Source organism: Castanea sativa, chromosome 7 (genome assembly GCF_040712315.1).
Source record: "Castanea sativa cultivar Marrone di Chiusa Pesio chromosome 7, ASM4071231v1".
Lineage (NCBI taxonomy): Eukaryota > Viridiplantae > Streptophyta > Magnoliopsida > Fagales > Fagaceae > Castanea > Castanea sativa.
This window is the reverse complement of record NC_134019.1, coordinates 37,775,118-37,916,672: the sequence shown is the minus strand read 5'-3', so window position 1 is coordinate 37,916,672 and position 141,555 is coordinate 37,775,118. Positions and strand designations below refer to the sequence as shown.

Genomic DNA, 141,555 nt, shown 5'->3' with positions numbered 1-141,555 from the left:
ATTATGTTTACTATTATCTCCTTAACTGACATGTCTTTTTTTTTTTTTCCCACGGCTTCTACTGATTATTATCATTATTATTTGTGTGTATCTTGTTCTCTCAACTCGAATTAACTGATTCTCAAAAAAGAAAAACTTGAATTAACTCACTATTTTTCATTAGTGGAATGAATGTGTGCGGTAAGTGAAATTTCCAAAGTCACCCATTCTATAACTATTTATAGTCCAAATTTTCATAGGATCCAGCCTATTAGAGCCAATATGAAATGCCGTATTCTGTTATTTATTTTTAATAAATAAGAAAGATCCTCCTAACTAAGCGTCATTTAAATGCCTCTAAAAACCGTTGTTTAGGCTAATGACCTAAACAATTAATCATGCCAGCACTAAATGCATAGATTAGGAGAACGGCCGTTCTGCCTTCTGGTCTTTAGACTTTAATTTTTTGGGATAAAAGGTCTTTAGACTTCAGCCAATAAGATTTATTTATTTTTATTTTTATTTTTATTTTTTGAGAAGGACAATAAGAATTTGATTTAAGGCGCTACTACTTTTTGGCAGCCAGTTCAGCATCCCATTGAATACATAATAAATAGAAAAGCAAACTAAACAAAAAATGCAGGGGGAATTTGCAACAACACGTTTTTTTTCTCTTTTCTTTACTATAGAAATAAATAAAGAGTCCGGTTAATATATGACACACTTTTAGAGTATACATTAATTATTTATTTTAAAATTTTCTTAATAAAAATTAAAAAAATTGTCAAAAAAGTTAGATTATGTTTAGTAATAGTTTTTATTTTTTATTTTCATAAACTTGTTTTTTGGAATATAAAGAAAAAAAATTTCTTATATTTTTAAAGAAAAAAATAGAAAGTATTAAATATATTGTTACTAAGATTTGAGAACAATTTTTGTTTTCTATTAAGTTGTTAAACAAGTTTTTTAGTCTCAAAAATAAAAAATTGTTTTTAAAAATATAAAATAAGGGGAAAAAACATTTACCAAACATACCCTTAGTCACTTCTTCATTTTTTCATAAAAAATTTCCTAAAATAGTTTATCAATGTATGCCTTATGAGCAAACATTAGTAAATCTTATAAATAAATAAATAAATATAAATATGTATATGTGCACATGTGTGTGTATATATATATTAATTATGTCTTCTAAAGTCTTACTACACAAATCGTATGACCCATCATCATCGTCCATAATGACTCATATCACCTTTCGAGGTCCCATAGGCCAGAGGATGAGTCTGTTTTGCCACTTTATACCATCATCAGAAAATGACCCTATTGATTTTATAACCAGTGCAAGTGTAATACTCCATGATAGTCAGAAGTTTTAAAACATAGAAACCTTTGTTTGGACTATTCCATGCAATCCAATAACATGTTTTTACTCTTTGAATTGCATAATGCATAGCACGTCGTAATTGGTTGAAGCTTTTCTCAATTAACAAAACCTTACATTAACATGATTTTAGCCTTTAAATATGAACTCATAATGATAACTATTTTGAGCATTTTCAATTAACAAACCCACCAAGTATACACTACTTTATGAGTAATGTTACTTTATAGTTTATACCCCCTAATTAGAAGTTTTCAAATGTTGAGATTTAAATATTTTGTGTGTGTTAATCTTTTCCACTATTAGATATAAAGTAAAAACAAACAATTAAACCAACAAATATTATTAAAAAAAACCAAATTTTTTTTTTACAGGGCCATATTAATGAGTGTCATTGAGGTAATTGTTAATAAATTATATTAGAAAAGTTTTGACGCCACTTTTATGATAAATAAAAAAACTGTCAACACAATTAATTGCTATATCATTTTCCCATAAAAATATTTTTTAAAATAGTTGTTAAACTAATACTTTTAAGGAATTCGTTAAGATTTCTCTTTTTAAAAAATGGAAAATAGGACACTTGTTTATTCACATACTAACAATTTTTTATAGCACCAAGTTTATATACAACATAGAGATGTCATGTTCATGTCCAACTAAGTTCTTCCATACCAGCTTGCACCTTGAAGCATGCTTTTCTTACTAGCACAGTCGTGCATGTGCTACTAAAAGAATTTACTCATAATAATGCTAGAGATACATCCCTTCTTATATCCAAATCCACATTCTGCTTATATATAAACTCTTGACTGAATTTAAGTACTTTTACATGAATTCACTACGTGTACTTAAAAAAGTTAAAATTCAATTAAGAGTTGACATATAAGCAGTGTTTGGATTTAAGTGTGGGAAGTATCCCTATTATTACTCAAATTAATATTTCCTTTTGTTCCCTTTTTTGATTTTGTGATAAAAATTAAAACCTTAATTGGTTGCATGTAGTTATATATTACATTACAAACATAATACTATAAGTGGGTTCAACTAATGTCAAAATTTGTTTCTCAAAAAAAAAAAAAAAACTAATATCAAATTTTGAATTTTAAAATAGGTGCACTTTGTTTATAATTAAAATAAAAAAAAAACTTTTTGCAGTTTCCATATGTTTCTTTAACTTTGAGTAACATTGTAACAATATTATTTTTAGGAGAAACCTATGCTGCATTCAAGATCATAATATATAAGTAAGAAAACAATTTAATATGTTATCTAAATAGAAAGCAAAATGGGGTAGTTAATTATTTGTGCACATATCAAATTACTCCTCCTCTTTAATGTAAGTGGAAATGATCCCATTACTTTTCAAAAGGCTATGCCTCTCACTCGAATTACAAACCCTACCTAGATACCTTTTCATTGTAACAATCTAAAAGATTAGGGGGAAAAAAATCAAAAGAGGAAAGAATATTTAAAAGTGAATAGGCGAGTAGTGCCAATTAGTGGGTTAGGCGAGTACGGTGGGCACTGTTTGATATACAACTCTAAAGAATATCCTCATCACATTATTGAAAAATTCCTCATATGATATTTTTTATATTTCGATTTTAAAGATGACCATGTTGCTAATAAATCCACTAGCAAGTAAGACAAGCCCTTCACTTCATATCTATCTATTTTTCTTGTCATTTTCGTGTGTAAAAAGTTGTCAAAGCATGCTTATGTTAGAATAATAATTAAATGATTCAATTTAAACTTTCTTAATAATTGAAGCTTTTGAGCAACAAATCGTTTATCATAATATTAAAATAAGTGGTATATTCTATCTATTACGCATACGAAAAAGAAGATTAAGTAGTTTTAAATTAGAACCATGTTAAAAACTCATACTTTCATAACATGTTAAAATTTTGGGATTAGGAATAATTTATTAGTTCATAAATTTCTTTTAATGCTTAAAAATCCTTACACCCACCGTGACCATGTTTTTACTTCTTTAGAGTACAATTTTCACTAATTTATGTATTCATCATTGTCCTTACTTCATGTATTTAGTTTGTGAAGGCTTTTTGAAGGAAAGATATATGTTTGTCCCTTATAGTGCATGGTCTTCAATAAGTGCATTACCCTCTTCCATGGCAAAGCATGATGGTGACCACTACTCATACCATTATCAATTTATCCATAAAAAGGCAACAAATTTTTTCATAATGGTTTATTATGATTCATGTATTATAAAAGTCGCGTTAATAGTAGGTTCATGTAAATCGATATTATTACAACTTTCAATCTCAACCATTCACCTTAACCAATTGGAAATAATGCTGTTAAAAAATAAATATAAAATCGATATTATTACAACTTTCAATTTCAACCGCTCTCCTTAACCAATTGGAAATAATGTCGTTAAAAAAATAATTTTTTTTTTAACATTGCTTTGTCTATAATTACCAAAATTATAGGGAAAGAAATAGAAATACATGAAAAAGACAGGATCTAGTGTATAAGAAAACAAATTATATTACTTGGAACAAAGAGACAAATATAGTGATATGGGCACCTACAGGTGCGCCTCTTTGCATTAAAAAAATCTAAAAGAATAGAATATATAATAATAATCAAGGGAAAATATCAAACAAGTAAAACAATAGTATATAAAAAAAATGACCTATATAAAAAAATAGTACATAAAAAAATAAATATAAAATAAAATTGAACAGAAAGAAAAAAATAAAGGAAAAAGATTAGAATATGCTGTATATGGTGGATATTGCAGCAACCAAAGACACAGACCTTCCATGCTCAAAGATGAGAGAGACAGCCAGAGGTTGAGAGAGAGAGAGAGAGAGAGAGAGAGAGATGGTGTATGGGTTTAAGAGAGGGTTTAGGTCTACCAACTGGTAGTTAGAGATAGAGCTCCCTAACCAAACACTTGTATCACCAGCAAAGAAGTTAGAGTAAGGTCAAGGAGAAGAAGAAGAAGAAGTAGAGGAAGAAGAAGAAGAAGCAATAGCAACAAGCCAACAAGTCAAGTACACAACCACCAAACTCTTACAAGAAAAAAAGAAAGAGAAAAAAGAAAAAAAAGCAAACCCCAAAAAGAGAAAAATTCTATTTTAGAAAAAGGAGACAGATAGAGATAGAAAGAGAAAGTTATCATTCTTTTGAGTTTCTCACAGAAACTTTTAGAGAGAGATAGAGAGAGGGTTGTATTGTATGTGTGTGAGTCTCACGTGGGGATTGATGGCGAATCATAGATGGGAGAATACATGATTAGAAAAAAAAGAGCTTTAAAGTGAAAAAAAAAAAATTCATAGCTCTTTTGAATTATCATCTTTCTTTATATATTTTCCTCAAAGAACAGTTTTTTCTTTTCTGGGTCTTCTTTATTTTACCTTAACTATCAGTTCTGTTATTGTTGTTGTTGTTGTTGTTGTTGTTGTTGTATTACATGTATGTACGAAAAATTTGGATGAAAAGTGAGGCTTTGTGTTTTTGTATCTGGGAAGTCTTGGGATCGGAAAGTGTTTAGTTTGGAGAGGATTGTGTTCCTGCGGATCGGTTGGTGTCTCCAAGCTTTGCTGTTCCCCACAACTCCCACAACTGCTACGGGTTTCCAGGTCTTTTTTTATTCTCATTTCTCTGACTTTTTTTTCTTCTTCTTTCTTTTTCTCTCTAAAATTTGTATTTTTTTAAAAAACCCCATTATCTTAGGCTGCTGAGCTATAAATATTACTGTAACTCTCTCCCTCCCTCTCTCTCTCTCTCTCTCTCTCTCTCTCTCTCTCTATTTAGTGCTGGATAAGATGGTGATGGTGATATGGAAATGAATTTCATCCAGTTCTTATTATAATTATTTTTCAACATATGCTGACTTGTTATAAAAGGTTATTGGTCTGTCTTTTTATTCCTCTCTTTTTTGTTTTGTTTGTTTCTTTGATGCTTTCATTTTTTGCTTGTAAATTTATGTTTTTTCTTTGATTTTATCTAGCTTTTGTGTTTCAAAGTCAAGTATTTTTTTTAATGTTATGTTTCTTTCCCCTTTTGTTTGTTTCTGATTTTTTGGGGGGTCATTATTGCTTATTTATGTAAGTGGGGGTGGTTAAATTTTCTAACTTGGTGAATAGGTGGGTGTTATGCAGTATTTGACTCACTTTCTTTTCAGATTGTTTTATGGGTTTCCTTTAATCATTATGGAAGATTGCTCCTTGTTGATGTTTATATAGTAAAATTCTTTTAAAAAACAAAACAATAAATTCTCTTATATTCATGAATATAATGTCATGCATGAAGATAGCTTCTTCGATTATTGGTTCTTTTACTTCTGACCCTTAAATTATGGCTCTTGTCTACTGTTGAGTGTTGTGACCATGAACTTTTTGTCCTGCCAGTAATTACTAATAGCTCCTGTTAATAATAAATAACAATTCATAATTCTATCTGCTTGTGATATATTGTTAATGAGTTTCCTCTTATATATAGATTGCATGAGATGTAATTAGAGAAAAAATAATGATATATATATATATATATATATATATATATATATATATATATATATATATATGGATTTCTATTGTGCAGTTTACCATATACTTGTTTGTAGTAAGACTAAAATTTGAATACTGATGGATTTAAACTCATAACTTCAGAGTGACATTGTTTTTTAATTTATTTTGTATATATACCAAGAATTGTTTATAACATGAAGCTATTTGATTGGTTTTTTCAGATCCCTAGTGACTATGTAATTGAAATCAAATAAGCAAGTGGGAAAGTTTTGAGATTTGTAAAATATGGCGACTTTTTACACTAGTTCGAATAATCAAAGAGATTCTGCGCCAATGCTTTATTTAAGGGAACATTTGCCTAGTTCATATGCAGAAGCTCCAGTTATTCCTGGTAATATGATGATGTATATGAACTCTGGGCCATATTCGGATGCTTTGGCCGGGAATTCTCAGCAGCAAAACAATTGCATGGAAATTCCATCATTGGGTGCTTCAAATTCCACCCCGCAGCAGCAAGAAATCTTGTCAAATCTTGGTGGGTCGCGCGTTGCGGAACATGATTTCAATGCATGGAGGGAGGCTAGAAATGAGATGCTAGTTACACACCCAATGGGAGGTGCTACTAGCATTCTTCATAGTGGACAAAACTTGCAGGGTCAGGGATTATCCCTCAGCCTTAGTACACAAATGCCATCAGGAATTCAAATGTCATCTATCCCATACCGGAATCCTAATCCAGGATTTGCTTCATTCTTGAGTCCTAATTCGTCAATTTCAGGTGATAGTGGTGACAGGAATGGCTCTTCTAGAGATGAGCAATTGAGAAATGCTGAATACTTGCCACCTGGTTTCCCTGGAGGCAATCAAGATCTAAATAAAGGGGATTCATCTCTGTATGGGATGCCGAGCATAGTGAGAAACGTTCCCAATTCCAAATATCTCAAGGTAGCACAACAACTGCTTGATGAAGTAGTTAATGTCCGCAAAGCTCTAAAGGAGGCTGATATGAAAAATGAAAGCACACATGAAAAGAATTCCAAGGAGGGTGATGGGGGATCAAAAAATGAAAATGCGTTGCCACCAAGTGGAGTGTCTTCAAACCCTCAAGAATCAGCTGGGAACTCTCCGTGTGAGCTTTCTAATGCTGAAAAACAAGATTTGCAGAACAAATTGACAAAATTATTGTCCATGTCGGATGAGGTAAGACCAATATGTTAGTTTTCTGTGTGTTTTTAGATAATCATATTTTCTGTCTTACTTATTTGTCATTTGACCATGAAGTGGGCTATTTTTATAGTATTAAAAACTGGTTGCAAATTTATCGAACCTGATTTCAGATAATTTTTTGCTCTATTTGATTAGTATGTTGATTCATATATTTGTTTGATTAAAATTGTGTTTGTGTGCACACGTGCATTTTTTTTGAAAAGTTGAGATTGATTAGCACATTGATTCTTCTTTTAAGTTACCATTATTGTTATGTGGCTTGAATTTCTTCTTAGAATACAGATTATCTCACGTGAATTTTTAGAAACATTTGAAATTTTGGCGAATCCTTCCTTGTGGGGCATCTATTTATCTTGTGATACAATGGTAATTACTTTACTAGTTAGTCACTCCTGTCAACTTTCCACATTCCCCAATCGCAGGCTTATGAGTCATTAGGTACTTTAATTCCCAGTGTAGCATTTTGTGGAACTGCCTGGGGCTCTTGCATTTTATCTTAAATCTTATATTCTGCTCTTTGATGTTCTTATTCAATAAGTCTAGAGGCACAAATTTCACATTTCTCTGAGGTGGTAAGTTGTTAATGGTGGATAATAAAGTGGTGTCAATGGTGGGCCCATAGGAGAATCGATAATAACTTGCCAACTCAGGAGTTGTGAAATTTATTGTGAACATTGTTGTGTTTGTAGCATTGCCCATTATTATTGGTGTTCAATGGAATCATATAATACAAAAGGCTAAACTTAATTAAGAACCAATTTGAAGTTTCTTCTAAATTGACTATGGGGTGAAGAAATTAGTGTCGGGCTACTTGGCATTTATTTATGCATCTAATATTTACTAGTATTGAATTAGTTTTGGGGAGTCTCAGGTTCTCCCTAGGATGGTAGATAGTCAATGCAAGATGATTTACTCCCAACATCATTGAGTGTTAATTGCGAGGATGTCTATGGTTAGAGAAGGTTGATTACATAATAATTTGTTGGTTAAAATGCAAAACTAACCCTCTAACTTTCTTCAGATTTCATTTAAGTCCTCTAACTTTACTTTCATTCATTTCAGTCCTCTAAGTTTTAAATTTATTCAATAAAGGCCTTTCTGTTAACTTATGTTAAAATTTTTTGAAAAAAAAAATCTGGAAAATATTTTTCAATCATTATTTGAAGATTTTTAATTTAAAAACTTTGAAGAAAAATTTATAAAATTGAAAGATGAACTACAACATATAACAAAAGTTGATGGAAAAGTCTTAATTGAATAAATTTAAAAGTTAGAGGACCGAAATGAACAAAAGCAAAGTTAGAGGACTGAAATGAAATCTGAAAAAATTTAGAGGGTCAATTTTGCATTTTACCCTAATTTGTTCCTGATTCATTAATAAAGTGGCTAAAAGAGAGGCTTGAGTTTGTTAAGAAATTACACTTTGGTTGCGTTTGTGCTTGATTATGGATATTTGTATTTGTTAGGCTTCTTCACATACTAGTTTAAGCTTTTGGGTTTGATGGTTTAACATGTTATTGGAGCTTGATTTGTTTGTTATTGTATTCCATGTGCCTGGCCCATTTGTCTTGGCTTTGGCTTTGGTTGGGTGATTGCACTCATTTATCTTGGTTTCATTTTTATTAAGCTTGAACATGGGAGGATTGTGCTTGGTTATGGGCATATGTATTTGTTAGGACTCTCCACTTATTAGCTTATACTTTTGGGGTTACCAAGCTTGTTTATTGTTGTTTCAGTTTCAATTGGTTCATTGGGTCTTTGTTCCGGTTTTTGATGGTCCTGGACGAGAGTGAGGGTGTTAAGGTTGCAGGATCAAGTCTGGGATTTGGCCTCTACAAAAAAGGGGAGGGGGGGTAAGGCTGCCCTACCAATTAGCTCTCCTAGACACCCCAAAAGTGGGAGCTTTGTGCATTGGGAATGACCTTTTGAATTGGATGTTTTAATAGAGTTGGTTCATTATCCTTTTCTTTTCTGACTAGGTTTCAGGTCTCTTGATCTTGGAAAGTTCATGGATTAGTTTCTTTTCACTTCACTGTCTCTGATTAAACTAAGTGATTATTTTTCATTTAATGTGTATTGAGTAAAAGAGATTATCAGCCTACTCTTTTTTCAAAAAAGAAAACCACCACGCACTCTTGGTGCGGCGGTCACTCCATAAGTATAAATACTTGTGGGGTGTGGGGGGCAAGGGCAGGGGTTCGGGTTCAAGTCTCCAGGAGGGAATTTCAAACATATATACACTTAAGATTAGGTTAAAGCAGAAATTCTATCTTGTATATAAAAAAAAAAATGTTTCACTGTTTTGCAGACTGCATTTAATTTGCTTACTCTTAATTATTATTATTATGGTGGGCCACGTTTGGTGTCATTACTGAACCTTGTTGCTGTTATGTTGTATCTAATAACTTACTTTAGCCTCCCACACACACACACACACACACACATTAAAAAAAGATCTCCTATTAAAAAATGTTGCATCGAATACATGAAAGTTATGCACTGTAGTCTTTTACTCCTTTTGAACCTTTATTTAATAAATACTATCCCATTTGTGATTTGACTCTCTTTTCCTTTGTACCTTTGTGTTTGTCGTTCTGTCTGAGATGGATCTATGTCATTAAAGTAGGAGTTCATCTATTTTTATGGTCTGCTCTCTTTGTTTTCGTAAGCTGTCTGTTATATAATTTAATGCCTATATACCAACCATTATTGCTGTATTATGATACAACTTCTGTGCAGGTTATGATGCATTCCTTTGGTTTTATCCCTATGTCTATAATATTCTAAGGAGTTGAGAACGTCTTTTTTTTTTTTTTTTTTCCACAAGGTCTAATGTTCATCACTTTATTGTCACAGGTTGATAGAAGGTACAAGCAGTATTATCATCAGATGCAGATTGTGGTGTCATCATTTGATGTGATTGCAGGATGTGGGGCAGCTAAACCATACACAGCACTTGCTCTCCAGACTATCTCCCGCCACTTTAGGTGCTTGCGTGATGCAATCACTGGCCAAATTCGAGCAACTCGTAAAAGCCTTGGGGAGCAAGATACTTCTGGAAGCAGTAGAGGAGTTGGAATAACTCGCCTCCGATATGTGGACCAGCACCTCAGGCAACAAAGGGCTCTTCAGCAGCTTGGTATGATGCAGCAACATGCATGGAGGCCTCAAAGGGGACTGCCTGAAAGCTCCGTTTCAATTCTTCGTGCTTGGCTGTTTGAGCATTTCCTTCATCCGTAAACCCTCTCACATAACAGTCCCCCCTTTCATAGTTTCAATTCTTCTTTCAAGATACCTTAGTGCATTACTTAAAGTAGTTTCTTACTTTGTTGTTTGCCAGATATCCAAAGGATTCTGATAAGATCATGCTAGCAAGGCAGACAGGCTTGACTAGAAGTCAGGTAAAAAAACATCTAATTTTGTTATTTTCTGAGGTCGAATATGAGGTGATTTTGTGTTCTTAAGTAAGGAAAATCAGAAAGTCCTTAATTCTTTCAAAATTTTGATGCACATTCCATTTGAAAATTGTAGCCTATAAAATAAAGACTCAGTTGGGAGATTATGGTGGTAAAAGTTGAGAAGTCACTGGTAGGTTACTAAGGACATTAAGAATTTACAGAAACAGTTGAATAATAAACTCAATTCTGGTAGAGCTTCATTAGAGAAGAAAAATAACATGTGTTTTCACTTCTGCTATTAATAGTAACAAAAGCAATGGCTATATGTAGAAAACACATCACCGATTTTTTTACTGGGAACATGAGGAAAAATTTGAATTACCTTCACTAAGTAGTTGGGATATGGTTATATTAATTCATTCAAAGAGATGCTCTTTGTGATAAGATGTTTAGTATTGATTACAAGTGTTGAAATCAGGCTAATTAGGCTAAGAATGCTAGTAGCGATCTAAAAGTAACTGGAGAACTGTTATGTGCTCCTCTTTTATTGATTAATATATCCTGTGCCATAGGATTATGCATTGGTTATATGTGTTCTATCTTTCTAAATTGGTGAAATATTTGAGCTGGCTTAGGTCTCGAACTGGTTTATAAATGCACGTGTGCGTCTCTGGAAACCCATGGTAGAGGAGATGTACAAAGAAGAGACTGGAGATATGGAGCTGGACTCTAATTCTTCATCAGAAAATGCAGTCAAGGCAACAAAAGGTGATAACAGGACTTCTGAGGAAAGAGGGGAAGATTTGCAACAAAGTGCAAGTTCAACAGCCACTGAGAAATGTAGCACTGGTCAACTCACGGACTCCAAGCCCAATCATGTTCCTGATGTAGAAATGGCAGGGTCCAGTGTAATCAATTTCCATAATGGGAGTCGTGGAGAAGCCGAAAATGAATATGGGTTAGTGAAGCGAAGGGAGGAGCAAAGGCCTAACGTGGATGACTGTAGTCTCTTCCCTGATGCAATGATGCAGTCTGATGCAGCCAGTGAAAGGTTCATGGCAGCAGCTGCTGCATATCACATGTCCGAGTTGGGGAGGTTCGGGAGTGGAAGTGGAGTGTCTCTCACATTGGGGTTGCAGCACTGTGAGGATGGCAGCCTCCCCATGTCTAGTGGGAACCATCACAGTTTCATGTCGATGAGAGGGGATGAAATTTACAGTGCTGCAGCATCATCTGTAGGGCCCGAAACCGCAGATTATGAATGCATGAATCCTGGTAACCAGCAACACAGGTTTAGTTCTTCCCATTTATTACATGATTTTGTAGTGTGAAAATATTGATTGCGATTTTTGAACTATTATTGCTTGCAAGAGGAACGGCAATTGCCAGGTTTTAGGATGTTCCTTCGAGAACATTAGTCCTGCTTGGAAATTGTAATAGAAAGATTGCAGTCCTCCAAATATGGAGACATATAAACACGGTTGTAATATATCGAGGAATTGATTGGAAGATTAGTATATTTGTAAAGATACATATTTTTGGTTTGATGTGGAAGGAAAAATTGTACAATTAGTGCCTATGTCAGTTTGATGAAGAAAGATGTTATGAAATAAAAGATGAGTAGATGATTGTTAGTATGATGTTGATAATGACCTCTATAAAGATATTTTTTATTGTGCTGGAGGAGTTTGTGACTGTTGTTGCTAGTACCTTTTAATGGCAACAGCAGCAAGACAATACTTTATTGGGTGACTCTGACAACCTTTTTTCCAATATAAGAACCACTCAGATTTGTGCTTCGCACTAGATACTACTGGTTAGTGCTTGTTGAAAGGAGCATTTCCTTTTACGGCTATGGTTATTCACAAGATGTACCTTACTTAGATGTTTGACTGGAAACATCTTCTCTTTTCTTAATTGGCCCAAAAATCTGTGGTTAATGCAACAGGCATGTCAAGGCCCCTCCTCCCCTTTGATGGGTATGTAAATCACCGTAGAAGGAGCCTTGGAAGTCGGAAATGTCGTGTTAAATTTCAATTAGGAAAGCCACAGGAGGGTTGTTGGGTAGTACAAGGATAATGATTATTATACAGTAATATTGTGCCATGTTGGCTGAAATGTTTTGAAAACACAATATCACCATTTCACAATTTGAATTAAAATCATGTTAGTGTCAACAAAATTTCAAGGAAGTGTGTACAACAGTGTTACCGCGAAGCAAAAAACAAAGACTTCCTTTTGCAACTATTGACTAGGTGTATAATAAAAATGATGTCACCATCAATGTAAAAGTAACTAAAAATAACTTGTCATCTCATCAAATTGTGAAAATTTTCTATTTTTAATTTTCTAGCATGCTTGATTGGACATTTTACCCAAAGACAGAAGTAAAGCTATGAATTGAACTTTGATGTCAACGCAAAACTATGAATAGTCATCAACCAATACATATGAATAGTCATCAACCACCTGTTTAGCAAAAAAAAGAAAAAAAGAATAGTCATCAACCACTACAGGCATATGCATAGTCATCAACCAATACAGGAGATACAATGCATTATAAACGTATGACTATTATAAACAGGACGGTTCATCTATCACTATCAAAGGGCTTCTTTAACCAAATTTCAATTCATAATTGCCGATTTGGTTTATTTGAATTTTGAATTCAAAATCCAGATTAAGAAAAACAAATTTCAATTTTCTCCATCTTTTAAATGCTCCCCCCAACCCACTTTTGAGTGTCCTAGAACACAAGAAAAATTCACTATATTCTCAAATTAACCTACTATCCCACGAGCTTTAAAAAAAAAAAAAAAAATACATATTGTAGTGGACCCATGGGTGAGATAGTAGCTTAATTTGGGAATGCCGTAAATTTTTGTTGTCCTTAGCTTATTCTCTCCCCCAACACCCCCCTCCTCTCGAATTTTTTTTTTTTCATTTAACGTTAATTTTCTAAGAATATTGTTAATTGTCCTGTTGCAAAAGAAACTAGGAAACTAGCATCTCGAGTTTTAAAAACTTGAGTTCAATGATAGAACTCGAGTTTTTAAAATGCGAGACTCAAGGGGTAAAAGCTGATGTGGAAAAAATTCCACGTAGAACTCGAGTTTTAGATACTCGAGTTATAACATTTTTTCCATTCAGATCATCCTTCGTCTTCTTCTTGCACTTAATACTTCTTCTTCCTCACATTCTTCTCAGCTTCTTCTCAGTCAGACTTCGTGTAGATCTGAATCGTCCAATCGGTGCTCCAGCGTCGTCCAATCGTTCAATCTGTTCTTCCTCTGTTCTTCATCGTTAGATCATTTCTCCTTCGTTGTCAAATTGCTCTTCCTGTCGTCAGATTGTTCTAGGTTTCTTCATCTTCCTGGGTTTCTTCTTCTTTTCTTCGTCATCTTCGTTCCTGGGTTTTTTCTTTTCTTCTTCGTTCTGTTCTTCCTGGGTTCGGGCTTCATCTTCAATTGGGTTTTTCTTCTCTGGGTTTCTCTTTTCTTCTTTGTACGTTTTCCACTGAGAAAATCGAGTCTCTAACACTCGACTTTGATTTATTAGAACTCGAGTCTTAAAGACTCGAGATCTATGTGGCATTCCTGACATTTGCAGTCCAAGTCATCAACAAAGCAGTCCAAGTCATCAATAAATCGAGTGTTTGGGACTCGAGTTTTAAAATGAAACTCGAGTTTTTAAAACTCGAGATGCTATTTTGTTAAAACGTTTCAAATGTGTGTTAACTTACTATATCGCCCTCCCTCACACTGCTACTCTGAAAATTGCCTCCCCTCCCCTCCCTCTCTCTAACCTTCGATCCTTTTTTTTTTTTTATAAAAAATTTTGATAAATTTATATATATATATATATATATATATATATATATATATATATATATATATATATATATATATATATATATATATAGAAAAGATGAACAAGAAGCATTAATACTTCAAAAGGCAGGTCCTATCAAACAAATACATGGAATTCATGAAGAAGCAAGCATTAACACTACAAAATTTACTTTCCACTACTTTTAAGTTTCTGTTTAACTTATTTTTGGTGCTCCCTCCTAGTAACTTTTCTGGATGATGACCAAAAGATTTTCAACATGTCAACACAATGGACTTGGGCAATACAATGCCAAGGGGAAGTTTCTTCATTGTACCTCCATCATACTGATAGTGTTGTGATCAAAGCACTAATAATACATATCCATCAAAAAGCACCTTGTACTGAATGTTTTGATGATTTTGACTTACCTGAAAATGCAAACAAACTTTTTAAGGGCAGATTGCCTAATAATGTCTACCTAGAAACACTGAAATCAGCACGAAAACTCTAACCTTTGAGACAAAAGCTTTATATCTTCCTGCAATGACAGACTTTCCAAGAATGGATCACCACAATCCTTCACATCACGAGTCTTCATTTCAAATTCGCTATGTCCACAGTTCTCATTCCACTCAAACCACATCTTTGAAATTGACTCCTTTCTGAAGCATGTGTTGTGATCTTCCTCTTCAGGTGAATCAGCAGCAATCAATCTATAAGTGTATACTTTTCTCTTTTGACCTGGTCGGAATGCACGGCCTATTGCTTGGCGGCTTACTGATGGATTAAGATGAACATCCAAAATTAGGATGCGAGAAGCCCCCACTAGAGATATACCTTCCCCACAAGCTCTGATTGAACCAAAGAAGACTTTTGCATCATCAGAGCTGTTAAAGCGTTCCATGGACCACTCCCTGTACTCAGAATTTGAATCACCAGTTATCATAAAAATTTCTTTTTGAGGTCTCCAACCTTTTACCTTCATTGATAATCTCTCCAAGAGTTTCAGGGGCAATATGTATTGGCTAAAAACCAGCAGCTTCTCACCAGCCGATTCACATAGGCCCAACATATTAAGAAAGAACTTCACTTTTACTCCCTCTCTCACATTCATATTTTCTAACATTTCATCTATCTTCTCATCGTCAACTAAACTTTTGTCTCCAGTTGATGGATATTTCTCTGAAAAATATTTCAACTGCGGATGCATATAGACAAGACTACCCAAAGAATTTCTTCTGAAGTAATCCAACCTCCTCAACTTTTCAACTTCAATTTTCTGTATTGCACTGAGATTGAGCATTACATTGAAATCAACAAGTCCAGGAAGCTCATCCAGGAAATCTCCTTTGTAGTAATGGAGGACTTGGCGAGTCATCTCACGGAGGTCTTGTATGACAGTCGCTTTCCTCTTGGAGTTTTCATCCTTCTGTTGCAGTGTATGCTCCACTAAGTCAAAGAAAGCTAAGTCCATGCCAGGTTTTAAATTCTTCCTCACGCTTGATACCTGTACTCTGCTCATAATGCGCCTAACAATATCTTGGGAAGCTTGCAATCTAAGAAACTTAGGACGAACAAGATTCAAAATGTTGAATACCTCTTTCACATGATTTTGATAAAGAGTACCCGAAAGAATGACTTTGAGAGGTGTTTGGATTCTTGAAAGGGACTGAACCATATCAGTGTTCTCATTCCTTGGAGTATGACCTTCATCTAAGATAAGAATGGATGGGACCTTCAGAAGAATATCCTGACAATCAGTTGCCACCTTGCTAGTTCCACGGTCACAAACAATGGCAGAGAACTGCTTATATCCAAGAAATAGGATGCTCTTCTGAGATACCCATTGTCTCAATACATCCAGCTGCTGAGATCGACTCTCTGCTTTTGAACCGTAAAAATCAAGCAACGGAATGTCTTCAACTTGCCATATTTGGAACTCTTTCTTCCAGGTAGCCAGGATGCCTTTAGGTAGAATAACCAGTGGCCTAGCATGAAGATACCTGGCTAGGAAACTCTGAATGAAACTTATAACCAAAAATGTCTTTCCAGAACCTGGAGCATGGGCCAAAATGCAGCCTCCTGGATTATTAGATAGCAGGTTGCTACAAAGAAAATTGAAGCCCTCCACTTGATGGGGTTTCATTTGCTTGCTATGCCTAGGATGAGCAAAAATCTCATTTGCCATCAGATCATCATCAGAAGATTTTACTCCAAGTGGTAAACTCTTATCTGACCCTATGCTGTTGTTACTCTGAGAATCACGCATGTAAGTTCGTGTAGTCCTTTTGCCCTGGATTTTGAGGCAGACGGGGTAAATAGAATTCTAAGAAGGGAGCAATTAGCAGAAATGGCATCAAAACTCTTAATATCTGGATCCAAGTAGATCATTAAATCAATGATTTTGAATAAATAACCAAGAAACTATCATCGGATCATGTATATCAAGAAAAATTCACAGCAATAAAAAGACCATTATTAAATAAAGCATTCAATTAGGAATCAATAGCAGCCTAGCCAAGAAATACACAAAGCTCAGAAACATTCACTTAAAGCTAGCAACAACAAAATTGTACAACTTTAAGTCTTTACTGCAGGAATTTGTGAACTAAGCTCCCATTTCCACTCCAAAAACTAAACCAATTGCTGTTCCTGAGATATCAATATGTTAATCCAGGAGAATCTGTCTTAAATTACCGGAAAGCATTTAACTAGGTGAGGAGTCTAATGTGGTGTTTGGTACGGGTAATGTTTTAGGATTCCCAGAAATGTTTAAAGTTTCCCATGTTTGGTTGCAAATTACGCTAGGGAATCAAATGCTAGGGGAATCCTTATACCCCTCTCAGTAGCAATGTGGATTCCCTTTAAAACAATTGGGAATCCAGATTCTTAGCTTAAAAGAAATTGTATTTTTTATAAATTGACAATTTTAACCCTTATCTTTATCATTTAAGCAATTTAGATAAACTATAAATTATCAATATCTTCTCTCTTGTCTTTATCTTTTCCCGCCAAAACAACATAAACAGGATAAATAACTCTGCTAATATATTTTTTAACGAAGTTCTATTTAGATTTTACGTGTGGAAAAAAAAGTTTGAGAGAGACTATTATTGCTAGGTATTCACTTTTATTGTTGTGTGTGTTGTTCAACAAAACTTTAATGAATTTATTTTCATGGGAATTTGTTAATGTAATAGGCATTTTTTTCATTGTTGATGAACTACTTTTACTTTTATTGCTACTTCTATGGTCTTATAGACCTAAGCATTGTCAGGTTGTTTTGTTATGGATTAAGCTATTTTAAATATTATTATTAAAAATAAAGCATTTGAGAATTTAAATAGTTATTTTTGTATTATTTTTGTCATTTTGAAATGTTAGATCACAGTTTTAATGAATGTGTTGCTAATTAATAGTTTATATTCTGTTTTTTATCTATCTATTTAGAGTAAGATATTTTTTTAAAGGACTAATTAATAGTTTATATATATATTTTCATTATTTATTTAAAGGAATATTTTTTTTTTTAAAGGGCTTGGTACTTCACATTCAAATCTAAGGACAAAATGGGAAAATAAAATAATTCATTTAAGATTCTTGGAAATACACCAAACATTATCATCTTACATTCTTAGGAATCTCCTAATGAAACCAAACATAAGAATAGCTATATTCCTAAGAATGTGATTCCTAGGAATCTGGATGCCAGGAGTAATCTGGATTCCCCCGTACCAAACGCCACATAAATGTATTCTACTTTCAATTATGTGGCCATGTCAAATATTCCCTTTAAAAGATGATATAGTTCCCCATTAGTTACATCAAAGCCCCAATATTCATGTCCGTTCAAAAATTCAGTTAATTAATTACATACCCAGCTTGAAGTACGTAAATGCAGATCCACTTGACGAACAACATATAATTGAATGGTTAAAACTAAAGAATAAAAAAATGTGAAAACAAATTTAAAAGAAAAAAACCCATACCTTACTATATTGGAATTCAAATATGGATTCTATTGCTTTGTCAACAACTCCACAAATGCGACAAACATAACCGAGATCGTCCTTCAAGAAAAAAGAATGATCACATTCTTCCCCACCTTCTCTTGTGTGTTCATCAGTTGAAGGATCAACACCAATATCCTAGCATGAACTTGAACTAAATCAAAAATAACTTTGGAAGAATTGAAAATTTTCAGCAAAGATTCAATGATAGATGATTCTGATACAAAGAGTGAGATTTTCAAGTCACCGGCAAAGTTAAAAAACCTTATACATCAAAAATAGAAATGCCACCTCAAAACCACAAGCAAAATAAGCAACAATGCCCATGTTTGTTCTGCACTCCAAAGCATAATAAATGAGCTCATTGTTGGTATATAAGCATGAAATTCAGATGTAATCTTATGTAGTACAAAAGACTGGATACAAATATGGTGGAATACATGCATCTCAGAAATAAGCTTAAGCTTAATCTATGATTTTTCAACTTGGATATGTTTATATGGCATGCATCCGTGCACCCCATTCATATTACTCACATCAAATATAAAAGGGTCTCCTTCAAGGAAGTATTCATGCTTTAGAAGATATGCATTTGTGCAAGGTAGAAATGACATAGAAGGACATGTAATATAATAGGAATTTTGTCATTTTTCTTAATGAGATACATTTAAATTTTAACCATTAAGATTGAAAAAGACCTTCAATATTAATGCATCTAATAAAATCAGCAACAAGCTGGTGTTGCCTTGCTTTTTTAATTATTTGTAATTCTTTTGAGTTTAGGAATTAATGGCAATTGTTATTGAAATTGTTTTTTCAAAAGTACCACACACATCAAACCATATTTTTTCATTTATACCTTAAAGAACCACTAGTCTTTAAGCAAGCCAAACCATCTTCTTTCATTTATCCCTACAAAACCACTACACTCTTCAAACTAAATCAAACTTCTGACTGTGACTAGTTCCAAAAAAAGAAATACTTTAATTCATTAACATATTCCCTTTATTTTCTGCAAGTGCTTGTTAATCAATAGTAGAACCTAAACTAGCACGTCAGAGTCATCCTCAAATAATAGTGCGACAACACCATAAATTCCCAAGCATTTGCAAAACTGCAAAGCAAAGCAAAGAAATAGGAGGCAGTCTTAGAGAAAATGGCAGCCACACTAGTCTATATGTTTTATGAAGCAAGATTAATGAATAAAATACAAGAAAACTTTATCATCATGTACACAAAATCAAATGTAAATACCTTGGAACATTCTAATGCGACTGCCATCTCATTCCATATATTAGCCAGACCATCGTCTTTAGCATTTGATTGAAGAATATATTCCTCTTCCTGATGAGAGTGGTAATTGTCTTCCTCAATCACCATATCCTCTCCTGAACCATAGTATGTATCCTTATCTGTCCTGATATTGATTTCATCTGCCACATTTCTTACCCTTTCGCTTGGAGCTTTGATTTGCTTATCATTCAGCCTATCATCTACAGTATTAATTTCATAATTACTTTCTTTCTCCTGAAATAACTGGTGACTCTCTTCCTCAACTAGTACATCTTTTGCACCAAAGTTCCCATCTTTAATTATCCTCATATCAACTTTACCAATTATACTATCCACTTTTTCCCTTTCAGCCTTGCTCTTTGGAATATCCTGAACCAAAATATCATAATCATGCCAATTCATATGAAGTAAAGAAAAAAAAAAAACAAGAATAATAGGGCAAAGGAAACTCAAAAGCAAGAAACACATCAGCCACATTTCTTACCCTTTCGCTTGGAGCTTTGATTTGCTTATCATCCAGCCTATCATCTACAGTATTAATTTCATAATTACTTTCTTTCTCCTGGATTAACTGGCGACTCTCTTCCTCAACTAGTACATCTTCTGCACCAAAGTTCCCATCTTTAATTATCCTCGTATCAACTTTACCAATTATGCTATCCACTTTTTCCCTTACAGCCTTGCTCTTTAGAATATACTGAACCAAAATACCATAATCACACCAATTAATATGAAGCAAAGAAAAAAAAATACAAGAATAATAGGGCAAAGGAAACTCAAAAGCAAGAATATTTTAGTTTTAGCATAAGTAAGAAAGATCTTGATTCAACACAGGCATTCCACATAGTAAGTTACATAAGTCTTAGCACTTGCTATGAACGCATCTTAAACAAGGTGACTTTTTGGCAGATTAGTTTAGATTTAGAACCCCTGCACTACTTTTTTAATATGTTTTAGCCAGCAATGGTTAGACAAAGGGACCATAGCTCCCCAGAAACTTAAAAAAAAAAAAGTTATCAAAGCTAAAAAATGGAGGCAATCTTTACAGAAAATGGCCGCCACACAAGTCTATATGTTTTAAGAAGCAATATTAAAGAATAAATGACATAAAAACTCTTGAATATCATGAATAACAAGTCAAACACAGACAGTTTGGGATGTTCCAATGTAACTGTCATCTTCTTGCATATCAGCCATAATCCTTCGGCATCCATTTCAAGATTATGTTACTCTTTCTGATGAGTTTTGTGAGTGTCTTCCTCAATCACCATATCATCTTCTGAGCCAACATATTTACCTGTATCTATCCTGATCAATTTCGTCAGCCACATTTCTCACCTCTTTGCTTGGAGCTTTGCTCTCTATATCTTCCAGCCTATGAGCTACAATATTAGTTTCATAATTACTCTGTTTTATCCTGAAATAACTAGAGACTGTCTTTCTCAACCACTCAATTTTCTGCATCAAAATTCCCACCTTACAAGAATAATAGGGCAAGGGAAATGAAAAGCAAGAATATATTGGTTTGGCATAAGTATAATGATCTTCCTAATTTAACACAGGCATTTGACATAGCAATTATTTCCATCAATTTGCTTTGAACACATGTTAAAATAACTCTTCTGCTGTTATGTTTAGACCCCCTGCACTATTTTTGTATTTGGTCATTAGCCAACATTGGTTCACAAAGGAGGGTAGCAAAAAAGAGATCCCCAAACATTTGCCATAATGTAAACCAAAGTTATCAAAGGAAAGAAAATGGAGGCAATTTTTACAGATAATGGAAGTGACACTAGTCTATATGTTTTAAGAAGCAAGATTAATGAATAAATGAAATGAAAACTCTTAATATAAAGATTAACCTCAAACGCAGATACCTCAGAACATTCTAACGCGACCGTCATCTTGCATGTATTTGTCAGACCATTGTCTTCAGCATATGTTTGAAGATTAAGTTCCTCTTTCTGATAAATTTGGTGATTGTCTTCCTCGATCTCCATATCATCTCCTGAGCCATCATATTTATCTTTATTTGTCCTGATATCAACTTCATCAGCTGCATTTTGTACATCTTTTCTTTCTATATCTTCCAGGCTATGATCTACAGTATTAGGTTCATAATTACTTTCTTTTTCCTGAAATGACCAGCGACTGTCTTCCTCAACCTCTACATCATCTTCCACAACAAAATTACAACCTTTATCCCTCCTAATATCAGCTTTGCCAATCATGATTTCTACTTGCCCCTTTACATCTTCGCTCTTTAGAATATCCTGAATCAAAATATCATAATCATGCCAATTGATATGTGGCATATAACAAGCTTAGAAGGAAAATGAACAATAAAGCAAAGGAAACTTAAATGCAAGAATATATTAGTTCAGCATATGTATTAAAGAATTTGCTAATTCAACACAGGCATTCCGCAGTTAGTTATATCAGTCTGTCAACTTGCTTTGAGCACATGTTGAACAAGATGACTCTTTAGCTGATAAGTTTAGGCATTTTTTTTAGGTCATTAGCCAGCAATCGTTACACAAACGAAAGTAGCCCCACCCTATTCTTAAAATAAAGTTCTACAGCCCTAGTGAAAGCTGGACATAATCCCAGGTCTCTACTCTCTAGTACAACCACCTTGGTAGAGAGGCCCTTACAATATCTGCACTGTCAGGCATGTAAGTATAAAGTTACATATGCAGGAAAAAAACTTACAATGGAATCCTTCACGGAAGGTTCCAATGCAACCTTCGGACATATATTAGAATGCTTCCCATGTTCATCATCTTCATCATCTGAACTAAGATCTATTACAGGTGGAACTACTGAAAGGGCATCAATTAACATACAGTCATCCTCTAAATCAATGATACTTTCAAGTGCAAGATGAGTGGCCTTCTGAATCACCAGGTTCATAGGCTCTTTACACTGGTTCTTTGGCACATCTGAAAATGTAAAAGGAAGCATAGGATTTTTTGCAATATCATGGTTCAGCAATCGTGACCTTCGTGCACAAAGGGCCTCTATTTCTTTTGTCACACTTCCAAACATACTTGTATCCAACATTTGCACCAAATTGGGACTGGCAAATGGTTCTGAATCTTTAACAATTCTTGATGTGGACTTTTGTTTCTTCTGTTTGAACTTATCACACTTAGTCACTGGATAAGATCTGCTAACATAATTTTCTACTTCAGAACTAACTTTCATTCTTTTGGACCCCTTGGAATGCAACTCTGTTTTCAACATAAAAATCATCCAAATTTTAAAATCTCAGCACTAACAGAAGCAAACAAATAAATGCATTTTAGGAATCAACAAAGTTCATAAGAATTCATCATAACAAGTCCCAGTATATCATAAACAACAGAAACCAATGTCATAATAATTCTGGACCAACACAAACACCTTTGCCATGAGTAGAAAGTTTCTAAAAGGCAAGTATTATATACATTCATAACAACAATTCAAAGAGAATTTCAAAGCACAGCAATGATTACAGATTTACAATGCAAATAAAATTTATTTGGTAAGTTACAACGTACATACTGCCAAAACAATTTTTGTGAAAATTGCAATTTCATAATTGTATTTGATGTGCTGCATCATCAAACATGTACACACAGCTACAAAGTTTCAAACTTATCCCACAAGACAATATACGAGCAAATTGCCAGCATAATAGTGGTAAAGCATGTTAATCATACAAAGGCTGACTAAATATAAGTATAATGATGATAAAGCCTTAAATTTCTCTAAGCTCATGACCAATGAAAACCCATTAAGCTCCATTCATTTTAACTTAATATATAGGGTGTGTTTGGATACCGCTTATTTGCTGAAAACTGAAAACATTGTAGTAAAATAATTTTTAAATGTGTAAATAATACTGTGGGACCCAAATTTATATTGAAATTTGTGTTTGGATGACTTTTGTGGGTCCATGAATAATGCCATGGGACCCACATTTTTTAAAGCAAAACGCACAAACACAACGCTTCCCAAATGCTCACATAGTTACAGAAAAATCTTCCTACCTACACATCTTAAGTTTTTTTTTTTTTAAATATTTTTTTATCATGCAGAAAATTATTTGATTAGTAAGTTACTCACACTCAGTGAGTATTGAACCTGTGAACTCATTTTTCACTTATTCCAGGTGCTTTGAATCCACAACTTCACTCTCCACATTCTTGTCGAAAAGAAAGTGTCATTTGAGTTAAAGCTCAATGGACAATAACTTCCTGAATTTTATAATGCCCTCTTGAGCTAGGATGCACAAACACGAATACAATATGGTGACACGAGTAATTTCTGAAAAATTATAACATGATATGACAGATACGATACGGGTATGATACAAATATGCCAACCCAAATGAAGTGTCCGTGCATCCTAACTCTTGAGTTAACCAAAAAAAAAAGAGTCACAAATACTACATAAAGCTCCCCTTTTTATGGGTCTGGAAGCAGTGATTGACAAAACAGTCTTTACCCAATTTTCTTTTGCAAAATGGTTTTCCTAGGAAACATTTTTCTTTAAGACAAACATAGCCTTAAACCAACTTCCTTTTACATGTACAAAATGGGAACATGCTTAAGAAAATAAGAAAAAGGAGGAAAATGTGCACACACAGTAGCAAGATAACATATAAAATGATTAAAGTAAAAAAGAAAAAGAAAAAAAAGTGCATGACCATAAATCCAAAATAAACAAAACTAAAAGGAACCAACAATTTATTACCATAATATAGCGATAAATCCAAATGGGTTGTGAAACTTGCCTGAAGATGGACTTGGGTATTCAATATCCGGATCCATGGCTCACTATTCACTAAATATTAAAAAAAGAAAGAAAAAAAAAGTCATATAGTGATGTTTTAACTTCTTTCTTGGCGAGGAAGGAACGAAGAAGAAAATGCTTAAATCAAAAGTATCTCATTTTTCACTTTTCCTTATACCTAAAGCATAGCTCTATCCCATTAGGAAAAAAATTATTTGTTAAAAAACCAAAAACAAAGCAGAAATGGAAAACTTACAAGTTTCTTCCTTCTCTATTTTCTGAAGGAAAGTGACTGCTGGAGATTCTACACAGTGTCTCTTCAGTTTCTTTAAGGTCCGTACACTTTAAGTAGACCCGAGTATTTTTCATTTTTTCTCAAGAAAAAAAGAAAAAGAAAAAAGTACACCATCACAAATTTTGTCCCAAGTTTTTTCATGTGTAGAGTATGAGGGGGTGGAAAATAAGTAGTGAATATAGAAAGTTGTAAAAAAGATTGTAATAAAAAGTTGTGGTTTTAGAATAACTCGTTCTATGATTGAGATGAGCCCATCGGACTTTTTTAAGAAAGGAAGAAAATTCATTCTCTTTTAGTCCTTAAGGTGGGAAATTAGTAATGGTTTCAATTTGGTCAATTAGTAAAGTGTTTTGGTCAAAAGTCTTTGAAGTTTAACTAGTTTTTTTTAAAATTATTTTTAATTGTAGTTCAACTAGTTGATACTTGTTATTTCTAACTAAATAACGAACATATTTAGGGTTCAAATCCACCCATCTTTAACTATTAAATTATAATTTTTTTTTCAAAAACAAAATTGGTGAAGACTTTTGTCTCTTAATGAGATATTTGAAATTCGAACTATACTTACACCAAAAACTTATTGATATTTTAGTTGATAAAAAAAATTAATTATGATATAATAAATGCTAAATGTTGAATTCTATTATATCTATATAGATATAAAAAAAATGCAAAATTATTAGTCCTTGACTAGAGATTACCTACTAAACTAGTCATCGAAGTTTCAATAAAATTTATAATTTTTACCACTGCTCCTCCTTGGTGTGATGGTTACTCTACAAGTATAAATACTTGTCGGGTGTGCGTGGGACAAGGGCTGGAGTTCAAGTCTTCAGAAGGGAGCTTCACACACATATACACTTAAATTAGGCTAGAGTAGAAATTCTATTTTGTATAAAAAAAAAACTAATGATTTTTGAACTTTCATAACAATGATGCGACTTTTTTAAAAAATGATATGGCAAATAACTTTTATTAAAAAAATTACACATGTTCTTGGTCTAAGGGGCCAACCCATTTCTATTTGGATCTTGTCCCAAATTAAACCCATTATTACAAAATCCCTAATTTGAACCATACCAATCCGATAGAAATAAATTCACAACCTTATAAGTGTAGAACCATAAGTAAAATGTCAAAGAATTGAGAGAGAGATTGCTAGGTACAGTTTGACTATAGTTTTAAGTTTTCTGTTTTTGGTTTTCAAATAAACTTACTTTTAGCTTTATTCTTTGGAAATAAGCTATTTTTTAGCGGTTTGTTACACTTTAACACATGAAACTAACTAAAATCTACTATATCTTTTTTTAAATACTATGCAAATAAGCTACCAAAAGTAATCAAAAGCCAAAATTGAAACAGACTTCCTCTATTTTAGTTTTAGATAAATTTAAAAAAGCAGTTCCTTCTATCCACCTTTCACACCTTCAGTTAGTTTCTCCTTCCTAAAATCATCATGTAGCCGTTTCAATGTTATCTAAAAATTTAAACATACCACGTTTCAACAATTTAGAACTATATTATCTCGAGTCTTTTGGGTAAATATTGGTAAAAATGAAGTTTTTTGGGGTTATAGTCACTGTTCGAAGTTATTTGGAAAAATGAGGAGAGAGAGTGAATTTCGGCAACAGTGTTGCCGAAATTCGAAGAAAAATATGAGAGAGAAAATCCAAACTGAGGAGAGAGAAATTTTGAGAATTTCGGCAACAGTGTTGCCGAAATTCCTTCTGCCCAAACCCTGCCCGCTTCACTGAGTGCCCATGCGCGTGAGTGCCAAAAGGAAAAAATAAAAAAGGTTTGTGGCAATCCCATTGCCGAAAATGGAGGGAAAAGAAAAAAAAAAAGAAAAAAAGAATTACAGCAATGGGATTGCCGAAATAGGGGGGAAAGAAAAAGAAAAAAAAAAAAAAGTGGCCATGTAGTGCCGAAATAGGAAAAAAAAAAAAAGGAAAATTCGCAATGGGTTGCCGAAATAGGGGGGAAAAAAAAAGTGGCCATGTAGTGCCGAAATAGGAAAAAAAAAAAAAAAAAGAGGAAATGTGACAATGGGATTGCCGGAATAGGGGGAAAGAAAAAAAACAAATGTGGCACTACATAGCCACCTTTTTTTTTTTTTTTTTTTTGTTCTTCTTTCCCCCCTATTTCGGCAACCCCATTGCCATTTTTTCTTTTTTTTCCTTTCCCCCCTATTTCGGCAACCCCATTGCCAATTTTTTTTTTTTTTTTTTTCTCTTTTCTTTCCCCACTATTTCGGCAACCCCATTGCCAATTTTCCTTTTTTTTTTTTTTTTTTTTTTTTTTTTTTCTTTCCCCCCTATTTCGGCAACCCCATTGCCAATTTTTTTTTTTTTCTCTTTTCTTTCCCCACTATTTCGGCAACCCCATTGCCAATTTTCCTTTTTTTTTTTTTTTTTTTTTTTTTTTCTTTCCCCCTATTTCGGCAACCCCATTGCCAATTTTCTTTTTTTTCTTTTTTTTTTTTCCTTTCCCCCCTATTTCGGCAACCCCATTGCCAATTTTCCTTTCTTTTTTTTCCTATTTCGGCACTACATGGCCACTTTTTTTTTTTTTTCTTTTTCTTTCCCCCTATTTCGGCAATCCCATTGCTGTAATTCTTTTTTTTTTTTTTTTTCTTTTCCCTCCATTTTCGGCAATGGGATTGCCACAAACCTTTTTTATTTTTTCCTTTTGGCACTCACGCGCATGGGCACTCAGTGAAGCGGGCAGGGTTTGGGCAGAAGGAATTTCGGCAACACTGTTGCCGAAATTCTCAAAATTTCTCTCTCCTCAGTTTGAATTTTCTCTCTCATACTTTTCTTCGAATTTCGGCAACACTGTTACCGAAATTCACTCTCTCTTCTCATTTTCCCAAATAACTTCGAACAGTGACTATAACTCCAAAAAACTTCATTTTTACCAATATTTACCCAAAAGACTCATATTATCTCTCTACTTCTCTTTTAATTCTATATTCAATTTTGAATAGAATTTCAACACGCAGCAACCTCTAAAAAAAAAAAAGCAATTATCCAAACGGATAAGATTATATTAACTAAGTTATTAACGGAAAGCAATGATTTGTTTGTTTCACGGTAATTTATCAATGAAATGATGAAATACATATACTGATACACATACAATATACAGTGCATTTGAAGAGGTCATTAATTGAAACCTCCAAAATTTAGTTTTTTTGCCAAAAAATAGAATAATCAAAATTGATATAAATTTTGTTGGTATTTCCTCTTTTGTACGTAGCCGTTTTTTTTTCCCCTTTTCTTCTAAGGATAAGAGTGACAAATGGTTCAAGGATTATCTCTCTAAAATGTTTTTTTTTGGGTTTAAATTAAATATTATAATTTTGAAATTTTAAATGACAATGGACAGTATATTAAATACACAATAAAAAAATAACCAATCTATTTCACTCAAAATGAAAAGAATCCCATTAGTAATTGGAGGGTGTGTAATTCGGTTGATTTTTTTTCTTTCAAACTATCTCTAATGAGGAAAAAAAATGGCTTTTTTCATACCATCTCTCTCTCTCTCTCTCTCTCTCTCTCTCAGAAATGATAATAGACTTTATTTATAAAAAATCATGTTGTACAGTGGGAAAAAGAAATGAGAGGCATTATTCTAACCAAACAATGACGTCCTCTTCATCTTTTGTAACACTAGTCAAAGCTAAAGTAGCACAATTAAAGAAATTAAAACAAAACTATCCCTAATGAGTAATGAGACCTTGCAAAAACTAATACTTAAGACAGAAAAGCATAGCTAATCTCTACTAAATCCCAGGACATCTAGCAATAAACAAACATCCACAGCCCTTGTGAACTCAGCAATTTGATACAAAATAATTACAAATATTATAGAAGCTAAGCCTATGAGTATAACTGCTCTGAAAATGTTGCACAAATTGATAGAATGATAGTATATATCCTTATTGCCAACACAAAAAACTCATTCAATCTTTTTTTCCAGAAAGTTACATGTGCCCTTTAATTAGATATTGAAATTCATTGATGATTTTAAAACCATTCGTCTTGGATTGAGTGCAGCCATTAGACTGTTATAGGTGGCGGTGGAGGTGGCCAGTGGGCGACAGGCAATGCCCAAAGGCAAAAATAGCAACAGTGGATCAGGAAAACCAAATGCCAGCCCCATATAAGAAAAAGGTATTTTGTATCAAATTAAGGCATGAGGAAAACCATTTTAATGTTGACCAAAATCAAAGTGTTTATTTGACATGCAACCATGTCACACCACACAAATCAAGCAAAACAGAACACCACTTGAACAATGTTTCACTCCATGTGTATGGGACATAGAATGCCACACTAAAAAAAGGTGTAGGATTTCATAGGCAATGTGTAACAAGATTTAGCATTAAACAACAATTTGCATGATTTTGCATATTACAGTCAAGGGCAGCTCAAGGCCCAGGCAATTTAGGCATAGGTAAGGCCCCCAAATTTTTTAAAGAATTGACCCTTGATAAAAGCAACAAATCTCATTATAAAAATGTATAGAATGATGTTAGAGATATTACAAATTTTTGTGTCACAAATCACAAAAAATTCAAACATTTAATTATGAGGTTTAAGACTACCAATTACACTCATTGTCACATCAATTTTTGTATTTTATATCGTAAAATTTGTAGTAATTTTAGCATTTTCCAATATTGTATGATAATAAGTGGTTTAAAAAAAGGGTTATGTAATATTTTTCTCATCTCTAAAAAGGTCTCCAATATGTTATATCAACAAAATCTCAATCCAATTGAAAACCTTAAACTTCTTTAGGGAAAAAAAGTTGTTTTGATATTTTAATTTCTGTAAACCAATATATATTCTATACATGATAGATTGTTAACTTTTCCCCATACCCACCTAATCTTTCAAATGACCACGCACCAAATAATCTTTATCTCTTTTTTAATATCAAAATCAAAATTTATTATGATGCATCATCTTATATAACACAAAGTAAACCTTTATTTTAATAGAATAATACATTTTTCTTTAATTTTTTTTAATTCTTGAACCATGATATTTTTATTCTTTGATTAATATTGTAAAATTATTTTTTTAATTCACAAAATTTCTAGAATTAAATAAATTTTTATTTAATTGATATTTAAATGCAATGGTCTTACCCTGATTACAACAGTTTTCCTAAAGCCCATGTTCAAGTGCCAAGTAAGTCGGTGGAAATCATAATCCGGAGAGTGCAAGGATTAGCTTTTCCATTAGAATTTTTAAAAGCTTGAGAATTCTATAAATACATGATACTGTATATAGCAGTTTAGTCTCTCACATTAATTACTCAGTTGTTAAAGTTGAGTTCAAGGAAAGAAGAAGCAGAAAAATCTCAGGAAAGTTTCTTACCACTCTAGATATCAGAAAGGCCACCGGGACCTTGACAGCGTTCTACACAAAGATGTAGATATTCGATCTTGTTCCAGGCCATTGTTTTCAATCCGGGCTCCTGCTGAGCTACTCTTTTTGCCGGCTTACCAGTACATTAATGGCGGTTCTAGAAATTTTGTTCGGGGTCATTAAGAAACTTAAATCAAATAAAATTTAATAAAAAAAAGAATTTGAATATATTGAGTTATCGACAAAAAAAAAAAAAAAACACAAATATATGAAGTTTTACAATTTTCCTATGAGTTTTTATATTTTAAAATCATTACAACATAGTTTATTATCAATTGTCATTATTTATTGTTTATGTTGGTGAGTGAGTATGACCATTTTATTTTATTAAGTTTGTATAACATTTTTAATTTTTATGAAGTTGTCATTATCTATTTGTCATTATTTTTATAAATAATATTTCAAATTAAAAACCCATTGTCACTGTATTAAATTGGCTCATAGAGCCACATTCATCCATATATAAATAATACACTAAGTATCTACATAACTAATAAAATGCTTAAACAATTACTAATTTTACTACTTTGGTTCTTGAATCACTAACTTTATAACAAAAAGTTATTATAACATGATAATAATATATATACATGTAACAAACCCTCCATATTTTCTAATTATATAAATTTATATTATATTTGTAGTACACAATACACATTCATATACATCACAATTCACACAAATAACATAATAAGAAATAAAAAAAATAACACACACAATTAGTATTAGACACACACTCACACACATATAATATAAATTTATAATAAAAAGAGACACCTACAACTTATAAACATTCTCTTTTTACTCTTACAGACATTTGTGATCTACATTGTTGTTTAATTTTGGGTTGGGCTGATATATGGTTAGAGTGTATAAGATTTAAGTCAGAGTGTACAAATGTATATTCAGGAGTAAATTAGACTAATGCAGTACCACCATGCCTACCTTTCACACGAGGTCGCAACGACCCTCACAACGCACTTCAATCTCAATCCTTAGATAAACTACTTTGTGACTCTCCAGATAGCGTCTCATGCAACAAACTTTGAGGTAGGGGTATGCATGGGCCGGGTTGAGGGAATTTTTTGAATCACCCACCATGGTGGGTCAAAAAAAAATTCGACCCAACCCAACCCATCACATATGTCCAACCCAACCCACATAGATCGGGTTGGGTCGAGTTGAATTCATGGGTTGGACATTTTTATTATTATTATTATTAAATTGAACCCATATATATTTTTTATTAATTATATAATATATTCAAATATATATTAAAGAAAGTAATAGGATTTTATATTATATATTTTTGTAGAAATTGATGAAGTGCTTTACAACTGAGTTTTAACTTAAAAAAAAAATATTTATTAAATATATAATATATTTTAAATATATATTAAAATATGGGTGGATCAAGTCAGGTTTGGCGGGTTTGTAATTTTATGACCCAAACCCAACCCAACCCGCTAAATTTTTTTTTTTTTTTATAACCTAACCCAACCCAACCCACTAAGCCCTAAAAACCAACCCAATTCGGCGGGTTGGGTCGGGACGGGTCTGGTTTGGCGGGTTGGTGGGTTTTTTACACACCCCTACTTTGAGGTCAAGACACACTCTTTTGGCTATTCCATTAAGTCCGAGCTGGAACTCCTTTGGTTTGTAGAGTCAGTGAGAGATAATGATGACAATGAAGATGTGGATTTTGGTACTTGCTTTGTATGTTTAGAGGATTTTTCTTCAATAGTTGGGTCGAAGATGTTTGTGACGGACTGCTCACATTATTTTCACAAGTCTTGCTTATTTCCTTGGTTAAAGAAGCGGAATTCTTGTCCCACATGACGTGGTCGCGTAGTGGATATTGAAAATTGATTTTCTCCTTTGTATAACATATCAATTAATATTAATATTCATATATAAAAGTAGAGAACTCATGCGAAATAATATAAAATTTGGAGTTTTGTATAAATAGTTTTTTATTTAGCCTTTCATCTCACCTCCTCTTCTTATTAATGACCGGTCTAAGCCATAAATGTAGAATATTAAGAGATTTGGTTTGGTTCCACTCTCATGTTAATAGGTACTTTTAGAGCAATTGTAAATAAACAATTTTAGTAATCTATTTACAAATGCTAGATTTTTATGTTATAACACATGTTATTATAAGTATTCCAATTTCACAAAATATCAAAAGGCCAAAAGAAAAGTAGGAACAGAGAGAAATATGAAGAGAGAAAATCTGTTAGATTCCAAAAAAAAATAAATATATATATATATATATATTAAAGATGATATTAAAAAAAAAAAACAATCTACTCTTACTTTGCTGATGGAGAAAAGGGCTAACAATAGCAAATATTACCTTCACTCACTCTCCTTTTTAGGTTCAAGTATATTGGGGGCTTACCCTTCGAGAATATGATTGAAGAAACTAGAAAAGACATTGGTAGCAGGTTGGGTAGAGTTATTGAAGTTGACAAACAGTCATGGGAAGCAGATCAAGCTAAATTATGTGGATCAGGGTTGATTTTCCAATTGATAAACCATTAAGAAGAGGAGGATTCATTACAAATGCAAAAGGGGAAAATTCTAGGTTATGTTGAAATATGAGAGATATTACAAATTTTGGGTTACATTCAAACATATATATAATGCCCACAATGATATAATGATGTTAGAGATATTACAAATTTTGATGTCACAAAAAAAAAAATTCAAGCATTCGTTTATTAAGTAGTTTAACTCCAACAATTACATTTATTTTTTCACCCTAAAAAAAATTACATTTATTTGCATAGTCATTTGTGTGTTTTATGCATGTAGTAAAGTTTAATTTGTAGAAATTTTAGCATTTTTCAAGATTGTATAATAATAAGTGGTTAAAAGAAATAGTGTTATTTACTATTTTTCTAACCTCCAAAAGGTCTCCAATATGTTATATATCTAGTACCAACAAAAACTCAGCACAATTGTAAACAATAAACTCTTTTGGGGGGAAAATTTTTGTTTTGATGCTTTAATATTTGTAAACCAATATTTTACATGATAGATTGTCAACATTACTCACATAATCTTTCACATGGGCCACACACCAAACAATCTATATCACTTTCTTAACACCAAAATCAAAATTTTATTACAACGCATCACCTTATCTAACCTAAAATAAACCTTTGTTCAAATAGAATAATATATATATATATATATATATATATATATATATATATATTAAAAAATATTCGTGAACTATGATGTTTGATTATTTATATGAATTAAACTTTGCTTCGGTTAATATTGATTACAACAGCTTTCCTAGAGCCCAAGTTCTAGACTTCTAGTGCCTAGTAAGTCGGTGGAAATCATAATCCGGGAAGTAAAAGGATTAGCTTTTCCGTAAGAATTTAGGAAAGTTGGAGAATTCTATAAATACATGATATGTAGCAGTTTAGTCTCTCACTTAAATCACTCTCAGTTGTTTTTGTCTACACATGATCAATGGCTATTACCGAAGTTGTTAAGGTTAAATTCAAGGAAGGAAGAAGCACAGAAGTCTCAGGAAAGCTCCTAGTTTCTTATCACTCTATATATCAGAAAGTCCACCGGGACCTTGACGGCGTTCTACACCTGGACGTAGACATTGGAACTCGTTCCAGGCCATTGTTTTCAATCCGAGCTCCTACTGAGCTACTCTCGTTGCCGGCTTACCACCATGCCTACCTTTTACACGAGGTCTCATCGACCCTCCTCGCAACGCACCTCATTATTGATCCTCAGATAAACCACTCCGTGACTCTCCAGATAGCGTCCCATGCAACAAACTTTATGACCAAGACACACCCTTTTGGCTATTCCATTAAGGCCGAGCTGGAACTCCTTCGATTGACCGATAACGATGACGATGAAGATGAAGATGAAGATGTGGATTATGGTACTTGCTCTGTGTGTTTAGAGGATTTTTCTTCAACAGTTGGGTCAAAGATGGTGGTGACGGACTGCTCACATTTTTATCACGCTTCTTGCTTACTTCCTTGGCTAAAGAGGCAGAATTCTTGTCCCACATGCCGCCGTCGCGTCGTCGAACAGTGGATGTTGAAGTTTTAATTTCTTGAATTTTTTTTCAGTTGTATAAAAAGTTTCTAGCTTTTTTTTCTTCGAGCCATAGTGGATAATGTTGAAGATTGATCTTCTTCTTACATTTTATTTCAGTTCTATAAAAAGTTTTTAGCTTTTTATTTTTTTAGCTTTAGGAGTATTTTATAATTACCCCTTTTTCCAACTTCCACTTGTAAATTCATTAATTTCATAAATGAAATGTTTTCTCTATTTCATGTTAGATTTTCATGCCAGATAGCATTAAGATTTCGAAGTTTTGTATAAATAGATTTTCATTTAACCTTTCACCTTACTCCATAACACGTTATTATAAGTATTCAAATTTCACAAAATATGATCAAAAGGCCAAAAGAAAAGTAGGGATAGAGAAATGTGAAGAGTGAGAAAATCGGTTAGATTCCAAAAAAAAAAAAAACAAGAGAAAAAAATATTAAAGGTGATATTAAAAAAAAAAGAAAGAGGAAAAAAAAATCTACTCCTTTGCTGTGGAGAAGAGGGCTAACAATAGCAAATATTACCTTCATTCCCTCTCCTTTACGGTAGTGTGGGGCTTACCCTTTGAGAATATAATTGATGAAACTGGAAAAGACATTGGTAGCAGGCTGTTGGGTAGAGTTATTGAAGTTGACACAATCATGGGAAGCAGATCAAGCTATTATGTGGGTCAGGGTCGTAGATTGATGAACCATTAAGAAGAGGAGGATACATTACAAATGCACAAGGGAGAAATTTATGGGTTACGTTCAAATATGAGAGATTACAAATTTTGGGCTACATTCAAATATATATAATGATGCCCTCAATGGTATAATGATGTTAGATATATTACAAATTTTGGTGTCACAAATAAAAAAAAAAAAAAAAAAATCAAACATTCATTTATTATGCACTTTCAGAGTTGGTGCTTGAAGGGGATAATGCAAGTGTAATGAATTCTATTTCCTTCTCACGAGTAAACAGCTCTTGCCTTGGTCATATCTATGGGGACAGACAATGTCTTGCTGCTGGGCTGCGGAAGTTCACTGTCAGTACTGTCAAACGGAGTGCTAATTCTGCAGCACATAGTTTAGCCCGCTTTGCTGGAGATGTTTCTGATGAGGTTGTATGGTTGGAGGAGTCCCCACCCCCAATCCTTGAAGCCTTGTACTTTGACTCTATTTTATAGTTGAATGAAGTTTAAGCCTTTTTCAAAAAAAAAAGAAAAAAGAAGAGAAAGTCCACCAATTACATTTCTTTGCACATCAATTTGTAAATTTTATGTGGTAAAATTTGTAGGACTTTTAGCATTTTTCAAGATTGTATAATAATAAGTGGTTAAAAAAAAAGTTTTATGTACTATTTTTCCTCACTTCCAAAAAGGTCTCCAATATTTTATATATCTAGTATCAACAAAAACTTAACAAATTGAAAACCATAAACTGTTTTGGGAAAAAAAATTTGTTTTGATGCTTTAATTTTTGTAAACCAATATTCTACATGATAGATTATCAACATTACTCACCTAATCTTTCAAATGTCCACTCGCCGAATAATCTATATCACTTTCTTAATTTACACCAAAATCAAAATGTATTACAATGCATTACCTAAACCTTTGTTCTTTAAATTTTTATTCTTGAACATGATAGTTGATTATCTATATTAGTTTGGTTAATATTGATTAGTAAAATTATTTTTTTTAATTCACAAAATTCCTAGTAAGTCGGTGGAAATCACAATCCGGAAACTGCAAGGATTAACTTTTCCGTTAGTCTTTAGGAAAGTAGGAGAATTCTATAAATACATATCTAGCCACATTAGTCTCTCTCACCTCTCATTACTTGTTTTGTCTACACCATCAAATACATATTGTCTCTCTCTCTCTCTTTCTCTAACTCTCATAACTCAGTTGTTTTGTCTACACCATCAATGGCTATCACCGATCAAGTTGTTAACATTAAATACAGGAAAGGAAAAAGCATAGCGTTGGAAACCACAGGAACCCTCCAAGTTTCTTACCACACAAGGTATCAAAAAGGCCACCGGGACCTCCACGGCGCTGTACACTTGGACGTAGACATTCGAACTATTTCCGAGCATCTGTTTTCTCTCCAAGTTCCAACCCAGCTACTCTCGTTGCCGGCTAATTACCACCATGCCTACCTTTTACAAGAGGTCTCGAACACTCTCGCAATGCACCTCTACGTTGATCCTCAGATCAACCACTTCATGGCTCTCCACATTGCGTCCCAGGCAACAGACTTGCTGACCAAGGCACACCCTTTTGGCTATTCCATTGCAGCCGAGGTAGAACTCCTTGACATTGAAAAGTTAGGGACTGATAATGATGAAGATGCTGGTGAGGATTTTGGCACTTGCTCTGTGTGTTTAGAGGATTTTTCTTCAACAGTTGGGTCCACGATCGTTACCACGGACTGCTCACATTTTTATCACGAGTCTTGCATTCTTCCTTGGTTGATGAGGCAGAATACTTGTCCCACATGCCGCAGTCGCATCTGCGAATAGTGGAGGTTGCAAGTTTTATTTTCTTGAATTTTATTTCACTTGTGTAAAAAGTTTGTGGCTTTTTTTTTTTTTTGGTGGCATAGTGGATGTTGAAGATTGATTTTCTTCTTGCATTTTATTTCAGTTATATAAAAAAATTTCTAGCTTTTTTTTTTTTTTGAGATTCTATTATGAAATAGTAGAATTTTATATTTCCTTATTCAATTGTTGTATTATTTTTAAGTCACTTGACATGTATATTTAGTGTTTTACAAATTAAAAATTATAAACCTTAAATCTTAAATTTTTAGCCTTCAAAAGTTCACATTTTTTCTATTTAAGAAGTACTTCTAAAAAGAGTAAAAAGAAATAATAAGAAGTTTTATATTAAAAATGTCAAATTTAAAAACCAAATATACATCTACACCTGATTTAAAAAAAAAAAACAATAGGCATGGCATTTTTAGGGTCTAATTAGTTATGGTTACTTATAGATATATTGGATTACAATTTTTTGTCTTCATTATTTTAGTGAAATATAATACATAATCAAAAATAATTTTCCAAAGATCATAATGTGTATTATAAAATAACTAATAATGAACACATGCAGTAAAAAAACATTAAAAAAAAAACCCCCTTGTAAACAGACATTTATTACAGACTGATTCTAGTAACAGTAATGGAAAACTGCCTGTACAAAGACATGTTACATAAACTAAGAGCAATAAGGAAAATGTCCCATGCCATTAAGCATTTGACTGGACATAATCAAAGACTCCATTGGAGAGATTATGCTTATACAGGTGCTTCCTTAGCAAAGAAAGAAAAACCAGAAAATGCAATTTAAAATGGATTACTGAAAAAGCATAAAAAACTGTTGTTAGTTTCAAAAACTACATTTAAGTTCATGAGCCAGCATACACAAACTAAGTATAAACAGATAAAGATTCTTACTCAGGCAGATCGAAAGTAAGAAATACTTGAGCCTACTCCAGTGCTCAGACCTAGAATGCTGCTAGGATCTACCTGAAAAATATATAGAACAAAAGTTAGAACAGAACTATTTTGTATTCATGTATGGATCAGGACAGTGGGCAAGGATGAATGTGCATACAAACCTTTTGTATAGAACCCTTACATCTTCCCCTAACTGTGGACTTTCCAAGAAGAGATCACCACACTCTTTCACATCAATAGTCTCCACTTCAAAATCCCGATAACCACAATGCTCATCCCATTCGAACCACGTCTTCGAAATTAATTCCTTCTTGAAGCAAATGCTGTGATCTTCCTCCTCAAGTGAATCAGCTGCCACCAATCTATATACAAACACTTTCTTCTTTTGACCTGGTCGAAATGCACGACCTATAGCTTGGCGGGTCACTGAAGGATTCAGATGAATGTCCATTATTATAACACGGGATGCCCCAACCAAAGAAATACCCTCCCCGCATGCCTTGATTGAGCCAAAGAACACTTTGGCATCAGGGGAATTGTTGAACTGCTCCATGGACCATTCGCGATGGTCAGAACTTGAATCACCTGTAATCACAAAGAGTTCTCTTCCACGACTCCAACCTTTCATTTTCACTGCTAATCTCTCCAGAAATTTTAAGGGTAGGAGATACTGACTGAAAACCAGTAGCTTCTCTCCAGCAGATTCACATAAGCTAAGCATATTGAGAAAGAATTTTGCTTTCACTCCCTCACTCACATCTAACTTCCCTATCATCTCATCCACCATATGATCAGATGTGGACTGATTCTCTGAGAAAGAATTCAGTTTTGGGTGAAGATAGACAGCACTCCCAACAGAGCTTATCTTGAAATTCCTTGCCATCTTCTTTAATTTCTGAACTTCAAGCTTCTGTCTTGAACTAAGATTCAGTATTACAGTATAGTCAACAAGACCAGGAAGCTCATCTAGGAAATCCCCTTTATAGTAGTGAAGGATCTTGCTAGTCATCTCACGCAGATCTTGTATGACTGTCACTTTCCTTCTAAAGTCTTGGTCCTTCTGTAAAGTGTGCTCAACCAAGTCATAAAAGGCTGAATCAGAACCTGCTTTGAACTGCTTTCTTGCACCTGGTATATCTACTCTACTCATGATACGCTTCACAAGAGACCGAGAGGTTTCCATTCGCAGAAACTTAGGTCGAACAAGATTGATGATGTTGAACACTTCTTTGACGTGATTTTGGTAGAGGGTTCCTGACAGTACAACCTTTCTAGGTGTCTGAACTTTTGCAAGGGACTGCAACACGTCAGTGTTCTCATTTCTCGGAGTGTGCCCTTCATCCAGAATAAGAATTGAAGGAACATTAAGAAGTATCTCTTGACATGAAGTAGAGATCTCGCTGTTTCCATCATCACAAACAATAGTTGAAAATTGTTTGTAACCAAGAAATAGGATACTCTTATGCTCTACCCACTTATGCAACACCTCCAGTTGCTGAGATCGATTTTCTGCTTTAGCAGTGTAAAAATCATACAGTGGAATATCCTCTACTTGCCATGTCTTGAACTCCTTTTTCCATGTTGCCAAGATTCCTTTAGGAAGCACAACCAGTGGTCTAGCCTGTGGATATTTTCCCAGGAAACTTTGCATAAAACTGATTATCATAAATGTCTTTCCGGATCCAGGAGCATGAGCCAAGATACAGCCCCCAGGATTATCACCCACCAAGTTGCTAACAAGAAAATTGAAACCCTCCTCCTGATGAAGTTTCATTTGCTTCATATGCCTTGGATGGGCAGAGATATCAGTTACTGTCAGATCATCTTTAGAAAATTTAACTCCAACCATCTCAGTTGAGTCTCTGTCTTTGCCATTCCAAGAATCAGAAATGTATGTTCGATTACTCCTTTTGTACTGAAATAAAATGGAAATAATGATCAGAAAGGCTATTGGATTACCAAAAAAAGACATTAGTTAACAAGGCATCAAAATATCCAAATTTGGACTCAAGCATATCCATTTATTACTGATGGTTTTAATTTCAGAACCAGAAGTCAATAATATCAAGCATCAATTAACAGATCAACTTTTATCATAAAAATAACAGCAACTATAACGCTAGTATTTAGATATTAACAAAAAAAAAGGGCACCAGTTAGAACATTTAATTGCAATTTTAATTCTAATTCCATGCACACAGAGCTGGTGCAGCCAAATTAGCAAACAAAAGGAGTACAGTAATATAAAAATTGAATAAATACACCAACAGAAAAATCTCACCTTATTGTATTGGAACTCAAATATGGTCTCAATTCCTCTGTCAATAACCCCGCAAATGCGACAAAGATAACCAAGATCATCCTTTAAAACAAAAGAATGATCACAGTCCTCCTCACTTTCTTTCACTTCTACATCAGATGAAGGATCTAGAGCAAAATTCTAGTGAACCAACAAAAGATTAATGAAATATTAGAGTCAATAATGAACAGTCATTTATAAGTTTATAACTATTTCCCATAAGCAAAAAAGTGTTTTCCAGTCTATTAAATTAATAAGGTAGACAACCATGCGGCTATTTTCTAGTTTTTGGTAATGCCAAGCATACACCTCAAAGTGAAACCTAGATTCTCATGATTGGATATGAGTAATATTACCTCAGCTTGTGCGGAAATTTCCATTCATAATAAATGAGCTGAATTTTAGTGAAGTTCTTGTTCCAAAATTACCCCCCACCCCAAGAAAACAATTTAAAAGTAAAATATAAATGTAAAGACAAACTAGAAAAGAGCTTATGCAATGCAAAGATAGCTGAGAAAAAATTACAGGAAGAAAGGTTTAATAGAAGAAAATAACTTGGATTAATGTTAAATTAGACCTCTTGCTTTGATATCATGTTAAATTACCTATTGTCCCAAAAAGCTCAAGCTATTCAGATACAATAAATTTAATCATTTAACCAATACTTCTAACAAGAATGATTATACATAATTGTACCTTTGAACATTCCAATGCCATTGACATCTCCTTCCAAATATCTTGCAGCTCATCATTTTCAGTTTCAGTTTGATAATTGTCTTCATCTACTACGCCAACATAAACACCTTTTTCTTTCTTGATTTCAAGTTCACCTCTTTCTTCTTCTTGTTGAGTTCCACCTTTTGCAGGGGAACTATGTGGTTGAGCTCCACCTTTTGCAGGGTAACAAAGTGACTGAGCTCTGCCTTTTGCATGGTTACTAAGTGGAACATGATAGTCCTACCAATAATGAAAGAAGAGGATAGATATGTCATTAGAACAATAAATTGCACTAATTATGAAATTCTAGGAACAAAAAAATAATGTCCTTTTGCTGATTCTGACCATTAAATTTGCAGATGGTAACACCTAAACTGAAGCACCCAAACTGAAAATAAAATAACACCCAGCATATTGACAATGAGATGAAATTTCATGAAATTAATTACAGAAGAACACAAATTGAAAGAATAGTAACTTATAAATCATATTTCACATAGTTGATATAAACTAAGAAAAGAAAACATACAGAAATAAAAACCCTTCCCAGGGAAAAAGGGGAACAGAAATAGAAAACAGAACCAAATCATTGACAAACACACACACCCAGCCACAAAATTAACATTCCGACACAGGTTAAGAATTAAAATATTCTGTGCGGGATGGTCAAACAGATAGTCTAGTAAGGCTCCAGGAGACTATTATTATTGGACCAGGTCATCAGGCTTGAGCAGAAGTGCTAATCCCATGTCAAAACAAACCATAACAGTGCTGCTCTATCAAAGACAATGCATTTAAAGATCCCACATGAGCAACTTCTAATGTCAAGGAAATGCAAAGACTAGAAACATCATTGCATTACATATTGTACGTATACACTTCACTGATACACTAAACTTATTCGCACCAAAACTGTTGCTTGCTAGAGGCATTGCATTACATTCTCATGTTGCAAAAGACACATTCATGGTAAAAATGTTCGCTTCACTAATGAAAAGCATAAAATGTTTTTGGGCATCAGATAATGCATGGTAAAAATGTTCACATCACTATTAAAAAGCATAAAATGTTTTTGGCCTTAGATTGCACTATATTTTGTCATCATAGTGAATGAATGAACTCCAGCTTACAATTGTATAAAATTAATTCGAACCATCAACTCATGCTGAGAAAAAACTATGGTTAGAAACAACATTTGATACAGCAAACTACAAAACTCATGCATTTGAGGCATGTTGCAACCCAAAATTTCTGTTGTTTGATTCACACAAAAATCAGGAATATTTCTTGTAATTCAAATGATTACATGAATAATAACCTTCACATCAAGAGCCTTGAATTTCAGTAGCATTGCCTGGTCTCCTTTACAAGGATAATCAGGGTTCACCCCCCAACTGTTGGAAACAATTAAAATTAAATAATAATTTTAGAAAAAAACTAGAAAGAAATGGTCTGGTTCACAAAAATTCCCTTTCTTTAAATAATAAATTAAAGAAAGGGAATTTTTGTGAACAAACTCCCCCCCCCCCCTCCCCCCGAGTATGTGATGGGGGATGAAATATTTTCATGTAATTCAAATAATTACATGAACATAAACCTTCACACCAAAGAACTTGTAATTCAGAAGCATCAGCAGTGTTTGGTCTCCTTTATGAGGAGAACCTCAGGTTTAGCCACCCACTTGTAGTAGCAATTGAATTATAAAAAATAAAAAAAAGAAGAAGAAGAAGGTGGCTTCAAATGGAGAAAACATACCTCAAATTCAAAATGTTCGCAAAAAAATAAAGGGGTGGGAAATGGATTCGTTTGAGAAAAAAAAAAGTCTTTTTAAAGGGAAAAAAAAAAAATTAGTCTTTGAATGCATGCATATCAGAAATAAGCTTAAAGCTTAATCTAGATACCTTCTAGATGGTTTTTCAACTTAGGATTATATCTCTATATGGCATGCATCCAACATGCATCTCATTCATATCCACATGCATCAAATATAAAAGGGTCTCCTTTAGGGAAGTATTCATGCTTCGGAAGAAATGTGCTTGTGCAAGGTAGAAATGACTTAGAAGAACCTGTGATATATTAGGAATTTTGTCATTTTTCTTAATGAGATAAATTTTAATGTTAACCATTAAGATTGCAAAAGACCTTCATTTTTAATGCATCTAATAAAATCAGCAGACAAGTTGGTGTCCCTTATTTATTTAATTATTTTATAATCTTTTGAGTTTAGGAATATAATAGCAATTGTTATTGAAATTGTTTTTAATAAGTAAAATACAATAATAAACTTGTTGAATAATTACACCATCAGTTCTATCAACATGAATGTACTGGATAGTAAATGAATTATGAAATAGCATGAGCACATTGGATGACAATTTTAAAATATGACTGGAAAATGAATGATGTAAAATGGTGTTTCATATTTTTTTATGAATAAAATAATTTTATTCAAAAGAGAGAATAGATCAAATACACAATATACGTATTGGACAACTCGAAAGAATTACAATCTCAAACTCAAGAAGGCCTACAATGTCCAAAATTTAAACATTTTATATATGAGATAGTTCTTGATCCTAGGTGATCTTGGAAGTTGCAAGTATTGTGGGCATAACTGTTGAGTTAGCGAAAGCTTTGACACTAGATTGTTGAACAAAAGACTGAACAAGAGAGCTTTTATTGAGACTTAACTCTTTGAATTACAACACTTTACAAGCACTAATACTATTACAAGACACACACCAACTCTCTAGACACCTACACACACTTCACCTTACATACAACTTCACACCTCTCACTTGGTGCTTTATGACACTCACTCACTTCACAACTCTAGGAGTCTCACACTCTCTACTTCACTTTACACTCTACTTCACTTCTCTAGGAGTCTCTCACACTCCACTTCTCTAGGAGTCTCTCACTCCACTTCACTTCTCTTCACACCTCACCACATCTATTTATACTAAGTGTATGTTGGTTAGGGAACCAACTTGAAGCTTCTAGATCTTCCTTTTTATTGGCATTAAACTAATGCCATTCTCCAACCTTCTAGACTATTCTATAAACATGTGGTTGTATTTCACTTCTACATAGAAGATTCTAGAAGGACATCTCATAGAGAAATCTGGAACCTAAGAGAATGTTCTAAAGAATGAGAGAGAGGTTGAGATAAACTCTAGATAATTCTAGAGAAAGAGATTCTATGAGGAATTCTAGAAATTTCTAGAGAATTCTGGAGAGAAGCAAATTGAGTGGAACTCTAGAAATTTCTAGAGACAAGAGAGTTAGCGTTAATTTTTAACAATAACAAGCCCATGTAACCAAACAATCTTTTGGATGAGCCAAATTCTCTCCTTTCATTTATACCTACAATAACTATCCTTTGGAGGAACCACTACAAGAACCAACGGTGGAGATCACCTTTGAACCATTCCTATGCCTAATGAGCCAAATCATCTTCTTACATTTATACCTACAAGAACCACTGCAGTCTTTAAACGAGCCAAATCATCTTCTTTCATTTATCCCTACCAGAACCACTACACTCTTTAAACTAAAGTCAAACTTCTGATGGTGACTAGTTCCAAATCATAGCATAACAGAAATAATAATAATCCAATTCATTAATGTATTCCCTTAATTTTCTGCAAATGCTTACTAATCAATAGTAGAACCTAAACTAGCATGTCAGGGTCATCCTCAAATAATATTGCAAAAACACTAAAAAATTCCAGGCATTTGCAAAACTGCATATCAAAGCATAGAAAAAGGAGGCAATCTAACAGAAAATGGCAGCCACACTAGTCTATATGTTTTAAGAAGCAAGATGAATAAATAAATTACATGAAAACTCTTAATCGGATGTATAACAAATCTAATGCAGATACCTTAGGACATTGTAATGCGACAATCACCCCATTCCACATATTCACCAGACCATCATCCTCAGCATCTGTTTGAAGGTTATGTTCCTCTTTCTGAGGAGAATGGTAATTCTCTTCGTCAATCACCATATCCTCTCCTGAGCCATCATATATATCTTTATCTATCCTCATATCAATTTCATCAGTAACATTTCTTACCTTTTTGCTGGGAGCTTTGCTTTGATTATATTCCAGCCTATCATTTACATTATTAGTTTCATAATTACTTTCTTTCTCCTGAAATGACTGGTGACTGTTTTCCTCAACCACTACATCTTCTGCACCAGAGTTTCCACCTTTATCTATCATAATATCAAATTTACCATTTATGCTTTCCACTTTATCCCTTACAGCTTTGCTCCTTAGAATATCCTGAACCAGAATATAATAATTATGCCAATTACAATGAAGCAAAGAAAAAAAAAAGAATAATAGTGCAAAACAAACTCAAAAGCAAGAATATTTTAGTTTTAGCACAAGTAATAATGATCTTCCTAATTCAACAAAGGGATTCCACATTGTGAGTTACCTATCACTTGCTATGAACGCATCTTAAACAAGGTGATTGTTCAGCTGATAAGTTTAAGTTTAGACCCCCTGCACTATTTTTTATATGGTACTTAGCCTGCAATGGTTAGGAGTAGTGATGACGGACAATATCAAATGGGGGATAAAGGAGAAAACTGACCAAAAGGAAAATGATAAAACCCACCAAGGTGGAATCAGCACCCAGCAATTGGAAATTTTCCAATTCAAAATTTCATGTCATCAAGTCTCCCTTACATGTTTATTGGAGCCTTTTTTTTAAGTAGGCTTTCAAAGAGTACATCAATAGGGAAAGTAATTCAAACATAAAACATAACCCCATAAAATCCTAACCAACAGTAACAACCAAATTTTAAAAGAAAACTAATTCAAAAAATAAAATCTTGTATCTCAAAGGAAATTTGAAAGAAAAAATTATGAAATAATTCTGGTGCTCCTTGCATCAGGTGGCCAACCATAACTCTTCAGAAAGTTATCAAAGCAAAAAAAATGGAGGCAATATTTACAGGAAATGGCAGCCGCACTAGTCTATATGTTTTAAGAAGCAAGATTAATGAATACATGACTTGAAAAGTCTTAATATCATGAATAACAAGTCAAACACAGACATTTTAGGACATTCTAGTGCAATTGTCATCCTCTTGCATATATTTGCCAAGCCATAATCTTCAGCATCCATTTAAAGATTATGTTCCTCTTTCTGATGAGTTTGGTGATTGTCTTCCTCAATTACCATATCATCTCCTGAGCCAACATACGTACCTTTTATCTATCCTGATCAATTTCATCAACCACATTTCTCACCTCTTTTCTTGGAGCAATACTTCGTATATCTTCCGGCCTATGATCTACAGTATAAGTTTCATAATTACTTTCTTTTTCCTGAAATAACCAGAGACTGTCTTTCTCAATCATTACATTCTCACCAAAATTGCCACTTTATCTGTCCTAATATCAAACTTTACTAATCATGCTTTCTACTTGTTCCTTTACAACTTTGCTCTATAGAAGATCCTGAACCAAAAAGTATCATAATCACGCAAATAAATAATATGCCGCAAAGAAAAATATGGATAGGACAGGAATAACAGGGCAAAGGAAATTAAAAGCAAAAATATAATAGTTTGGCATAGTAATAATGATCTTCATAATCTAATGCAGGCATTCCACAAAGAAATATAAGTTGGTCAGTTTGCTTTGAACGCATGTTTAGGTAACTCTTCAGCTGATAAGTTTAGACCACCTGCGCTATATTTGGTATTTGGTCATTAGCCAGCAATGGTTTAAAAAGGAAGGTAGCAAAAAAGAGATCACAAAACATTTGCAGAACTTCAAACCTAAGTTATTAAAGGAAAGAAAATGGAGGCTATTTTTACAGAAAAAGGAAGCCGCACTAGTCTATTTGTTTTGAGAAGCAAGATTAATGAATAAATGACATGAAAACTCTTAATACAAAGAATAACATCAAACACAGATACCTCGGAAAATTCTGATGTGACTGCCATCTTCTTGCATGTATTCTCCAGACCATTGTCTTCAGCATGTGTTTGAAGATTATGTTCCTCTTTTTGATGAATTTGATGATTGTCATTCTCAATCACCTCATCATCTCCAGAGCCATCATATTCATCTTTTTTATCAACTTTATAAGACACGTTTCGTACCTCTTTGCTCAGAGCTTTTCTTTGTATATCTTTCAGGCTATGGTCTACAGTATTAGTTTCATAATTACTTTCTTTTTCCTGAAATGGCTGGTGACTATCTTCTTCAACCTCTACATCATCTTCTGCGTGAAACTTATTAATATCAACTTTTCCATTCATGCTTTTTACTTGTTCCTTTACAACTTTGCTCTTTTGAATATTCTGAACCAAAAATCATAACAGCACCATTTAATATAAGGCAATGAAAAACAATTAGCGAGGACAATGAACAATGAAGCAAAGGATACTTAAATGCAAGAATATATTAGTTCAGCATAAGTAATAAAGATCTTCCTAGTTCAACACAGGCATTCCACAGTCAGTTATATAAGTCTGTCAACTTGCTTTGAGCACATGTTAAACAAGGTAACTCTTTAGCTGATAAGTTTAGACCCCTTGTATTTCTTTTAGGTCATTAGCCAGCAATCATTACACAAACAAAAGTAGCCTTACCCCATACTTACAATAAACTTTATCAGCCCTAGTGAAAGCAGGACATAATCCCAGGTCTCTAGTACAAACACCTTGGTAGAGAAGCCCTTACAGTGCTGCACTGTCAGGCATGCAAGTATAAGTTACATGTGCAGGAAAAACTTACCATGGAATCCTTCGCAAGAAGTTTTCCGACAGGTTCCAACACAACCTTCTGATATATATTAGAACGCCTCTGATGTTCACTGTCTTCATCATCTGAACTAAGATCTACAACAGCTGGAACTACTGCAGGGGCATCAATCAACATACAGTCATCCTCTACATCAATGATATTTTTATGTGTGAGATGAGTGGCCTTCTGATTCACTAACTTACCAGGCTCTTTACTCTGGTTGTTTGACACATTTGAACGTGTAAAGGGAAGCCTAGGATTTCTTGCAACATCATGTTTCAGCAATTGTGACCTTCGTGCACAAAGGGCCTCTATTTCTTTCCCCACACTTCCAAACATACTTGTATCCAACACTTGCACCAAATTGGGAGTGGCAGATGGTTCCGAATCATTAAGAATTCTTGATGTGGCCTGTTGTTGCTTGTGTTTGAAATTATCATGCTTAGTAACAGGATATGATCTGTGGCCATAATCTCCTCCTTCAGAACTAATTTTCATTCTTTTGTATACCTGGGAATGCAACTCTATTTTCAACATAAAAATCATCAGAATTTTTTTCCCCTGATAATCAAATCATCAGAATTTTAGAAGCTCAACACCAACAGAAGCAATCAAATAGAAGCATTTTGGAACCAAAAAAGTTCATAAGACTTCATCATAACAAGTCCCAGTACATCATAAACAAAAGAAACCAATGTCAATATAAATTTGGACCAGCATAAACACCTTTGCCATAACTAGAAAGTTCCTAAAACGCAAGTTTTATATACATGTCATAATTAACAACAATAGAGAGTGTATATCAAAGCACAGCAATGATTGCAGATTTACAACATACATAAAATTTATTTGGTAAGTTACAATGTACATACGGCTGAAACGATTTTTGTGAAAATTGCAATTTCATCATTGTATCTGATGTGCTGCATTATCAAACATGTACACAGAGCTGCGGAGTTTCAAACATATCCCACAAGACAATATACAAACAATTTGCCAGCATAAGTGGTAGAGCATGTTGTAGACGCCTGTTAATCATACAAAGGTTGACTGCAAAATATAACTTTAATGACAATAGAGCCTTAAATTTCTCTCAACTCATGACCAATGAAAACTCAATTAGCTGCATTCAATTTAATTTAATATATAGTTTGAGAAAAATCTTCCTGTAAAGGGATACTCTCAGAGATCCTACTCATCTCGCTTTCTTTTCTTTCTTTTTTTGTGGGGAGGGGAGGGGAGGGGGGATGCAGAAAATTATTTGATTAGTAAGTTACTCACACTCAGTGCGTACTAAACTCACAAACTTACTTTCCACACATTCTATGAGTTTTGAACTCACGACCTCACTCTCCACATTCTTATCAAAACAAAAATATCATTTGAGTTAAAGCTCACTGGGCTATAACGAAAGTCACAGCTATAGCACAAGCCTCCCACTTTTAGCAATTGATAGACGGCATTACCCAATTTTCTTTTGCAAATCTCTTTTTTTTCCCAGGAAATAGTTTTCTCCTAGAAAAACATGGCCTTAAACCAACTTTCTTCTACATGTACAAAATGCGACATACTTAAGAAAATAAAAGGTAAAAAAAATGCTCATACACACAGTAGCTAGATAACATATAACATGATAAAAAAAAAAACCAAAATGTACATAACCAGAAATCCAAAATAGACAAAACTAAAAGGAACCCAACAATCTATTATAATAAACCTATAAAGCCAAATGGGTTTTTGTAATAACTTGCCTGGAGCTGAACTTGGATAATTAATATCTGGGTCCATAGCTCACTATTCAATAAATCAATAAAAAGAGTCAATATAATATTATAAATTCTTTCTTGACAAAGAAGGAAAGAACAAAAACTTAACATGCTTAAATCAAAACTACATTAAATATATTATCATTTTTATCTATTCCATATTACACCCAAAAAAAAAACATATAGCCTTATTACATTATTATGAAAATTTTAAAGAAATCAAAACAAAAAAAATGTATAAAAACTCACAACTTTCTTCCTTCTCTGTTTTTCTGAGAGATTCTGTTGCGTTGTGTAGAGAAGTCTGTGTCTTCAAGTTTCAATTAGCAAAATCTAAAGTGGGTCCCCATGCATTTGACGTGGCCATCAGGTATTATTTAAAAAATAAATAAAGTTCTTACCATTTTAGAAAAAAAAAATTATAAAAAAAATTTGAACGACCCATTAGCAATGAATTTTAATGTTGCGAGATTTTGTTGTATCTCTCAAGCGTTTTTTTATTATTATCATTATTATAAAAAAATAAATAAATTTAAGATTTGAGTAATCTCTCGATGAAATGAAATAGGCGATATAAACTGGATTTAAAGGGGTCATGGTTGAAACCTTCAAAGGTTAAAACGACGCAGTTGGATGCTTATTTTTTGGTAAATTGGTAGAATATTCAAAATTGGTATAATTTTTTACTTTTTCCTCCTTTGTGCCAAACTGTTATTTCTCTAAAATTGATATTTTATTTTTCATGGTTTAAATTAAATAATCACTATAAATTACAAAAAAAATTGAAATTTTAAATGACAACAAAAAATAAGATCTTAACCAATTTATTTCCCTAAAAATAGAAGAAAAAAAAAAAACCGTTAGTAATAGGTAAGTTAATATTGTTCAAAACAATCTTAAACTAATAAGAGAAATTCATGTTAATTATGTGTTCTCTTAATAACTACTTACATTAGCCATGACCTTTTTTGCCTAGAGTTTTGTAACTTTTTTTTTTTTTTTTAGTTTTATGAGAATAGTCTTGTAATTGGTGTTGCCTGATTTCCTTAATAAAAAGAACCAAGGTTTGAATCACCTTTCTCACTTATTGTAACTACTAAATTATTTATAAAAAATAAAAAAATTTGGGGGATGGGGAAGAGGGCTCTTTTTCAAATCATTTGTAAATTGTAATGAGTAATGACACAAAATTAGGGACGGAGTGAGAAGTTCATCTTGGGGGAGAATATAAATTTTGGAACCAAAAATGAAAAATATACAAAGATTTAAGACTAAATTAATACATGAAAAATAAAACTACCATCTATTAATAAATTCAAAACAAAATAATTGTATGTCAAGTCATTTCAAATCAATCATCTATCAAAATTTTCTAATAGTTTTTGTTTTTTAACCCCAAAAGTCATATATGGGTGATCCTAAACTAAATTATGCATCCCTTTCAATAAATAAAATCAAAGAGTTCTTTGGAAAACCATCTTTACTTTTTGTTACAAAATTTAGTTTTGACAATATCCACTATCAATCATAGCTGAAAATTCTAGTTTTGTGTTGCAATAACAAAAGTATGAGTAAGCATAATTGCAACTACTCTATAAGCAAATTGATAGGATGTTGATTCTCTTTTCCTCCCAAACATTGGCAGAGTTTAAAAAAAAAAAAAAAAGATTATATATTTATATGTGTGTGTGTGCATGCGCGCACGCGCGGGGTGTACACTACCATCTTAGTCAAATTTTTGAGGAATATAAAATAAATGTAAAGAAAGCACACATATGCATGTCCAAGGGCATGGAGCTACATTAGAGTAAAAATTATTACCTTACTTAAAAGCCCTTAACCTCTTACTCTCAGTTTACCCTTATATTTCTATGAATTAAGAAAATATATTTGTTTATTGTAAGATTATATTTCTGTATAATACCAAAAAAATGTAAAAATAATTTTTAAAACAATATTTTATGTTAAATATTTTTTTTATTGGTTTTGGGTGGAAGGCCACATGCCCTGTGCCAATTGGCCGTCTCATTTTATAAAGGCCTCTTAGACCAATGGAGTTCTTGGTAGTATTAGATGTTTTTGTTTTTATATATATAAAAAATCTTACTACTATATAACTACTACATATTATTTATAAAAATAAATAAATTTAGCGGTGAGGAGGTGTTAGGGTCAGGGGCCCTTTGGCCCCGCCCCCCCCCCCCCCCGGTGGGCAACGACAGAAAGCCTCAACATAGGTTTGTCCATGCGAAAGACTATAATATACAAGATACAAATGTCATAAAAATTAAGGCTCAAGGATGACTGCTCTTGAAAATGTCACAAAAATCAATATATATATATATATATATATATATAAACAAAGACCTCATGCGAGAGAGCATGAGATCTTACTATGTGGCACACTCTATGAAAAGAATTAAGATATCATTAAGCTATATTAAAGATAAGAACAAATTTAAAAATAAAGACTCTTTATTTCATTTGGTTCAATGTTTCAAGACCTTCCATCTCTCACATACACAAAAAACTCTTTACATTTCCATTCATCATTTTCACTTTTACTCCTTTATATACACATGTCCATAGTCTTTCATATCATCCTATCTCAAATACACTTAGACAAAAATGATGTCATTTAGCTTCAACCTTTCAATGGCCCCTACATAACTTCAACATTGCAGCATCATTTGGTCGTAACCCGTATGAGTAGGCTATGACCAAGGAAGGGAGCTTGCGTTTTTTATTCAGTAACGGTAGCTTACGGTTTTGATGTTGAAGTCAAACATAGTAGATTTTGTGAAGGCTATGATTCACTTGGAGTCTTTGGCTGTTTGAGATTTTGGTTTGGGAAAGTTATAAATGTATTTTATTTAAGAACTAAAGAAAAAGAAAAAAGGAACATTCTAATTGATTATTTATGAAGTTAACTTTTTTTTTTTTTTAATTTTGTGTTAGAATTCATAATTTGTAGGTTTCTTTGTTTGTAGCCATAGTGGTAAAAACAAAAATTGATGGTGGCTTAAAAGTATTTTTCTCCTTTTTTTTAAATGATATAGAAGCCCAATTAAAGCCAATTAAATTTTGATAAATGAATATGTTTTTAGCAAATTTCTCTTAGTTTAATTATGTTCTCTTTATGTTGATACTTATAAATGATTTCTTTAATTCCATTGAGATAATTAATTGGGTGTTTATATGATCAAGGTCTCCATATTTGGTTGTGAGAATAAAGTGATTGAGAAAGTGTTTGGTAGGTTGCTTAAATTTATATAATTTTAGGATATAAAAGTATTTTATATTTTAAATTCTTATTTGTAGATTTCAAAATCATTTAATCAGTTTGAAAAATAAAATCTACTTTTAACAGTAAATATTATAATATATTATAATCTTACAATGTTATACAATTTTTTAAAATAAATTATGAATTAAAAAAATTCAAGTTTCAAAGTATTTAACAATATTGTGGGCAAACATAAATATTATACAATAAAATAAGTACTAAGTATTATATGTAGATTTTAATATATATATATATATATATATATATATATATATATATAAAAATAATTTCAAATGAAATTGTAAAGTAGTCCGCGCATCACGCGGAATATCATCTAGTTGAAAAAATGATTGTGCCCTCTGTATCTTGAATTTATAAGCTTATATTCAAAGATGATATTAAAATCATTCATCTTAGGCAGAATGGCAGTTTAGGCTGCAATATGTGGTAGTGGTGCCGACCAAGTGGTGGCTTTTGCGACCGACGGTGGTGACAATGATGAAAAACCCACGTTATTAGTTAAAAACATGAAACGGGATGGATAACCACTTTAGACAGAAAATGCTGGCCTCAGTCATGAAGGCTCAACATAAAAATATCTACCATGCTTCAGAAAAATAGAGAAAATGCGTTCCATTCTTTTTATGATGGGGGTATTGTGACAGCCACAAACAGAGTTGCCATTCCTACTAAAGGCATTAGGAAAACCAGTTTAATGTAAAACAAAATCAAACAGTTCAGCTGTAACATGCAACAATGTCACACTACACAAAGCAAGAAAAACAGAACAGCATGCATATTCTTCTTCCATAAATACAATTGGCCCTTTGCCAAGTTGCAAGAGTCACCTCATTCAACAGCTGAAAGTACCACAACACCACTTCAAGGCATAAGACAATTAACATTAAACAGCAATTCACATGATTTTTAACCAAACAACAGTGCATTTCCAAAAACCACAAAGCTAATTTTTCTTTTCTATCTAAAACCCGTTGTTCCTTGTACACAGACATTTATCACAGACAAGGCTGATTCTAGTAACAGTAATGGAAAACTGCCTGTACAAAGACATGATACATAAACCTCGGTGATTCTAAAAGCAATCAGAAAATGATCAGAAAATTGTCACATGCTGTCAAGCATCTGATCCAACATAGCCACAGACTCCATTAAGGTACGCTATACAGGCGCTTCATTCACACAGGAAGAGAAGTCAGCAAACGCAGTCCAAAATGGATTACTGAAAAAAGCATAAAAACCTGTTGTTGCTTTCGAGCAAGCATCATGCCTACACTACTTTTAAGTTCCTGAAGATACACAAACTAAGTATGAACAGATGAAGATTCTCACTAAGGCAGACAGAAAGTGAGAAATACTTCAGCCTACTCCAGTGCTCAGACCTAGAATGATGCTAGGATCTACCTGAAAAAAATATATAGAAAAAAAGTTAGGGCATAACTATTTAGCATTCAAATATGGATCGTGACAGTGGACAAAAGATGAACATGCATACGAACCTTTTATACAGAACCCTTACATCTTCCCCTAACTGTGGACTTTCCAAGAAGTCATCACCGCACTCTTTCACACCAACAGTCTCCACTTCAAAATCCCGATAACCACAATACTCATTCCATTCGAACCACATCTTTGAAATTAATTCCTTCTTGAAGCAAGTGCTGTGATCTTCCTCCTCAGGTGAATCAGCAGCTACCAATCTATATGCAAACACTTTCTTCTTTTGACCCGGGCGAAATGCACGACCTATTGCTTGGCGGGTCACAGACGGATTAAGATGAACATCCAGTATTATTATGCGGGATGCCCCAACCAAAGAAATACCCTCCCCACACGCCTTGATCGAGCCAAAGAATACTTTGGCATCAGGGGAATTGTTAAAGCGCTCCATGGACCATTCACGATGATCAGAACTTGATTCACCAGAAATCACAAAAATTTCTTTTCCGAGAATCCAACCCTTCATTTGCACTGTTAATCTCTCCATAAATTTTAAGGGTAGGAGGTACTGACTAAAAACCAGTAGCTTCTCTCCAGCTGACTCACATAAACTAAGTATATTAAGAAAGAATTTAGCTTTCACTCCATCTCTGACATCTAATTTCCCTATCATCTCATCCACTACATGATCAGCTGTGGCATGACTCTCTGAGAGAGAATTCAATTTTGGGTGAAGATAGACAGCACTTCCAACAGAGCTTATCTTGAACTTCCTCGCCAACTTCTTTAATTTCTGAGCTTCATGCTTCTGTCTTGAACTTAGATTCAGTACTACAGTGAAGTCAACAAGACCAGGAAGCTCATCTAGGAAGTCCCCTTTATAGTAGTGAAGGATCTTGCTGGTCATCTCGCGCAGATCTTGTATAACAGCCACTTTCCTTCTAAAATCTTTGTCCTTCTGTAAAGTGTGTTCAACTGAGTCATAAAATGCCGCATCAGCACCTGCTTTGAACTGCTTTCTTGCACCTGGTATATCAACTCTACTCATGATGCGCTTGACAACAGAACGAGAGGTTTCCAATCGCAAAAACTTTGGTCGAACAAGATTGACTATGTTGAACACCTCTTTGACATGATTTTGATAAAGGGTTCCTGAAAGTACAACCTTTCTAGGTGTCTGAACTTTTGCAAGGGACTGCAACACATCAGTGTTCTCATTTCTTGGAGTGTGTCCTTCATCCAGAACAAGAATAGAAGGAGCCTTAAGAAGTATTTCTTGACACGAAGCAGAGATATTGCTGGTTCCATTGTCACAAACAATAGTTGAGAATTGTTTGTACCCTAGAAATAGGATACTCTTATGCTCTACCCATTTATTCAACACCTCCAGTTGCTGAGATCGATTATCTGCTTTGACAGTGTAAAAGTCATACAGTGGAATATCCTCTACTTGCCATGTCTGGAACTCCTTTTTCCATGTTGCCAAGATTCCTTTCGGAAGCACGACCAGTGGTCTAGCATGTGGATACTTTCCCAGGAAACTTTGCATAAAACTGATAATCATAAATGTCTTTCCGGATCCAGGAGCATGGGCCAAGATACAGCCCCCAGGATTATCACCCACCAAATTGCTAACAAGAAAATTGAAGCCCTCCATCTGATGAGGTTTCATTTGCTTCGTATGCCTTGGATGGGCAGAGATTTCAGCTAACATCAGATCATCTTCTGAAAATTTAACTCCAACTACCTCGGTTGAGTCTCTGTCTTTACGAGAATCAGAACTGTATGTTCGAGTACTTCTTTTGACCTGAAATAAAATGGAAACCATGATCAGAAAGGCTATTGGATTCCCAAAAGAGGACATTAGTTAACAAGGCATCAAAATATCCCAATATGGATTCAAGTATATCCATTTATTACTGATAACTTTAATTCCAAAACCAGAAGTCAATAATATTAAGCATCAATGAACATATCATTTTTATCATAAAAATAACATCAACTATAACACCAGTATTTAGATATTACCAAGGGGGGGGGGGGGGGGGAAGGGAGACCACCAGTTGGAACATCCAATTGCAATTTGGATTCAAGTATATCCATTTATTACTGATAACTTTAATTCCAAAACCAGAAGTCAATAATATTAAGCATCAATGAACATATCATTTTTATCATAAAAATAACATCAACTATAACACCAGTATTTAGATATTACCAAAGGGGGGGGGGGGGGGGGGAGGGAGACCACCAGTTGGAACATCCAATTGCAATTTGAATTCTAATTCCATGCACAGAGTGCTGTGGCAGCCAAATTGGCAAACTAAAGGAGTATAGTAGTGTAAAAATTAGAATATATACACCAAAAGAAAATCTCACCTTATTGTACTGGAACTCAAATATCGTCTCAATACCTCTGTCAATAACCCCGCAAATGCGACAAACATAACCAAGATCATCCTTTAAAACAAAAGAATGTTCACAGTCCTCCTCACTTTCTCTTGCTTCTTCATCAGATGAAGGATCTGGAGCAACATCCTAGTGCACCATAGGATTAATTTAATATTAGTCAATAATGAAACTTTAATGAAAAGTCATTTATAGGCAAAAAAGTACTTCTCCAATCATTTACAACCATGTATTCATTATCTTTTTCTTTTTTGGTAATGTAAAGCATACACCTCAAAGTAGAACCTAGATTCTCAGGATAGGGTTATGAGTCATATTGCTGCAGCTTGTTCAGAAATTTCCATTCATAATGAATAAGCACAATTTTTCATTAAGTTCTTGTTCCAAAATTTCCCCCCCAAAAAAACTTTGACTTTCAAACCAAAATATAAATGTATAGACAAACTATAAAAGAGCTTATGCAATGCAAAGATAGCTGAGAAAGAAGTACAGGAAGAAAGGCTTAATAAAAGAATATAACTTCGATGTATGTTTGATTTATTAGCAATAAACACACATTTCATCTAGCAGAATTACCTGGTATTGACTTCTTTGCAGAAAAGTCTTTCAAGCTACATTGACCAAATCATTTTCTTTAGTCCATAATCAATATCTATGAGAGTCACTATTGACTTTTAACTAAACTGAAGCTGACAACTCATCCTTAATGTCTAACCCACCATTTTTCCTTTAAATTTATAGGAGGTTTATGTGAAACAAAAAGAAAGTCATATGCAAAACCATTTCAGAATCCTTAACAAACTTCAATAGTAAATCCAAAACCCACCATTATATTTCTTAGCTACCAATTCGTATAAGTCAACAATCCTAAACTTACGTTCTGGAATCTTTGTGAAGCTGTAAACCAAAGGCATTGTGGCAAAGAGTTTTGACATTATTCACAGAAAAGAGTGGATAAACAAGCTACATCTATCTTATTTTGGAGAAAAATAAAAACTAATGGCAAAATGATAACAAAAATCCATGTCATTCTTATTGGGAATGATTTTACATTATTATACCTTTGAACATTCTAATGCCATTGACATCTCCTTCCAAATATCTTCTAGCCCATCATCTTCAGCGTCAGGCTGATTGTCTTCATCTTCTATGCCAACATACTCACCTTTTTCTTTCTTAATTTCAAGTTCGCCTCTTGGTTCTTCTTGTTGAGCTCCACCTTTTGTGGTGTAACTACGTGGTTGAGCTCCACCTTTTGCAGGGTAACTATGTGATTGACCTCCACCTCTTGCAGAATAACTAGGTGGAGCACGGAAGTCCTGCCAGTAATGGAAGAATGAGATAAATAAATTACACTAAATTATGAAATTCTAGGAACTAAAACATAGTGTCCTTTTGATGATTCTGTCTATTATATTTACAAATAGAAACAACACCTAAACTGAAGTGGAAATAACACTCAGCATATTGAAGATGAGATGAAATGAAATTTATGCAATAAATTACAAAATAAAACAGATGGAAAGAAGAGTAACTTATATATTATAATTCACATAGTTGATATAAACTAGGAAAAGAAAACATACATAAAAAGACTTCCCAGGAAAAAGGAAAAAAAAAGAGAGAAGAGAAATTGAAAGCAGAACTAAATCATTAACACACACCAAATCAAAGTTACAACACAGGTTAAAATATTCTTTGTTTGGGATGGTCAATCAGCCTGAAAGCCAAGAAGGCAAGAACCACAGGTTGCATTGACTAGACAAAGAACCAGAATACAGATTGACCAGTAAGGCTTCTGGAGAATATATATTGGAAAATATCTGGGTTTTTTTCTTTTCTTTTATAAGTGTTTTTATGTGGTAAAATATGCCAAGTATGTGATTTGGAAAATGTTTTCTGCTCTCAAAAAGCGAAGAAAGAATAATACAAAAAGTTTTCAGGCTTTTTTCCATTGACTTGCTGTTTCCTCCCTACCAAACACCAAAAAATTTTAGAAAATTTAAATGAAGCATTTTTTAGACATATAGACCTATGGTATCTCTAGTAGAAACATGAGGAATCATAGTGCTAAAGCGTTCACATACATGTTAGCCTAAGGATTAGTTGTAATGTCCTTACTCCAATCATTTCACTCTTTTTTAAAATAAAAAAAAAATTCAGAAGAATAAATGATTATATTTTAAATAATAATAGCTTCATTTACAAAACTTCAGTAGTAACAAAATTTGAAATTTCAAAAAAATTTATTAAAAAAAGCTTTAAAATCATTTCATTTAACTCAGAGTAGTCCAAATTTGAAACCAGTGCTTGTAATTCACCATTGTCTGATTATGTGTATATCATGCATGTTTTGATCATTATATTCATGTCTGTGTCCTTAAAATGCTACTCCATTAATACAAATGCAGGGTAGACTTACCAAAAAGTCCTTCATAAGAAATTGACCAGCTGGTTTTGGCAAGACAACCTCAGGGAAAGGAACAAAATGATTCTGACATCCATTGTCTTCCTCATCTGAGTCAATGACCACAACAGGATGTGATAATGCTTTAGCATCATTTACATGTTGTAGTGATATTGCTTTAGCATCATTTACAGTACAGTCATCCTCCAAATCAATGACATGATTATCGGGCAAACGAGTAGCTTCTTTCGAAGCCTCTTTACTCTGGTTCTTTTCTGCTTCCAAGAATGTATCTGAAAGTGCAGGATACTTCGCAAAATACGGGTTCAGCGTCTGCATCTTTCTAGCAATGAGGGCTTTTATATCTTTCGTAACACTTCCATATTTACCACAGTCTATACTTTCCAGCAAGTCAGGGATAGCAAATGGATCGCTGTAATCAATAACTTGTGGAGAGACCTTTGGTTTCTTCTGTTCACTCTCATTATGCTTGCTTGTAGAGAAGACTGTTCTACCATAATCCTTTCCATTACTGGACAACTTCCGTCTTTTATATTCAATTGTGTAAAACCCAGTTCTCAATACAGGTTGAACTATCATTTGTTCAAGCATAACAAACCATAATCAATGAACTATTGCTATCATAAGGTTAAGCATCAATGGAAAGGGTAGGGAAGGGAAATTATAACATGGGAAACACCATAAGCGCTTCTTTTCTACACAAGCATATACTACAAACTTAGTTGTCAAAAAAAATCAATAGTTCAATAAATGTCACTGCATATAAGTAAGTTACGCACACACCTTGTGAGTCTTGAACCTGTGACCTTACCCTCCATCCTATTTAAGGGAGGAAGAAGTGCTATTTCTACTAGAGCTCATTAGCAACATCAAAGATTACTCATACACAACAAAATAATCACACTTTTTCATTGAAAATCTGTATACATTTTATAGTTCACAAAATTAATTTCATAGTACATTTAATCCAAAAAAGGGTCTCCTGAATTTCAGCTATAACTCATTAGATAAAGTGGAAGATCTCTCTACAAAAAAAAAAATCACACTTATAAATCACCAATTGTCTCAAAGGCCCAACCTGTTAGGAAATAGTGAATTCAACTATTTAACCATAATTCCAACACTTTTCCTCACGTGTAGGCACATATTTCCCCTTAATAAATGGGACCCAACACGCGGAATCTAAACCACCTCTTGATCCCAAAAGCTTAAGCTATAATTTAATCATAATCTAAGAAGCACAAATACGGGTACAGGTACAAGTACGACACGGGCAATTTCAGGGGAAAAAAATTATTACATGACAAGACAGGCACGACACCCCAAATGAAGAGTCCTTGTTTCCTATATCATAATTCTATCACACACTTTTCTTTTCTTCAAAAAAACAAGTATACATTTTGTGGTTCAAAAAATTAATTCCAAAATATAGAAATACCTTAATCCAAAAATGGGTCTCTTGCATTTCAATTATAACCATGGGTGCAAAATTTAAATTTCCTACACTATACCCCCACCTTCCTATAATTACTCTAAAGCTTAACCAACCAATATACCCATAAATTTTTACAAACCCCCAAAAAAAAAAAAAAAAACTAAAAATAGAAAAAATAATCTTTAGTAGCCAGAGGTCTTAAATTATCTAAAATTCAAATTAGTGAAAGAAAATGAAACATGCAAATAGATAGAGAGAAAGTACCAATCGGAGTAGCGTGATTACTCGGCAAGATATCAATTGCTGGCTCCATGACTCACCAAAATTCACTAGAAACTCTCTCTGTGCAGAGAAAAAAAAAAAACAGTGCTATTACTTTCAAAAACAAAAAATCAAATTGAAATTGAAGCGTCGAGAGAGAGAGATTACGATTGGAGCGAATGTTTGACTCACATTTGCTTCACACACACAGCGCTAGAAGTCTCTCTTTCTCTCTCTAAAACACAGTCAGATTGTGTGTGAGAGAGAGAGAGAAGCTTTAGGCTATGGCTACCCGTCTCTTGGTGTTGTGTAGGTAGTGAACTCTCTCTCTCTCAACTCTGGCTAGTACCCTCTCAGTGTCTCGGCGTGGAAAGCATCGCGCAGAGAGAGAGAGAGAGAGGGTATTGGGCGTGATTCGCTCGGACGGGTTAAGGGTGCGAGCGAGTTACGTGGCGGGATTTTGTTGGCTGAGTTTGGGATGTGACCAATAAGGATTGAGATGGAAAAGTCTTTTTTGGTAGGGTAGTGTGTACGGTACCTAGATTATCGTGTAAAACGCGAGGAATTAGTAGGTGTGTGTTTGTTGGGGACCCACGTCTCTTTCCCCCTTGTGTTTGGGTGTCCGGAGAAGTGTGCTCTGGTCTCGGAGTAAAAGAGTTATATGACATTAGTATTTGGCATTCTATGAAGGAAAAAATGACAACATATCCTAAGTGTGATAGAAAGTGAAGTAAAATGGTGGAAAATGTATGGATAGAGCAATAGCAATTTATTTTTATAATTTATTAAGATGGTAAGTTGTGATTGGTGGCATATTATTTTACATTAACCCATCAATGTATGGATGTGCGTAGTTCAATTAAATCGGTTTTTTTCTACCGAACCGATAAGTATTGGTTTTACCATAATCGGAACTAATCCACACGACTAGGGGTGGAAAAATTGGACATGATTTGCGAACTCGACACAATATGACACGAAATTAGCCGGTTAGAGGTTAAGGTTTAATAGGTTCGTGTCATATTCAGGTTGACACGACTGACCCATTTGATATGGGTTAGTGTTCAACCCATAGAACTTGTTTGACTCATCTAACCTGTTTAAAAAAATGACATTTTACCAATATATCTTTCAAATCCTAGGTATATAAACTTATTAATTGTTGTGGTTTATTTTCTTTGATATGTTGTGATTAATTATTTTGTGATCTTGAGATATGCTTTAGTTTTGAACGATTATTTGTGATGCAATTACTCGTTAGTTCTAGATGTTATATTAAAAATATTTGTTTGTCTATTTTTTCATATATATATATTTTATTTTGATAAAATCTGATAAACAGGTCGATATGATTGACTCGTTTAATAAATGGGTTGTGTTAGGGTTGAGAAATCTTGACTCGTTTAATAAACATGTCGGATTAGTGTTGACCCATATAGACGAATACTCATAAGTTGACACGACATGAACCCGACACACAAACACCAATTATCACCCTTACACACAGCCAAGAGTCGATTTTCAAACATATAGCAGTAAAGTTTTATGCGGTCAGTTTAATCGGTTTGAAAAATGGTTTCTACTCAATTCAACTCTAACAGTTGAAGTGGACTTAGTTTTAAATCCCATCTCTATCACACAAGACTTCTATAGTACATGACGAGGAATAAATGGGGCGAAGTAATTGTGAAAGGGAGGTGGTGACAGAAATATGAAAGGTAGTGGTACACACAAAAAATCTCAGAGGTTGATTAGTTGAACTGTTAAAGACTTAAAGTAGCACAATTTAGAGTCTACAAAGTTTTGGAGGACATTGTTTTTCTGAGGGTATACCTAACTTCTAAGTGAGCTTATATACTAAAAAGCCTATGTACTTATGGAGTATTCACTCACAAAACCCTTTTTTGGTCTTATTTTTTCCTGCAAAAGAAAGCAACCACTCCTATTGTCCAGTAAGAGACCTAGTTCCAATATTGCTTATACTAAATTCAGATGGTTTCATGGTCAAATAGTAATTAAAAAATTCATTATAGGACAATTAGATCAATTATAGAACATTTATAGAAAAAATCATTATAGAACAATTATAGAATAATCATTATTAAAAAAAATTATTTCTTTCTTTCTTTCAATTGCAGTTACTAGACAATTAGAATATTAGAGAGAGAGAGAGAGAGAGAGAGAGAGAGAGAGAGAATCTTAAGAACTTAAGGGCGAGAGGTGAAACAGAGACTTACCGACAGTTTGCCGCAATTGGGCTGAGTGCACTAGTCGGCGGCACTTGGTGAGAGTTGAGAGCCGAGAGGTGAGAAAGAGAGAGTTGAGGTGAGAGGAGAAAAGAAAGAAAGAATTTATAGTATCAATAAGACAGTAACCTAGCACAAAACGACGACATTTTGGTGCTTTTCTTTTCTCACAACCAAGTGAAAATGATGACGTTTTATAGCTTCAGTTTTATATATATATAAAAGGATTATATCATATCGGTTGGTTTGGTGGGTGTATCAGTTTTGGGCATCTCCTCCATTGCTTGCACCACACTGGCATCAGGACACATCTTGCCCTATGCTCACCGGCCTCGGCTCAGTTGGTCTACCCTACTAGTGATGCGGCTACATTGGCGCCGGTCGATTCCTTCGGCTTCGGTAACGTTTTGTTCACCCCAATCAAAGATATGATTTTTTTCTTTTTTACATTGCACCAACCATAACATATTATCTTGACAATGGTTAAAAAATGTGTAAATTTTTTGGTTCACTATACTTATATATGGTAAATTATATTGACACTCCCAAGGTAACAAACCTTAACTTAATATACCAACTTTTCAAAAATGACATTATATTCCCAAAATTAGCAAATTAATTGATACTCCACCCCTTAACACCTTTTTAGGTAAAACGGTGTTAAATATTGAAGAATAATGTTACTTTTTTAAGGAATATTTTTTATAAAACAAAAGTCAAACTTTTCATACACCTTATTTGATGTAACCAAACACTAGGACCATCCTATTTATGAAACCAAACAAGCATTCTCTTCCATGTTTTGCTTCTTTGCTATTTTTATTAGAGCATTTACATTAGTCTTGTAAAATACAACCAACCTCAATTTTTACCCAACCAACACCCAAAACTTTCCACATCAGTGTAAGTATTATTGTCAAAAAATACATTTGTGCTATATTAATTGTGTAAATTTACATAGTTATTGTAGCTTTGCAAATTAATATTTTAATAATTATTTACTTGTTTTTGTTTGAATATTAAAAGAGGAAGAGAGAGATGATTTGGGATAATAATAAAATTTTGATAAGAAAATAGTTTTTAATGAAATGTAATATAAAATAGATAATTTGATATAGAGTGTTTTGAAAAGTGAGCATGTAAAATAGAAAAAATAAGTTCTTATTCTAAAATAGGTATAATTTTTTGCACAATATGATGTGAATGCTCTAAGCAATGCATTTGAAATTTATAAGCAACTAATCCACATAAAAAATATTGAGAAAAAAAGAAGAAGAAAGAGTGACAATGTGAATTAATGTAAAAAGAAATACTTTGAAATTCAAATAAAAAATTTAAATGATAAAATTTATTGAAAATCAATGACAAAATCTTGGATCCATTACCTGAAGAACCTGATTAACATAAAAATCCTATAATTATCATTAGGTTATTTTTAGCAAGATTATAAAACTGAAAATAAAATAGTTTACTAAAATGATCAATAGCTTGAAAATTGTTTTCTTTTTTTTGGATACAAATTTTTTTTATTTTATAAAAAGAATATAATAGTTGAAATCAATCTGGAAAGATTGACTTAAGACGGTGGAAACAAAAGCAAACAAGAATCAAATAATTTCATAAAAGATTTTTATGTAGTTTCCTGTGGAAATTATTTATAAATATCCTAGGCATTGACAGTAAATAGTAAATAAAGAACTGGAAAATAAATAAAAGTGTAAAGGAGGAATGTTTGGTCACACGAAATAAGCTGGTGGAGTGTTTGGTTACATTAAAGAAAGTGTTTGGGGGTGATGGACTTTTGCTTTACAGGGAATATTCTTTTTCAAATGAATATTTCATGTCAAGTTTTAACATGGTTTAACTTGGAATCCTTTCAAAAAAAAAAAAAAACAAAACTTGGAATAAAATAAAGAAGAGTTAAGCCTTGTAACTCAATGAACATTTACTGTTATTTTTTTAAAAATTGTTAAGGGTCCATATTGTCCCTCTCCCGTTGTTGTGATCATCGAATTATTGAAAGAAATAAAAGGTCAAGGGGGGCAAGGTGTCAATTATTCTTAGAATTTAAGGATTTAATGTCATTATAGAAAATCGAGTATATTTAGTTTAGTTTTTGCTATAGCTCAATGATGTTAATGTAATTAGCCTGGATAATATATATGGGTAAATTGTGTTGACCTCCCATGAGTCTTTTCCTTATTACACTCACACATCTAGTTTGAAATAAGACACTCATCTCCACAAAAATGCAAACTATTTAAATTGACTTTTTATTTATAACTTAAAGAAGACTTTTAAAAAATTGGAATCTATTTTACCATCCACATAAAAATGTCATCTACACCTCCTATAATAAAAAATATGGGATTTATTAAAACATTTTTTGGGGAGTATTTTAATGCTTTTTTTTTTTTTTTAAGTCATTCATAAAAGGTAAGTGTAAATAGTTTGTATTTTAGGGGAGATAAGTGTCTTATTCCAAACTAGAGAGATGGGGAGTGCAATAACTAAAAACCTTATGGGAGGTTAGTGCAATTGTCCCGATAGTAATTTTTTTTTTTTTTTTTAAATCGATTGTTATAACTTGTAACCATGGGGAAGAGAGATTCAAACCTTGAATCTCCTAATAGATGAGAGCATGTTATGCCACCGAGCTAGAAGACTCTTGACAAATGTCATTTTTACATCTTAACATATTCAATATAATATAAGAGAAATATAAAAATAAAAAAACTAAAAGAAAAGCTTTTATTTTGTTTGTGAATGAAAGAGTATAACATAGCCCAAACTTTTAATCTTAAAATTATAGCATCTTTTCTTCTAATTGGAAAGGAAAAAGATCCATGCATTTTTGCATACTTTATAAATACGAAACGAAAAAGAGTAAGAGTTTGTTGTTTGGAAACAAAAAATGATTTTACGATATTTATATATCATTGAATACGTGTGTTTTAAACATTCATAAAGTTAATGAGTTTATATACAGTGGGAAATGATGTCCTTCAATTGAATTGTTAAATTTCCTCTTATTTTTAGCCGAATATGAGACATATGATATTTATTTGATCTTTGAACACCACGTGTCTAACATATAAATAATAATTAAAGGAGATTGGAAAATTTAATAGAAAGGGTGTGCATTTAAACCACTAACTTGACAAAACCGACCTAGCCCCACCCAAAACCCCTAGTTGGTTTTTGTGGGTTAGTGGATTGAGAATTTTATTCCCCTATTATTATTTTTTTGTTTGATTCATTTAGGTATTTGAAAATTTAGCTTGATGAATTTGGAAATTTGCAACAAGGTTAAGGCTTTTTATGTGAATTATAACAATTTAGTAAAAAATGTAATTAATTAAGGAAAGTTCAAATTTTTACCAAGGCATGAAGCACGTAAGCATAATCCAAGGATCCAACCCAAACTGATCCACATGGATTAGGTTGAGAATTTCTCAACTCAACAAGCTTGGGTTAGGATGAAAATTCCCAACCCGACATATTCACACACCCCTAAATGGTAGAGAATCTTATTTCAATGGAAAATTGAGTAAAATTTACAAATAATTGATACTCTTTATTAATATACAAGAGAAGAATAAAGTTTTTAAAATGTCAGAGGGCCACCCCCATTTATAAAGAAATGATTTATACTTTAATACTTAATTTATGAATTTAACTAAAAAGTAAGTTTCAAAATAATAAAAATAAATAAATAAGTAACCTTAAAAGTAGGGCTGTTCATGGGTTGATTTGAGCCCAACCCACAACCGACCCATAACAATATCAGGTTCGTCAGTTTGGGTCGCTGTCGGGTGGTGGTTGATTTTGGATGAAATCGAAAATCGTCGAAATCCGCTGAAACGAGGTGAGATTTCGTCATATTTGGTGAATTTTCTACCAAATTGTGTAAAGAACTCGCCAAATTCAGTCAGATCCAATGTATATCCATTATATTTAATTGAAAATGTGGTTGGAAATCTTGAAAAATCGCTGAAATTGAGTATTTGGGTGGGTTGAGTTTCATTGGTTTTGGAGGAGGAGATTTGAAACCGACTCGTGAACATTGGGTTTTTGAAGGTCGGGACCGAGTTTGACCATTGGAGTAGTTGAATTGGGTGGTTACGGGTCGAGTTTGGGTGGGTGGGCTAGACACCCCTACTCAAAAGTTTCAATACTCAAAATTTTATGACATAGCATTTACATTAAAAATATTAAAACTACCACAAGTTTTATGTCATAATCTAACAATGTAAATGTTATATGATAAAATTTGTAGTATCTTTAGTAATAGCATAATGCCTTATAAATATATCGACTAACATGTTTGGTCCCAATAGGTTGGAAGGTGTGGATATTAAATCTGAATCAATATGAAAGATATAGTATTGGCATTTTAGAAAGCATTTCTAATGTGCATATAAATAGCTCGATTAACATTTGTAATATCTTTAGTAATAGCATAATGCCTTATAAATATCTCGATTAACATGTTTGGTCCCAATAGATTGAGAGGTATGGATATTAAATCCGAATCAATACGAAAGTTATGATATTGGCACTTTAGAAAGCATTTCTAACGTGCATATACCTAGACATAGTATAGCAACTTGACTGATTAATAACCCCATGTTTGCCAAAAACACAAATGCACCAATGTCCCTTTGTCCTTCCTGACCTATATTAGAATATGATGGCTCACCCACCAAGTACACACATTGTAGAATATATTCATTATTCCACGTGAAAGTTGGTATACCATTAGCAATATCACCTATATATTCATTATCAATAGCGCTCCTCCTAATTTCATACTTTTGTACGACTATTGATTTACATGAAGATCTAACATGTAATTTTGTGGATTCCATATCCCGTTCTAGATAGTATTATTGACTTTTATTTTGTCCGGATATATATTATGTAGCTATCATAGGATCGCAACAATGAGACCATAATCACTGTGGGAACAAATATGATGTGTGTTGATAAGCATTGACTAGAAAGGTGGAAAGGGGGGCTGTATAGTTGATGTAGCCTTGTAGGCATTTCACACTATAACCCTGTTAGGCTTTTGCGTTAGTGTTGGAACAATATTCCAAACTCTAATTTCAATAATGAATATGAAAAAAAAATTTTATGCCAAGAGTTTCGTTCAATGCTCTTTAGTTTTTTCAATTGAGACATTTAAAAATTAAATCTCTCGTCTCAAAATGTGAAATGAGTAAAGTGAGGCAAATAATACTAAAGACGAATCATAATAAATTTGTAAAACATAAATGGCATTATGGGAATTTCGTTCCAAATTCATTCAACTATATTTCAATTATGAGTGAATGAAAAATTGACTTTTTGAGGAAAAGAAGAAGAGGAGGAATTAGTATTATTTTTTTGTTGATAATAAGAGAAATTAGTATTTTATCCTATCAATTCCACTATTTCAGCTTTTGAGTAGAGTTGTGGTGTGCCTTTATATTAGAACTCCATTCCCTCTCTATTGTGTGTATGTCAGTGTGTGTGTGTGTTTGTTTCTCAAAAATTCCACTATTTCATACTTATCATGGTAAGGGAATGAATTTGACCACATCATTTAAAATCTAAATAAATACCACAACACTAATAATAAATGCTATTTAAAAAGTTGATGACGTGATAAAATCTAATATTCTTATTTCAAAATGAGTAGATAGGATTTTAGGAACTTCATGGTGAAATTTATTGAAAAACTGTAGATAATGTGAATCCTCCAAACTTTAGATAATCTCAGCAACAACAACAACAATGATAATAATAATAATCTATATCTATAGATTTTATACTATCAATAAGATGATTCCTTATTTGGGTTTCAGTATTTTGTGTGCTAAAATACTCCACACAAATTCTTAAACTTTATAAAATACTCCTATCTTTTAGTTAAAAAAGTTTAAATTAAAAAACACAAATTGGTTAAAAGAGTAATTTAGAGTTCATAAATTTTAGATTTTTTCCTTTATCTTCTCAATTCAACCTAAAACTTAGACACTATCTCTATTTTATTTTTAAACATTATTCCACGTTACCCTACCTCTTACTTTAAAAAAAATACAAACGATTATTTATATATCATTTTTAAACATTAAACAAAAAAAACGAATAAATTATTTCATGTGCAAAATATATGTGATGAGTCTAGTAATTAAATAAACAATAGTTATTAAGTGAATTTTTTTTTGAGAAAGAGTCATTAAGTGAATTAATTGAATGAAATTATAGAATACTTATTCATTTATTTATTTAAACTATAGAATACTTTTATTATACTAGGATCATATTCTGTCGGTCAAAAGAGTCAAAACTCTCTCTCTCTCTCTCTCTCTCTCTCTCTCTCTATATATATATATATATATATATATAAAGTAGTTTCTCAAATGGGCTGATATACCGAGGACAATAATGAGTTACAAATATATAGGGGTGTTGGGTAATGTATTTTGAACCACCGTATTTTTTGTTTCTTAAAGATAGAATTTCTATATATGTGGTTGGAATTTTTTCCTGAAAACTTGAATATTGATCCTCGTTTTTCACAAACACTTATATTTATAAAGTGGTTATTGTACCAAAAATATGCGGTGATAACAACAATTTTTAATATTTAAATAATATTACACATATTTTTATTTACTTTTTTATTCACATCTTTTTAAAAAATATAAATAAAGTTATTAGAATAACATTGGCTATCGGGTCCATAGTATTTATTTTTTATTTGTAGGACTAGTAATGGTAACCATTATTTATTTCTATAGGTTTGCATAGGCAAACAATTCCAATCCTCCATTTTCCACAGAGACAGAGAGAGAGAGAGAGAGATGAGATTGAATATCATCACTTCACTTTTTGATTAGGTAACAAATCTTAATACTGATAATTTGGCGCCCCCCTCACCCCAGTCGTCCACTTTTCACTCTCCCTTTGCTGCAGCAGCAGCAGCAGCACCAGTTGAAAGAAGCAGAAGCCGCAACTCTTTAGTTGCGACTTGCGTCTCGTGTGTTGGTGTGACCTTTCCACGAAGCCCACGGTCACTAACCTTTTTCCATTTCCTCTATCTCTCTCTCTCTCTCTCCTAGATTCCTCACCATTTCTCTCTCTAGTCCCACGTTCGATTCCTCTCTCTCTCTCTCTCTCTCTCTCTTTATGGTATATAATAATAATAATAACAATACTACACTTCTTATTAAACCTTCCATATTCCAAATTTCAACTCACTCTCCTCCTTCTTGTTTCTCTCTCTCATGGCTTCTCAAAACCAGTTATCTTCCATTAAGGTACTCCCCTCCCCCCCTCAAAAACCCTAATCTCTCTCTCTTCAATTTCAGCTTTTCGCTAATATTTTTGGGGCTTTTCGTTTTTTGTAGGGCGCGAAGGTCCTTATGGTTGGTGCTGGCGGTATCGGCTGCGAGCTTCTCAAGACTCTCGCTCTCTCTGGCTTCCAAGACATTCATATTGTCAGTTTTCTTCTATTCTTATTACTGGTTTTTTTTTTTTTTTTTTTTTGGTTTTTGGTTTCTTCTACTTTGACCGCTGTTTATTATTCTAGGGTTTAGTAATTTTTGCTTCTGTTTACTAGTTGATTGAAGGTTTTTTTTAAAAAAATTTAATTTAAATTTTTTTTATGTGTTTGGTTCTTGGAGGGTTTTAGTGATTGCTTAGGGTTTGTCTTGTTGGGGAATTTTTGTAAGGTACTAGGATTTATGAATTTCGATTTAGTACTTACCAAAAACATTGATCAATTTAATGTTGCTGTGCATTGCATAACGTAACAAGTTAGAGGAGTTTTGCTTTAAATGGTTATAATCTTTTCCCTTTTTGTGCTTCATCGAATTTGTTTAAGAATTTATAAGCTTGGAGTTTTCGATTTTGTTTGTATTATTATGTTAGTTGTGCTCCGTGGATGGTGGTTGCGGCACGTGTAGTTATAGACCAATAAGGTTAAATCTGAGTGTCGTCGAGGGTTTAAAGTTCAGTTGCAGTTGGACTGACTGATATGTAATTAAAGTGTCAGTTATATCTTGAGGCCAGCTAGTTAGCGAGTGCCACCGGTACTTCAGTTCGGGCTAGGATTTTGAGATTCTTCCATTTCAAGATTTTAACGGTTAGGTTGAGACATGGTGGGAATACTTTACTTGATAGAACCATGATGTCATCCTCCCCCCGTAACTTATAAGGAAGGAGGTGCCAGTTGTGCTATAGCTCTTTGGCAGTGTTGTAAGGTCAGTTGTGGTGATAACGTGTTGAAATTTTTGTGCTATTGAATGATGTAGTCCTGTTATAGGGAACATGCTACTATTCATCAAATAAACTAAAAGCAGAGATTAAAAAACCCAAAAGTTAAATACAATGATGGAGGGAGAACTTACCGGTAAAAAATTGAGGATTCTCGATAGGCACTATGGCAGCTTCAACCAATACTGCTTTGCAAGCCTCAAGTCCGCCCACATGACTCAACTTCACATTCAACTTTGTAAGACCAAGCCCGCTTTCTGCTCTATTAGATAAAGAGGGTCCATGTAAGTTATGACGGCCTCTTATTTTTGTTGCCCTTCTATAATGACCCAAAAATGACTGCCTATTCTGCTTCTTAAGCCATGGATTGTTCTCATAGAAGAGATAAGTGCCTGCATACTCAAATGCCTTCATATAAAGCTTATAGGCCTCTTCAAATTGTCTGGCCTTATCCTCCACAACTGCCAGTTTCACATTCTTTTCAGCAAGCTCTAAGAGCTTGCCTGTAGTAACAGTAGTCTTCTATAAAATACACACACACACACACATATGTCAATTAGTTCACTCATACAGTTATTCATAATGATGAATTTGCAATAGATATGCATGATGAGCAATAAATCTAATCAGAGTAGTCATCTAAGACTCTAACACACGCACACACACATATATACACATACAGGTATTCATAGTGACATGAATTTGCAATAGATATATGCATGATGAGCAATAAATCTAATCAGAGTAGTCATCTAAGACTCTAACACACACACACACACACACACACACGGACACACATATACACATACAGTTATTCATAGTGATATGAATTTGCGATAGATATGCCTGAGCAATAAATCTAATCAGCGCGTCTGGTTTCTCTTGATCTTTCTCTCATTTTCATCCGCAGTCAGTGGGGGGTTTTCTAGATAATATATATATATATATATATATATATATATATCTGTATTGACAATTATTTGTCTTTGTGCATGTGCTCAAACGTGTATGTACGTATTGGGTTAGGTTCAAATTAGGTTAGGATGCCCTTTACTACCCAATCCATAAAATTATGTATTTAGTGTATTTTAAAATATTAAAAAAATAAATAGCATTCTTAAAGATTGAGATGGCCTTAATTCCCATTCATCTTGATATTTGATGAGCATGATGGGTATGGAAAGCATATAATTTAATGGGCAATTTGACAAAATACTTGGCCAATAAAAAGATATTGGGTGGTATAACTGACATTAATCTATATTTACACCAAGTATAACTTGAAACTAACCATTTGTATCATATTTGTATAATCATAAGATAAAGAAGTCCATGCTTTCCATACCCCCAGCTCCTCTCTCCAGTCTCCACTTGATATTTGATTCTTTCTGGATACTTTGGTAATTAGTCATTCTTGTTTGATAAACTCTTTTCTGTCTACAATTTGTGTGGCCGTGGTGATACTGTATTTTCTGATGATCTTTTCAAAGTTTTTGTGGTTTTAAGCAGGAGAATTGTCGGTATACATTGTTGTTTTCATAACAATTTTCTCATGCATTTGTTACTTCTAATTTGCAGATTGACATGGACACTATTGAAGTCAGCAACCTTAACAGACAATTTCTATTCCGAAAATCACATGTTGGGCAATCCAAGGCCAAAGTTAGTACATTTCCAATATCTTGCACAAGCACCTTCTTTTTTATGATCTTCTCATAGAATTTTCAACCAGGTTGCTCGGGATGCTGTCTTAAGATTTAGACCTCACATAAGCATTACTCCATACCATGCTAATGTCAAGGATCCTGACTTTAATGTGGACTTCTTCAAGCAATTTAATGTTGTTCTGAACGGCCTTGACAACTTAGATGCAAGACGACATGTAAATCGCCTAAGCTTGGCTGCTGAAGTTCCTTTGGTTGAAAGTGGGACTACTGGCTTCCTTGGGCAGGTGATTTACTATCTATATTTATTTGAAAGAAATCATTTATCTTATACTAAACAGGTCTGTAATATGGACTTTATTCAATTATGCTTTGTTTGTGTGCATGTGTGCTTGTCATTTCCCCTTCCCTTGATCATTGTATGTTGTGTATTTCTATACACACACACACACACACACACACACACACAAAGTAGGTTTATTAATTCATAAAATAATTGCAAATCATAACTCTTGTTTGTTTTTCCAAAGATAATTTGATAAGAAAGTGGTTGCACTTTTTGTCCATATATATGGCATTTGTAACTTATCAAAAATATATATGGCATTTGTTATTTTGATGAGGATGGTGCTCTCTATAACAGTTATAGGATAATTATTCTGTACAGTTGATTTTTAGTGTACTAGATGATGGCTCCTTCGTTGATGATGGTATCTTTTTCCTTATTTGTACTAATTTGTGGAAGCAGGTAACTGTACATGTGAAGGGAAGAACAGAGTGCTATGAGTGTCAGCCAAAACCTGCCCCCAAAACTTATCCTGTTTGCACTATTACTAGCACACCATCAAAGGTATTTCAAATGCTTATTGGTTTGTTATTGTTTTGTTTTTAATCAACTGCGTTATTATGTTTGAGTTGGAAAACATGAGCCTTTAGTTTTCAGTTGTCTGCCATGAATCATCTTTTTTTTTGGATGATCTGTTTGTCTGCCATGAATTATTACTTATGCTTTTAACTAGAAAATTATTTTTAATAAAATAGTTGAGGTCTTATGTTGGTTAGGCTTGTAAGTATTTAAATAACAATTCCAATAATGCGAAAATAGAAGATACGTAGTAAGATGATGTTGAGGAAACCAAGTTGCAGTGAAGACGCATTGAAGGGACCAAGCGCAATATTGTGAGAGGCACACCTCTAAAAATGAAAAATTACCTTGGAAACCTGGGAGGTGGCAAAAAATAAAAAAGGAAGAAGAAAAGAACAAGAAAAATTGCACCCCTTTTCAAAGGACAGAAAAGCTTTTAACTTGTGGCTCCATAGTTGTTGTGACTGCCATTTCTTTTAGATTTTGGTAGATAATTATCTGCAACTGCAACTGTAGTTTGTTTTCTGATTGAACAGTTATAATCATGTGTGAATGATCATTTGTCACTAGGTTTAATGACTTAGGCTTCTTGCTTTGATCATTTTCAAGATAAACTCATACTCTGTGTAAGTCCTAGGCTATGACATATCTGTTTAACTTTTGCAGTTTGTTCACTGTATTGTATGGGCAAAGGACTTACTTTTCACAAAATTATTTGGAGACAAAAATCAGGAAAATGATTTAAATGTGCGTTCTACTGATGCTACGAGCTCATCAGAACATGTAGAAGATGTAATTGAACGTAGAAAAGATGAAGACATTGAACAGTATGGAAGGAGAATATATGATCACGTGTTTGGTTATAACATTGAAGAAGCTTTATCTAATGAAGAGACATGGAAGAACCGTAATAGACCAAAGCCTATATATAGTAGGGATTTTTTGCATGATGAAATCGCTCAGCAGAATGGAAATGTGGATAATGCAGCAAGTGATCCATCTTCAGTATCTGCCATGGCATCTCTGGGAATGAAGAATCCACAGGATATATGGTGCCTTAAGGAAAATAGTAGAATCTTTATGGAGGCTTTCAAATTATTTTTCATGAAAAGGGAGAAGGTTTGGTTTGAACTATTGCTGTATTTTGGACAGCTATTGACCATTTGAATTATTTTCCGATGTCAACAGTCAACACCATACTTTGAAGGGTTTTATTTTTTATTTTTATTTTTATTTTTTAATTCATTTATTTTTTAATTTCCTGGTAAGCAGGAGATTGGAAACCTGACTTTTGACAAAGATGATCAGTTAGCTGTGGAGTTTGTTACTGCTGCTGCAAATATAAGGGCTTCTTCTTTTGGAATCCCTTTGCATAGCCTTTTTGAAGCCAAAGGTATTGCTGGTAATATTGTCCATGCTGTTGCAACAACGAATGCTATAATTGCTGGGTTGATTGTGATAGAGGCAATCAAGGTGCTGCAAAATGATACCAACAATTATAGGTGTGCTCAGTGTATATTCTTTTCTATTGGATGTATCTTCCTTTTGAAGTACAGTTAGCCCCTGATTTTGTAAATGCTTGTTCTCATGTTGTGATAGTGGAAGCAATGGTTTTACAGTTTTTGGTTTGTTTTAATTCATGTTTATTGACTTGTAGTTATTTGCATATGACAAGTTCTATACCTTATTTGTCAATGAGCATTTTGCAGCTGAATTCATTGTCATCTATTGTTGCTTAAAGAAGAAAAATGCTTTTAACTTTTGACAACCCCCAACTAATAAAAAGATAAAGGATGCTGTGTGTGTGTATATATATATATATTCTGTATTGGGTAAGTTCATTGTTTTCCATTTGAATTATTTTGCTATGGTTGGCTTATTAGAGCTGAAGGGCGAGGTCCAACTTGCACAGTCATTTTCAAATTTTCTTTAGAGTGAGTGAATGGTGTCAATTCCATCATAAGTGAACACCGAAGCCCAACTGCTATTGGGGAATAATTTTTTAGATTTGCTATTGGGGAAGGATATTAATCATTTTCTTGTTCTGAAATTTTTACCTGTTTGAGGTTGGCGAGGCACCATTTTTGATGATAATGTTATAGCATGAACTGAGTAGTTTTTTTCCTTTTCTTTTTGTTTAAATCTATTTTGGGGCTGGCTTGCTCTAATCTGATTGGGACGTTTATAGGATGACATATTGTCTAGAGCATCCGACAAGGAAGATGCTGCTGATGCCAGTGGAACCATTTGAGGCTAACAAATCATGCTACGTTTGTTCTGAGGCATGTTAGATCTTCCCTTCCCCTTCACCCTCTTGTAAATTTTAATGGTATTAATTTTTATTACATTTTACTCACAATTGCAATATGCTCGCATGTGATTTGACTCAAAATAGAGTCCACTAACGCTCGAGATCAATACTCACCGTGCAAAATTGCGAGACTTCGTTGAAAAGATTGTTAAGGCCAAGCTTGGGATGTACTTTCCACTTATTATGCATGGGGCAGCACTTCTATATGAAGTTGGTGATGATCTTGATGAAGCCATGGTTGCGAATTATGCAGCAAACCTTGAGAAGGTATGTTTCCTTTCTTTGTGTTTAGTCTTTCTTGCCATTGTATTCTCAATGCAGTTTTTTCCTCTTTAAATCTCAGGTGTTGTCTGAGCTTCCTTCTCCAGTTACTAGTGGGACTACAGTTACAGTTGAGGATCTAAAACAAGAACTTACTTGCAATATCAATATCAAGCACAGGTTTTTCTTGACCCTCCCTAGTATGAGCTTCATTTCTGCTTGCTTAAAGAAAAAAATTATAAACTTTTGATCTAATTTGTTAAAGTCCCTTAGATTTCCAAGTTTCACAACTATTTGGATGGCTAGCTTTTGTGTTTTAACACAACTGTGAGATGTCCTGAGACTTGTCAAAATAATAAGAGAAAAAGAAAAGTAAAGAAAAGGAAGTGACATGTCTTCAGAGTATTTTTTTTTGATTGGTAAATAAAAACTTCATTTAAAAAATGAGAAAAAACAAGGAAAGAAGCAAATTCCTTGGTACGCTCGATGTGTACAAGGAAAGCAAAAGACTGCCCAAAATAACATAAATCTACAAAATCTAAAACAGAGGGTATGTCAAGACCACTCAAAGCAGTCCTCCATTCAAACAAAGACAGAAGGAAAATGCGCATCAATTTGATGATAGAACGCTCCTCCCCTTTGAAAATTCTGTTGTTTCGTTCTCGCCATATGTTGCACATAATAAACTGCTGAAATAACATCCTAAACAGATGCCAACCTATGTCTTCAGAGTTGTATCTGGATATGTTCTTTATCTACCTACATTCCACAGCCCTTAATTTGTTTTGTTTTATAGGATTATAGCTTGTATATTGGTTGATATTATTATATTGTATTTGGACTTGCCCTTTGAATAAAATTTTTATTACATGTAAAAATAAAGTATTTCCACTTGGTTTTTGGACTAACATTGGCTGTGTAGCAGATCCTTTGGTTTAGAATTGTTTTAGGATAATTGCTTTCCAGTAAGATTTCTTGGTGTTTTCGCTCTTTTCAATTGTGGGTAGAAGAATTTTGTGAAAGGGTGTTTTATTAGTGAGTCATTTTCTGAGAATGGATTTAGTGGCTGAAATCAGTCTCATTGTTGTAGTGATATCTCAAATGATTTTACATGGTTGTTAGAAGTCACTTTTCATATGCTTGAAATTGTGCCTTTAAACTAGCTAATGCCAGATGATGAATAAACTACTACGGATTCCCTTTTGATATGTGATTTTACAGGATCTGTCCAACCTGCTTATGTGATAATACATGTATAACTGCTTCAAAATATGCAGTCTGTAATGTCATGTGAATAAGATGTGTGCGTGTGGAATGTGTAATCATCCCCTGGCTTTTAAATTTTGATAGTCAATTTGCCAATGAGCTTTAGCTCAATTGGCACCTGCTCCCCTTATAAGTGCTAGCTGGAGAGTGAAGTTGTGGATTGAAGACCCTACGTGTGTAACTTTCCAATAATTTTTTTTGAGAAATGTTCCCCCTCCCCCCATCCCTTTGGGCATAAGAGGTGGGTTGGGGTTTGTCTTTGGTTTCTGTATCTGAGCTACTTAGAATGTGTTTGGATCCGGATTATTTTTTCTACGTTTTGCTTTTTGCGTTTTCCCTTTTTTTTTTTTTTTTTTCTTCGTTTCTGCTGCGGGGGGACAAATGCGCAGTGTGCGCACTGTTTACGCACTTTTTCAGCAATTTTTTATTAAAAATGGGTCTCGCAGCACTATTCACACATTTAAAAATTATTTTGCTACAGTATTTTTAGTTTTCAACAATAAGTTCTATCCAAACGGGCTCTTAGTAAAATTCTGTGTACATTTCTTTCTGACAGAGAGGAGTTTGATGAAGAAAAGGAACCTGATGGAATGCTTCTCTCTGGATGGACTCAAGCTTCTTCAGTTGAAAAGGATGATAATAAGTCTAATGGCAATGGTGGGAGCACATCGAACGCTTCACAGGCGGTGCCGGTGGAGGCTGAAGATAATGTTGAGATGGATGTTCCTTCTGGGAAGAAAAGAAGACTGTCTGAGATTTCTGGTCAAGACCTTTTGAGTTTTACTGATGAAACTAAAAATCATGGCAAATTGGAAGTGGTTGATGATGATGATGACCTTGTGATGCTTGATGGAGATCCAGGCCTCAACAAGAGGAAAAGGATGCAATAGTCCTTGCTTGGACTTAATTATGGAGGGTGCAACTTACATCATAATTTTGTATCAAAATAGGGAGATATGGCGATTCTTTGGTGCTCACAATGGTTGCTTTAGGCCTAAATATTTAGTTTTTGTGCTCTGAGTTAGATATGGTTAATTGGCCTCTCCATTCCCTTGTATGTTTTACAGTGTAGGGACAATGTGTATTCTTCCTAGCTAAATTAACAGAGTTTAGACGTTAGTGGGACTGTAGCATTGATGGGATTGACCTGACGTGAATTCAGTGATTGATTTAATGACTATGATGTTGCAAGCCAGACTCGTGCTATTTGAAACCGTGGTTTCAGATGGTGTAATTGAAAGCCCCAGCGATCATAAGATGCCGATCAAAGAAACCGATTGGAGCATCCAGAGGTGTAGTAGGCACTGTAAGTTACATGCTAGATTTTTTTACTAGGAGTCCCATAAAGCTATTCTTGTTTTTGTTTCTGGTGAATAATAATGAGATCTAACGAGAAACAAAAGCAGGAATAGGGGGGACTGGCTAGTCATGCTCCTCAATTGATGAGACGGGGTCCCAAGTCTTACAAAAGGAGGCCCAAAGTGCAACATTGTGGCTCTAAGTATTATTACAAGATCTTGGGCAAAATTAAAATTCAAAAGCAACAAAAGGAACAAGTCAGGAAAATCTTTTCTGATGGCTTCAAACTCCCGTTGGGTGGGCGGTTAAACTGCTGGAGTTTTTTCTTATAGCATGTATCAGGATTCTTTCATCACTTTCAAATTGAACATACTTGAGCCCTAGTTTGAAGCTTTTAAGACGGCTAGGCCTAACTGGGTTGCTTTTGCCTCTTGACGAAGCACGAGAGCCTTAGACAGTGAGACATCTAAAGCAGTCCAGACACTGCAAGCCTTTTTTTTTTTTTTGGAAATTTTTAGAAAGGATGAAGGGGATAAGATCAATCTTTACCCAATTAAGTGCACTTTAATGGCAGATTTGCAAAATTAAAAGGCCATTTTGAGTTCATCCAAACTATAGAGGCAAAGAGATTTAGGAAAAAGAGATGGTTAATATGGGTGATGGGCAGCAGCTCCCAATCAATCCTTCCATTATTCTGAGACTCCAAAGCGTTTTGCATTCGCATTTCACTAGTAAGAAGAGAACCTGAGTGCTCAAATCTGATAGATAGATTGATCAGTAAGGTAGGCTGATTTAACAAAAAATATCTCACTGGTTATGGACCCAAATAATGCTGTCTTTGAGAGGAAGATGTATACATTGGATGAGATTTGCAGTATCCAAATCAAAAAGCTAATTCATATTACAATGGGAGATGATCATGGACATCCATGACATAAAAACTCAAACTTGAGGAGTACCATTGGATACATAATTTTGAGTGTGACATTATGAACAGCACAATGTCTGATATAGGAAGATCTTAGCATCAATACAATACTAGTCTTTTACTTAGAAGATTGAACTCACTGTTATCATTTACGCACCTATGAAATTACATAAAATGAACAGTTGAAATCAAATCTGAATTAAAAAAAGAGATGATATGTCTACAATATTTTTACAATAACAACAAATCACAGGTAGTTAGTTGTTATTGATTCAAATTTAAATCTAACACTAAGATGACTTTTTTGCCCCAACAATAACAACCAGTAACAACCTGCCACTTAGAATTTGTTGTGAAAATGTTGTAAAAATGTTCTGGACATATCATTTCTCTAAAAAAAAAAAAAAGGGTAAAAATACACTTTTGGTCCTTACATTTTGAGCCAATTCTCATTTTGGTTCCTAAATTGATTTTGCTACTAATATAGTCTCTAAAAAGAGAAAATTAATTTTATTTTGGTCCCTGCCGTCAACCCACTAATTGAAAAATTATACGTGATAGACGGAGTGGTGGCATCTTAGATTTTGACATGATTAGTAAAATAATATTAAAAATAACACGTCAGCATCCATGTCAACATTTTAATAAAAAAAAAAAGCCACCTCAGAAAATTAAAAAACAAATAATGAAATAAATTATTTTTTTAAACATTAATTATTATTATTATTATTATTTTTTTGCTTTTCATTATTTTTTCGGAAGAACATTATTCTTCTTCTTCCCCAGAAGATGAACTTCAATTTATCAAAAAAAAAAAAGAAAGAAGATGAACTTCATGTTCTTCACCAAATCAAGACAAACCCAACCGGCCTACATTCATAATCAATCTCAGCATAGAAAATTCTAACACATTTGACACTGAAACCTCTATAAATCAAACCCATAAATCCAAGAAATAGACCCATAAACCCATAACCAAATACTCTTTCACATTCATCCATACAAGGTTCATAAATCCAAGACCCACAACCTGTAAATACGAAACCAAACTCACCATCCTTGACCCAAATCCGCCATCAACAACACCAAAGCAGCAAACACCACCACCATCGCGGGAAAAACTCAGCCCCATGGAAACCCATAAAAAACTAATCAAACCCACACCACTATTGCCGATCAAACCTAGCCCCGGAAACCCAGAAAAACCCGATCAAACCCAGCCCCGAAAACCTAGAAAAACCCGATCAAACCCACACCACATTGCCGATCAAGCCGAAAATACCCAGCCCCACGAAAACCCAGAACAACCCGATCAAACCCACTCCACCATTGCCGATCAAACCCACACCACCATCACCGATCAAACAACAAAGAGGGAGAGAGAGTCGGGTTTAGAGAGAGAGAAAAAAGTCAGAGATTAAGAGAGAGTGAGGGATCGAGAGCTTGAAAAAAGGAAGAAGAAAAAGAAAGATACAAACACAAACATGCACCGTGAGAAAGAGAAAGAGAGAGAGGATCTGGAATTGAAAAGGAAGAAGAAAAAGAAAGATAAAAAATTTATACAAAGTAGGTTTTTTTTTTTTAAAAAAATTTTAATAATGAAAAGAAAAAAAGGTTTTTTTTTTTAAAGTTTATTTTATTATTTAATTTTTTGAGATGGTTTTTTTTATTTATTAAAATGCTGACATGGATGCTAATATGGTATTTTTAATATTATTTTATTAGTTACGTTAGCATCTAACATGCTAGTTATGCACTCTGTCTGCTACGTAGGATTTTTCTGTTAGTGGGTTGATCGCAAGGACCAAAATAAAATTGATTTTCTTTTTTTAGGGATTACATTAGTAGCAAAATCAATTTAAGAACCAAAATGAGAATTGTAGGAACTAAAAATATATTTTCGCCAAAAAAAAAAAGAAAAAAAAAGAAAAGAAAGGGATAAACTATGATAAGACGGTGTCCCAACAATCTAGATGGGGGTATCAATTTAGGATATAGGGTAAGGGTTCTTTTATAGAAGAGGTAACAAAATGAAAAATGTAAATTTAACTTTTTAATTATTAAAAAAAAATATTTTCAAGTAAAAAAAAAAAATCATAGTTTATCAATAAATATGGAATATTTACAATATAATTATGTTATAGAATGAAATATGTTACAATTATTATAAAAATTTTGAAACTCCTATAATATACACTGGATTTACAAAATCTCAATAATTAACACAAGAATCGAAGATATGCCTTTGATTCCGCTTGATACATAATATTTACACTCCAATATAAGGTGGAGCACATTGTGTGCTACTGGATATTCTTCTACATGGACTTGGTGGAATGTGGGGGATGCCTTTATCCCTATCCGAATATTTCTTCCTTTTCTTAGCATCTTGGTGTTCTTGTTTCTTCAAATCCTCTAGGCAACGAACATCTTCCATGCATGTAAATGACCTTGATTTACCTGAATAAAACCTTGACAGTCCTCTCCTGCAAAAAAAAAAAAAAAAAAGCATTTAAGTATTTTGAGCTATAGGATTTGAAATAACTTCCTAACTTTGCATGATAAAAAACTTAATCATAGGCGCGTTATAGTTAATTCAACGGGTAAAATGTGTATGAATGGAATCTAAACTTGCTTACATTAAAAGAAGATTGGAGTATTGACCAGTTGGTAATGAACATAACGATTATCATATAGTGGTTGCTATATATTCAAATTATATTGTATTTATCAAAGTCAGAGAAGAAAATTCAAACTATATAAATGAGTGCTTACTTTTGTGGAAGATTTGTCCTAAGTGCATCCATGTCGAAAGACCTCATGTTGTCGGTTTCTTTCTCCATAATTGGCTTAATTTTGAAGAGAGAGAGAGAGAAAGAGTTAGTTAGTTGATGATGAAGAAGATGTTGATTATGAGGGGGCTTTATATATAAATTATGTTCATGAGAAAAGAGTTTGGTGGATGTAACGTTCACAAATATGTTATAGGGGATAAGAGCTCACACGTCATGGATAAGAGTTGTATTTGAGGTTCGATAAATGTGGGCTAGTTTAGAGCCACCCACAGGTTTTGGTTTTGCTTACAGATGGAGACATTACAATATCCTTATCTACAACACTCTCTCTGGTTCATTCAAACAACCTACCCTTTTTGAAGGCATCTCACTTTATGCCTCCCATATATCACCCTTAATAATGCATAGCAACTTTGAACATTTTAAATGTGGTGGAGAATTAAGATGATTTAGGCCATTCACTTTGTATTCCCACTTGATAAATGGATTAAATGTGTATTCAATTTAGTGCACCCACTTGGGTGAGCATGTCTAATATATACGCAAATTTATTTAGCACATAGGCTGATCCATGACCCATCTTGGTTCATAGGAAATTTGTCTTCATGGTCCTAATTTGCCAAATCCTGTCTTCAATTGGAATTAAAGTAGTGGGTTTCAGTTAGCTCAATAGGTAAGGTCTCTAATGGTTGAATAAAAGATCTGGGGTTCAATCCTTGCTTACACCAACAACCGATTGGTGTCTTGGTCTGATGATAAATGACTATTATCAAGTGTAGATGCCATAAGTTAAACTTATCTCAAAACAAAAAAATTAGAATTAAAGTAATGATTTTTGTAGTGGGTTTTTTGGTTCAAATATTATCATATCTATTATTATTATTATTATTTTGGTATTTACTATATCTAACGTTTAAGTTGCACAAATTTGGGTAAGGAAATTGGCTCATCTAATCACTTGTAGGTAAAAATGACCGTACATAACATGAAAATATTACCATATTTTTGCAATTGTGATTTCTGTTTCCACAATTGTGAAGATAAGAACATTTCATAAATGGTATCTGTAGGGGTATTGGGCCCAGTAATTTATAATGGACGGCCCAACAAAGGTCTTTTGGGCTAGAAACCCAAATCCGAAAACATCAAAATGATCGCGGAGTGTTTAAGTGTCCCATACCGTCCGAGGAGTCGATTTGTCCTCGGAATGTTAAGCCGAGGATACACAGTATACGTGGAGGACATCAGAAAGAGCGGTGGAATGTCTAAAGTAAAGCTGCTACTACCGCCCATATATTAAAGACCCTGTAAATAATACGCTGGCAATAGAGATGGAAGGATGGGACCTGAGCATAGAGCTTGGAACTTGGTCCCAAATTCCAGCGGGCTTTAGGGAAGAATGGATGGGACAAGTATCCAAAAAATGAGGGTCGCGGCCATAAAGTGGAAGATGATGAAGAGAAGAGGAGGAATATAAATAGGAGGGAAGGCATACGAAGAAAAGGGGAGGCCTTTTGAAAAAGAAAAAGTGTATGATAAACATTATTTGTATCCACACTTGAGAAATACTATTAGAAACTGTCCTCGGAAACAGTCCGAGGAGGAATTCTCAATATTACTCTTTGCAAACGATTCTTTGTTTTGTTCCATTGGGCCCAAAGCCCGTTCTTTTTGTGATTGTCTAAAGCCATCCTTAAAATCTAAATTATAAACCCATCCTCTACAAATTCATTGTGAAGAAAGGCCTTTTAAGCCCATTTTCCTCCTAGTCGTGGTTTGGGAATTTGAATTGTGTCCTTACAATTGGCGCCGTCTGTGGGAATTTAGTTTTTAAGGAAGTTTAGGGCATCATGGTAGGATCGGAACCACCACGCAGTGCAGAGTCCGTTGGCTCCCAGCGTGAGGATCACTCCTTACGTCCTGATCATGGAGAGAACCGAGAAGGAAGTGTACATACTACACACACCATCAGAAGTGCTAGTCATTCACAAGGAGGAAGTAGAGTTCCTTACGAGAGGAATGCCAGGGCCATGCAGAAAGAGATTGATGGCCTAAGGAGGAGACTACGTCACGAGAGGAGAAGGAGAACTCCTCCGGTCTCTAACCCCTCTTCGGAAGGATCCGAGGATGACAATTACGAGCGGAGATCCAGAACTCCCCCAGGTGGATATGTCTCTTCCGAGGAAGACAATCTGCATGGAAGGCGTGGCAGAGACTACCCCCCCAGGGGCTTGGGAAATGACACAATGGGAAGAGCGTTACACCAAATCTCCAGATCACCCTTCGCGCGCAGATTGGAGGAAGGGAGGTTACCTCGGCGCTTCACACAACCGGCCTTCACTCTTTACAATGGTCGGACGGATCCTGTGGAGCACGTGAGTCATTTCAGCCAGAGAATGGCAGTGCATTCCAGGAATGAAACTTTGTTATGCAAGATTTTTCCTTCTAGCCTAGGGCCCGTAGCCATGAGATGGTTTGACGGCTTAAGGGCAGGCTCCATTGATTCTTTCAAAGAGCTTACTAGAGCATTCGGTTCTCGCTTTATCACGTGCAGTAGAGTTCCTCGTCCATTGGATTCTTTACTATCCATGGCCATGAGGGAAGGGGAAACCCTGAAAACGTATTCGGACCGATATTGGGAAATGTTCAACGAAATCGACGGAGACTTTGACGATGTAGCCATAAGGACCTTCAAGGTCGGCCTACCAACGGAGCATGACTTGAGGAAATCCTTGACGAAGAAGCCTGTAAGAAGCGTACGTCGACTGATGGATCGCATCGACGAGTACAAAAGGGTTGAGGAAGATCAGCAGCAGGGAAAAGGCAAGGCAAAGGTTATCCCACAAGAAAGGAGGGATTTCAGGTCGGACCGATACAACAACAACAGGCCTACGCGGGATTTTTCCAGGCAGGCTGGTCACATACCCCCACAAGTGGTCAACACCGTCTTCAGGGAGCCGGTGCAGCAGCTGTTGGAGAAAATAAGGCATGAACCTTTTTTCAAATGGCTAAATAAAATGGCAGGAGACCCTTTGAGACGCAACCAAAATCTCCACTGCCATTATCACCAGGAGAGAGGTCACACCACCGAGGACTGTCGCACTTTGTGGAATCATCTGGAACAATTGGTTAAAGAGGGAAAGCTGAAGCAGTTTCTGTACCAACCCAACGGGCGAGGAAACCAATCAGGAGTGGCAAACCACGATGGTCCTTCATCCAGACCTCCTCTAGGTACTATCAATGTCATTTTTGCAGCACCTGGTAGGACTGGCTCAGCTCCTTTCAGGGTAATGTTAGTTGCTCGAACATTTGCCGAGGAGTCACGGGATCAGCCGAAGAGGATTAAGGCAAGTATCCTGCCAGTCCTAAGTTTCTCTGAAGAGGACAAGATGGGGACCATCCAGCCTCATGATGATGCCTTGGTGGTAACCCTCAGAATAGGGAACTATGATGTAAGGAGGGTAATGGTTGATCAAGGTAGTGGTGCAGATATCATGTACCCTGACCTATTTAGAGGCTTGAAGTTAAGAGTTGAAGATCTTATGCCATATGACTCACCCTTGATAAGCTTCGAAGGGAGAGCTGTCGTTCCAAAGGGACAGATTAGACTGCCTGTGCAATCAGGTCCGGAGGTGGTAGACGTAGATTTCATCGTGGTCGATGCTTATTCTCCCTATACGGCTATTGTGGCAAGACCTTGGCTGCATGCGTTAGGGGCTGTTTCCTCAACCTTGCATGTCAAAATCAAATTTCATTCTGGAGACCAGGTGGTGGAGTTACTTGGGAGTCAGTCTGTGGCTCGACAGTGTGTCACGGCTGCAATTCTGCGTCGACCAGAACCAGACTCCCCGTCCTCGGCTATCGGTGAAGCATAGCAATCAAAGTCTCTTCCCATAGCCGAGGTAGATGAGGCAGTATGTGAAGAATTAGAGAAAATTATCATAGACAATGATCCTGAAAAGTTCTTCCAGGTTGGAGTTCAATTGCCACAGGAAGAGAAGACAGAGCTGATTTTATTTTTAAAGAAAAATATGGATGTGTTCGCTTGGAACGCGTATGAGGCCCCTGGGGTTGATCCGAACTTCATATGTCATCATTTAAGGGTCAATCCAACTGTAGTGCCGAGGAGGCAACCTCCTCGGAGGTCCTCGAAGGAACATTCCGAAGCCGTAAAGGAGGAAGTGCTCAAACTCAAAGCGGCAGGGGCTATCAAAGAAGTGTTCTATCCTGAATGGTTAGCCCACACGGTGGTGGTGAAAAAGAAGAATGGGAAGTGGAGAGTTTGTGTAGACTTCACAGATTTAAACAAAGCTTGCCCAAAGGACTCATTCCCGATGCCTCGAATTGATCAATTGGTTGATGCTACTGTTGGACATCCTCGGATGAGTTTTCTTGATGCTTTCCAAGGTTATCACCAGATACCTTTAGCCGTTGAGGACCAGGAGAAGACTGCATTCGTCACTCCTACGGGAAATTACCACTATAAGGTAATGCCTTTTGGTTTGAAAAACGCAGGGGCTACCTACCAAAGGATGATGACGAGGATGTTTGAGGCACAGCTAGGAAAAAATATTGAGGTATACGTGGACGATATGGTGGTAAAGAGTAAAGAAGTTTCTGCACATCTGGAAGATCTGAGCAACACTTTTCAGAAGCTAAGAGAGTATAAATTGCGGCTCAATGCCTCTAAATGCTCTTTCGGTGTGGGGTCGGGCAAGTTTCTAGGATATATGGTGACTCACCGGGGAATTGAAGTGAATCCTGCTCAGGTTAAGGCGATAAACAACTTACACCCACCTCGGAATCCTAAAGAAGTGCAAAGGCTAACAGGTATGACTGCTGCTCTCAACCGATTTATATCTCGGTCCGCGGACAGATGCAGGCCTTTCTTTCAATTATTAAATAAATGGAAGGGTTTTGAATGGACCGAGGAGTGCGCAGTAGCTTTCCAACAGCTAAAAGAATATCTCTCGCGACCACCAGTTATGTCTCGACCAGAGGTTGATGAGATTCTGTTTGCATATATTGCGGTGGCTAACCATGCTGTTAGTTTGGTTCTTATCCGAGATGACAATAACATCCAGAGACCGGTTTATTATGTAAGCAAATCTCTGCATGAGGCCGAGCTGAGTTATTTGCCACTGGAGAAAGCTATCTTGGCGGTGGTACATGCTACACGAAGACTTCCCCATTACTTCCAGTCTCATACGGTTGTTGTTCTTACACAACTCCCTCTTAAATCAATTCTGCGAAGTGCAGATTATATGGGAAGAATTGCCAAATGGGGAACTGTCCTAGGAGCTTTCGATATCAAGTATATGCCCCGCACCTCTATAAAGGGACAGGTCATCGCGGACCTTGTGGCGGAATTTGCTGAGCCTTCGTTGGAAGACTATCAAGAAGGCATGGGTAAAAAATCAGTAGGCATGATTTCGTGTGAAGGGCCTCCATTATGGAAAGTCCATGTTGATGGAGCAGCAAATCAGAGGGGATCGGGTATCGGACTAGTTTTGATATCCCCAGAGGGAATTACTTTTGAGAAATCTTTGAGATTGGGATTCTCGGCCACCAACAACGAAGCAGAGTATGAAGCCGTCCTCGCAGGGATGAACATGGTTCATAAAATGGGAGGAAAGACGGTGCAGATGTTCTCGGATTCACTATTGGTGGTAGGCCAAGTAGAAGGCAAGCTAGAAGCAAGGGATTCCAGAATGCGAGAATACCTAACCCAGGTCAGGTATATGCAATCTAAATTTGAGTCATTTCTACTATTGCATGTATCCAGATGTGGCAACACCCATGCCGACTCATTAGCCACGCTCGCGACGTCCTCGGCACAAAGTCTACCACGAGTTATCCTCGTTGAAGATCTGTTGAAACCCACTGGGACGGATAGTAACTCCACTCAAATTCTTCAAATTAGGACAGGGCCTAGTTGGATGGATCAAATAGTAACATTTCTCAGGAATGACATCCTGCCTGGAGAAAAGGCTGAAGCGGATAAAGTTCGCAGGAAAGCCACTCGTTTCTGGTTATCCGAGGACCAAAAATTGTACAAACGTTCCTTTTCGGGACCATATTTGCTATGCATACACCCCGAGGCAACGGAGCTACTTTTGGAAGAGTTACACGAAGGGATTTGTGGAAGTCACACAGGAGGAAGGTCTTTAGCTCACAGGGCCCTTACTCAGGGCTATTGGTGGCCAAATATGCAGAGAGAAGCGCAAGATTATGCAAAGAAATGTGACCAATGTCAAAGGTTCGCTCCAAATATACATCAACCAGGTGGAGTCCTGAATCCTTTATCTAGCCCATGGCCTTTTGCCCAATGGGGCTTGGACATTGTTGGACCCTTCCCCAAAGCAACGGGAAACAGACGGTGGCTTCTCGTGGGAACAGATTACTTCACCAAATGGGTTGAAGCTGAGCCATTATCAAACATCAGGGACACGGAAGCAAAAAAGTTTGTATGGAAGAATATCGTTACCAGGTTCGGCATTCCTCATACTCTCATTTCAGATAACGGTTTACAATTTGATAGCAAAGCCTTTCGGAAATACTGCTGTGATCTTGGCATTACGAATAGATATTCCACTCCGGCTTATCCCCAAGGAAATGGGCAAGCCGAGGCTGTCAACAAAGTAATAGTAAGCGGACTCAAAAAGAGGTTGGGTGACGCCAAGGGGAGGTGGGTGGAAGAACTGCCACATGTCTTGTGGACGTATAGAACTACACCACGAAGATCCACAGGAGAAACACCCTTCGCCATGACTTATGGGGCCGAGGCAGTAATCCCCTTAGAAACTGGGTTCCCAACCCTGAAGAAAAACTCCTTTATTCCAGATAGCAATGATGATCTGTTAATGAGAAACTTAGACTTAGTTGAGGAACGGCGAGAAAGCACCATGGTTCAACTAGCTTATTATCAACATAAGCTCAAGCAGGGGTATGATTCTCATGTGAAACTTCGACCTCTTGGACCAGGTGACTTAGTACTAAGGAAAGTTTTGGGCACGATGAAGAACCCTGCGTGGGGAAAATTGGGGCCCAACTGGGAAGGACCTTATCGTATTACTTCGGTAGCAGGAATAGGGGCCTACAATCTGGAGGATTTGGACGAAAATGTTGTACAACGTCCCTGGAATGTAAATAATCTACGAAGGTACTATTACTAAATAAAAGGCACTTCGGCCGTTCTTTGTTGTAAACTACATTATATTCGTTATCTTCATTCGTCGAAATATCAAGCTGAAACTTGGTATGCCTGGATCCTCGGACCACATACCTCGTCTAAATTGATATTCTTTACAAAGTGTTAAACAGAACCTAAGTTACGTCTGGTCCTCGGATCACCTACTTTGGGAAAATTAACATTTTAAATTTATTCGCCTAAGTATCAAGCTAAAACTTGGTATGCCTGGATCCTCGGACCACATACCTCGTCTAAATTGATATTCTTTACAAAGTGTTAAACAGAACCTAAGTTACGTCTGGTCCTCGGATCACCTACTTTGGAAAAATTAACATTTTAAATTTATTCGCCTAAGTATCAAGCTGAAACTTGGTATGCCTGGATCCTCGGACCACATACCTCGTCTAAATTGATATTCTTTACAAAGTGTTAAACAGAACCTAAGTTACGTCTGGTCCTCGGATCACCTACTTTGGGAAAATTAACATTTTAAATTTATTCGCCTAAGTATCAAGCTGAAACTTGGTATGCCTGGATCCTCGGACCACATACCTCGTCTAAATTGATATTCTTTACAAAGTGTTAAACAGAACCTAAGTTACGTCTGGTCCTCGGATCACCTACTTTGGGAAAATTAACATTTTAAATTTATTCGCCTAAGTATCAAGCTGAAAACTTGGTATGCCTGGATCCTCGGACCACATACCTCGTCTAAATTGATATTCTTTACAAAGTGTTAAACAGAACCTAAGTTACGTCTGGTCCTCGGATCACCTACTTTGGGAAAATTAACATTTTAAATTTATTCGCCTAAGTATCAAGCTGAAACTTGGTATGCCTGGATCCTCGGACCACATACCTCGTCTAAATTGATATTCTTTACAAAGTGTTAAACAGAACCTAAGTTACGTCTGGTCCTCGGATCGCCTACTTTGGGAAAATTAACATTTTAAATTTATTCGCCTAAGTATCAAGCTGAAACTTGGTATGCCTGGATCCTCGGACCACATACCTCGTCTAAATTGATATTCTTTACAAAGTGTTAAACAGAACCTAAGTTACGTCTGGTCCTCGGATCACCTACTTTGGGAAATTTAACATTTTTAATTTATTCGCCTAAGTATCAAGCTGAAACTTGGTATGCCTGGATCCTCGGACCACATACCTCGTCTAAATTGATATTCTTTACTAAAGTGTTAAACAGAACCTAAGTTACGTTTGGTCCTCAGATCACCTACTTTGGGAAAATTAACATTTTAAATTTATTTGTCTAAAGTATCAAGCTGAAGCTTGGTATTGTTGGATCCTCGGATCATTTACTTGAGAAAAATTAATACATCAGATATTTGCATAGACTATATGCCTTATCTTTACATAGTTCAAACTAGAGATCCAAAACGAAGAAACAAAATTGCATCACTTAATGCAGTTCTCGGCATAATTAAGCCTTCCTTGGAGTATCAAATTTCAATTCAAGTTGTTGCTAATAACTTTGGTAAAAAAAAACAAAAAGATGATATTTATGGAATGATATGATCAGCATAAAAACAAAAAAAAAATATATATATAAGAATCATCTAAAAACAAACATTCATTCTTGTATTAAATTCCAAAATAGTACTTTTGCACCTATACTTAGGTATTACACTTAGAGACAAAATAAAAATAAAGAAAGGAAAGACAACAAGCAAGTCACTGTTTCAGCTTAATCTTCAGAGGGCCTTTGGGGTCTTGAGGAGATGGAAGCTGAGCCGAGGACTCAACGGCAATTCCTTTGCCTTTGGGATCATCTATCAAGGTTATTGGGTTAGCTTGATCACCCAACTCATCCTTTGAAGATTCCCGAAGATCACTTGAAGGCTGTACGTCTTCAATTGCCTTTTCTTGTGCAGGGTCAAGTTGTTCAGGGGCATCTTCAGGAAGAGTTGAGTCTTCAGCCAAATCACCCCCCTTATCCTCGGATGATCCCTGGGCAGCTTCTTGTGCAGTGTCAGGAATGGAAGAAGCGCGAATTGCAGGAGGATAGTAGACACTCTCTACTTTCCAAAGAGTGGAAGAGGCATCAACCCCAGCTTGGGAAAGTGCCTCATTCCACACTTGGAGGCAGTAGTGCCTACATACCTCGGGAACCTGAGCCTTGAAGGTTTCAGTGACCTCCTTCACGCCTATATCATAACCGTCTTGTTCGGCTTGGTCCCTCGAGTTCTCGGCCTCTTCTTTTGCTTTCTCAGCCTTTTTCTTCTCCTCAATGGCCTCTTCTTTGGCCTTGATGGCTTATTCTTTGGCCTTCTCAGACTCGTTCAGATCTTTCTTAAGATCCTCTACGAGCCTTCGTGCTACTAAGAGGTTATCCTTAGCTTGGCGAAGCATTAGGCACTGATCCTCGGCCTGTTTAGTCGTCGTTTTCAGATCAGCCTCTAAGCCCGCCTTGGCACTCTCAGCCTTAGCCAATTTTGCTGTGACCTCCTGCAGTTTCTTCTTATGAAGGTCCGAGATCTTTTGAGCAGTTTCACGCCTGGACTCCTCGGCCCTCAGAGACTTGTAGGAATTAATGGCAATCTCTTCTGCCCTGTGGGCAGATTGAACGGCCTACGAACAAAACATATAAAACTTAGACATATGGATATATATAGGAAATAAAAACAAAAGTCAAGGTTTTAGAGAAAACTCACCATTGCAAGCTCCTTCTTCAAAGTCATGAATACGGTGTGGTCCCTTTTCTTTCTCAGCTCAATCATATCCTCGGGGAGCAACAGTGCCTGCTCCAAAGCATCTGCGACGCATGCCGCTGTCCCTTCATCAGAATTTCTAATGGACGCATCCACGGTAATGACCTCGTCGTCCATAGAAAGGTCAGGAAGCCATACAGGGGCGCGTACGACCGCCTGTTGGTCGGTTCTTCTTTCCGACCTAGTCTGTATGGTGCGGGCCTGCTTTGCACCCTTTTCCACCTCGGTCTCCTTGGAGACAGAGCCCTTCCCTGCCTCCACCACTTCCTTTCCTTTCGGCTGATCTCTTTTTCTTTTGAGATCAGCTATGTTGGTGCGTTGGGTTTGGGAGGATGGGGGAGGAGGAGGAAGCCTAGCTTCAGGGCCTTTGTCAGCACCCTTTTCTTGAGTCCGAGGGCGCACCTCTTTTGGTGGTTCTTGGACTCGGGGGGCCTTATCAGTGCCCTCAAGGACATCCTTCAAACTGGGCTTAGTCTTTCGTTGGATGCCCATAGTGTCAAGTTCTTCAGTGGTAGCCTTTGAGATATGGGTAGAGGTGCCGAGGATGGAAGTTGAATCTTCAGGAGAGTAGGGTTGATTAAAAACCTCAAAATCGTCCTCGGAATCTGATACCTCAACTATTTCTTCTTCTTCTTCCTTTACAGTGGAGTGAGAGGGCGCGGCTTCCCCAAATGTTAAATTTGTGGAGAGAGGCAGTGTGGGAATCCCAACTGGAACGAATGGTGGTGGTTGGATTGGTTGGGTGACCAAGGTGCCTTGAGGAATGGCAGTCCCCTCCGGTAGCAAAAAACCCTCGACAGCAACACTGATCCGAGGAAGACGAGGATCGTGGGCTTTGATCACGCACTTCGGCGCCTGAAAGGCTTTGGATATTGGATTGTAGCCGAGGATCAGATGAGCTGCTCGGAGTTGACCGTCAGTATGCACAAAAACCTCAGCTTGTAGGATCCTATCCAACCGTCCGAAGTCAACGAGATTGGGATGACGATCCGCGGCGTGTGGATCTGTAGAGTTGTCCAAATAAGAGAGGGTAAGAATAAGTAAAAAGACAGAGGATAATAGTATGTAAAAGAAATTTCACCTGGAGTCCCTTCCCTTGTCGGACAGGGGAGGCCGTCGTGCCAATTTCCTGATATGATCAGGAAGTCGTTTTTTAGGCCCTTATTTGATTCAGGCAGACATTGAATTAGCCTAACCTCGGGGTATCTAGATTTTAGGTAATACTCATCTTTTTTGCTTAGGTAATGGAGGTTGTAAACCCAGTTCACGTCGTGGTGAGTGAGCCCTAAGTTCATCTTCTCATTTAAGGCATCTATGGAACCTAGGATCCTAAAGACATTTGGGGCGCACTGGGTGGGAGCTAATCTAAAGGCCCTAAAATAATCCCTAGTCACGGTTCCCATGGGGATTTTCATTCCCCCTTCGATGAACGCAATCATCGGGATTACGACTTCCCCCGTTTTTCTTTTTGTATAATACTCTTCCTCGTTACAATACGTAATGGATACATCCGAGGGAATTTTGTACTTAGCCTTAAACTGCTCTATTTTTTCGTTCGAATCTACCAGGGACGCGAACCTACCCATTCTTTTTTTTTTTTTTTTAAAAAGGGGAGGTGGGAAGAAAACTAACTACGCCGAGGATGAAAGACACAGTGAAAGGAGAAGACAGGAAGGAAACGAAACAAAAGAAACAAAAAGCTGATAAGGAGGGGAAAGAGTATTGAATAACTTACTTTTAAAAGAAGAAAGCACGTCACCTCGGACAGAGTACTCGATAGAAAGAGAGAGTACGGGGAGATGGAAAGTGTGGCAGGTACGTTATCAGGTTTCTGTAGTGTGAGGAAGTTTGAAGAAAATTAGTATTTATATGTCAAAAGGTGTTTTGAAGCGGGCAAATTCCCGCCTCAACACGGGAATCGATCTCGACCGTTGGATATATGTCATATCAATGAAACGTGGGGGACATAGAAGCGCCAATAATAAATTCGGGGGCGTTTCGCATACCGAAGCATCGGGAACACGCGGTGGGTAATTCAGAAGTTATTTCCGTTAGTAAATATTCCAGAATCCTGCAGGGTGAAAAGGTCTTTTAAATCGAGATCCTATTTTCCTCCCGAGGTGAGAGAAAAATAAAGAATCTCGAGGGGCTATTGTAGGGGTATTGGGCCTAGTAATTTATAATGGACGGCCCAACAAAGGTCTTTTGGGCTAGAAACCCAAATCCGAAAACATCAAAATGATCGCGGAGTGTTTAAGTGTCCCATACCGTCCGAGGAGTCGATTTGTCCTCGGAATGTTAAGCCGAGGATACACAGTATACGTGGAGGACAGCAGAAAGAGCGGTGGAATGTCTAAAGTAAAGCTGCTACCACCGCCCATATATTAAAGACCCTGTAAATAATACGCTGGCAATAGAGATGGAAGGATGAGACCTGAGCATAGAGCTTGGAACTTGGTCCCAAATCCCAGCGGGCTTTAGGGAAGAATGGATGGGACAAGTATCCAAAAAATGAGGGTCGCGGCCATAAAGTGGAAGATGATGAAGAGAAGAGGAGGAATATAAATAGGAGGGAAGGCATACGAAGAAAAGAGGAGGCCTTTTGAAAAAGAAAAAGTGTATGATAAACATTATTTGTATCCACACTTGAGAAATACTATTAGAAACTGTCCTCGGAAACAGTCCGAGGAGGAATTCTCAATATTACTCTTTGCAAACGATTCTTTGTTTTGTTCCATTGGGCCCAAAGCCCGTTCTTTTTGTGATTGTCTAAAGCCATCCTTAAAATCTAAATTATAAACCCATCCTCTACAAATTCATTGTGAAGAAAGGCCTTTTAAGCCCATTTTCCTCCTAGTCGTGGTTTGGGAATTTGAATTGTGTCCTTACAGTATCTATGCATAAAAGCCCTCCTTCATTATTCTTTTTTTGGTCGGGAAAAACCATCTTTAATAGTTAATATTGCTTAAGCCAAAAGCAAGTTTAAATATATTGGGATGGTTCATAGCCTCAAACAGAAAATTAAATTAAAAAAAAGGCATATATATATATATATAAAAAAAGACCTTTGGGACTTGGGAGCGGCAATTGATGTTGCTTCTAAGGCATTTTAATTTATAGTTCATTTATTTATTTTTAATTAAGGCCTCGTTCTAAGGACATAATTAAGGAACAATTTAGTATTCTATTAATAATTTTAATGCATGATTTCTAGAAGGAAAAAATAAATTGATTTTCTTTAAAGAAATTTTGAGAATTTTTTTTTTGGGGAGAAAAAAGAAATTTTGGGAACTAGTTGTATAAAAGGTTGAGCTTTTTAAATAATAAATGACAAGAATGGATTTTAAATCAAATAATTTATGCTATGTAAAAAATACTATCTAATTAATAATTAAGTCACCCTGCCTCGCTTAATGTAAGTAAAAAAAAAATGCATAACGAGTTTATTTATTTTTTATATGTTTATATAAATGTAATATGATCACTTATTGTGTCTATGTTTGCTAATTTTCATATAACCATATAGGGATGATTTGGTAGATTGCAACAGATTTAAGACTCAATTTTAAATGCCTAATTGGGTTCAAAGTGATTCAATTAGTTTTTGGAAATGTTTGAGTCACAACAATTGATGTTGCTTATTTGGAGGATTGGTAGAAAAATAAATTTTCAAAGTTGGCAGGTGCTGTGTATTTCTTTGCAATGATGTCCTTTGGTTTGTAGCAAGAAAAATTATGAATCTTGCTGGCATAGTCTATATTTCTTCAAACCATTAGATTCTGCCTCTTCTTCATTGGGAAGAACAGGGCAATGCCACTAAACAACAAGGCTTTGGACTAGTTCAAGTTATATTCAAACGTTTAGGTGCCCTCAACCTCTCAGAGAAGACAAGTCTGATGACCATATGGAAGAAGCTAATCAGGGTTGTCATAGGAATTGTATTTCTTATTTTATTTGATAATTCACTAGTTGGGGGAGAGGGGATCTAAACTTTCGTTGGAAATACGAGGAAGTGCTATTTGAGTTATAGGGTTTTTGGTTGTCATTGCAATTTCTAGTTGATCCATTCCTGTAACATAGAAATAAGAAACTGATATGCTTTCAATAAAAAATCATTCTCCTTTCAAGTTGCTGACAAATCACTTCTAAGTTGCATAGTCTACCCTAAATACAAGTACAATAACAAAAGTATCAAAAATATAATAGTGACAATGTATAGAATGATTAGTACTACATGTATACATCCTTCCATACCAGTACATTCGCCATACCATGTAGACAAATACAGAATATCGCCGTGACCATGGAACCAAATACCTTTGGTAATAGAGGGGAAAGATAGAGGAGAGAGCTAGTGTAGATATAGAATCGTTTCAAATATCCTTGCACATCATTATAAGAGAAATGTATGCCCATATGGCTTGAAATTGCTAAAATATCCCATTCCTGATGAAGCAGTAAAACCATCACCACTGCTACAAATGATTAAATGGAATCTCCACCAGATGCTTAAACTTATACTGATCTAGAACACGAACACCACCACCACAATTTAGAATTTTTACCTACCACTGAGGTTAGTAAACTGGGCAAACATTGCGGTTCCTGAATGCTCATCAGTGGCCTGAGAATTAGCTGGACTATTAGTCTCTTCCGGATGAGAGACTGGACGCGTATCAGGGGTGGAAGCATTTGGGGTTGCAGGAACAATAACAGGAGAGGCAGCAACAGTGGCAATGGAGTTGCCTTCATCCTGATCATCCTTTCCTTGTGAGAAAGCCTCTTGAAGCTGCAAAGTATACTCCAAGTTCCACAGCACATCTCCCATTGTAGGCCTATCAACCCCATGTTCAGCCAAGCACTTTTCTGCTGCCTCAGCAAACTTCTTCAATGATTCAGGATTCATAGAGCCAACAAGTAAAGGGTCAATGATCTTGTCTAGCAAGCCCTTTCTCTTCCACTGCATTGCCCAGTCAGCCAAGTTCACTTGCTCCCTTGGGAGTGCAGGGTTAATAGCAGGCCTTGCACAAATTGCCTCAAGCAAAACCACCCCAAAGGAGTACACATCTGACTTATCAGTCAATTGCTGCCTCCTGAAATACTCAGGGTCCAAGTAACCAAAGCTTCCCTTCACTGCAGTACTCACATGCCCCTGCCCCATAGGAGCATCCTTTGATAGCCCAAAATCAGATACCTTGGCAGTGAGGTTTTCATCAAGCAAAATGTTGGTGGTCTTAACATCACGATGAATGATACCTTGTGCAGTGCCAGTGTGAAGGTAGTGAAGTCCACGGGCTGCGCCTATACATATCTCTAGCCTTTGCTTCCATGACAATGGTGGCAAGTTCTTTCCATACAAATGATCCCTGAGAGGTCCTTTGGCCATGTACTCATAAACCAAGATCATTTCTGAGTTCTCATCACAATATCCAATCAAGGACACCAAATGCCTGTGCCTTAGCTTTGACAACATCTGAATCTCTGTCTGGAACTCTGTGAGGCCTTGTTCGGATTGTGGGTTTCCTCTTTTGACTGCAACTTTAGTACCATCATCAATTACACCAAGATACACATTGCCAAATCCACCAACACCAATCACTGCATTGGCATCGAAGTTCTTCGTTGCCTCCTGCAACTCTGCGAATGAGAAGTACCGGCCCAATCCCAAAGTTGAAGAGTAAAAGTTGCTCTTGTGAGACCCCATTGAGTTCTTGCTTGACATGAAGCTATTGTCACCAGCATGAAGAGGAAGCAACCATGAAGAGAAACTATTCCTCTTCTGCCAATCTTGAGGCCTCTTGTGCCATTTGAACACCATTGCACCAAGACCCGCAAAGGCTCCAAACATCATGGCAAACCCGACTACAGCCACTGTTTTACGTGTGCCAATGCCACCAACGGCCTTGCTTCCATCTACTCCGAACTCTCCATCAAGACTATTCACAGAATTGCTTATTTTCAATATCTCTAGACCGTTCAAAATGGCGTTCAAATCACCAGAATCCAATTTAGATGGGCCAATTTGGACACTCATTCCATTAGACATCAAAGAAGCATTAACCACAACATCCTTGTAGTATGCAGCTGCCAATTGATTTTCCAACTCATGCGACAAATCCAGATCAGCTATTGCCATTTGCCCGTTAATGTAGACATTGAAGTAGAGGTCATTGAGCGCTTTGCTCACAATGTCACAAAAATGAAGCCTAATTAGGTACCCAAAAGCAGGGTCAGCCTCAAAGTTCCACGTTACATTGAAATTAGGATTGTTCACATTTGACTCAGCCATTTTAACAGCAGAGGCATACACTGACTGTGGTGCAATCAGAGGTGTCAATCCATCGGGGTACTTGACAACGGTGGTCGCAACAGTGACGCTTTTTGCCAAGGCTTTCGACTTAAGGTAAGACCCATCTGGTGTCCAAGTCCTTCCCAATGTGTCGTTTGCAGAGTTAACAAGAGGTCCTCCCACATTAAGCCGGTACATGGTTTGATAGGACAATTTGGATAGCCCAGAAAACTTGCCTACAGGGGTAAGGTTATTAGCATCATCGGTGATCAAGTCATCAGGAGCTGAAACAACCTCAATGGCATTGATGAAAGCAGCGGAATTCTTCATCGGCATGAACGTGATTGAGAATTGTGGATCGGTCACGTTCAAAAGGTACTCCTTGAGGACATAATTGGTGTTGTTATCCATGTTGAAGCTATGTAGAAGCACGTACTTATTGGTGTTGACGGAGAAAGTAGCTTTGCTCAAGTCAAATTGATCATTTTTTAATGGATAGAAATGGAGACGAACCCAATGCCAACCGGCTTTTGTCAAGTGAAATGAGTAAGTTGCATCCGTGACAAAAATCCTTGCTGACAAGTAAATAGATGAAGGAACATCACCCTTTTCAACTGACACTTTGATCTCTTCCTTGGCTTGTAAGAATTGCTTGGATTGATCTTCGGTTTTGAAGGTTCTTCCATCATTGAGAATGCTTGATTTGTCAGCACCACAATCAATGAGGAAGTTGTCTGGGGGAACAAAGGGAGAAAAGGCTGAGTAGGCAATGGTGGAAGCAGAAAACAAGGTGTAGAGAAGGACCAGGAGGATAGCCATCGATGATGATGATGAAGAATGTGATGATGGCAATAAGGAAGATAGAAAAAGTTCGGTTCTTTTGGACAAGTTTTTACTTTGTCTCTTTTCTATCTCCATCCCTCCTGGGTGAGGAGGAGGTTAGAATTACAAGAGACTACGAATGAAAAAATAGGTTCTCTTTTGTATCTCTATGATAAATTGGCATTGGTTTTTGTTTCATTTTGGTAATTTGTTACAATTTTCTTGGATATAAGTGGAGGAAAATATGTGACAGCCGAAATGGGTTGGAGTTTTCCCAACAATAGTGGCTTTTTTTGTGGACAAAGTTGGTTTCCTACTGTGGAAAATACTGTTTTATCTTTAGTGCCCATTTTAGCAAGTACCAAATATCAATGGACATAAATGTTTCCCATAGTTTGAAATGGTCAAACACCATTCCTCTTCCTCCCATGTATGTGTGTGTGGGAGATTGTCTGTCTCTCTTTCCTATGTGTGACAGATTTACTGGTAAGTTGGTAACATAGTTCAAGTCCTTCCTGTGAGCTTCAAGAAACAGAACAAATTAAAAGAGAGCATCAATGGGAGGTGTTTAAAAATTTGAAGACACAATAGAGAGGGTTTGTTAGGCTTTCGGGTGCCTTCCAACTCAGCTCAAGTTTTATGCATGGCTGACTCCATAGAGCCAACGGACTTCAAGGCTTGCTCAATACAGTTTGAGGCTTAAGAGAAGTTTAATTGATGCAATTTAAAAAAAAAAAAAAATTTGGTTAGTAACTTTACATCTCAATACAATATTTCAATATTTTTTGCTTCTTGAGAGTTGAGATGCAAATTTATCAATTAAATTTTTTGTATTTAAGCAGATTTGCTAATATATCATTTTCAATTGATAATATGATTAATCCAATCAATTTAAAGTAGGATATTGTTAATTTTAATTTTGAAAAACAATTTTTTCAGCAAAAAGACCATAACAAGTATTGCTAACAAAATTTTGTAGGCAATATATGCATTCAAAATATAATTTACTCTTTTTATTATATAATCAAGAATTGTCAAATTACATATTTGAATATCATTGCAATAATTTTCATTGTTAGTATTCTTTTGTATTATTTCCTTATCTTCAAACTCATTTTTGCTGTTATTCATTTGTGAGATTTTTATTTAAACGGTGAAATGGAGCTCTCCTCCCTTAGGTTGGATCAAGTGCAATGTGGATGCTGCAGTAAGGGACAAGCAAGTTGCAGAAGGAATTGTCTGCAGAGATGACATGGGCAGTGCAGTAAATGTGTGGGATATTTTCATTTTGCCAATTGTTGAAGAAGCCTCATCTATTGTTAAAGGAAGGGATGATTGGTCCTTCTCTTTTGTTTATAGATGTTGTAATCAACCCAGGAGATTAATAAGAAGGATTATATGAATTCTGTAAAATATGTGTAAGTCACGAAGCCACAGGAGATTAATAAGGAAAATGAACTCTTTCATACTTCAAAAAATGCCTACCAGGTTTTGATGCTAACCTAAAATGAAAAACAAAATTTTCCTCTTTTTTCCATTTTTATTGGGAATTTTTATTTTTATTTTATCATTGGTAAGTGACACAGGATAACTAGAACAAAATTAAAACAACAATAAAATAAAGGATATGACTTAAGAGTCAGCACCTAGGCCTTGCTTGGAGTCAGCATCCAGCGGGAAATTCACTAGGAGTCAGCACTTAGGGTGGACCTGGGGTCAGCACCAGACCAAAGAAAGACCAAACGACCATTTTTTTTTTTCATTTATCAAAATATCAACTAACTCCTCAAGGAGTACAATATGTTGCTTATAAAGGACTACTAAACCCTAGTTTTAATTGGCTAGGAAACCCTAATTGTCTTATTACAAAAATAACCTTGTTTCCAAATTAAAATACTAATAGCCTAATAAACTATTAGGACCTAAAACATAAAAATACAATTGACTTGCAAACATAAATAATATTAAATAATAATTTTCTTGCATCTCCCGCATCATTCTCATTTGGTTGGAGAAAACTCGACCTCAAGTTCTAAAGCATTACAGAATTAGGATGCTGACAAGTAATATTTGCTTCTAGTTTGGAATCACCTTAGGGAGCATAGAGAAAAGAAAAACCTTGAATTCCACCGTGTCAAACTCTTCTGGAATAACAAAATCAATGTGTCGAATCAACATAATCTTATCTTGAACCATTGGAAGCACTATGTTATCCACTTTCTCCACTTTAGCAAACTGTTTGTCTTCATGCACCATGGAAGGCTGATCAAAAGTAGATTTATTAGCTTCCAATATCAAATCATGTGCACTCTCTAACATAATACTCTCTTTAGAAACCATTCCTTCACTTTGCTGCTCTTCAATAGATTCATTTCCTTGCACGCATGTTAAAGCAACACATGTACGTCCGTGTCAACATTAGGCTTTGGTGTTGCTTGAGGTTTCTCCACGACCAAGATATCATCATCAATGTTGTCTTCTATGGGGGCAGCAATAAGTTCATTGTGATCAATTATGCTTGGTTTCCCAATTGAATCGGTTTGAGTCTTCATTTGCTTCATCTGAGTAATCCTGTCTTGAACATCTTTCATGAGCTTTACAGATAATTCCTTTAATTCCTTGGTAGATAATTCCTTGATAGATTGTTCAAAAGTGCGCTGAGGACATGAAATGGAATGAGAATTCATCGTATTTACTTCAACTTGAAAAGTACCACACTGAGATTAGGGTAAATATTAGCTCGAAAGTATGGTAACAAATACTCATCACAAAACTTTTCTTTCATATCTTCCCACACACTAATGGCAAGTTCATAGTTTAGATAGCGGAAATATTCAAGCTTCTCCCAAAACATTTGTACTCCACCTCTTAACATCAACTTTGCACAGTTAACCTTTTTGTTATCTGCCCAATTTGCTTGCTCAAAGAATTGCTTCATCCCCTTCATCCAGTTGACAAAATCCCGTGGATTAGTTTTACAACCATCAAAATAAGGTGTTTCGAATATTACCATAATTCTTGAAAATAGTGCTTCAACAAATAGTTGGAAGTTGGAACAAGAACCTGGGTTGCTGTGATGTTCTCTGGACAGATTGTTGGAATAGGCTTCTAAGACTATTCTCTCAAATAGGTGCTGGGATTGGGCTGGTTGACAGGTTTGGATTTCGTGGGCTGGGTCTTTCTTTTTTTTTTTTTTAAAGAAAACTAGTGTTGTAAAATGTGGGCTTTGGGCTTGTTAACAAATGGGTCGGGCAAGGGCTTGAGTGATTGTGTACAAGGACTTTGTTATTTTGACTGGGTAGTTTAATGAGTTTTGATTTGGAAATGGTCTGGGTTCTAAAAGGTGGGTTGGGCCAGCTTGATTTTATTTTATTTTTATAAAAAAGAATGGGTTTAGACAAGGCTAGTGGGTTATCTCATGAGATCGGATCGATGGAGACTAATGAAATTGCGGCGGCGTGACAATGGGCAAAACTGAAATCATGGTGGCGCAAAACAGAGGTGGTAATGAGGATCGAAGCTGCTGGCGGTGAGTTGTTGCAACTGGGGCTTGCGAGTGTGTATAGCGGTAGTCACAACGGCAAGCGAGAACTGATGGAGGTGGATCTCCGGTGCGAGGAGGACCAAAAATTGATGAACCAGGGTCAGCGGTGATAGAACTTCTCTGCCTTCGTGGTTGCAACTGGTTTGGTGATTTGAGTATGGGCTTAGGATCTGTGGCCATGGGGTTGGGGTCTTGGAGTGATTGGGATGTTTGTGTCAAATTGTCAATGGTGGCGATATGGAGGTGGTGCTGGTAGGATTTTATTTATTTATTTTTTGGTGGGGTCTTCTAGTGATGGTAAGAAGCAACAGTGATTGGGATTTCTAATGGGTTGTGACGGTGGTTCAACATATATTTTTTGTTTTTGTTTTTGGTTCTGGATTGACTGCAATGATGCTTTAACCAGATCAGTGTTTGCTCTAGTGCCAAAATTGACGCAGGACAACCAGAACAAAATTAAAACAACAATAAAATAAATGGATATGACATAGGAGTTAGCACCTAGGCCTGGCTTGGAGTCAGCACCAAGCGGAGAAACCACCGGGAGTCAATACCTAAGGTAGACCTGGAGTCAGCACTAGACCAAAGAAAAGACCAAACAGTCATTTTTTTCATTCATCAAAATATCAACTAATTCCTTAAGGAGTACAATAGGTTGCTTATAAATGATTACTAAACCCTAGTTCTAATTGGCTAGGAAACCCTAATTGCCTTATTACAAAAATAACCTTGCTTCCAAATTAAAATACTAATAGCCTAATAAACTATTAGGACCTAAAATATAAAAATACAATTCACTTGCAAACATAAATAATATTAAATAATAATTTTTTTGCATCTCTCGCATCAGTAAGTTACACGTATCTAATGGATTTTGAATTTATGGCCTCACTCTCACACTCTCCCTAGAACTCATAAGGAAGGAGCTGCCAGTTAAATTAGAGCTTATTGGCTACATTTTTCCTCCTTTATCCACAATTAGTAAATTGTCCGTGTAATGCACGGATAATTTTGTGATATTTTATATAAAACTATTTTGGATAAAGTTGTAGATAACTACATATATTATAAAGAAAAATTAAACTAAGTTAGAGTAAAAAAACATATATACTTTGAGATATTAAAAATTAGTTTAATAGTTTCACTGCATATTTGTAGGCTTCTTAAGGTAAGATTATTATATTTTTTTAAATCATGAAACCAAAAATAAATGTAAAAGAATAACGGGACCATGAAAATCAATTAATTTGTGTTGTGTTCACATATTTCATACTATGAAATAAAAGTATGCCAAACTCTCTGATTGTCTTTTACTCATCAATAGTGTGACATTAAGGCATAGTGTGGGCAAATGTGTATACATGTGTCTTATAGATGATTTAAAATTAAATCATGTTAGAATATGACTTTACATTGCACACCAAATATTCTCTCTACTTATATACCAAAAACAAAAACTAACTAACCAAATTATCTAAACCTAAATCATATTTAAACCCCTAATTTAAAAAGAAAAAAAAATACCCATAGGGATTTCAGTGTCTTGATGGTGGTGGGAGGCCAATATAACGGAGGTGATGACCCCTCAAATTCCTCTTTCTCTCTCTTTCAAATGTTTTGTTAGTCTCAGGTCTTTTATTTTGATAATATATAATGAAATAGTGCGTTTTATTTAACAATCTACAACGTTTTTGTGTCTCTCCATTTCTCTGTAGAGCCTTATTTCGTTAGTTATTACTATTAGTCCTTACTTTTTTTTAAAAAAAAATACTAAAACAATAGGTGTGCTAAAAGAAATGAAGAATAGTGAAATGTATGGTGTAAGCTTAGGCAATTAATGAGATATTAATGAGATAACAATAAAATAAGTTAATGTGAACTTTTGGGTAACAGTAAAAAAAACTTAATGAAAAAGGTAAAAAAAAAGGCTAAATGCAAAATAAGTTAATACTAAATAATTTCCCGTGCGATGTGCAAATGCTTGGTAATTTTATTTGGAAATAATTTTTATGTTTTTAAGACCCATATATAATAATCATTTTGTTATGTAGTATTAATGATGTTTCCTATAATATTGTTGAATGTTTTGAAACTTAATTTTCTTAGTTCATATTTTATAATTTTTCCTTATCCTAGTAGTAGTTTTGGACTATTGAGTGGATATTCTTTACTAATATATATATGATATTGTAATTACATAGTTATTAGAAATTTCTAGGAGTTTACACCATATTATAAATCTAATATTTAAAATAATAAAATAACATCTAGATAAAAGGTAGACTTTATTTCTAAAACCGAACACTTCCTCAACCATTTCATTCTCATCACCAAATCCTAAGACCCCAATCTCAAACACTTTGTTCATAATCTAAATGAAACAAAATTATTTGTGTACCAACAAAAAGAGAATGTAATCAAACAAAGAAAAATTGGCTAAATATACTTCAATTTATTAATATGTAATTGCCTCTAATATGGCTTTTATATCCTTTAAAAAAAGCAAAGAACAAAAAACAAAGAGAATGCTAAAATTCAAGCAAAGTATAAGTTGAAAATGGGAGAACTAATATTGTACTTTTAATTTTACACATGAGTTTTGTCTTTATATAGAGAAGTAGAGCACACTAATTAACTTACAATCGTATATCAAAACCGTAACAATAAATTAAATCATTTGAAACTAATCCTAACAAACCACAACAACTACAATTTACAGCACTAACAAAAGTAATAAAAAAAATTTAGGTGGATAAGTACTATATGTGAAAGATACATGAGAAAGAACATAAAAATTATGTGAAAAACTACCTAATTGTAGCTTTGATGGAGAGAACTAACAATATGATTGTGATTTGAACATCGTTTTACACTATTATTGAATAGTTGCAACTAAACTTGAGGTTGGAACTCAAGCTTAGATGATCTTGATTCACAACAAAGAAAACTTTAAAATAATTGTTGTTTTTTACTTTTATGGTCGAGACTCATACCAATACCACACTAAATAGTAATAAAAAAAATGACAAAGAAACCAATAAATTGGGAGGGCTAAAACAAAATCAAAAAGCACTTAACCTATGGCATGAAGATGAAAGACTATGGGTAAGTGTATATAAAGTAGCAGAAGTGCAAGAGGTGAAAGGGTGAGTGGAAACACCAAAAGTTTTGTGTTCTGTGAGAGAGAGGAAAAAATGAACTCAAGAAAACAAAGAGTCTTTATCTTTTAAATTTTAATTAGTTCTTATCTATAATTTGGCACTTGAGAAATAAAGAGTTCTTATCTTTTGAATATTTTTTTCATGGGAATTATCTTTTGAATTTTAATTAGTCTTTATCTTTGATGTGGCACTTGAGTAAAGAATTTATGTGAAAAAATTCCTTGACAAAGAGAGCATCACATGGCAGATCCTCATGTTCTCCCACATGAGGTCTTTGCTTTTATATACTAGCATTATACCTGTGCGATGCATGACTTTATCAAAATTCATATGTAAACAATTATTATTATTATTAATTTAATTAAAATTAAATAATAAAATAGATAATAAAAATAAATGAATATTTTACTTTAAAATTACATAATGAATGCATGTTGTGTGTGAGACTAAGATAACTATATAACTAAAATAAAAGGATTTTAAATAATATATTGAGTTTTAAGGCTCAAGTAATCACCAAGGCATATTTAAATGAAAAAAACCTTGAGATATGATGAGAATTGAGAAGTAATATTGAGTAACATCCCTTGTGAACAACAATCTATATTATTTGATCTCAACCTCACAAAACAAAATAAGTCGTACAAAATATTCATACACACACATACATATATATAACAATTTAATGACCACAATCATAATATAAATTATAATTTCTATATTTGATTTTAAAAGAAAAAAGTTTAAGTAAAAGTAAATAAATGAAATCAAGAATTAGATATAAATCATATGTACTAAAAGCAAATTTAGTAAATTGAGTTGGTGATAATATGAGAATAACAATTAGTATTTTAAGAAATACAAAAAGTTAGAATAGAGTGATTAATCATATATGGGTAACTACTAACTAATATACAACAATTTTGCCCCCCCCCCCAAAGTAGAGTTGATAAAGAGAGACTTATATGAAAATTGAATTTTTGTCCCTGAGAGTAATGAGTAATTCTAATCAAGTTAATTAATTTTTTTTTAAATGTCTGAATAAGTATCCTCCTTTGTTTTCCATGTCAAATTGATGAACAATACTATAATTATTTACCTCATAAATAGTTTTTTGGTCCCTTCACATATTTGATCAATCTTGTTGCATAGGAAACCTGCAAATACCTAGTAAGGACTCAAAATCAAATTATGTATTTTACTTACTTACCACATAGAATGCAGTGAGAATAATGGCCCATCAGCATCAAATTCATAAATATATAGATATATGGATAAGAATCATGCATTGTATTTGTATGAGTGAAGATCAACGATCTAATAGAGGCTGAAAATATTATTTACAAAAAAGAACCATGAATCACAAAGAACAACAAATTTTATTTCAAAGTGAGACTAATAAATCAAGAAATATGCATTTTATTGAAAAGACTCAAAATGCCATGGAGATGGATTTTATGAATGGTTGAGGAAAATTGGTGGCGCTCCATATGTTGTTCTTTCTCTGGTTTATATATTATTATTAGCATTGGATGTTAGCAGCTCAAACGGAAATTAGCTAAAATAATTCAATTAAACCGTAGATTTATATTGAGGATATGTTTCATTCAATTACTTTAAGGATATGTTCATTATCCATTGTACTTTTTATTAATTGATATATAAATATAAATTAAAATTATCTAAGCTAAATAAGAATTGCAATATGACTATAACTCATTCATCACAAACCGAGCACTACATGCATATATCTAGAACTATATTAATTTTGATTTAAATGAAGATACATTTTTTTGATAATCTAAATGAAGTTACTTTTATCTTAAAAATCTTATCTCATATTTATATCTTTTCCAATTCTAAAATCTTTCACAACTCCATAATTAACGTTAATTTTTTTACGTGAATTATAAAAGTTGAAGTAGCTGATATGTGGTAAAATAAGTTTAATTTACCTAAAAATCAAATAGGAAAACACAAATTGCTATTAAACGTTGAAGAATTTGGATTGTAATATTAAGATTTTTAGTAACTTAGAAATTATAGATAAATTAATAATAAAAGGATTAGATGAAGAATTTGGATTATAATCAAATTATCAACTTAGAAATTCTAGGAGAAGAAGATGGGGGGCAAAAAAAAAAAAAAATTATTTTAAAAAAAAATTTGACAAAATTTCTGCAATTTGGAGAAGCCATTTGGCGCAACCATGGTGTCTAAGCCCAACTTTTATTATATAGTATATGATATGATATTGATTAATCTTTCAGTGAAAAATAGAACTTTTTGAAATCTAAATACTCCACTCCTCGATTAATGAAAAACTAAAATATCAGTAATTAATCATTGGCAATCTACCAGATAACAGGATCAACCATCACACATATACTGTGTACACTCACGTACGTGACAAATTATATAACTGAATAAATGACACAGAGAAAGATACAACTGAAAAAACCACTGTAAATCTAGGATCCAAAACAAAGCGGAAGAACAAGCATGCCATACAAAAGTTTTCAGCTAGACAATTATATTCAAATTGATTTCATACTTAATCATGGTAGGGTACAAAAATCTAGTCACAATCGATTTTATGGACGTAAAACATGTAAGCCACGATTCTCGATTGATCAAGCCTTAATCAAAGAGCAGTCAAACACTGTTTTTCTTGCATATCTTGAGCTACATCTTCCACACAAAACACATTCTCTTGAACATGAATAGACTCTAGTCTAGTGAACACATTAGAGATGGCTTGAAAGTTACAATGTTACGGGATTTGCCAATGCTAAACCTAACACAATCCACTTGATCAAACTTCACTAGTAGATTATTTTTGTTTGTTATTTTCGGCAGTCAGATTTTGGACTATTTCTAGACATTCTCTGCAATAGTAAAATACTAAAATTTATAAGTAAAATTTTACTAAGAATAGAAAAAACACCAAACAGTACACAGGTTGTGTAAGGATTTGATCATCTTATATATAGGAAAAGATAATCTAAAAATACAAGCTACAACAAAACAATGATTGATTCATTCCTAAGAATAAGTTGACAGGTCTATTGCTTCTCATAAGTCATGATGGCCACGCCAAGTGTACAAACCAAACACCAATGTTAACCGTTTTTGCATCTGTTTCATTACAGATTCTAATAGCAAGGTAATAGCAAACATAGCCAGAATAAACCACCTTAAAGATTAGACACCAGAAGCAGTCGCATTTTACCTCTTCAATCCTTTATTCAGCATCAGTAAATCTAAAGAAGGGATATAATAATTGATAGTTAGATTGAGGAGCAAAGTTGGAGGAGATACTTTACAATGCAATTAGGTAGTTCAAGTAAACAATAAAGTAAAAAATGTTTCTTACTCACCCAAGCTAAAATTGACAGAACAAGAAGTTGAATTAAATTATTGTCAAAACTTCTTAAGCTACCTATGTATTTATCTAAAAGCTAAAGCATGACATTTATTATTGTTATGCTCCTATTGTACCACATTAACAACCATATCATCCACTTATTTTCAACATTCTTCCTCTTATTTTTAACTTTTTTTTATTAATTTCCCAAATTATTGTTGCACTTTCTCTAACTGTTTCTCTCCCTTTTACATTTTCATTTTCCCACTACTGTTTACCTTAATATCGTTTTTCCTTTATTCATTTATCTTTCTTTATTTTTTGCTTTTTTTATTCCCCTTTCTTACTTTAAATTTACAATTCTCTTTCTCATTCTATAAATAGCTTTCCCACACACAAAATGTTATTTCTCACTCTCAATTTTTTTTTCTCATTTTTGGTGGATTTTATTTTTCTTGCATCTCTACTTTAGGTTGATGAATTTTTGTATTATTTGGAACTCTAATTTGAGTAGAGTTTATGTGATTAAGTTTTGTGTTTTTGAGTTCTTATCTTTTTTATTCTCCTTGATTTCATAGATGTTATCATATTGCATTATAAAGATAGTATATAAGAATATAATGTTATTTTATTACATAACATGATTTGGATAATTTGGTGTTTATTACTTATTTTTTATTTTTACTTTTTTTCTTTGCATATTATTTTCTATAATTTTCTTCTTGTTAAGATTTGAATCCGTAAAATTTAAGTGTAAAATGTTTTTTGAATATGATTGGATTTAAATTATACAGATCTCTCATCATGCAAATGAGATTGCACCTATCTGAAGAATAAAAAAAGATGGGGGTGGTACAACTGGCTCACAAAATAATCTTTAAATCCTTCTTTAATGGTGAAAATTTTAGAAAAGAAAAGTTGAAAGTGATATGATATTTTGGTATGGTAAGTATTTGGAAATGTTGTTCTGACTACTGCTGCCACCATCCACCAAAAGTCGTCAATATCACTTCTTTGACCACCATCTTCAAATTCTTGCTTATCTTCTTTAGGGGAGGATTTATAGGTGACATTCAAAATTGGGTAGAATATGTATTTTGCAAACTAAATTACTGGAAAACCTTTTTTTCTTTTGAAAAGAAATGATAATTTTAGCAAGCCTTACAAAGATCTTCCTATCCTCTAACTCAAAGCAGATAACTTGACTATTCAATAAGTTTCTGAGAGGTACTTTATTGCAACAAAAATTACTGTTGCAGTAACCTATCGCAACAAAATTTTTGTTGCAATAAATTATAGCAATAGTTTTTTTTTGTTGCAATAAAGTACTTTTAATAATAATAAAAAATTTATTGCAACAAAATTATTGCAACGAAATTTTTGTTGCAATAATCTATTGCCACAGATTTTATCATAATAGAGGGCAATGAAAAAATTTCGTTGCAGTAGAGGTTTATTGCAACAATATGAAACTTATTGCAACAAAAAATTTCGTTGCAATAAGTCTTTTTTCTTGTAGCGCCACCAAGATTTGAATCCATAAAATTCAAGTGTAAATTGTCTTTTGAATATGATTGGATTTAGATTATACAGATCCCTCATCATGCGAATGAGATTGCACCTATCTGAAGAATAAAAAAAGATGGGGTGGTACAACTAGCTCACAAAATAATCGTTAAGTCCTTCTTTGATGGTTATCTAAAAAAAAAAAAGTCCTTCTTTAATGGTGAAAATTTTAGAAAAGAAAAGCTAGAAGTGATATGATATTTTGGTATGGTAGTTATCTGGAAATGCTGTTCCAACTACCGCTGCCACCATCCACCGAAAGTGGTCAATATTACTTCTTTGACCACCATCTTCAAATTTTTATTCATCTTCTTTAGGGGAGGATTTATGGGTGACATTTAAATCGGGTAGAATATGTATTCTACGAACTAAATTACTGGAAAACCTTTTTTCTCCTCAAAAGAAATGATAATTTCAGCAAGCCTTCCAATGATCGTCCTACCCTTTAACTTGAAGTCGATAACTCAACCGTTCAATAATTTTCCAAGAGGTACTTTATTGAAACAAAAATTACTGTTGCAGTAACCTATTGCAACAAAAATTTTGTTGCAATAAATTATAGCAATAATATTTTTTGTTGCAATAAAGTATTTTTAATAATAATAAAAAATTTATTGCAACGAAATTTTTGTTGCAATAGTGTATTGCCACAGACTTTATCGCAATAGTGGGCAACGAAAAAATTTTGTTGCAGTAGAGGTTTATTGCAACAATATGAAACTTATCGCAACAAAAAATTTCATTGCAATAATGCTATTTTCTTGTAGTGCCACCAAGATTTGAATCCCTAAAATTCAAGTGTAAAATGTCTTTTGAATATGATTAGATTTAGATCATATAGATCCCTCATCATGCGAATGAGATTGCACCTATTTGAAGAATAAAAAAAGATGGGGTGGTACAATTGGCTCACAAACTAATCTTGAAGTCCTTCTTTAACGGTGAGAATTTAAGAAAAGAAAAGTCAAAATTGATATGATATTTTGGTATGGTAGGTATTTGGAAATGCTGTTTTGACTGCCACTGCCACCATCCACCGAAAGTGGTCAATATCACTTCTTTGACCACCATCTTCAAATTCTTGTTCATCTTCTTCAGGGGAGGATTTATGGGTGACATTTAAATCAGGTAGAATGCAGATTCTGTGAACTAAATTACCAAAAAACATTTTTTTTCTCCTGAAAAGAAATGATAATTTCAGCAAGCCTTACCAAGATTTTCCTACCCTTTGATTCGAAGCCGATAACTCGACTGTTTTCGTCAAGTTTCCACAACAACTTTTCTTCATAATTTTTGTTTTCCCATTCACTTAGGAATTCAAAAAATGTCTATATAAAATGTAATTAACAGATTTTCATGAGAAACAACCACTAAAAGAGAAACATAAACTTAAAACACTTACCCATCCTTGAGCTCTTGCTTCTCCTGCTATCAGTGTCTAGAAAAGGGCGAGGATGCTCTTCATTGAAGTCCGGTATATCCAATATTGGACGACCGATTAACAAGTTCTTATTAGCAAAGGTTTATGACCTATAGCTAGGGTTTTTCCTTTTTTGTAACTTTTGTTTAAATGACAAGTGGGTGGGTGGGTGGGTGGGTGGGTTGGGTTTGGACTTGGTTTAACTGGGCCATTTCACATTAAAAGAGTTTTTTTTTTTTTCAAATAATATAGATAAATAAAAGTTAAAATGTACAAATTGCTTACACTTCATTTGTTCTCCGTCTCTTGTTTTCAAATAAAACACTTATACTCCTTTTTCTTTTTTCATTCTAATGATTAAAGAGTCAAATACATGTTTAATTTTTCAAAAAATTTCTAAGCTATAAACGGCAATCTATATCTATATATATAATAATAGGTAAAGCAGAGAGAAAATCCAATTACATTTCAAATTGGAATTCAATTAGAATCTAATTTTACGCCATATGTCTCATCTAATCTAAATTTTAGAATTTTGTGCCAAGTGAGTTAATTTAGTGTAAAAATTGAATTTTAATTAGAGTTTAATTTTGCACCATGTGTCCCATTTAATCTAAAATTTTAAATTTTTGTGCTAAATTAGTTAATTTAGTGTAGAAAACGAGGAGTTCAATATAATAAACCATAAAAAACATAATCAGATAACTAAAAAATTCAAATTTATAAGTCATATATATATATATATATTAATAGGTAAAGCTTAGAGAAAATTGAATTAGAATTTGAAATTATAATTGAATTTTGCACCATGTGTCTAAATTTATGCGGAAACTACACCATAATTATCCACTTAAGCTTGTGTCATGTGTCTACTTAAGTTTTTTTTTTTTTAATTTTTGTGTCAAGTGAGTTAATGAGTGCAAAATACTAAGAATCTAATATTAATGAAATATAAAATTAAAAAAAAAAAAAAGAATCACATATACTCAATAAAAATCACCATATGTTTCTCAAAAAATAAATAAAATAAAAATCACCACATAACAAAAATCACCAAACGTCCTATTTTAATAACAATTAGAAAAAAAAAAGATCATAAGTAGTATTAAATTTAGGTAAGAATTTTAATATGTGACTAATTACGTTTACTTTAAAAAAAATAATTTGACTAATCATCTATATTTTATGATAAAAATTGTGTTTAATTTTAAATGTATTTATATGTATGCATGAATGCATGTATTAAATGCTTTTAAAAAAATTAATTTGACTAATTATTTATATTTTTATAATAAAAATTTTATTTAATTTTAAATACATCCATGTGTTTGCATGGAGTTACATGCTAGTCTATATATATAATAATAGGTAAAACAGAGAGAAAATCCAATTAAGTTTCAAATTGGAATTCAATTAGAGTCTAATTTTGCACCATGTGTCTCATCTAATCTAAATTTTAGAATTTTGTGCCAAGTGAGTTAATTTAGTGTAAAAATTGAATTTCAATTAGAGTTTAATTTTGCGCTACGTATCCTATCTAATCTAAATTTTTAATTTTTTGTGCCAAATTACTTAATTTAGTGTAGAAAACGAGGAGTCCAATATAATAAACCATAAGAAACATAATCATATAACTAAAAAAAAAAAAATCAAATTTATAAGTCATCTTTTTTTTTTTTTTGTTGAGAGAGAGAGTTTCAACCTATGACGTCCGCTCCTGATGATAGCTCTTTATCATCAGATCAAGACACCAATCAGTTTTTGGCGTAAGCGGGGATTGAACCCCAAATCTCTTATTCAACTATCAGAAACTTTACCAGTTGAACTAGCTGGAAGCCACATATATATATATATATATATATATATATATATATAAATATGTAAAGCTGAGAGAAAATTCAATTAAATTTCAAATTGGATACTAATTTTTATCTAATTTTGCACCACGTGTCCTATTTATATATTTTTTAATTTCTAGGTGAGTTAATGTAAATTATTTATCTTTAGAGAGAGTTTTATTTCCCAATTTCTGAATCAAATATGGAATCACATCATAAATATTCATCCAAGTGAGTTATTGAGTACAAAAACTCAAGAGTCTAGAATAAATGAATCGTAAAAAAAAAGTGCTTCACAATAACAAAAATTAAGAAATAATAAAAATAAATAAATAAAAATAGATAGGGATACTTTACATTTTATACCTAATAATATTTTTACAAGACTTTTTAAAGAGTTAACAAAATATAAGAATGACTATCAATAATATTTAAATTATATATATATATATATATAGGAATAATAATATGCATCTTATTGTATATCTTCAAGTGTATCCATGCATATGCATGGAGTTACAAGCTAGTATATAATAATAGATGAAAATTAGAGAAACTCAAATTAGAATTCTAATTTTGCGCTATGTGTCCGAAATTATTTATTCTTGAAGAATTTTATTTCTTAATTTTAAAATAAAATGTGAGACCACATTATAAATATTCATCTAAGTGAGTTATTAAGTACAGAAATTAAAGAGTCTAGAATACATAAATCGTAAAAAAAAAATGCTTCATAATAATTATAAAAAAGGACAATTTAAATTTTATACCTAATAATATTCTTACAAATTTTTTTAAAGAGTTAACAATATATAAAAATGACTATCAATAGTATTTAAATTATATATATATATATATGAATTATATTATACATCTTATTATATATTTTTAAGTGTATCCATGCATATGCATGGGGTTATAAGCTAGTTTTAATTAAAGTGAGAAACAAACTAATTTAAACTTTCTAAATATTTATGCTAATCTAGTGTTTTATGGGAAGTGATTATATTAATGGCATCATTGCATCAATACTTTTCATACAAGTGAAAGACAAAATCATTATATAAGATATTTGATTTTACAAAGAAGGAAGAAGTAGCAATAATACTTTCCATACAAGTGAAAGTTTTTTTTTGAGGGGACATACCAGTGAAAGTTAAATTCATGTTATAATCCCAAACAAAAACAAATTAAGCAAAAGATATCTATGTAATTAGTAAGACATAAATTTAAGGATTTTTTTTTGTTAATTAATTTTTTAGAAGAAGAAGAACGTGCATTAAACTTTGCCATAACAGTTGACTTTGCTGCATATTCATGCATATATAGAGGCTAAAAAAATTTAATATAAACAAAATTTAAGAGAAATGCTATGTCCACAATAATTTTGTGGGGAATAGAAATTTGATAAGGTTATATTTCTATGTGTCATACCTGAGGTCATTGTGTTGGGCTCTTTAGGTCTAAATCTTTTGACCTCTTGGGCTCAGGAATCAAAATGCTACCCGTACAATTGGCGCTATCTGTGGGGAAGCTTAAGCTTTAGTGAGATCAACGTCTAGTTATTGTAGGTTCGGGGTCCAACTGGGAGGAGTCGGTTGGTTCTCAACGACATGACCAATTTCTCAATCTTGAACGAAGGAGGGACCGCGAGGTTAGTGTGCACACCATGCATACTAGTAGGAGCCAGTCTCATGGCAGGAGTTATATCTCTCATGAGGAGAACACCAGAAGCATGCAATTGGAGATTAACCATCTTCGCAGGAGGCTACACCGTGAGCGACGGAGAAGGACTCCCTCTGATTTTGACCCTTCTTCTGATGATGACAGAGAAAATAGCTACGGCCTAGATCTAGGACTCCTCCCAGTGAGTCTTTTTCACATGATGAGGACTGTCATTATAAGCGGAGGAGTAAGAGTCCCTCTCGCAAAGGTCTGGGCAATGATGCTATGAGCAAGGCTCTTAACCAGATCTCTAAATCACCGTTAATGCGTAGAATTGAAGGGGGAAAACTTCCTCGACGGTTTACCCAGCCAACATTCAACATGTATAATGGCAGAACGGACCCTGTGGAGCATGTTAGCCACTTCAGCCAGAGAATGGTTGTTCACTCCAAGAGTGAGGCCTTGATGTGCAAAGTGTTCCCATTTAGTTTGGGGCCTGTGGCGATGAGATGGTTTGATGGCTTCAAGGAAGGTTATATTAGCTCCTTCAAGGAGCTTACTAGGGCGTTTGGGGCTTGTTTTGTGACTTGCAGTTAGACATGGCAATACGGGTTAGAATTTTCTAACCCGACCAGACCCGAAAAATACCCGACTTGAACCCAATTTTTTTGACTCTAAGAAAAAACGGGTTGACACGAGACCCGACCCGATTTTTTGCGAGTCAACTAGAGCCGACCCGACCCGGATAACCCATGACCCGACCTGTTAAAAAAATTCGCTAAAAAAATATTTAAATTATGTCCTGATGATACTAGGTGCATAAAGCACCTTAGTACCAAAACTAGTAATAAAATGATTCAATATAATCATATAAAATTATAAACTAATAAAAAATTGAAACAATTGTCATGACATGACAATTGACAACTCAAAACACCTTGCCCCAACAGGTCCGTCCAATATATTACACAATGACAAGGCTCTGGCTGTCTCAGAACCATTCAAAAAAAAAATCTCATTCAATGGTCAATCCGTCAATGCTTGCTAGCGCCTAGCTGTAGTCCATTTCGGATTTTCCAAAGCCAAAGACACTAAATGACAAAATGTACAATACCAAATTTACAAACCTGAAAGTTTCTCTTCCTCAGTTCAGTACTTCAGTCTTCAGCTCTACTCTTTCTGTCTTTCAGTTCTCAGTTTCTCTTGCGCTTCCGGCCTGCCTTCTTCACACATTCGACATTCCACACTTTTTTAGTTTCACACGAAGCAGTCAAAGCTTGCCCCACTGTGCTTCTTCACTGCTCTGCTTTCTCACTTCTCTCAGTTCTCTGTCTCTCGCCACCCACAGGCCACACGGCCCACACAGTTGCTGACCCATTTAAGAAGAGCACAACCACAAATCATCAACTATGGTGAAGGTATGTTAAATCATTTTCATCATTCTCTTAAATCCCTAAATGTTTTTAGTTTTTGGATTAATTTTTCAATATTATGAATTTATGATTTAGCAATAATAATATAGTATACTGCTCTGCCTTTGCTAACATTATATTTAATTGTTTGTTTGTTTGATTGTTGAATGAATGTGTCATTTGGATGAATGTGTCATCAAATATAGTATACTGCTCTGCCTCTGCCTCTGTGTCATTTGGATGAATGTGTCATCAAATATAGTATACTGCTCTGCCTCTGCCTCTGCCTCTGTGTCATTTGGATGAATGTCTTATCACTTATGTAGTTTTGTTCATAGTTTCTTTAGATGTTTTAAATAGACTAGAATTTTAATTTTAATTATATATTTTGCTTTGATAATTAGAGTACAGCGGCTTCACCGGCTGTAAATTTGGAAAGTGATGATGATACTACAATTATGGATACTTCTACTAATCATTCACCATCTTTAAGAGTCAATTCCAAATCAAAGTTTAAGAAACCAAAAAGAGTTTCAGGGAAAAATAAAAAGGAAAAACATCACACTTCTATAGTTTGGACTGAATTTGTGAAATTGCCTATTAATGAAGAAGGGATAAGTAAGGCTACTTGTCAATGGTGTGAGAAATTTTTTTTGACGGATAGTCATCATGGAACATCAAACTTGCATCGCCATCTTCTCAAATGCTTAAAACGAAATGAAGTAAAACAAGATGGTGAAGAAGAGGGTAGGGTGTTACAAAACAAGATAATTCAAGAAGAGTTTCGTGAGATGTTATTAAACATAATTTACCATTTAGCTTTGTTGAGTATGAGGGCATTAGAAAAGTTTTTAGCTATCTAACTTCAGATGTTAAACATATTTTTAGGAATACTTCAAAAGCTGATGTTCTAAAACTTTACAAGAAAGAGAAGGATGATGTTAAAAATAAGTTGAAATCAATTCCTAGTAGAATATGTTTGACTTCAGATTTATGGACCTCTGTTACAAGTGAGAGATATATTTGTCTTACAGCACATTATGTGGATGAGAATTGGGAATTGAAAAACATCATTTTGAATTTTTGTCATATGCTACCTCCACACACGGGAATTCTTTTATACGGGAAAATTTTTAGTTTCTTGGAAGAATGGGGTATTGAGAATAAAATATTTTCCATTACTTTAGATAATGCATCTAATAATGATAATTGCCAATATTTCATAAAGAAAAATCTTAATGAGGGGGGTTTATTGTTATGTGATGATATCTTTTTCCATGTTCGTTGTGGTGCTCATATATTGAATCTTATTGTTCAAGAAGGATTGAAAGTAATAGATGACTTGGTGATTACGATCCGAGAAACTATGAAATATCTTAAAAGATCAGAAAGTAGAATGTGCAGATTTGATGAATGTGCAAAACTAGTTGGTATGAAGAGAACAAAGGGTTTACGTTGAGATGTGTGTACAAGATGGAATGCAACATATGACATGATTGACAATGCTATGAGATATCGTTCTGTGTTGAACCGGTTTAGCAGAGGAAGTTACTAATTTCAAGCATTGTCCATCAAGGGATGAATGAAATAGAGTTGAAAGGATAACTCGATTTTTGAAACCTTTCTATGACATTACAACTCTATTTTCTAGAACTGATTACCCTACAACAAATATATATTTTCAAGGAGTGTCTCAAATTGAATTGCTCTTACTTGAAGAAATGGAGAGCCAAGATTCATTTATCAGTAATATGGCAGAATAGATAATAGTTAAATTTGACAAATATTGGGATTATTATAGTGTGGTGCTAGCTTGTGCCATTGTTCTTGATCCAAGGTATAAGTTAGATTATGTGGACTATATTTTCAAGAAAATAGAGCCAATTGAGCACATTGCTAAAATGAAGGTGGATAGCGTTGAGAGTACATTGTATAAGTTTTTTCCAGAATATGAATGCCCCAAGCCTATGACCACTGTTTCATCTTGTGTTGGGAGTTCTAGTCATACTAGCAGTGCTATGGATGATCCTGATGATGATGAAGATAAGGAACATGATGTAAGTGAATTGCATTTTGTTTGGTATATGTTGTGCTATGTTTTTTTAATAATAAAGATTGTAATGTTGTGTGGTACTATTTTTCATTGCAATTTTTTTTAATGATTAGGAATTTGATCATTATGAAAGTGGTCGTGGTACCAAAACAAAAAAATCTCAGTTAGACTTGTATTTAGAAGAGTCTAGACTTAACAAAAAGCAAAATCCAAAGTTGGAAGTTCTCTCTTGGTAGAAAGAGCATTACAATCGGTTTCCAGAGCTCTCTTTAATGGCACGGGATCTCATGAGCATTCCGATAACCACTGTTGCTTCTGAATCAAGTTTTAGCACTGGAAAAAAAATTCTTACTCCGTATCGATCACATCTTTTACCTGAGAATGTGGAAACTACGTTGTGTACTAAAAGTTGGCTATATGGATTTGAAGGTAATTTAATTTTTTTATAGTCATAATTATACAATTTTAATTCTTTATTGATTTGCTTTCATGGTATATTAAGTTATATTAAAATATTATATTGTAGATGAAGATGCTGACAAAATTGGCCAACTTGAACTACAATTTGTAAGTATGAATATTTGCAGTGCTGAATCTGCTACCAACGTTGAGTAGATTGAGATTGAGGTGTAATTTTTATAAAATATTTACTTTTTCTTCTTTACTTAATATGTTATGTTTATTTTTAAATCTTTTTTTTTGTTTAGTTTATTTTTCTAAGTAATCTAACTTTACTGTTATTTTAAATGCAATAGGAACATGTGCACTTAAGAAGACCGATAACTTGCCACTTTGCTGGCTTACTTGTTTTGTTTGTTTTAAAATCTATCTCTTTTTGAAGATGTAAACTTGTAATTATATGCATTTTGACAGTGAACTATTAACATTGAAGACTTTTTCTATCATAAATTTATGACTATAAATAATTTTTGTTATGCTCAAAACTGTCAGAATTAGAAGGATATTAATAAGTGGTATTAAGTGCAATTCATTTGCTTAATTAATTTTATTCATTCTCTCTAAACAGGTTGTCATTGATTTGTTTTTGTAATTGGAAAAAAAAAAAAACTTGTTTGAAAATACGAGTCAACCCGACCCGCAACCTGATTGACTCGTTTTGAGCTGTGACCCATTTGACCCACAAACCCGATTGACTCGACTCGACCCGACCCGCCCGTTTTTCCATGTCTACTTGCAGTAGGGTTTCTCGGCTCTTGGACTCCTTGCTGTCTATAACCATGTGAGAGGGGGAGACCTTGAAAACATATTCTGACAGGTACTGAGAGATATTCAACGATATAGATGGGAACTTTAATGACGTGACTATAAGGACTTTCAAGGTCGGCTTGCCCGCCAAGCACAATCTGAGAAAGTCTTTGACCAGGAAACCAATTAAGAGTGTGCGTCAGCTCATGTACCATATTAATGAGTATAAATGGGTCGAAGAGGACCAGTAGCAGGCAAAGGGGAAAGTTAAGGTGGTCTTTCAGGATAGAAGGGATCTCAGGTCAGATAGGTTCAATAACAACCGATCTCGGAGAGATTTTACGGGGCATTCTAGATCTACCACTACTTAGGTAGTCAGTACTGTGTTCTGAGAGCCAGTGTACCAAATCCTAGAAAAAATTAAGAATGAGTCATACTTTCAATGGCCAAACAGGATGGGGGGAGACCCTATGAAGCGCAACCAAAGTTTTCATTGCCAAAACCACTAGGAACAAGGGCACACTACTGAGGATTGCAGGACTTTGTGGAGTCACCTAGAGCAATTAGTTAAAGCGGAAAAGTTGAAGCAATTCTTGTATCAACCCAATGGACAGGGTGCTCAAGTAGGGTCAAGGGCTCAGATAGATGCTTCTGCAAGACCGCCTTTAGGTACAATCAGTGTCATTCTTGTTGCTCTGGGAAGGACTGGTTCTCAGCCATCTAGGGTGATGTCTGTATCTCGGCCATCTGAAGATGGCTCGTCCCCTAATCCAAAGAGGAATAGAATGGAAGTCTGGTCAGCTTTGAGCTTTTCGGATGAGATTAAGGTTGGAACTTTGCAGCCACATAATGATGCCTTGGTGGTCACCTTCAGGATAGGTGGGTACAATGTGAAGAGAGTGTTGGTAGATTAGGATAGTGGTGTAGAGATCATGTACCCTGACCTATTTAAGGGACTGAAGCTGAGGTCCGAGGACCTGACCAGTTATGATTCCCCTCTAATAGGATTTGATGGGAAGATCGTCTTTCCAAAGGGCCAAATCCGACTACCCATTTAGACAGGGGCAGAGGTCGTGAAGGTGAATTTCATCGTGGTAGATGCCTACTCTCCCTATACTACTATTATGGCAAGGCCTTGGCTTCATGCCATGGGAGCCGTACCTTCCACCCTGCACCTGAAGGTAAAGTATCCGTCTGGGGATCGAGTTGAGGAGCTGGTGAAAAGCCAATCTATGGCCAGATAGTGCATGGTGGCCGCAATCAAACATCAAACTGGAGGTGAGTCCTTGGACTCTGCTGGGTGGGACTTATAGCAGTCAAAGGTGCTAATGTTGTCTACGGAGGTGGAGGTAGAAGGGGCTAAGTGCAAGAAATTAGAAAGAGTTTTTATTGGCGACGATGAGGAGAAGTTCTTTCAGGTCGAAGTTCAGCTACCTCCTTGGGAGAGGCAAAAGCTGATAGATTTTCTTATAAAAAACATTGACGTGTTTGCGTGGAGCGCCTATAAAGCCCTTGGGGAGGATCCAGATTTCATTTGCCATCATTTAAACGTCAACCTAACTACCACGACGCTTATCCACGGAACACTCTAACGCTGTCAGGGGAGAAGTACTCAAGCTCAAGCAGGCTAGGGCCATAAAGGAGGTATTTTACCCCGAGTGGCTGGTCAACACAGTGGTGGTGAAAAAGAAAACTGGGAAGTGACGGGTATGTGTAGACTTTACAGATTTAAATAAAGCTTACCCAAAGGGCCATTTCCCCCTGCCTCAAATAGATCAATTGGTGGATGCAACTGTAGGCCATCCTCAAATGAGCTTTTTGGATGCCTTTCAGGGCTATCATTAGATACGGTTAGCTCTAGACGATTAGGGAAAAAATTGTTTTTCTAACACCTACTAGGAATTACCACTACAAAGTGATGCCCTTTGGCTTGAAAAATGCAGGGTTTACCTACCAGAGAATGATGACCAGGATGTTTGAACCCCAGTTAGGCAAAAATATTGAGGTGTATATAGATGACATGGTGGTAAAGAGTAAAGCAAAGTCTGAGCATATAGATGACCTCGAAAATATTTTTGAAATTGAGGAAACACAAATTGCGTCTTAATACTGCTAAGTGTTCTTTTGTCGTGGGCTTTGGCAATTAACAACATGCAGCCTCCTCAGAATCCCAAAGAGGTCCAGAAGTTGACAAGGATGGTTGCCGTTTTGAATTGATTCATTTCTCGGTCAGTAGACAAGTGTAAGCCCTTCTTCCAGTTGTTGCATAAGTGGAAGGAATTTGAATGGACAGAGGAATGTACCTTGACCTTCTAGCGATTGAAAGAATATCTTTCTCGGCCACCTATTATGTCCAAGCCTAAGGAGGAGGTTCTATTTGCTTACATAGCCGTGGCCTCACACGCGGTGAGCCTGGTAGTGATACAGGTTGATGAGGGGGTGCATAGACCAGTTTATTATGTGAGCAAATCACTACATGAGGTAGAGATTCACTATTTACCATTGGAGAAAGCAATCTTGGAAGTAGTACATGCTACACGGAAGCTCCGACATTACTTCCAAGCTCACACTGTTGTGGTTCTAACCCAACTCCCCCTTTGATCACTGTTTCGGAAAGCTGATTACATAGGGAGGATTGCAAAATGGGGAATGATGCTAGGAGCTTTCGATATTAACTATATGCCTCGTACTTCTATAAAGGGTCAGGTCTATGCAGATTTGGTGGCTGAGTTTGCTGAGCCTTCCTCAGAAGAAAAGGGTGAAAGGTCGTACATGGATGGAAAATCAGTTGGGATGATCTCTTTGCAAGAACCTCTATCTTGGAAGGTGTATGTTGATGGCGCAGCCAATCAAAGGGGATCAGGAGTGGGGGCTAGTTTTAGTATCTCCTGAAAGGATCATCATTGAGAAATCCTTAAGGCTGGGCTTCTTGGCCACGAACAATGAGGCAGAGTTTGAGGCTTTGTTGGTAGGAATGGCTATGGTTCAGAAAATGAAAGGAAGAATAGTGGAGTTATTTTTAGATTCGAGATTAGTTGTAGGCCAAGTAAAGGGAGAACTGGAAGCTAGGGACGTGAGAATGCAGGACTATTTGGGTCAAGTTAGGCACTTGTAATCAGGGTTTGAATCTTTCTCCCTACAACAAATCCCAAGGAGTAGAAACACATATGCTGACTCTCTTACCACCCTTGCAACCTCCTCGACGCAGAGCTTACCCTGGGTTATCCTGGTTGAAGATCTGTGCAAGCCTACCGAGACGAGAAAGCAGAAGACTTCTATTCACCATATCAGAGTAGGGCCTAGTTGAATGGATCCTATGGTGCTGTTTCTTAGGGATGACATTTTGCCAGAGGAGAAGATGGAGGCTGATAAAGTGTGAAGAAAAGCTCCTCGGTTCTAGTTGTTCGATGATCAAAAGTTATACAAGCGCTATTTTTCTAGGCCCTATTTACTATGCGTTCATCCTGAGGCAGTAAAACCAATCTTAGAAGAGTTGCACGACAGGATTTGTGGAAGTCATATAGGGGGGAGATCACTGTCTCACAAGGCCCTTAATCAAGGGTATTGGTGGCCAAATATGCAAAGGGAGGCACAAGAGTACGTGAAGAAGTGTGACCAATGTCAAAGATTCGCTCTAAATATTCATCTACCAGAGGGTGTCCTCAATCCTCTATCTATCCCTTGGTCTTTTGCTCAATGGGGCTTGGATATTGTAGGGCATTCCCTAAGGTAGCGGGGAATAGGAGATGGCTATTGGTCGGTACGGATTACTTCACTAAGTGGGTCGAAGCTAAGCCCCTATCAAATATTAGAGATGTGGACGCCAAGAGATTTGTATGAAAAAAATTTGTCACTCTGTTTGGGATCCCTCACACCCTCATCTCGAAAAATGGTTTTCAGTTTGATAGCAAAGCCTTCAGGAGGTACTGTTGTGATTTGGGCATTAAGAATAGGTACTCCACCCCGGCTTATCCAGAGGGGAATGGACAGGCCAAGGCTGTTAATAAGGTCATAGTGAGTGGACTCAAGAAGAGGCTGGATAATGCAAATGATAGATGGGTGGAAGAGCTACCACACGTTCTTTGGACGTATTGGACTACCCCTCGTAAGTCAACAAGGGAGACACTTTCAATGATTTATGGAGCCGAGATTGTGATTCCTCTAGAGACTGGATTTCCAACGCTGAGGACGAGCTTATTTACTCCAGATAGCAATGACAACTTGTTAAAAAAAGGCCTGAATTTAATTGAAGAACAGAGAGAAAATGTCAGGGTTCAATTGGCACATTATCAGCAGAAACTCAAACAGGGGTATGACTTAAGTGTGAAGTCAAGATCGTCAGCCCTTGCGGACTTGGTATTGAGAAAGGTTGTGGGTGCTGCAAAAAACCCAGCATGGGGAAAGTTGGGGCCCAATTGGAAAGGGTCATACCACATCACCTTGATAGCTGGTATAGGTGCATACTTCTTAGAAGATTTAGACGAAAATGTTGTGCCATGCCTCTAGAAAATAAATAACCTACGAAGGTATTATTATTAATGGAAGGTAATTCTGTCATGTTTTGGTTAAAGTTATGTGTCGTCTTGGTTACTTGTTTGAATATTAAACAGAACTTTGGTCATGTCTGGCTCCTTGGACCGCATACCTTAGGTAAATTAATATTTCCGGTTATTTGCTTAAGTGTTAAACAAAATCTTGGTTATGCCTAGTCCCTCAGACCACATGCCATGGGTAAATTAATACTCTTCATTACTTTTTTGAATATTAAACGGAATCTTGGTCATGCCTGGTTCCACGAACAACATACCTTGGGTAAATTAATATTCCTGGTTATTTACTTAAGTGTTAAACATAACCTTGGTTATGCCTGGTCCCTCAAACCACATGTCTTGGGTAAATTAATACTCTCCATCACTTGTTTGAATATTAAACAGAACCTTGGTCATGTCTGGCTCCTCGAACCACATACATTGGGTAAATTAATATTCTTGGTTATTTGTTCAAATGTTAAATAGAACCTTGGTTATACATTAGGTAAATTAATATTCCGGGTTATTTGCTCAAGTGTTAAACATAACCTTGGTTATGCCTGGTCCCTCGGACCACATGCCTTTAAAATAATACTCTCCATCACTTGTTTGAATATTAAATAGAACCTTGGTCATGCTTGGCTTCTCGGACCATATACATTGGGTAAATTAATATTCTTGGTTATTTGTTCAAATGTTAAACAGAACTTTGGTTATGCCCGGTTCCCTCAGACCACATGCCTTGGGTAAATTAATATTTCTTTGATCATAAGAATACCAAGCAGGACCTCTGACCACATGCCTTGAGTAACATAACATTTCGCAATTTCACCAAGGATGGGACCTCGGCATATGCATCACCAAGAAAAAACGAGGACTCACCCTGGGTTTTGGTCAAAGGACTCTGGAGGTACACTCATAAGGTACTCCTAAAATAAGAGACCTCAAACATCCCCTTTTTCTACTAAGTGTTTTGCTTGTCTCTAAGGACTTAAACATTCCTGCTGATTATGCAGTTTTTAGTGTCAACACATAGTTATTTTCCTCACTGTTTACATGGGTTTGATTTATTTGAATTAACGATAATCCATTACTGTTAGCCTTTTGTCAAGATATGGGCTTTCGCCCTTAGAAGCTTCATTAATCTAACTCCTCAACAAAAGACAGAACATCCACCACAGCTACTTGGATATAAATATTGTAAAGAAAAAAGAAAAAGAAAGACAAAGTTTTACTCGCCATAAAAAAAAAAGTCAGTATCTATTGAGTTTTGAGTCTCCGAGTTTGACCGTGTGTCTGTGGGGGGTTAATGGGTTATAGAGTTTTGAGTTTCTTTACTATTGCATTGTTGTTGTAAGTGTTTGTATAGATTTGATATAAAGTTGAGTTATGAGTTGTCTTTTATACTTTGACTATTTGACTAAATTTGTGACTTACTATTTGAGTAAATTTGTGACTTGTGTGTGGTTTTTTTTATTTTGCTGAATGTGACTTGTATGTGGTTGTTGGCTATGCGAGTAGGTTAATACATTAACACTAAAGAACAATAAAAATATAAAACATTTAAAGAATTGTAAACTTATAAATTAAAGAATTACAAAAAAATCACTTAATAATGAAATATATCAAGAATGAAATGCGTAATCGAACGGGGGATCAATGGATGAATGATTGTTTGACAGAGTACATTGAAAAAGATATAACTCATATGATTGATATTGAATCTATCATGCAACGGTTTCAAAATATGAAACCTTGTAAAAGACAATTGTAGATTTTTTTTTTTGTGGTATTGATATATTCAAGTTTCTTTCGTTTTAGATTTCATATAATTTATGTTTCTTATTGACCTCCTTGGACAAAAATCTTGGAGCTGCTACTGTGTTTGCTCAGACCATGTTGACTCCTAGGAATCTGCAAATATACATTGAAAAAGTTTAGTTTTTTAATTTCTATAGGATTTTATGGCTTTGCTTGGATAGGAAGAACTGAATAAATTCCTAATGTTTCATCTACTTAGCTTGGAATACTGGCACATAGTTACTGAAACTTTGAATTGGCAATTCTTGGTGATAACATATAGGTAAAAATGTAAAATTGATCCTCTAACTTTTAGTTTTTGTCATTTCAGTCCTCTAACTTTTAGTTTTGTCATTTCAATCCTCTAAGTTTCAATTTTTGTCAATGTAGTATTCTGTTAGGTATCAGTTACTCCTCCTGTTAAGTTTGCCTCTTTTTTTTTTAAATAATTTTTGTAATTAAAAGAAAATTAAAAAAAACTGTAAAAAAAAAAATGCAAGGGGAACGACGTTGTTCCCCTTCCCCTAAAATCAAAACCGACGGAAATGGAAAAAGTCAGTTTAATTTGTTTTTGTTCAGCAGGAATGTGCTTTTCTGGCGATGCACAACATGAAGATTGCTGACCTTTCTCCTTTGGATTAGCTTTACACAAACAACCCATTGCCAAAAGGGGAGAGGGATAGTGAGATAACACTAATCTTCCCTAGAGGTTGATTGTGGCAATGACTCCTTTGTGCCATAATTATTTCCAAAGCTACTTCGGTTCAAAGTTTTATCCAAAAAAACCAGAGAATGAGAAAGAGAAAGAGGATTAGACTTTAGACTTAGCACTCCGTCGCCGGTTGCGAGTGGAACTGTGTCTGTGATGTCTCGTCTCTAGTTTCAGTTTTAGGTGCTAATTTTGTCTCACCAATTTTTTTTTAATCCACGTGTGCCAATCACTATGTGTCATGTGCTCATAATTTTTTAAGTAAATTGGTTTGTTCTAAGGTCAATACTAGAGTATGTCAGGATTCCCTTTTTTTTTACAGCTTTTTTTTTTCTTTTAATTACAAAAATGATTTTTTTTTAAAAGGACCAAACTTAACAACAACAAAATCTGAAACCTAACAAATACTATATTGACAAAAATTGAAACTTAGAGGATTGAAATGACAAAACTGAAAGTTAGAGGATTGAAATGACAAAAGCTAAAAGTTAGAGGGTCAGTTTTGCATTTTTGCCTAATATATATATACATGCTTGTTGAATAGGAAAAAAATTTTATTTTGCAAAACAAGGGCTGGAAATGTTTTTTTCGGGTGACCTAAAGGACCTTTGTGCAATTTTTGGAAGTTTTAAGGGCCATTATGTAATTTTAGGAAGTTTAGGCCAAAAACATAGTTTGGTGAAGTTTCGGGGTTGAAAATGTCATTTGGGAGAGTTTCGGGATAAATTTGCAATTTGGAAAATTTTGGGGTCAAAACAATAATTTAAAGTAAAGGGGTCAAGGTTTAATGTTTGAAAATTTTAGGGGTAAAAATGTAATTTTGAAAACACTGTTGGGTCAAATTATAATTTTGAAAATTTCATGTGATGGTGGGCTGATGATTGATGGGTTTTGTATTTAAAATGGGAAGTGGGCTGTTTGGGCTAGTTTTGGATTGGGCTTCTTGCTAGAATGAATGCTAGGTTCTAGATATGGGCTGAGTTGGGATATGTGAGGTCTAAAGAGCTGGTGTAGACACATACGAATACAGCTTGATTTTATTTAAGTATGTGAGCGTATTGGGCTGGATCTAATTGGGCCTTTATTGGCCTAATCTAAATAGGAATTACGGCACTCTTTAGACAATGAATAGATACTCCCATCCTAGCAGTGGTATGGAAAATTGTGTATGAACTTGTGTCCGAACAAAAATGATAAGACGACGTAAAATGTCACAATTTGTGCCACAATAGTCAATATGGTAGATTATGAGTGGTGAAAAAAAAGTGGGGAATTTATATGAAAGTGACAGGCAGCTAATCACAATCTTGACACTTAAAATAATTGTGGCAAAAGTTATGACATTTTGTGTTTACTAGAATTATTTTAGTCCGAATGCAAATGAATTTCAAACGTGCACTGGAAGTACATAACTTAAGCGCTGGTTTGTGTCTCTCCATGTCCTTTGTGAATGTGCATGTGTGCCTGCACAGCTGCACTTTTTATGGCCCTCAACTTTTTTGGGTTCTCTCTACTGCATTTTCACATCTGGATTGTAATGGTTTAAGAACCTGAATAGTATTTTCTCTACCTTTGCGTGTGTGCGCTAAATTTCTTTTGAACTTGTGTGATATTGACTGTCCGGAAACTGAATGAAGCAAAGAAACTTGGAGCGAGTGCTCACTACAATGCAATCATGTGCTTTTTTTGGTTGAATTCGAACTCTTCCTTTGAAACCCCCTTACATGGAATAGAGGAAGACTGATGATGCCAAGGGGTCAAGGAATACTGCGTCATACCCTTCTTGCTAGGCCAGGTGCTATTCAAGATACATTTCATTTGTGATGCTGTGTAGAGCACAGAATAGTATCAAGTTAGACTTTTCAAAATCAAGCAACTTATTACATTGAAAGTCAAAGCACAATGGAGCTAGGAAACAAATCAAACAATGGCCAAAGTTGACTTTTGAATGTGTGCTTGTGTCGGTGGTGTTGGCCATGGAATGTTATTATTATTGGTTTAGACTTTTCAAGAAATTAAGCAATCTAGTTAAACGAAAGTCTTACCAAAATGGACAATGGAGTCAATTAATGGGTATTCGAATTGTCATTATATGCATGTAGCACCCACCATTGGTTCATTAGTTCAAGTAACATACGTATTATTGCAATCAAAATATTATCATTTCATTTACAGATTAGGCCTTGTTATTTTTATAAAGTAATATATGCTTATGTCAAAGATTTCCAATATGTCTATGCACACGTTTTGAAGTACCAAACTTGGGCCAACCAGTATTGTCACATATACTCCATACTATTTCATTGCTCCATCAATTTATGTGAAACAAACAAAAAGTATCTTATACGTCCGACATATAGAACTTATGTGAGACAGACATGTAGTCACAAATAAGTTATACACACTAAAATTATACAAGATTTTTTTTTTTTTTTCATTTTTCCATACATTCCTCTTCATCACAAATTATTAATCACAAATCTGATCTAACTCTTGGGCTCAAAGCAATATTTTAAACCATGGTGTTAAAAAAATTGAGGGGCTTTCTTGTAAGTAAGCCTTTGATGGTGGGTCATTTGATTTACCTAATGCCCATTGATAAAGATATTTTTATTGTTTATACCATGACTTGGCGTCTGTTAACGTTTACACGCCACTGCTTTGACAGTGACTGAACTCACCTTTTGGCTTTAAATTAATTGTGACCAAGACTATAGAAACTAGTTTTAGGACAAGTGTTAAAATAAGGGTATGAAGTATGAACGATGTCTTTGAGTCTTTGACAAAACCAGAGCCCTTTTTGACTCTCACTCTCTCATCAGACAATATGATGTTTTGCAGGCTGCAGCATTAAAACCACATTTGTTTAACCACAAGAATTCCATTTACGTACACCACTCATTCTCTATACTTGTCGTGTTGGACACTTCTTCCCTCCAACTCTCAGTCACCACCTAATCATTTGGTAATTGTTTTTGCTAATGAATCACCCATAAGATACACGTTGCACACTATAAGTGAGATCATATTTAGTGTTTGATTGGGATGTTTTATCTTTATTAGCTATTTTGTTTGAAGTGTTTATGTAGTAATGAATTGGCTTGGATGAAAAAAAAACTGGCTTGGGGGTGCTGAGTCTGCGGATACGTGTCAAATATTTGTCATGTATTCAAATTTCAACTGGTATAATATAAATATTAAATATAATTTTTATCTATTATATAAAAATTGTACTTAAAAAAATAAAGTTTAAGAAATTGTACCTCCAACTTATTTTCATTTTTTAACTTCGACAAACAAAAACGTATAATAGATGTTAAAAGTATTATGAAAAAAATAAATTAGTTACAATTAATTCGATTTATTACATTTTGAACACACTTATATATAAATAAATAAAAACATTTTGATCACAAATGCTATTACATATCCATGAATTTCACTAATGTTTTCCTTATACTAAACATTTTTAGTGTGAGAAATTAAAAAAAAAAAATTTAAAGAGGAAAGGTGAACTGAACTGTACCGTGCACTGTGCAATACAGTGTACTCAACCTGTGGAATCAAACAAGAGACAACATTTCCATGCTCTGTCTCTGCATTGAACCGTTAGGATCAGTATGGAAGAGACAAAGCGAACGGCTAGCAATTGCGGAATAAAAAGGCAGAGAGGGGCCTTTCTAGTGGGTGTAAATTGAAAATCTTTGAGAGAGTTTCAAAGAGGAGAGGGTTTACAAAACAAGATCTGTAGGAAAAATGGCATTTTCAAAAATCTGTTCCTCTACAAAAATTTTCAAACTTTATTGAGTTCATCTTTTTTCTTCTTTTTTAGTTTCTTTTCATTACCAAAAACTAATTTTGAGAGAGAGAGATTGAAAACATTTAGAGAGCAAAAAATAACCATTGTTTTCATAACCTCATTCCAGAAAAAGACCCACAGAATATAAAACTCACACCTCAACAAGCAAGCTCTAACTCTGCAAACACCAGCGACAGAAGCAGCATTGACGGTCACGCCTTCATCGCAGCTTCACCTCCGCAGAGACACATTTCGAGGAAACCGCTTGGTATATCTCTAAACTCTAATCCTTAAACTTTGCTTGAGATTGTTCATTTCCTTTTAGATATGGTGACGGTGGTAGTATGAAAACAGAGGAGGATAGGTGAATAAAAAATAAAAATAAAAGAGGTAAACAGACCTTTTAGGGTGAGTTTGGTAGGTTGTTTAACCACATTTTCAATAAAATAATATTACACGTATTTTTACACACTTTTTTATCAATATGTATTTCAACAAAGTAACTAGAACAACGTTACGCTCTGGGAGAGCAATAAAACATTCTGGGCTATAAATACAAGCATTTTACCATTTGTTATGTTCCACTTTATATTTCATCAATTACAACTTGTTATATGTTTCTTTTAACTTATAAAACAGCAAAAGTTTAAAATGAAAAAATAAACGCTGTCAAGCTGTAATTAATGGAACATAAACTTTCCTTATATGACTTGTATATAATGTTGTTCCTGAATTTAAATAAGCTCATGCCCAGTTTAGTGAATCCAAAATGATATGGTTAGAAGAAACTCCTTTTATTTTTGAGATTGTTGGTCATGACATTCCATAGTCTGCTCTCTACTCTGTTTTATTTTATTTTTTTAAAGCCGGTGCTTGATCTGTTTCTCTTTTTTGTTTGTAAAAATGTTCTGTTTCTTAAAAAAGAAAAGAAAAAAAAGAGAGCCCATGTTTAATAAGCAAATAGGATAAATCCAGCCCACCTTTTCTCACCAGACTAAATAAAATTAAATAAAAGAAGCCCAATCTCTTTTGAAACATGTTAAATGAATAATGACTACTCTTTGCAGAATAAGATCCAAGGACAAAATAAAACTCAACTCTTTGTCATCCAAATAAAAATTAAAAAAAAAAAAAAAGAGTTGACTTTAGACATGCTTTACATAGTATAATTGTTATTTTTATTGCTTACACTTATTAATTTCACTATTATCACATTGTTTCCACTATTACCATGTTGTTTTTATTATTATTGTTTATCTGTCACATGATTTAGTTTTAGGTCATTATGCCATAAAATTTACTATTTGGTTGATTTTTAAAAAAAAATTTATGATAGAGTACTTGGTTGAGTTGATATAATAAATTCAGTTAATAATATTATTATGGTCATTAAATAATTAATTAAACATTAGTGAAAACCAGTAGACATATCGGACATGTGTAAGTGCCTCACACGTCCCCAAAATGTAATTTTACCATGAACCCAACCTTGGTGGAATATAAACTAATTTTCGTATCTATTGAGTCAATCAAATAAAAATAATTTTATTTTGCTTTATTTTTTCTTTTAAAAAATATAAAATAAGTAGTGATTGCTTCATTTTCCTTTTAAAAAATATAAAATAAGTAGTGACTCCTTTTCAAAACTCATGATTTCCAAATCAAAACCCACAAAACCTCTGCTTTTTTTTTCTTTTTCTTTTTTTTTTTTTTTTTCTGAAAACCCTTTCGGAGGTGTGTCACGTGATGGTTTCCACATAATGTATTGGTGTGGAGATGTAGGTATAACATTAATATAGCTCACGAATGGGTAAGTTTGTGTTTTTCTTTTGGTGCTTATTTCCAACTTGTAGTCATAAACATTTTATTTATAGACATTTTTTGAATTCCTAAATCAATGTCCTGTAGACTTTGACCAATTGTGAAAATAGGATTCAAATGGTCGAGTTATAAGCTTTGGAATAGAAAGGAGAAAACTGTTTTTAGGAATAGCAAAAATTGTCAGTGGTCATCTTGAAGTTGGTGATTTAGTTTACGGAATTCACGATATAGTCATTCCCTATCTCTAACCAAGAAGAAAAATTTGTAAATGATGGTCAAAGGAGTGACCATCATTTACTGTATTTTATTTTTATCTCACTTTCCCTTCTTTTTTCCAAAATTTTCACTGTTCTTGAAGGTGTTCGAGATTATTTTATATGCCAATTATACTGATCTATCTTCTTCAATTCTAAATATGTGGAATCTCGTTACTTGATTAGGGATTTGTATGATCTAAACTCAATGATATTCAAAAGACAATTTACACCTCAAAATAGGAAAAAAGAAAGAAAAAAAGAAAAAAGAAAAAGAAAAAGAAAAATAAAAAGGGGGAAAGCCTATTTTGAAAGTATAAATTCGCTTTTGAAAGCGTAGATTATACAAATCTATAATCAAGAGAATAGAATTGCATATATGAAAAATTGTAGAATATGAGGTGGTAAAACTAACCTTCAAAATAGTATTGAACACTTTCAATAACAATGAAAATTTTGGAAAAAGAAATAGGCTAAAATGAGATGATAATATAGTGCCGTAGGAAACATTTCCTAACTACCATGACCGCAATGTATGGTGTCACTATTTTAACCACCATTTCCAAATTTTTTTTCTTGGTTGACACTTAGATCTCCTAAAATGTAAATTTTTATTCTTTTAAGTACTTGTTTCCAACTTTGTTGTGAAAGTCGATTAATTGCATTTCATTTATAGATCTTTTTTCAATTTTTAAATGAATGAGAAGACAACGATTACCAAGAAAATTTGTGGTGGAAATACGACAAAAATAATTGAAATACCAGATTCGAGTCAGAGGGTAGGAAATTCTTTTTAAGATTGGAAGAAATTGTCATTTCTTTTCATGACAATTTTCTTGTAATTTAGTTCCAGAATTCGTGTTCTATTTGATTTGAATGAAACCCATGAATCCTTCTTTGAAGAAGATGAACAAGCATTTGAAGATGGTGGCAAGGTACCATTTTCAAATGCTTGTTCATCTTCTTTAGGGGAGGATTCATTGGTCACATTCAAATAAGGTAGAATGTGAATTCTAAAAACTAAATTTTGAGAAAATTTTTATGAAAAGAAATGACAATTTCTACCAGTCTTAAAAAGAATTTCCTACCTTTTGACTTGAAGCTGGTATCTCAATTGTTTTTGTTGTATTTCCACCACAAATTTTCTTGGTAATCATTTTCTTCCCATTCATTTAGGAATTGAAAAAAGATTTATAAAAATCTTAAACCTCACCTCTTTTCAAACAAAACACTTACGCTCTTTTTTTTTGTTATGATAACTGAAGAGTCAAATACATGCATGTTTAATATATATTAATTTCTAAGTTCTAAACAACAATTCTAATCAAAGTTTCAAACAAACTAGTTTAAACTTTTTAAATATGTATGTCAATCTAGCATTTTATGGGAAATAATTATATTAATGACAACATGCATCAGTACTTTTCATACCAGTGAAAGACAAAATCATGATGTAAGAGAGTTGATTTTACAAAGAAGGAATAAGTAGTAATAATACTTTCCATACAAATGAAAGTCAAATTCATGTTATAATCACAAACAAAAATTCAATATTAGGTGCCACGCACAACAACTGTGAGGGTGTGTGCTAACATCGTCACAATGGCTAGAAAAATGGTTAAAAAATAAAGTATACTGATCATGCGACTCACGATCTTGTCGTGACTTGGCTAGTCGCAAAATGGTCGTGACATGTCTAATTAGTATTTTGATATGACATTTTTTTGCCATGTGTTACTCACAGTAGAGCAAGTCGCCTGAGGTTGCAAGTAGACTATGATTGCAACTTTTCAAACAGCAAATAAGGCTCAAGTATATCTACTCCAAAAACAATTAAGTCCAAAAAGATACATTAAAATGAAAATTAAATAAATGCAAATTTGTCACCGAATAAAGCCAATTAATACAGATTTCTTAGTATACACTATTGGGCATCTTTTAGCAACTACAATCTATAATTCCCATCTAAAGTTTTCAACAACTCCAAAATACTCAGTAGATGCTGTTCATAATTTTTTTTATTTTTTATTTTTAGAATCAATGTTGTTCATACATTAGATAATGTGAAACAAAATGAAAATATTTATTAGATGGTGTAAATATTAGATCGTTTAAATAATCACCACTCTGCTTTTTTTTTTCCCTTTTTTATTTATTATTAGATGGTTTAAATATTACAAATAGTAATTTGTAGACCTAATCACATAATGTTTAATAAATATTTATAGATTAATATTATGACTAAATGCAATGGCTTTAAGGTTTGAATGTGATCTAATTGTGTTTTAGAACTTAACAATAAGTAATGCTAAGTTAGTTCTTTTTAATTAAGCAAAATAAAATAAATAAATAGATGGGTTTGGATTCATTAATAAATATATATATATGGAACAAATTTGAGATTAAATTACTAAAATTTAATGGAGTTTGGAATGAGTTTAAGATCTATATTTTTTAATAAATTCGAATTTAGAATATGCACATTCAATCTAAACTTATCTTTTGTCATTCTCAAGTAATCTATCCTAATATGTGAATGCTTGACATGTGAGAAAAGTCTAATAATATGTTGAATGCATGCATGACATTTGAATGCACTCTCAATAACAAGGACAAAATGTTGAATTCTTAATAAGTCTAATAATAGTGTCATTTGAAAATTTTATTATTTTTTAAGGAAAACATTTTATTTTGCAAAACAAGGGTTGAAAATACTTTGTTTTGTTGACCCAAGGACCTTTGTACAATTTTTGGAAGTTTTAAGGGTCAGTATGCAATTTTCGGAAGTTTCTGCCCAAAAACATAATTTTGTGAAGTTTTGGGGAAGCGGCTGTTTGGACAAGTTTCGGATTTGGCTTCTTGCTAGAATGAATGTTTAAGGTTCTGGATATGGGCTGAGTTGGGATATGTGAGGTCTAAACAAAAAAGAGCTGGTGTAGACACATACGGGATGTGCTTGTTTTTTTTCAAGTATGTGAGCAATGAGCTTAATCCAAATAGAAATTGGGCTGAATCTAATTGAGCCTTTATTGGCCTAATCCAAATAGAAATTACGGCACTCTTTAGACAATGAATATACACTCCCATCGTAGCCGTGGTATGGAAAATTTTCTATGAACTTGTGTCCGAACAAAAATTTTAAGAGCATATAAAATATTACAACTTGTGTTAAAACTATTCACTTGACAAACTGTAACTCGTGAAAAAAAAGTGGTGGATTTATGTGAAAGTGACAGGCAGTCAATCACAGTTTGACACATAAGATAATTGTAGTATTTTGTGTGATACTAGAATTATTCTACAACTTGTGTCATAACTTTTCATGTGGCAAACTGTAAGTCGTGAAGGAAAAATAGTGGGTTTATGTGAAAATGATAAGTAGTCAATTACAGTTTGACACATAAAATAATTGTGTTATTTTATGCGATACTAGAATTACTCCACAACTTATGTCATAACTGTCCACGTGTCAGGCTATTAGTCGTGAAGAAAAAGTGATAGGTTTATGTGAAAGTAATAAGCAATCACTCAAAATTTGACACATAAAATAGTTGTAATATTTTGTGTGATACTAAAATTACTCGTGTCCGAATGCAAAGGAGTTCCAAACATTCACTGGAAGTACATAACTTAAGCGAGGGTTAGTCTCTTCATGTCCTTTGTGCAAGTGCATGTGCACTGCATTTTCACATATGGATTGTAATGGTTTAAGTGCTGAATAGTATTTTCTCTACCTTGTATGTGTGCGCTAAATTTCTTTTGAACTTGTGTGATATTGACTGTCCGGAAACTGAATACGAAGCAAAGAAACTTGAAGATGTTGCCCACTACAATTTGCTTTGTTTGGTTGAATTCGAAATCTTCCTTTCAAACACTCTTACATGGAACAGAGGAAGAAGACTGATGCCAAGGGGTCAAGGAATACTGGGTCACCCTTCTTGCTAGGCCAGGTGCTATTCAAGATACATGCAGTTCATTTGTGCTGCTATTTGACTGTGTTCTTGTGTAGAGCATAGAATAGTTTCAAATTGGACTTTTCAAAATCAAGCAGCTTATTACATTGAAAGTCAAAGCACATTGCAGCTAGGAAACAATGGCCAAAGTTGGCTTTTGAATGTGTGCATGTGTCGGTGGTGTTGGTGTTGGCCATGGAAAGTTATTATTGGTTATACTTTTCAAGAAATTAAGCAATCTTAGTTTAACGAAAGTCTTACCAAAATGGACAATGGAGTCAATTAATGGGTATTCGAATTGTCATTATATGAATGTGGCTCCCTGGTTCATTAGTTCAAGTAATATTTGTATAATTGAAACCAAAATAATTATCATTTCACTACAGATTAGGCCTTGTTATTTATAAGTAATATATGCTTATGTCAAAGATTTCCAATATGTTTAGACACGTTTTGAAGTACCAAACATAGGCTATTGAGTATTGTCACATATATTTGATACCATTTTATCAATACAACAATTTATGATTGTACAATTATAATATTCACTTTCTGTTTGTCCAAGAGAAAGTATCTTATACATCTAATGTTACAACTTATATAAGACTGACATGTGATCTCACATAAATTATATACACCAAACGTATACAAGATTTTTTTTTTTTTTTTTCGTTTGTCTAGACATTTTCCTTCGTCACAAATTATTGATCACAAATTTGAGCTCAAAGCAATATTTTAAACCGTGGTGTTAAAAAAAACTGATGGGCTTTCTTGTAAGTAAGCCTTCGATGGTGGGTTATTTTAGTAAGCCTCCGATGGTGGGTCATTTGATTTACCTAATGCCCAATGATCTGTTTTTATTGTTTATACCATGACTTGGCGTCGGTTAACATTTACACGCCACTGCCTTGACAGTGATTGAACTCACTTTTTTAGCAGACTTTTTAAGGAACAAAGATAAGAGACGTCCATCTTTGCCTTTAAATTTGTGACCAAGACTATAGAAACTAGTTTTAGGACAAGTGTTAAAATAAGGGTATGAAGTATGAACGATGTCTTTCAGTCTTTGACAAAACCACAGCCCTTTTTGACTCTATCTATCATCACACAATATAATGTTTTCGCACAGTATGTTCAGCTGCTGCAGCTTCAAAACCACATTAGTTTAACCACAGGAATTCCATTTACGTGCACAACTCATTCTCTATACTTATTGTGTTGAACAATTCTTCCCTCCAACTCTCATTCACCCCCTAATCATTTGGTATTTGTTTTTGCTAATGAATCACCCTACAAGATACACGTTGCACATTATAAGTGAGACCATATTTAGTGCTTGATTGGGATGTTTTATCTTTATTAGCTATTTTGTTTGAAGTGTTTATGTAGTAATGAATTGGCTTGGGGTTTCATCAAAAACAAAAATAAAAAAGAACTAGCTTGTTGGTGCAGAGTTTGCGGACACGTGTCAAGTATTTGTCATGTGTCCAAATTTCAACAAGTCTAGTACATAAGAATATTGAATCCAATTTTTGTCTATTATATAAAAATTGTACTTCAAAAAAATTAAGTTTAAGAAATTGTACCTCCAACTTGTTTTCATTTTTAAACGTTGACAAACAAAATGTATAATAGATGTTAAAAGTATCATGAAAGAAATAAGTTAGCTAAAATTAATTTGATTTATTACATCTTGATCACACTTATAAATAAAAAACATTTTGATCACAAATGTTATTATATTTAGGGTCGATTTGAGACTCACTTATTTTAATGAAATTGAAAACTCTTTGCTAAAAGTATTATAAATAAAGGTAAAAATTAACTAAAATAGTATAGTAAGATTCATGGATAGTACCAAAAAGTGCAGCAAGACCATGAATAATAGTAAAAAATAAACTGAATAGTAGAATAAACTGATTTTTTAATTTAGAGCCAATGACATACTTAGGGTGAGAAATAGAAATTTAAAGGAGAGTACTTTTTTGACAAAATGACAAGTTATCTTATTTCCCACTAATTTTGATAAAGACATGAAAAGTTCCATATAAAAAGAAAGGGGTTAAAAAAAGAAAAGAAGATAAACATGTAGCCACGTAGAAAAAAGGTAAAAATTAACTGAAATAGTATAGTAAGATTCATGGATAGTACCAAAAAGTGTAATAAGGCCATGAATAATAGCAAAAAATAAACTGAATAGTAAAATAAACTGATTTTTTTAATTTAGAGCCAATGGTATACTTAGGGTGAGAAATAGAAATTTAAAGGAGAGTACTTTTTTGACAAAATGACAAGTTATCTTATTTCCCACTAATTTTGATAAAGACATGAAAAGTTCCATATAAAAAGAAAGGGGTTAAAAAAAGAAAAAAAAAGAAAAGAAAAGAAAAGAAGATAAACATGCAACCACGTAGGAACTTTGAATTTCTCCTTTTAATTCAAAGTTTTTTTACTTGTTAATTGATACCAAACACTGTTAAATATGTTAATATAATCCCACTATTATTTTTTAAAACCTTTTAAAAATATAAAAAATATCATTGGGTAAAACAAAAACACGAATCTCAATTGGGAATGCAAGTTGAGAAAAGTGACTATTACCAAACCATGTACGCCAAAAATATGCAAAACATAAAGAGACTTTAAAAAAGATTATAATAATAAAAAGTGACGCAAGGGAATCTAATTTATGAGAAATAAAAAACTAGGGAACAACAAAGACTTTTTGAGAATCTTTTTCTATTTATTATTATTATTATTATCACTATTATTTTATTTTATTTTATTTATAATTTCTGAAATTAAATTAAAAACTTCATAATATACTTTGATGCATCGTGAAAATCATTGGAATGCGTACTGCGCACTCTGCTTACTGAACAAGTCACCCCCACACACCCAACAGTTAAAAATTAAAATACTGAAAAGCTAAAAATAAAAATAAATAAAAAAACTTCTCTTTTTTTACACTCTTTCATGGTTGAAATCTTGGAATTTAAAAGATAGATGAATTCTCCAAAACTCAAGGTATTAACTTGTTCATCATTTTTCAAAAAAAAAAAAAAAAAACTTGTTCATCACACACATTATCGTTCCAATTACTGTTTGGCTTGTGTGGGATGTAACAAATTTTTATAGTGTCTAATGGTATATATGTTCCAAAATTTCACATGATAACCATTTTTTTTTTTTAAATTAAAGTTTTGTCATTTTAGACCAACAATTACATGTCATACATGGTAATAACTTTGTTACATTATTAGTAACTTATGTCACATTATGCAATAACTTCATGATGAATATCATTCCCCCCAAAACATTGAAGGTATCATAGAAGGATCTCTTTTTTTTTTTTTTGGGTAATTGTATAAAATATACCATATTATATTTTTTATTATCTATGTTTTGGTTGAATTATATTTTTTAGGGCAAGATTTAAATATAGTTCCTTTTTTTTATTTTTTGAATCCAATATAGTAGTTTCTTTGATTTAAAACTTTAAGCCACATGATTGAATTTAATTATAGATAACATGTTTGTGTTATATTTTGTATGATCATATGATTGAATTTAATCGAAGAAATTATACATAATTTCTTTCCAAAAATTTAATATAATAATATATTGATACGTATTTTGTACGTCGAATCAATAGAAGAGGCAAATATAACATATTATAATTAGCATATTAATGGCTTCAAAAAAAATTATCATATTAATAATCACATCATTTTGAAATTTGTAGAAAATTTGAGCATTCATATCAATCTGTGTATAATAGAAAAAAAAAATATAAAATTTACACAGTTTTACCTAAAAATGACTCACATCAGTCCGTGTATAATTATGTAAATTACAAGTTTGTTATAGTAACCATGTAAATTTACATTGACACTATTCATTTTGTATTTAGTTATTTGGTTTTAGTTTACTTCTAGTACTTTTTTAACTAGACATATCATTTTGTTTTAAATATACAATGG

At 34.3% G+C, this 141,555-nt stretch overlaps 7 protein-coding genes, 1 long non-coding RNA gene and 1 pseudogene across 10 annotated transcripts; 4 read left to right on the top strand and 5 right to left on the bottom strand.

The window, feature by feature from the left end:
• Nucleotides 1-4,149: 4,149 nt before the first annotated feature.
• On the top strand, nt 4,150-12,136 carry LOC142642300 (BEL1-like homeodomain protein 6). Of its 2 annotated transcripts, none has more exons than XM_075816652.1 (5): nt 4,150-4,980; nt 6,093-7,071; nt 9,955-10,334; nt 10,439-10,499; nt 11,132-12,136. In XM_075816652.1, the coding sequence occupies exons 2-5, from the start codon at nt 6,157-6,159 to the stop codon at nt 11,825-11,827; spliced, it is 2,052 nt and encodes a 683-aa protein (XP_075672767.1). In that variant the 5' UTR covers nt 4,150-4,980; nt 6,093-6,156; the 3' UTR covers nt 11,828-12,136. The 2 variants fall into 2 exon arrangements, with proteins under 2 accessions (XP_075672767.1, XP_075672768.1); XM_075816653.1 differs by lacking the exon at nt 4,150-4,980 and adding an exon at nt 5,115-5,247.
• Nucleotides 12,137-14,820: 2,684 nt separating this feature from the next.
• On the bottom strand, nt 14,821-22,837 carry LOC142644781 (protein CHROMATIN REMODELING 35-like). The gene is made up of 6 exons (XM_075819355.1): nt 22,343-22,837; nt 21,508-21,903; nt 20,115-20,327; nt 19,592-19,999; nt 18,317-18,475; nt 14,821-16,620 (listed from the first exon to the last, which is right to left on the bottom strand). Exons 1-6 carry the CDS (start codon nt 22,835-22,837, stop codon nt 14,821-14,823), a joined length of 3,471 nt encoding a protein of 1,156 aa, XP_075675470.1.
• Nucleotides 22,838-37,532: 14,695 nt separating this feature from the next.
• Nucleotides 37,533-47,995, bottom strand: LOC142643091 (protein CHROMATIN REMODELING 35-like; annotated as a pseudogene).
• A 5,435-nt stretch (nt 47,996-53,430) lies between these two features.
• LOC142643092 (protein CHROMATIN REMODELING 35-like) lies at nt 53,431-60,965 on the bottom strand. 2 transcript variants are annotated; one of them, XM_075817637.1, is made up of 7 exons: nt 60,709-60,965; nt 60,544-60,621; nt 58,839-59,416; nt 57,478-57,735; nt 56,387-56,545; nt 54,067-55,814; nt 53,431-53,971 (listed from the first exon to the last, which is right to left on the bottom strand). In XM_075817637.1, the coding sequence occupies exons 2-7, from the start codon at nt 60,590-60,592 to the stop codon at nt 53,968-53,970; spliced, it is 2,796 nt and encodes a 931-aa protein (XP_075673752.1). In that variant the 5' UTR covers nt 60,593-60,621; nt 60,709-60,965; the 3' UTR covers nt 53,431-53,967. The 2 variants fall into 2 exon arrangements, with proteins under 2 accessions (XP_075673752.1, XP_075673753.1); XM_075817638.1 differs by having other exon boundaries at nt 60,733-60,965.
• Nucleotides 60,966-69,714: 8,749 nt separating this feature from the next.
• LOC142642982 (SUMO-activating enzyme subunit 2) lies at nt 69,715-78,616 on the top strand. The gene is made up of 11 exons (XM_075817454.1): nt 69,715-70,096; nt 70,187-70,276; nt 72,633-72,716; nt 72,787-73,005; nt 73,467-73,568; nt 74,250-74,702; nt 74,856-75,085; nt 75,772-75,865; nt 75,979-76,161; nt 76,238-76,335; nt 77,978-78,616. Exons 1-11 carry the CDS (start codon nt 70,064-70,066, stop codon nt 78,309-78,311), a joined length of 1,920 nt encoding a protein of 639 aa, XP_075673569.1. The 5' UTR covers nt 69,715-70,063; the 3' UTR covers nt 78,312-78,616.
• A 3,115-nt stretch (nt 78,617-81,731) lies between these two features.
• Nucleotides 81,732-82,732, bottom strand: LOC142644736 (uncharacterized). Its single transcript, XR_012845983.1, has 2 exons — nt 82,424-82,732; nt 81,732-82,134 (listed from the first exon to the last, which is right to left on the bottom strand). It is a non-coding gene; the product is annotated as an uncharacterized LOC142644736 (long non-coding RNA).
• Nucleotides 82,733-96,757: 14,025 nt separating this feature from the next.
• On the bottom strand, nt 96,758-99,662 carry LOC142642648 (putative receptor-like protein kinase At2g21480). Its single transcript, XM_075817047.1, has one exon. The coding sequence runs from the start codon at nt 99,569-99,571 to the stop codon at nt 96,926-96,928; it is 2,646 nt and encodes an 881-aa protein (XP_075673162.1). The 5' UTR covers nt 99,572-99,662; the 3' UTR covers nt 96,758-96,925.
• Nucleotides 99,663-116,360: 16,698 nt separating this feature from the next.
• Nucleotides 116,361-121,621, top strand: LOC142644410 (uncharacterized). Its single transcript, XM_075819033.1, has 6 exons — nt 116,361-116,618; nt 117,853-118,085; nt 119,250-119,505; nt 119,738-119,930; nt 120,028-120,068; nt 121,322-121,621. Exons 1-6 carry the CDS (start codon nt 116,361-116,363, stop codon nt 121,619-121,621), a joined length of 1,281 nt encoding a protein of 426 aa, XP_075675148.1.
• A 1,922-nt stretch (nt 121,622-123,543) lies between these two features.
• On the top strand, nt 123,544-125,213 carry LOC142644409 (uncharacterized). The gene is made up of 3 exons (XM_075819032.1): nt 123,544-123,818; nt 124,424-124,541; nt 124,608-125,213. Exons 1-3 carry the CDS (start codon nt 123,544-123,546, stop codon nt 125,211-125,213), a joined length of 999 nt encoding a protein of 332 aa, XP_075675147.1.
• The last annotated feature ends 16,342 nt before the right edge of the window (nt 125,214-141,555 follow it).

Coding starts and splice junctions, on each gene's coding strand:
- LOC142642300 (XM_075816652.1), top strand. CDS start 6,157: ATGGCGACTTTTTACACTAGTTCGAATAATCAAAGAGATTCTGCGCCA. Junction 10,335..10,438: donor TTTGAGCATTTCCTTCATCC/GTAAACCCTCTC, acceptor GTTGTTTGCCAG/ATATCCAAAGGATTCTGATA. Junction 10,500..11,131: donor CAGGCTTGACTAGAAGTCAG/GTAAAAAAACAT, acceptor GAGCTGGCTTAG/GTCTCGAACTGGTTTATAAA.
- LOC142644781 (XM_075819355.1), bottom strand. CDS start 22,837: ATGAAAGTTAGTTCTGAAGTAGAAAATTATGTTAGCAGATCTTATCCA. Junction 21,904..22,342: donor CTTCCGTGAAGGATTCCATT/GTAAGTTTTTTT, acceptor ATTTTGATTCAG/GATATTCTAAAGAGCGAAGA. Junction 20,328..21,507: donor TCGCGTTAGAATGTTCTGAG/GTATCTGCGTTT, acceptor ATTTTGGTTCAG/TATATTCTAAAGAGCAAGGC.
- LOC142643092 (XM_075817637.1), bottom strand. CDS start 60,592: ATGGAGCCAGCAATTGATATCTTGCCGAGTAATCACGCTACTCCGATT. Junction 59,417..60,543: donor TAATCACGCTACTCCGATTG/GTACTTTCTCTC, acceptor AACAAATGATAG/TTCAACCTGTATTGAGAACT. Junction 56,546..57,477: donor TGGCATTAGAATGTTCAAAG/GTATAATAATGT, acceptor ATGGTGCACTAG/GATGTTGCTCCAGATCCTTC.
- LOC142642982 (XM_075817454.1), top strand. CDS start 70,064: ATGGCTTCTCAAAACCAGTTATCTTCCATTAAG. Junction 76,162..76,237: donor ATGCAGCAAACCTTGAGAAG/GTATGTTTCCTT, acceptor TTTAAATCTCAG/GTGTTGTCTGAGCTTCCTTC. Junction 76,336..77,977: donor AATATCAATATCAAGCACAG/GTTTTTCTTGAC, acceptor TCTTTCTGACAG/AGAGGAGTTTGATGAAGAAA.
- LOC142642648 (XM_075817047.1), bottom strand. CDS start 99,571: ATGGAGATAGAAAAGAGACAAAGTAAAAACTTGTCCAAAAGAACCGAA.
- LOC142644410 (XM_075819033.1), top strand. CDS start 116,361: ATGCGTAGAATTGAAGGGGGAAAACTTCCTCGACGGTTTACCCAGCCA. Junction 118,086..119,249: donor AGTAAGGCTACTTGTCAATG/GTGTGAGAAATT, acceptor GGATTATTATAG/TGTGGTGCTAGCTTGTGCCA. Junction 120,069..121,321: donor GCCAACTTGAACTACAATTT/GTAAGTATGAAT, acceptor CCCAATGGACAG/GGTGCTCAAGTAGGGTCAAG.
- LOC142644409 (XM_075819032.1), top strand. CDS start 123,544: ATGGCGCAGCCAATCAAAGGGGATCAGGAGTGGGGGCTAGTTTTAGTA. Junction 123,819..124,423: donor TTGGGTCAAGTTAGGCACTT/GTAATCAGGGTT, acceptor TGGATATTGTAG/GGCATTCCCTAAGGTAGCGG. Junction 124,542..124,607: donor ATGTGGACGCCAAGAGATTT/GTATGAAAAAAA, acceptor AATGGTTTTCAG/TTTGATAGCAAAGCCTTCAG.